This window comes from Mobula birostris, chromosome 16 (genome assembly GCF_030028105.1).
Source record: "Mobula birostris isolate sMobBir1 chromosome 16, sMobBir1.hap1, whole genome shotgun sequence".
NCBI classification, from domain to species: Eukaryota; Metazoa; Chordata; class Chondrichthyes; order Myliobatiformes; family Myliobatidae; genus Mobula; species Mobula birostris.
In genome coordinates, this window is record NC_092385.1 from 53,989,188 (window position 1) to 54,133,366 (window position 144,179).

General features: G+C 44.1%; 2 protein-coding genes across 2 annotated transcripts; one reads left to right on the forward strand and one right to left on the reverse strand.

The window, feature by feature from the left end:
• The first annotated feature begins 33,517 nt into the window (after positions 1-33,517).
• Positions 33,518-65,175, forward strand: oxtra (oxytocin receptor a). The gene is made up of 3 exons (XM_072280651.1): positions 33,518-33,814; positions 34,435-35,551; positions 61,965-65,175. Exons 2-3 carry the CDS (start codon positions 34,639-34,641, stop codon positions 62,225-62,227), a joined length of 1,176 nt encoding a protein of 391 aa, XP_072136752.1. The 5' UTR covers positions 33,518-33,814; positions 34,435-34,638; the 3' UTR covers positions 62,228-65,175.
• Positions 65,176-80,084: 14,909 nt separating this feature from the next.
• cav3 (caveolin 3) lies at positions 80,085-110,639 on the reverse strand. Its single transcript, XM_072280131.1, has 2 exons — positions 110,218-110,639; positions 80,085-80,599 (listed from the first exon to the last, which is right to left on the reverse strand). The coding sequence occupies exons 1-2, from the start codon at positions 110,326-110,328 to the stop codon at positions 80,258-80,260; spliced, it is 453 nt and encodes a 150-aa protein (XP_072136232.1). The 5' UTR covers positions 110,329-110,639; the 3' UTR covers positions 80,085-80,257.
• Between the last annotated feature and the right edge of the window lie 33,540 nt (positions 110,640-144,179).

The window sequence follows — 144,179 nt, forward strand, 5'->3', positions numbered from 1 at the left end:
AGTATTCCACTCTCCTCAGTAAATTAAATTCCTTTGCACCTATTCCTACCTCCCATCAAGGCATACAGAACTCTTGGGTTCCTGTTGACCTACATTCTGCCTCATTCATTTTCATCTGCTATGATGCACACTAACGTCCCCTTAGGCCCCCTTACCATGACCCATTCCACAACTTGGAAGGAGTGAAATGACCTCTATCATAGATAAGAGGGTAAACCTGAATGTTTTAGCAGATCACCTTAAGCCGGCCCACCAAGTTTTGGAGGATTCTGCTACCTTGCCCCTGTTGTCACAACATGACCATGAGCATGTCAGCATACCTCTGGATGAGCCAGAGACACCTGCTGTTCCTCCACTAATGGAACATAGGACCTGAACTGGGCCACTCGTCTGAGCTCCTGATAGACTTACAACGCCAGTTTTACTGAATTCTGGGGGGAGCCTGTGTTGGGTAATGTAATTGGTAGAAACGTACAGAATTCACAACCAGCAATATTGAGTTGGGGTTCACTTTACGAGGTGGGTCTGATGTGATAATGTAATTACATAAAGTACTTTTACTGCACTTTGTGTTCAGTTTTTTTGAATTCAATAAACTGAGTTGTCACAATTTTTTTCTTAAACATAAAATGCCTCATGCTGTTTTATTTGCAAAAAGTTACAAGATCCCTTTGGAGATAACGGAAGTTGCAGAGGATGATGTGTTAGATGCACGTGCTCATGGGGTGGAAGGTAAGGACCAGACAAATTCTATCACTGTTTCAGAGACGGGAAGATGAAGTGAGTGCACACGTTTGGGAAATGGAGGAGAAGTAGGTGAGGGCAGCATCATTGGTGGAGGAGGGGAAATCTCATTCTTTGAAGAAGGAGGTCATCTCTGTTGTCCTGGAAAGGAAAGCTACATCCTGGGCACAGATGCAACAGAGCTGAAGGACCTGAGAAAAGGAAATAGCATTTTTACAAGAGACAAAGTGGGAAGATAACCATAGGAATTGGTAGGTTATTGTTAGCAGAGTTTAAGATGATGACGAGGAGGCGTACAAGAGTGAAATAGATCTGCTGGTTGAATGGTGTCACAACAATAACCTTGCACTCGACATCAGTAAGACAAAAAAACTGAATGCGGACTTCACAAAGGGGAAATCAAGGAAACACACAGCGGTCCTCATCAGGGGAATATCCAGACTGCAGAGGCAAACACCTCCCAGTCTCTACTCAACTAACAGGAATCATTTGCCACTCATTTCTAGCTCATCACCTGCAGCCTATTTAAACCCAACTCTCATCTATAGCTGTTCTTCACTAATCAGACAAGCCAACCTTAAGCGGTTGCTCTTAGCCTTCAGTTACTTTGTTAACTGTGAGTTAAGTATCCGTTCTCTCTTGCTTCATGGCCCCTTGTGGCTTGATATTTTCCAGTGGATTATAAAAGCTAACCTTCACCGGTAAATTGTCTCTGCTGCTCTGTGTTTGGAGATCAAGCCTCCACTACAGTTCCTGACAGGATGAGCGAATACTCAGTTGACCCAGTAGAGTATGTTTGCTAAAGAAAGTTATCCTTTGACATGAGCAAACAATCTAGAAGCAGCAGGAAACCACTGACCATCTACTTGCCACTCTCTTCCAACTTCCTGTCTCGATACGGCAACCTGTGACAGTCACCCTCATCCCTCTTGAGCCCCAGATTCCAGTACCTGAACACTTTGATGGATTCTCAATGCGATACCTCAGCTTCCTATCCTTGTGCACCTTACACTTTGAGCTCCAGCCAACTCTGGTCATATTCCATGGACTGAGTCAAGGTTTCCCTCGTCATGTCTCTCTTGACTGGGTGAGCTCTGACCCGGGCCGCCGTTAACTGACAAGCCCTCCAAATTGACAGGAATCTTATAGAATGACCCTCCAGACCATCAGCCAGAACCCCAGTTCAATTCCCTGAATTATTTCAGGCTGGAGGACACATCCATAACCCATAGTTATGGAAAGCTCCCTTAACTTCAACCCCAACCCTCCAAAAGCAAGAGCATCGGTGAAGAACAACTTGCACTTTCACTGTGGAGCAGCTGACCAGCCACAAGTCAAATGCACACTGTTTCTGGGAAAACAGCACCACCAGGTAGACGAGGGACCTTCTTCCTCGAAAGCTTTCCCCAGCCTCTCGTTCCAGCACCATAGCCCGACTAACTCTTTCTGTACTCCTCCCTGACAGCTCTACATGCACAGGAGGCAACTTTCTGGACTGGATTCTGTGTGTAGCTTGGGCTCCCTACTGAGCCTATCTTTCACCCCTTCTGTGTCAAGGCCATTGGTGGATGCCCCTTGTGTCTGGGATGGTCAGAGTATGCACACAGCCTCATCCAATGAGCATTGGAGAGCACCACAAGTCCATACAATTCCTCCTGATTGACTCACCCAACACTTCTCTCATCTTGGGTTACCTCTGCCTCTCAACTCATGACCCCCACTTCGCTTGGTCACCCGGATCACTGCTGAGAAGGGAGCCTCCAGCTAGACCACCTGCCCGCAGCCTCAGTTAACTTCACCCCGTAAATCCATGGAGGAGGAGGAAACTCCCGACCTCACCGAACTCCCACGGGAATATCACAACATAGACATCTCCTTCAGTAAAAGAAAAGCCAGCCTCACAGACAACACAACTGTGTGATCGACCTCCTCCTGAGCACCACTCCTCCCCACGATCATCTGTTCTCCCTCTCTCCTCCTGAGACACAAGCCATGAGTGACTCCATCACCTATAGCACTGCTTCGTTCCACCATCCCAGTTCCCATCCAGTTCAGGATTCCCCTTTATCAAATTGCAAGATTGGGGCCACTGAATCTGCATCAACTATGTGGACTCAACAAAACTATCATGAAGAATTACTGTTTTCTCTCAATGATAGCATATTAATCTGCAGGGCCCAGATCTTCACCAAACTGGATCTAAGTAGCATATCCAACCTGATCCGTACCCGCTAGAGGGATGAGCAGAGGATGATGCTCAGAACATCCACTGCCCATTGCAAATACTTGGTGATGCCTTTCAGATATTCCAACAGTCTAGCTGTTTTCCAAGCCTTCATTAACAAGGTCCTCGGAGATATGGTACACAGGTATATGTTCAGCTACCTCAATGACATCCTCGTCTTCTCCAAGGATCCCCAGGACCACAGCTGTCACGTCTATTCAGTCCTTCACTGTCTCATTGAAAACCAACTGTACTGCAAGTTAGAGAAATGTCAGTTCCAGACTCTAGTCACTTCCTCCCTGGGTTAAGTCTTTACAATCCAAAGCATAACCTGGACCCAAAGAAAGTGCGCGCCATCATCGAATGGCCCCGACCCAGTTCCCTCAGACTGCTACAGAGCTTCCAGGGCTTCTCCAACTTCTACTGCTGTTTCATCAGAAACTACAGCCAAGTCACCACTCCTCTCACCTCCCTCATGAATAACCTGGTCTGCTGCTGTGTACCATACTTTCAAAGAGCTCAGGAGACTCTTCACCACCGCACCCATTCTCCACCAACCAAACCTTTTGTGGTAGAGGTGGATGCATCTGACATGGGTGCTGGGGCCACACTCACCAAGCGAGGACCGGAGAGAGGGCTACTCCCCTTAAGTGGGCCTTGGAAGAATGGAGACATTGGCTGCTGGGAAACAGTGAGCCCTTCCAGAACCTCATATCCATACAATAGACCCGTAAACTGAACCACATCAGGCTTGCCGTCTTCTTAAAGCAATTCAATTTCTCCATCTCCTACCAACCCAGTTCCAAGGACCCTAAGGTGGACACCCTGGCATGACTGTTCCACCTGGCAGAAACAGAGATCGACCCTGTGCCCATCATCCCATTTTCTCAGATACATTCCCCAATCGCCTGGGACAGTGAGAACCAGCTCCACCAGGCCCGACAGCATGAACCTGCTCCAGCCGCCACACCTGATAACTGCACGTATGGGCCAGCAGCCATGCGCTCTGAGGCTCTCCAGTGGGTCCATTCCTCACCCCCTCCAGCCTTTTAGGCTCACAACAGAGCCTGGATTTTCTCCAGTGTCAGGTCTGGTGGACTATCGTGATCACAGATGTACACAAGTTTGTTGCTGCCTGCCCTCAAGGTTCCCTGTCCGATTTCTCCAGCCAGCAGCCCTCTGGGCATCAAGCTAGCAATTTGGCCTCATAAAAAAACAACAGATGCTAAGGAAACGGCAAAAAAAATACCGCCCAATGCACAAAAAGGAACAACAGAAAGGATGAACAAATATTCAAAGATTAGAAGTATATTTATTATCAAAGTATGTATGCAGTATACAACCCTGATATTCGTCTCCCCACAAAACAAAGAAGCGTTATGCAACCCATCAAAATAAACCATCAAACACTCAACATGCAAATAAAAAGAACAAATCACACAAATAGCAAAAACAAACGAAAACACAGAATATAAAACATCAAACCACAGTGTTATGTTTTGGAAGTTCAAAACATTAAATTAGATTAGATTAGATTATGAGGACACGCAGACCTCTTTTATTGTCATTTAGTAATGCATGCATTAAGAAATGATACAATATTCCCCCGGTGTGATATCACAGAAACACAGAGCAGACCAAGACTGAAAAACTAACAAAACCACATAATTATAACATATAGTTACAGCAGTGCAACAATACTATAACTTCATGAAGAACAGTCCATGGGCACAGTAAAAAAGTTCAAAGTCTCTCGAAAGTCCCACATCTCACGCAGACGGGAGAAGGAAGAAAACTCTCCCTGCCATGCCCGACCACAGTCCGACTCTGAGTCTCCCGAAAACTTCGAGCTCCGATCAGCCCTCCAACACCGAGTACCGAGCACCATCTCTGCCGAATGCTTCGACCCCAGCCTTGGTCACCAGCAGCAGGCAAAGCCGGAGATTTTGGGGCCTTCCCTCCGGAGATTCTCAATCGCACAATAGCAGCGGCAGTGAACCGGGCATTTCAGAAATTTCTCCATGTGTTTCTCTGTGCCTTCTCACGTCTGTCTCCATCAAATTAGAATTGTGCATGGCATCCCACTTACAAATACGACATCATTTCACTGGAGAGCTGCTCGCGCTGCGTCGTGCCGCCATCTTCTCTTCCTGCCACATTGATTAATGTTTTGGAGTTACCAAACATAGCATTGGCTACGAGGTATTTTTAAAGTGAACCTGACACAGCTAATGACCCATTGAAGTGCAGCGAGGAGTCTATTATTAAGGATGAGGTTTCGGAGTACTTGGAGACTAATGATAAAATAAGTCAAAATCAGCATGGTTTCTGTAAAGGGAAATCTTGCGTGACAAATCTGTTAGAGTTCTTTGAGGACGTAACAAGCAGGGTGGACAAAGGAGAGGCAGTGCATGTCATTTACTTGGACCTTCAGGGGCATTTGATAAGGTGCCATTAATGAGGCTGCTTAACAATATAAAATCCAGTGGCATTACAGGGAAAATACTGTATGGATAGAGGAATGACTGACAGGCAGAAGGCAGTGACTGGGAGTAAAGGGTGCATTTTCTGGTTGGCTACCGGTGACTAGTGGTGTTCCTCGTGTCAGTATTGTGATGGATATGGACTGTGCCTTTAAAAGGAAGAGAGAGGGAGAAACTGACTACAGTACTGCTGCCTGCTTCTGGGTTGCCATGGTGAGAGAGAGGTGGAGTTATGTGATGGACAGTTCGATGTTTACAGTTGCTTCGCAGCGTGTTTATTTAAGCAAGGTCAGACGACTCTTACGGACACAGAGTGGAACACCAGTTAAGGCGGCCGGTCAATGCATGGAAACCAGTGACAGAAGAGTCACTGGGTGGAACTTTCGAGTGCCCACAAGGGTGGGTTGAGGATCGATCAGCAGCTATCATGGTGTGTAGAAGGTGTGTCTACCCTTTCCTGGGTGGTAGTTTTCCCTCGAAGATGGTCCCCTATGTGATAAGCTACGTTTGGCTAACTCGAGAGTGGATTTGGATTCCGACGACGGACGACCAATGGCACCTGTTTATTTGTTCTTCTCCTATTGTGGATTTCACCTCGGCTTACAAGCATCCCTCTCTCCCCCACCAACTCCGTGCATTGAACTGAACTTCCTTACATTACCATCGTAAAGCTTTAAATCTTGCCACTTGAGCTTGTAAGAGTTTGGGAATGATATTTACACACACACACACACACACACACACACATACACACACACACACACACACACACACACACATACACACACACACACACACACACACACACACACACACATACACACACACACACACGCACACACACACACACACACACACACACACACACACACACACACACACATATATATATATATATATATATATATATATATATATATAGATATATATATAAAAAACACTGATAACTTTGGATTTACCTGGTTTAAGTTACTATATTAAGTAGTTACTAATAAATAGTGGTTTTTAACTTCAGAACCAGACTCCAGGTGTGTTCTATTGCTGCTGGTTCATTTAAACCGTGGCGTGTACGTAATAGTATTGAGACCACTACTTTTCACATTGTCAATGATTTGGATAATGGAATTGATAGCTTTGTGACAAAGTTTGTGGATGATATGAAGATAGCTGGAGGGGTAGGTAGTGCTGAGGAAGCAATGCAATTGCAGCAGGACTCCATATTGGAAGAAAGGTCAAAAATGTGGCAGTTGGAATACAGTGTTGGGAAATATATGATAATGCATTTTCATAAAAGGAACAATGGTGCGGACTATTATCTAAATGGGGAGAAGTTTCAAACATCAGAGGTGCAGAGGGACTTGGGTGTCCTCATGCAAGACTCCCAGAAGGTTAATTTACAGGTTGAGTCTGTGGTAAAGAAGGCAAATGTAATGTTGGCATTTATTTCAAGAATATAAAAGCAAGGAGATAATGCTGAGCCTTTCTAAGACACTACTCAGGCAGCACTTGGAGTATTGTCAACAGTTTTGGGCCTCATATCTCAGAAAGGATGTGTTGTCATTAGAGAGGATCCAGAGTAGGTTCACGAGGATGATTCTAGGAATGAAGGGGTTAACATATGAGGAGTGTTTAGCAGCTTTGGGCCTATACTCACAGGAATTTAAAAGAATGTGCGGTGTTCTCATTGAAAACTACTGAATGTTGAAAGGTGGATGTGGAGAGGATGTTTCCTGTGGTGGGGCTATCCAAAACTAGAGGGCACAGCCTCAAAATTGAGGGTCAACCTTTTAGAACAGAGGTAAGGAGGAATTTTTTTAGCCAGAGAGTGGTGAATCTTTGGAATGTTCTGCCATAGACTGCGGTGGAGTCTATGGCTATATTTAAGGCAGAAGTTGATCGTTCCTGATCGGTCAGGGCACCAGAGGATATGGCAAGAAGGCAGGTGTATTGGGTTGAGTGGGATCTGGGATCAGCCATGATGAAATGGCGGAGCAGACTCGATGGGCTGAATGGCCTAATTCTGCTCCTGTGTCTTGTGGAAATATTTGAACTAAAAGCAATTTGTGAGGGGTGGTCAAATTTAAAGGAAACAGCCCAGCACATGGACAGTCAGTCTTCAGAAGGGAAGACACGATCAAGTTTTTTTTTTAAAGGCTATAAATAGAAGATTTCACAAGTGAGTACCAGATGATAATAACCACTAAATAAAATCAGAAATGGCTGGCTACATCCGAAAGATTGACGGGTTTGAATACACAATGAGTAATTGCCTCATATATACTAAACTATTGGAACTGTATTTTGAAGCAAATGAAATACTCAATGAGAAATGAGTGGCAATTTTGCTAAGTGCATTTGATTTAAAGGCATACAGTTTGCTTCAAAGTTTGACTGCTCCAACCGAATCAGCATAAAAGAGCTTAGCTGCTATTGTAAAAGTAATGCAGGTACATTTTAAGCGAAATGAAAAAGAAGGGGAGTCTTTTCCAGCATACGTGGATGAATTGAAGAGATTATCTGAGCATTGTCAGTTTGTTAATGGGTTTAATGACGCACTGAGAGATGGTTTGTGGAATCTTAAAAGAAAGCATTCAAAACTGGCTCCTAACTGAAGCACAGCTTACTTGTAAAAGAGCACTGAAAATTGTTGTTTCTTTTTTTTGTAATGTATTTTTTATTGAATTTCATCATCAAACAAACATTTCTTCAATAGAAACAGCAGAGACGTAATTGAGTTGCAGTCAGGAATGAAAGTGATTGTGAACAAAATTACAATGTCCAAACAGAAACCTGAACAAATTGTGTTACCACTGTGGCAGGGGCTCATATTCACCAAACAAATGCAGATTTAAAGGCGAGACTCGCAGAAAATGCGACAAAGTAGTACATGAACAAGGAGCATGTCGGGAAGACAAAAATAAATGGTCTGGTCGGGAAAGAGAAAAAGATAAGAAGTCAAGTTGCAGTTTAAAAAAGAGCACTTATCTGTATGCTGTTGATGAAAAATCTGACAATGATGAGGGTGACACGGGATTGTGTAGCCTCGAGATTTACAGTTTGAAAATTAGCAATAAACAAACAATATGGCTTCTGCCGGAAGTGAATAGTAAATTAATTCAAATGGAATTGGACACTGATTCAACTATTTCAGTCATTCCAAAAATTAAGTTTGAAAGGCGTTTCAAAGATACTAAACGGACGGCTGCAGATATCCACCTACTAACTTATACTGGAGAAAAGATAATTCTGGTGGGAATGACATCCTTTACAATGAAATAGAACAACCAACAAGCCACATTGAACTTGTATGTGATAAAAACAGGAGGACCAGCATTGCGAGGATGTGATTGGCTGAAACAACTACAAAGTGATTGGAGATCCATCCATAATTTGCATGCCACAGTCCTGCAATGAAGCCAACTGAGAGTGAATTAGGAAAGGTACTGGATGATGCCACAACTCTCCCTATGCTATACACTGTGAACCGTTGCCCAACAGAGGACAAGCAGATGCTGGTGCCAACCTCTGTACCTCTGGTTGGAAAGCATATTGGACAAAATAAGGACCATGCTGCTCAAAGGGATCAGAAAAGTAACAAAAACTACTACAGTTTTTGGTTGCAGCATATCTGAGAAAGCTTCTGATACGTTAATCAGGCAGTTACTTGCAACATGAGAGTAGGGGAGATTCAAACAAGAGGACATGAGTTGTGAGTTAGAGGGCAAAAGTTTAGGGGTAACATGAGGGGGAACTTCTTTACTCAGAGAGTGGTAGCTGTGTGGAACGAGCTTCCAGCAGAAGTGGTTGAGACAGATTTGATGTTGTCGTTTAAATTGGACAGCTATATGGACAGGAAAGGAATGGAGGGTTATGAGCTGAGTGCGGGTCGGTGGGACTAGGTGAGAGTAAGAACTCGGCATGGACTAGAAGGGCCGAGATGGCCTGTTTCCGTGCTGTAATGGTTATATGGTTATATGGTAAGTATAAAGAACCAGAATCTACCCTGAGTGCATTCAGGTTGTTGCATGAACTTCAAGTTGGAGACCAAAAGCTGCTTGTAAAGGTAGATGCAAAGACCAGAGCTCAGGTGGATGAATCGTCTGCAGGTTTCTTGGACTCCAAGCTGCACACTCTGCTTGAAACCTCATCGAACTCTCAGAGACAGCAAAGCACCAGATCACTCAAACAGCCCGAAATCACACAATCAAACAGTAAATCACATTTTCCAATCGCAGGCAGCTTAATAACCGAACCATATTTGAAAGGAGAAGTAAAAGAAGTAGTTCTGTAACTGTCTGAAGGACGCTGCTGTTGGTCGCATTGTTCACTGGTGCCATCTTTCATTGGATATGAAAAATTACCAATGACCAAAGCTAACAATGTGAGAGCCCACTTTCAAAGTTCAGCAAACGAGATCCTTGAACTGTTATTCCACATCTATTCTGAAGAGCCTACCTGCCCCTCTACCTTTTGCATTGAAGAAGTTGATGGCTAAGCTGCTTTAGCCTGGAATCTTTGACAGGTTAATGTAAAGGAAGTTTTATCGGCAGTTAACATGCTGCAACTTAAAATGAAAATATTTTAAAATCTGTTCCTTGTTCTTTTTTGATTCAGCAGCAATCGGTATCCGCAAAGGAGGCAATCTACCCATGTTAAAAGTTGCAAAAGTTACTTTATTACAATTATTTTAAAAATGAAATACAAAAAGAAGGAAGAAAACATAATGAAATAGAGAAAGAAACAAAATAATACTCAAAATAATACACTTAATGAACTGAACACTACAAAGCCAAAGGGAGCCCCTGTACTTTCTCAAAGCATTCGCGCATCCCAGACTAACTGTCTTTTGTTTTCCATTTGGTGTAACATATGTTAGCACATAAGGAGGTATCAACTTTAACTCTTTCCTTACAGGGACAAAGGGAAAGCTTCACCCTTTGTCCAATCCATTCCTTATGAGTTTCTTCCAGAGCAAAATCATCCCCAAAAGAATGGTTTGGATTGGTAAGAGAAGCTGGGCGGATGCAGGTGGGGCAGATTTACTGACCAGTCAACCAGTATGACAATCTGCACCAGTTACTTTGCCTTTGCAGCAGGGTAGACCAATTTAAGGAAACACATTTCCCTCTCACAGAATCAGTTAAACAACACACAAACATATCTTTTCACAGATGAATATTCAGAGTCTTTTGACTTTTTTACACGTAGCGCTAGGAAAATGGCCACTTATGAGTTTTATGGCAAGTTTTCCTTACCAATAAGGCTGATGGACATCAGCAGGAAAGTCTATCAGTCTACCATCTCGGCAGGACTTGTAATCATCCGGGACAAGGATCAGGCAGCAAAAAATCATTGTGGACGCTGGCCACCCTACAAACTGCATTTTCCAAAAGCTTCCTTCTATGGGACAATAAAACAAATACCTCATATCATCTTAAAAGATTTTCCCCCAGAGCAGTTAATCTGATCAATCATTCTAATTAGCCCACATCCAACCCCACCCTAATTATTACCCCCATAACTGTGCTGCACTGTAGACATTTAAAACCACTTTTCATAATGCTGTTAACACTGATTCTTTCATTCATTCTATTATGGATTTATTGAGTATGCCCGCAAGGAGATAAACCTCAGGGTTATATATGGTGACACATACGTTCTTTGATAATAAATTTACTTTAAACTTTGTAAATACATGCTGGTGTAACGCTCAGCTATATTGGTTCGTATTTATCTAGGGGAAACTCCGTCCGCCACCCAACCTTGTCTCCCGGTTACGTCGGTTGCTGTGCAATGCCACCTGATGCGGCTTCAAACATCAATCATCAGCCAGCACTCAATGTACGTTTTACAAATTACACTTTATAAATTTTACTAGGACTATGAGATTACTAGATGTACAACACAAAAGGGAATGAAAAAGGCGCCAGACTTATCAAAGTTCAATTTCTTCCTGCACACAGTTGGAGCTCGGGACCTCCTTTCTTCCCCCTGCGATCCACTCTGACCCCCTCGACTCACAGCTCGGGAACACCCAAAGTGATTGACCAGAGCATTCCCAGCATGTCCGTTGTCCTCCCGGTCTCTCCTCCAACTCCCCACCAAAACCCCCGTTTCCCAGCCATATGAGACAGCCTATCACCCCAAGAAAGAATAACATGGACACCCATTGGCTCATTTGCCCTATTATCAATAATATAACCGAAGCAAACGGCCAGCTAGATAACCTTCTCAGCATTTAACATAACAAAGAAGCCATTTTGACTAACATACGCAGTAACATGAAAGAAGAAATCCCTTACACTCTCCCCCCATCAAATAAAAGTCATGCCCTCATGACATTAACAGAGTTCACCATTGCTCCTTGCAAAACACAAAACCCAACCCAGGTGCAGAGAGCAGTGACATAACTTCCCAGGGCTGTAGAGATCACACCCGGTTCTCCCGACGCCGTACAGGTCAACCTCTCCGGGGGGGTGCCTACTTCTCTGAGACCTCTGTACTTCCTCTGCTGACTCTTCTGGCTCAGACACCACAGGTGACACCCCGGGCCTGCCTGTCGGACCCTCACTGGGATCCCTCGGCACCTGTGAGCCCTCTGTCTGGGGTTCTGGCTCCACCCTCTCTTCCCCCAATGCCGGCTGTATTTCAGGCTGCTTCTCAACACCCTCCCTCATTTGAACTCAGGATCCAGCCCCTGGGGGGTCACTCACTTCTTCGAACACCGCTCGAAACATTGGGTGTACTGAGAAGGTCTCCAGAAAGTTCTCCCCCGCCTTCTCCTTACAGACTCCCAGGAGCCGTCACACAAGAGGGGAGTTAGTCCCCACCAGAAGGGCAGCACCACCTGTTTCCACCGGGTCCGGACAAACCAACATCAACGTCTCAGGGGCTTCCGACACTCACAGCCCACGGTGCTGGCCGTCCCCCGAAGGGGGTACTCTCCCTGTCCATCTCCTCAAGTGGGGTGTCCCTACCCCCGGGGACCTCTTGGGTTTCTCAGTTCTCAACCGAGCCACCACCTCCTGAACCACTGAGGACCGTCCCCGGTGGCCCGAGCCCCTTTTCCGGCCCAACACGCTCTCCTCCTCCCACATTTCTCTAATCAGCTGCCCGAATGATGGAGGGGAGCTCCTCTTATAGGACTGTCAGAGACTCCAATCCACCTTGTCCTCCTCCAGGGAACCACTAAATATCTGACTCATCCTCAACCTCACCATTTCATCCGCCTTCACTACCCCTCGGTGTCACAACCCAGTAAGCATTCTCTCCAGCCGAAAAATGTATTCTGAGAGCTTTTCCTCTCTACCCTGCCCCATGTGATGAAACTACACTAAAAGCTCCCAGGGATCTACTGACATTCCAAACGCACCCTCCAGGGAAACCGAGGGCTGTTCAGCTTTCAGCTGCCGGATGACACTGGCTGCCCCTCCCCTCAAACTCTCCACTAATTGCTATCTCTTTTCCTCATCCGAACCTGGCCACGCCTCTAACAACTGGGGACGTATTCTCAATCCATATCTCATAGTCGTCCTCCCCTTCCGGGGTAGGCGTGACTCCTGAGAAAATTCTCAGCTTCGGGTGGGGCCCCTCGGCCCTTCTCACCAGGGAGGTAATGGCGGTTGCTAACTCGGAGGTCTCACCTCTAGCTGGGGGACGGGGCCTGGCCAAACCTTCCCACTCTGACCATCCAAAACTGGCTACTGGCACCTTCCCTGGGGTCTCATCTAGCTCCTCCTCCGGTGTCTCCTCACCTTCTTCCTCCGGGAGGGTGTGGAGGCCCCACGGCCGCCCCCTCCCCCTGGACACCAACCGTCACTGGCAGTTCCAACGTCATGATGTCAGCACTCGTACGAGCCAACAACCAGCTAAATTCCACTCCTTTACCGCATCTTCTAGCTACCAGTTCTACTTGCCCTATACCTTTGATCAAACTCAACCCCCGCACTAGTACATCTCCGGAAGTGTGGAAATCCACCCCACTTAACACACACGCATGATTCACCAGTACCTCCTCTAACTCACACCAGCTTACAATCCTATCTCGATCCATCTCCGCACTACTTAACGTGGCGATTTATACAGCTTTACCGAAAATCTAAACCCAGACGTCTGCCCCCACAAATGTAACGCTCAGCTATAGTGGCTCATATTTATCTTGGAGAAACCCTGTCCGCCATCCACCTGGTCTCCCGGTTATGTCAGTTGCTGTACAACTGCCACTGGATCCAGCTTCAAACATCAATCATCAGCCAGCACACAATGTACATTTTACAAATTACACTTTATAAATCTTACTAGGACTATGAGATTACTAGAGGTACAATATAAAAGGGAATGAAAAAGGCCCAGACTTATCAAAGTTCAATTTCTTCGTGCCCACAGTTGGAGCTCAGGACTGTCTTTCTTCCCCCTACGATCCACTTTGACCCCCTCGACTCGCAGCTCGGGACCACCCAAAGTGATCGAGCAGAGCACTCCCAGCACGTCCGTCGTCCTCCCGGTCTCTCCTCCAACTCCCCGCCAAAACCGTCGTTTCCCAGCCATATGAGACAGCATATCACCACAAGAAAGAATAACATGGACTCCCATTGGTTCATTCGCTCTGTTATCAATGATATAACCCAAGCAAACTGCTAGCTAGATAACTTTCTCAGCATTTAACACAACAAAGAAGCCATTTTAATTATGTGATGGGATCCTGAATTACCCCATGTGCTCATTTACCCCTATTAACTGTGCTTTTGAAAAGAGAGAGAGGGAGTTGTTTAACATCAATATCTTGTTTTGAAGAGAGAGAGAGAGATGAAGACTAACTGTTGGACTGTCACTTTAAGGCACTTTAAGAACTGGCTAACTTTTGGATTTCTGCTGAGTTGGAGAGAGAGATGGCACCGAGCAGATCGGAAGTTGCTATGGTGACCAAAGGCAGTGTTATTTGATAGACACTCGATGTTATGATTTTCGGCAGGTTGTTGGTGCTTCCCAAGGACATTTGCCTTCTTGTACATTTCTTACTCAGACAAAGGAAGGAGGAGTTATTTGAGTGTCAGTTGGTGCTGAGCATGGGAAGATAAAATAGGAGGTCAGATGATAGACCTCAGGCATATGTTTTTGGACACTGAATGAGCTTTGTTGTGCCCGCAGGAAAAGTGGGTTTTAGGAGGATCAATCAGGCGGATTGATCAGTCGCTCTTGCAGTGAAAAGGAAAGGGGTTGACTGGTGGGGAGTTGTCCATGTGTCCACCCTCGCTCGCCTGGTTGATAGCTCCACCACAGAAAACCGGTCCCTTTGTTAAAGTCACAGTAGGTGATTTTAAAGGATTTCGAAGGACAACGAGAAGATCGACAGCGTCAGCTCACCTGAAGACTCAAATCTCTCCCCCTCTCTCTCTCTCCATCACTACTCAAATCAATACCACGAACTGAACTGAACTGAACTTTACTCATCATAATAAGACTGTATCTTTTTACCCCTAGACTCGAAGAAGCTTGGTTTTCACATGTATTTCCACACTTACTGATATACTTATATATATAATCATTGCTAACTTGTTTGATTTATCTACATTTATATTACTGTATTGTGTAGTTATTAATAAATATTATTAGTTTTAGCAATACTGGACTCCAAAGTGTTTTCCATCTCTGCAGGTTCTTCATTCCCGTTACCCGGGTCCCTCACAATTAACATACGCAGTAACATAAAAGAAGAAACCCCTTACACTGGTATTTATTTATTTATGCACATTTTATTCCATATACATCCTTTAACCTCTAACATTGTTAGTTTTTTAATATGTAAGTTTTTATATGTGATTCCTTATTCTATATAATTGTTGAATATTTTTTCTTATTGTATGTTGCACCCTGCCCAACACATCACAACAAATTCCTACTTCCATGTAAGTGTATATGGTGAATACAGTTAAACATAAGAAATAGGAGCAGGAGTAGGCCATCCAGCCCATCGAGACTACCCCGCCATTCAAAAAGATCATGGCTGATCTGTCCGTAAACTCAGCTCCATCTACCTGCCTTTTCCCCATAACCCTTAATTCCCCTACTATGTAAAAATCTATCTAACTGTATCGTAAATATATTTACTGAAGGAGCCTCAACTGCTTCGTTGGGCAGAGAATTCCACAGATTCACCACTCTCTGGGAAAAACAGTTTCTCCTCATCTCCATCCTAAATCTTCTCCCCTGAATCTTGACGCAATGTCCCCCAATTCTCATCTCACCTACCAATAGAAACAACTTTCCTACTTCTATCTTATCTATCCCTTTAAAAATGTTGTATGTTTCTATAAGATCCCCTCTCATTCTTCTGAATTCCAGAGAGTATAGTCCCAGGCAACTCAATCTCTCCTCATAGGTTAACCCCTTCATCCCTGAAATCAACTTGGTGAACCTCCTCTTCACTGCCTCTAAAGACAGTATATTCTTCCTCAAGTATGGAGACCAGAACTGCACACAGTACTCCAGGTGCGGCCTCACCAGTACCCTGCATAGTTCAGCATGACCTCCCTGCTCTTGAATTCAATCCCTCTAGCAATGAAGGCCAACATTCCATTTGCCTTCTTAATAACCTGTTGTACCTGCAAGCCAACTTTTTGCGATTCATGAACAAGCACTCCCAAGTCCCTCTGCACAACAGCAGCTGCAATCTTTCACCATTTAAATAATAATCTGCTCTTCTACTATTCCTTCCAAAGTGGATGATTTCGCATTTACCAATGTTGTATTCCATCTGCCAGACCTTGGCGCACTCACTTAACCTATCTATATCCCTCTGCAGACTCTCCACATCCTCTGTACAATTTGCTTTTCCACTCAGTTTAGTATCATCAGCAAATTTTGCTACACTACACTCAGTCCCCTCTTCCAAATCATCAATGTAAATGGTAAGACAGCTGTGGGCCCAGCACCGACCCCTGCGACACCCCACTCACCACTGACTGCCAACCGGAGAAACACCCATTTATACCAACTCTCTGCCTTCTATTAGTTAACCAATCCACTATCCATGCCAATACACTTCCTCCAACTCCATGCATCTGTATCTTATTTATAAGTCTCTTGTGCGGCACCTTATAGAACATCTTCTGGACATCCAAGTATACGACATCCACCTGTTCCCCTCTATCCACAGAACTCATTATGTCCTCAAAGAACTCCAGTAAGTTTGTCAAACAGGACCTGCCCTTTCTGAATCCATGCTGCACCTGTCTAATGGAACCATTCCTTTCTAAATGTTTTGCTATTTCTTCCTTAAGTTGATCCTTAAATGATCTCAGTCTGGGAGGACTAATTGCTTTCTTGTGATCAGTAATTGCCCATTAAGTTTACAGAGTTATGCCAACTGGAAAAGAGGAAGATTTGTTTATCAGCTTTGCACTATTGTGCAGAATATATTCCAATGGGCAATGACCCTACAGATCAGAAATTCATACTGACAGCTCATGCTTCAAAGAGCCAATTTTCTTTGTCTTCTTTCAAACCCCATCCACCACCACCATCTGCGAACTACAGTGCAAAACAGGATCACTGTTAATCCATTTCACTGGTCAGAAAGTTAAAAAAAAATTATAGATGGTGGAAATCTGTAATAAAAATGGAAAATGCTCTTCAGGTAAGCCAATATCTGTGGACAGGAATCCAGAGCTAACCTTAATGTTTTTAATCTGGTTTACTGCTTAAACTGACCTAACATCAGTTCATTATCCACTCTCGAGCCCAGGCCCCACTGCTTCATTCCAGCCCAAGGATTCCGTTGGACCCAAGGGCACTCCAGCAATGGCCACCGCAGCCGTACCTGCATTCTCATGAGTCCGGTTCACCAAGTATTTCGGGATACCCCAAAGACACCAGGTTGTACAGATGGTTCAAATCACACTTCCCACTGGGAAATTGCAGACTGCAGATTGCAGTGATCGTAGTCCCAATAAGGCATATTTAGTAGAGTTGTTAGTAGTTTTGTCTGCTGCATGGAAAGCATCACAGTGTCTCATCATTGCTACTTTCATATGCACAATGTTGTTTGATTCTATAAATCCCTTGATGATACATCATTCTGATGGAAGTGATATATAAATGTATAGTTTGCACTGGTGCTGCAGTGCCTTTTGGTTACCATAATTACTCTTGAAGATTGACGACTCTAGTAATGACAATGTGCCAGAGGACAGCCACCTTCAAATAAGTAGGCAGATCCTTCTGAATGAATGGAGGTCACCAACCAAGTTAATCCTATCTGTGATCTATGAGGAGAGGTTGGACAAACTTTGGTTGATTTCTTTGGGAGCCTCGGTGGTTACAGGCGATATCTGATAGAAATTTATAAAATTACGAGGCATAAGTAGAGTGGGTGATCAGAATCTTTTCTCCAGGGCAGAAATGTCAAATAACCAATGAACATGCATTTATGGTGAGAGGGGGAAAGTTTAACAGAAATGTGTAGGGCAAGATTTTTCGCACAGAAAGTTGTGGGTGCATGGGACATGCTGTTAGGTAGAAGTTTTTATGATAGTGGCATTTAAGAGGCTTTTAGATAGATATATGAATATGCAGACAATGGAAGGATATGCATCATACACAGGCAGAAGTGATTTTATTTAACTTGGCATTGTTTTTGGTGTAAACATTGCAGGATGAAAGGCCTGTTCCTGTGCTGTACTTCTCCATATAACATATAACATACAACAATTACAGCACGGAAACAGGCCATCTTGGCCCTTCTAGTCCGTACTGAACGCTTACTCTCACCTAGTCCCATCTACCTGCACTCAGCCCATAACCCTCCATTCCTTTCCTGTCCATATACCTATCCAATTTTTTTTTTAAATGACAACATCGAACCTGCCTCTACCACTTCTGCTGGAAGCTCATTTCACACAGCTACCACTCTCTGAGTAAAGAAGTTCCCCCTCGTGTTACCTCTAAACTTTTGCCCCTTAACTCTCAACTCATGTCTTCTTGTTTGAATCTCCCCTACTCTCAATGGAAAAAGCCTATCCACGTCAACTCTATCTATCCCCCTCATTATTTAAATACCTCTATGAAGTCCCCCCTTAACCTTCTACATTCCAAAGAATAAAGACCTAACTTGTTCAACCTTTCTCTGTAACTTAGGTGCTGAAACCCAGGTAACATTCTAGTAAATCTTCTCTGTAGTCTCTCTATTTTGTTGACATCTTTCCTATAATTCAGTGACCAGAACTGTACACAATACTCCAAATTTGGCCTCACCAATGCCTTGTACAATTTTAACATTACATCCCAACTCCTATACTCAATGCTCTGATTTATAAAGGACAGCATACTAAAAGCTTTCTTCACCACCCTATCCACATGAGATTCCACTTTCAGGGAACTACGCACCATTATTCCTAGATCACTCTGTTCTACTGCATTCCTCAATGTCCTACCATTTACCATGTATGTCCTATTTTGATTAGTCCTATCAAAATGTAGCACCTCACGTTTATCAGCATTAAACTCCATCTGCCATCTTTCAGCCTACTCTTCTAACTGGCCCAAATCTCTCTGCAAGCTTTGAAAACCTACTTCATTATCCACAACACCACCTATCTTAGTATCATCTGCATACTTACTAATCCAATTTACCACCCCATCATCCAGATCATTAATATATATGACAAACAACATTGGACCCAGTACAGATCCCTGAGGCACACCACTGCACACTGCCCTCCAATCTGACAAACAGTTATCCACCACTACTCTCTGGCATCTCCCATCCAGCCACTGCTGAATCCATTTTTACTACTTCAATATTAGTACCTAACGATTGAACCTTCCTAACTAGCCTTCTGTGTGGAACCTTGTCAAAGGCCTTACTGAAGTCCATATAGACAACATCCACCACTTTACCCTCATCAGTTTTCCTAGTAACCTCTTCAAAAAATTCAATAATCCTATGTTCTATGTCCTATGTCCTTCTTTTTATGCAGTAGGCTTACCAGAACACTAATCCACCTTGCCATAGGTTTTGGCATTGCTTCTATGAAGCAGAAGGTAGCAAATTTAACTCTACTATTTAAGAAAAGAGGGAGAGAAAAAAAAGGAGGTGGTGGACCAATAGCTGAAGCCTCTCTAAAGAATATCCTAACAGGATTGAGCTAAGTTAACCTGGATATCCAAAAAGAAAATTGTATTTGACTAATCAGCTGGGGGACTATGAGAATCTGTTTGTAGAATAGATAAGGGGGAAGCATTACTTGTGGAAGGCCTTTGATAAGGACCCTACATTGAAGACTGGTCAGCAGCAGCAGATGATGTAGAACTGCGGACGATGTACTGACATGGCTTCAAGGATTAATTTTATTCATCAGATACATTTACAAGGGGTGATGATAAGTTTGTGGCCTAAGGTAGAAGAAGTCAATTTTAGAAAACCGAGTACATTTATTTTTCCTACATTTACGCACTTAGTCCAGCGGTTGTGGAGCATATGGATCCCTTCTTTGCAGAAATCGGCGTCTTGGACCTCCAGAAGTGGTCCACAGCAGTGGTGATTGATAAGTTTGTGGCTTAAGGTAGAAGGAGATGAGTTATTAACTTCAAACTTTCTGCATTATCACTCAATGAGTTGAAATGCAAGTGCATGTAACGAGAGCTGTATAACTCAACTTCTACCTTAGGCCATGAACTTATCATTCACCCCTGCTGTGGACCACCTGGAGGTCCAAGATGCTCTCAATACATACACATGCAGTTCAACTCTTTGAGCGATAATGCAGAAAGTTTGAAGTTAATAACTCATTTCCTTCTACCTTAGGCCACAAACTTACCAATCACCCCTCATACACGTATTAGTAAGTTGCCATGGTGTGTTGGTATGGCACACAACAAAAATAAACAACACTGAACAATTACAGGAATAAAGAATTATATATAAATAAACAGAGGCCAAATTATGCATACGGAATAAAATGTACATAGTGTGACGAAAGAGGGTTACAAAAGTACACATAGACTAAGATGTTAACTGTCCTGTGCTATCACAAGTGGGATCATCAGTTGATCTGCCAGCTGTCTTCAGGAGAGAGAGATAAGTAAGACAATGGAGCAGCATTTGGAAATGTTAATGAGGAGACGAGAGAGATTAACCGAAGGAGACACCGGTCTGAGTATTGTCAAGACCGGCTCCTTAGAACCCTGAACTGTTTGAAGTGTGATGGACAGGCGATACCCCAGCAGGGGGATAAAAAGAGACAGGTTCGCTAAGGCAACAGACACCACACACGACACCACGAGCTGACGAGACCCTGGAAGCGGTGTGCCCCCACAAGTCGGTGGGAGTTTTTGAGGGATTGGTCGCGGGACCAGCCATAGACACACAGGGTGGAAAGGCACGATCGGCGGGAACCTGGTGTGTGTCTGCCCTTGCCTGGGTGCCGGGTTCACCGTAGGGGAACGATCGTATCTGAAGCGGAGGGGTCTCAGTCGGTGACCTCAGAAGACATTACAAAGGGCTCACCCGAAAGCTAACTGCGAGAAATATCAAAGGTCTGTTGAATCCAATTTGAATATCACCATTCGCTCTCTCTCTCCCCGACGGCACAACAACGATTGCTGCGAACTGAACTAAACTGAACTCTGTCACTTGTGATTGAACATTTTATCCCTAGACTGCGATAGAGCTTGATTGATCCTATTATCCTAGTTCTGTGTACATGTGTGTTTATTCATTGCTAACCTGTTGCATTTATATCCATACTATTAGAGTACTGTGTTGCTTATTTCTTTAATAAAACTTTCTTAGTTCCAGTAATCCAGACTCCAACTGAGTGATCCATTTCTGCTGGTTTGGCAACCCAGTTATGGGGTACGTAACATAAGATACAGAAATACCACCATGTATTTACAAAGTAAGCAACATTATAAAAAGTGGTTTAAAGTGTGTACAGTGCAGATACTAGATAGAGAGGGATGGGGTTGCTAACTAAAGGTTGATCAGATTAACTCCCTTGAGGAAGAAACTTTTAAAATGGTGTAAGGTTTTTGTTTATTGGATGAAAAGCAAAGATTGGGAAACATTTGGATGTTCTCATGTAGGGAGTCTCTGACACGAGTCACCACAGGAATTGGTGCTTGGGTCCTGGCTAGACGCAACCTGAAGTGATGATTTAGCTGTGGAACTGTTATATTTCCTTATTTGCTGAAAATACTGAACTGGTCAGGATTATGAATATGGAGAAGGCTGGGCAAGAACCGGGCAGGTTAGACTATAACATGCAAAATTGTGAGATCATCCATTTACATACACATAACAGAAAAGCAAAGCATTTAGTATGCAACCCTCTCACTGGGCTCGTATACAAATTTGGCTTATTAGCTATCTCCGTTAACAGCTCCATGATCCAGTGGTGAGAAGGTCACCTTTCATAAACAATATATGTCTAGGATCAGAATGATTCTGGGTTCCACCAATCAGGAAGGTTAGGATGTTCCAATTGAGGAACATTGATTCTAGCAAACTCTTTGTAAATACTGCCCCATACATAGCTATTGTTCACCAGGAAATGACAGATCGTACACCGGTATAAAATTACAAAGGAAGTATATTTACCAAGTTTCCACTTTACTGAACAGTTACCGAAAAAGATAGAAGTGCGCATTACAGTTAATCCAGTCCAATGTGCACATAAACAGCGGAGCTCATTTCCGTAGTAGTTAGGTGTAAGACTTTACTCAAACACTGAACCTACATTCTGCATGAAAGACAACAGCCACGTTTGAACTTCCCTCGAAGACCATCTCGAACGAATTGGCTAGCTCAGGAGTATTGGCACTTCCTCCTTGGAGCCATTTGTCTGCATAAAGCACTTCTTACAACGCGGTCTCTCCTTCAAATGGCATCCAGCAGCATCTTCCCTTCTGTCCCACTCCTCTGCTCCCACTGAAAGACCCCAAACTAGACTACTGTCCTTCAGGAATCTGATCCCGCACAGATCTCTGGAATCTTCCCTTGCATCCCACTGGGTAGAAGGTTACAACACATACTAAGACAACCCCAAATGGCTGACACAACGTTCCTAAGTTGGACAATATGCCCTTACCTTTAGCTGAAGCCAAAGCACTCTTACTAGCAGGACACAGTGCTTTTGCAGAACACTGCTAAAATAAAATACCTCACAGTGTACCAGTAGAAATCTTAACCAGGGCATTACAATTAAATGATGAGAGACTGGATAGTGTTGATGTTCAAAGGGACATACCATATGCTTATTCACGAATTACTGAGGCCCAATATACAGTGCACTAAGCAATTCAAAAGGGGGAATTAGTATGTCAATCTTTATATTATGAGATATAAATGTAGAAAGAAGGAAATCTTACTGTGATTGTGTAAGCCCTTGGTGACACTGCACCTGGATTGTAGTGTTCTGCAACACAAATTTACAAAATTTACAGTTGTCCATGGTAGGGTAGTGGATAGTGTAACGTGATTACAGTGCCAACCTGTGAGGAGTTTATTTGTTCTCCCCTGACCATACTGTTTTCCTCCGGATGTTCCAGTTTCCTCCCACATTCCAAACGTGTACAGGTTAGTAGGTAAGTCGGTCATGAGTGTAATTGGGTGGTTCTGTGCTGTATATCGAAATAAAAATAAAATAATAGTCTCCACTACCTAAAAAAGAATGTATTTGTCAAACAAAGTGCAGTGAAGAATCATTAGATTGATTTGGGGGATAGAGGTTTTAATATATAAAAAGAGATTAAGTAGATTGCGATCCTATCTTCTAGGATTTAGAAGAATAATAGGAGAGCTTAAGCAGGCTGGTTGCAGGGAGGATGTATATCCTGTCTGGGCAGTCTCGCTCGGGGTACAGCTTCAGAACAAAGGATTTGACGATTAGAACTGAGATGAGGGGAAGTTCTTCACCTGGAAGACAGCATACCTTTGAGATTCTCTACAGCAGCTGGCTGTAAAGGTCAGTTCTTGTGATCACTCAACGGAGATGGTTAGACCATAAACACAAGATGTTATATTCATTCTGGGTAGCTTCCAACCTGGCAGCATGAACACCGATTTCTCTAACTACCAGTAATTTCTCCCCCCTTCCCCCTTCTCTCTTTTTCCATTCCCCAGTCTGGATCTTCTTCCCTTCTCTTCTCTCACCTGCCCATCACTACCCTGTGGCAATCCTTCGCCTTCTCTTTCTCCCGTGGTACACTCTCCTCTCCTATCATATTCCTTCTTCTTCAGCCTTTTACTTTTTCTAACTATCACCTTCCGGCTTCTCACTTCATTCTTCTCCCCCACTCACCCACTTACCCCCTCACCTGGCTTCATCTATCACCTGCCAGCTTGTGCTCCCTTCCACTCCGCCCCACCCCCACCTTCTTATCCTGGCTTCTTCTCCCTTCCTTTCCAGTCCTCATGAAGGGTCTCAGCCCAAAACGGTGGCTGTTTATTCCCCCCCTATAGATGCTGCCTCACCTGCTGAGTTCCTCCAGCAATATGTGCGTTGCTCCTCAAATGATCAGATAGCTGGACTAAGGTAATGGGATGGTATTCATAAATATCAGATAACACTGAGAGAGATTATCCACTTGTCAGTTAAAGTGCTTTATTCTTGCCCTTCCTCAGTTTTATTGTTCGTTTTTTAAATTTAGAGATACAGCCCAGAACAGGCCTTTCCGGCCCAACAAACCACACTGCCCAGCAACTTACCTACTTAACCCTAAGTCTAATTACAGGACAGTTTACAATGAACAATTAACCTACCAACCAGTATGTGTTTAGACTGTGGGAGGAAACCGGAGCACCCAGAGGAAATTTCTGGATTGCTGCCTGTGCCACGTGCCAGTGAGGGTAAGAACAGGGTAATTTAGCAGATGAATTCATGGCTGAGGAACTGATGCAGGGGGCAGGGCTTCAGATTTCTGGATCATTGGGATCTCTTCTGGAGAAGGTATGAGCTGCACAAAAGGTATAGGTTACACCTGAATCCTAGTAGGACCAATATCCTTGCACGCAGGTTTGCTAGAGCTGTTGGAGGGGGTTTAAACTAATTTGGCTGGGGGATGGGAAACTGAGTAATAGGGCTGAGGATGGGGCAGTTGGAATACAAGCAGAGGCAGTCAGAAAGGACAGGCAGATGATAGGGCAAAATTGCAGATAGTGAGTTGAATTGCAATATAGCAGGGGGACAAAATCAAAAGAGTGACAAATACAGGACTGAAGGTGTTTTATTTGAATGCATGCAGTATATGGAATAAGGTAGATGAACTTGTAGCACCATTAAAGATTGGCAGGTATGACATTGTAGGCATCAATGAGTTGTGGCTGAAAGGAGATTATAGCTGGGATACAGATTGTATCGGAAGCACAGGCAGGTAGGCAGAGGGGTTGACGTAGCTCTGTTGGTAAAAAAAATGAAATCAAAACCTTAGAGAGAGGTAACATAGTATTGGAAGATGTGGAATCGTTGTATGAACTGCAAGGTAAAAAGACCCTGATGGGTGTTATACACAGGCCTCCAAACAGTAGCCAGGACGTGGGCTATAAATTACAATGGGAGATAGAAAATGCATATCAAAAGGGCAATGTTACGACAGTCATGGGGGATTGCAGATAGATTGGGAAAATCAAGCTGGTGCAGATTTTGGACCCCAAAAGAAAGAATTAGTTGAATGCCTATGAGATGGCTTTTCTGAGCAGCTTGTGGGTGATTCTACTAGGGGATTGGCTGTTCTGGATTGGATATTGTGCAATGTATTGGATTTGATTAGGGAGCTTAAGGTAAAGGAACCCTTAGGAGACAGTGGTCATCTACATACTACTAAAACTTTCATGCTCTATCTGTCTGTTTGTCTGTTTGTGACCTCCAATCAGCACAAATGGTGCACTACAGAGGCACTTTTTTGGCTAAATCGAATTAAAATGTGCTAACTTACAGAATGCAGGCAAAGTTCAGGGTTATATATTCGTATAAAATTGCTCATTCGCCAAAAATCAACAGACTGGCTTTCACCCGAGACCCGATCGGCCATCATGGAAATCGGGACACGTCAGCCCAACGCATGCGCACGGTCAGCCTCAGCAGCGACACCTACCGGAGCAAAAGGGCAGGGCAGCTCTATTTCCAAGGGTCACATTCTGCTAATCACCATCAGTATGTGCAGGATTGGGACAGGTCTAACTGCCACCCATCAATAAGAGATAATTAAATCTTATTGTAATGACGGACTTCGAGACACCCATAAAACCTTTTGCTGCAGTCAAAGGACAGCGGTGGCTATATCACATCCATTTAGGAGAGCACCAACTACATCATCAAGAGTTAATCAGCATCCTTTGGTGTTAGTGCTTTGTATCTTCTATCCAGCATTAGGGCAAAAAAAAGGTCAGCCTAATTATGCCGCATGGAAAGGGAAGGGGGACATTATGGTCAAGAGATGATACCAAAAGTCATCGGAGAGCGGCAAGGAGAGGGAGAGAACAAGAATCAGATGAGGCCAGGGCCGCACAACTCCAGGATCAAAGAGTCAGGACAAAAAATGATGAGAGAAGAAGAGACAGAGGAGGAGAGGCATGCACGTCTCCAGAATCAGAGACAAACAACAAACAGCAGAAGAGATGAAGAGATGGGGGATGAAAGGACTGCACATCTCCAGAATGACAACGAGAGGCACGAGGGTGGCAGATAAACCAGAAATGATGTCATCAAAAGCGTCCTTCATTAAATGAGGAGGAGCTATATTTGCTTTGCTACGCGTCATTCTTTTTTAATAAACTGAGGTTTTCTACCTCAGTTTCCAAAGCAAAGTGATACCAATAGCATTCAGGAAAATTTAATGTTCATTCTGGTCACATCAGACTGCACTACCCTTCTCTCAAAGGGTGCCCCAATGGGTCACCCCGTTGTCTAGTAATATGATAGAATTAACCGTAAAATTTGAGGGGAAGAAGATAAAGCCAAATGTATCATTATTACAGTGGAATTACAGAAGCGTGAGAGGAGTACTGACCAAAGTAGATTAGAAGGGGACACTAGCAGGAACAGTAATGGCTAAAGTTTCTGAGAATAATTTGAATAATGCAGGATAGATCCCAAAATAGAAGTATTCTAAAGGCACGATGACATAACTGTGTCTGACAAGGGAAGTTAAAGCCAACATAAAAGCAAAAGAGAGGGCACATAATAGAGCAAAAATTAATGGGAAGTTAGAGGGTTGGAAACTAAAAAGCCAAGAGGAGGGAATATATGACATATGAAGGTAAGCTAGCCAATAATAACCAAAAGGATACCAATTTTTTTTTCAGTTATGTGAAGAGTGAAAGAGAGGCAAGAGTAGATATCAAACTACTGGAAAATGATGCTGGAGAGGTAGTAATGGGGCAACAAGGAAATGGCAAATGAACTGAAAAAATATTTTGCACCAGTCTTCACTGTGGAAGACTCTAGCAGTATGATGGAAGCTTGAGAATAATAGGGGGCAGAAGTAAGTTCTGTGGCTACTACTGGGGAGAAGGTGCTTGGGAAGATGAAAGGTCTGAAGGTAGATAGGTCACCTGGACAAATGAACTACACCCTCAGGTTCCAAAGAGGTAGCTGAAGAGATTGTGATGGAATTACTAATGATTTTCCTAGAATCCTGACAAATCTGCTGGGATCTTTGAGGAAATTACAAGCAGAATCAATGGGTGGATGTTGTGTACTTGGATTTTCACAAGGCTTTTGACAAAGTGCCCACATGAGGCCACTTAACAAGTGTCCATCGTAACACAGGAAAGCTACTAGCATGGATAGAGGACTGGCTGATAGGCAGGGGCAAAGAGTAGGAATAAAGAAAGCCTTTTTGATTAGCTGCTAGTGACTAGTGATGTTCTGCAGGATTCAGTGTTGGGACCACTTCTTTTTACATTGAAGGTCAATGATTTGGATAATGGAATTGATGGCTTTGTGTCCCAGGTTTACAGATGATACAAAGATAGATAGAGGGACAGATAGTGTTAAGGAAGTTGGGAGGCTGCAGAAGGATTTAAACAGATAAGAGAATGGACAAAGAAGTGGCAGATGGAATGTAGTGTTGGGAAGTGAATGGGCATACACTTGAGTAGCAGGAACAAAAACTGGGGGAAAAAAATCAAGAATTCAAGGTGAAAGGGGGTTTGGGAGTCCTCATGCAGAAATTCCTGAAGGTTAACTTGGAGGTTGAGCCTGTGGTGAGGAAGACAAATGCAATGTTAGCATTCATTTCAAGAGGACTAGAATATTAAAACAAGGAAGTAATGATGAGTCTTTATAAGACACTGTTGAAGCCCCATTTGGAGTATCGTGAGCAGTTTTGGACCCCTTATCTAAGAAAGGATGTGTTGACATAGGAGAATGTTCAAAGGAGGCTCACAACTATGATTCCAAGAATGAAAGACAAAAAATGAAGAGCATTTGATGGTTCCGGGCAATACTTGGTGGAATTTTGAAGAAAGATGGAGGATCTCATTGAAACCTATCAAATGTAGAAAGGCCTAGATAGAGTGGATGTGGAAAGAATGTTTCCTGAAGTGGGGGAATCTAGGACCAGAGCGCACAACCTCAGAATAGAGGGACGTCCATTTAGAATGGAGATGAGGAGGGTAGTGAATCTGTGGAATTCATTCCCACAGGCGGCTAAGAAGGCCAGGTCTTTGGGTGTATTTAAGGCAGATGTTGATAGATTCTTGATAAGTCAGGGCATGAAAGGTAATGGGGAGAAAGCAGGAGAATGAGATTGAGAGGGAAATGGATCAGCCATGATCAAATGGTGAAGACTCGATGGGCCAAATAGCATATTTGTGCTCCTATGTCCTATGATCTAAAATATATTCTCAGCTCTTACCATCATCAGTGCTTCTTGTAGTGTTGCACCATTGATTTGTCAGCCAATAGAGAGGGAGAGAAGTTGGTAAGTTGCACCTTTCCTTGTTCAGTCACTGACTCCCATGTTAATGAGGAGGACCCCCAAGGCCAATCCATGCTTACTGATCACCACTATGCCACCTGTTCTAAAGTTCGTCTTTGGGACCTACTGTACATGCTCACTGCACTCTGTGTGGTTCTGGGCTGTGACTAGGCTTGGCTAGTCTGTGGAGCTGCTCTCCCCGGCCATTACTAAGGACTCTGAGGGGGCCACTGTGCAAAACATTCATTTAACATGCCTGGTGCCTCAGAGTGTGTCTGGTTATACTTTTTTTCTGCAGCAGTTGGAAACTAAAGGATTAATTGAGAATTTCAGAAGGCACAGTCAACACATTGATTTGGAATGAAGTTACATGCAAGCCAAACCAGTCAGGGACTGTTCCTCAGAGGCCTCGGTTACAACAATCCAAAGCATGTACAATCATTACTGTATATTTCCAGATTTATTTAATTTTCAATGTTTAAGTTCCCCAGCTGCCTTGTGAACCCTTGAGATTTAAAACAAGCATACGGAGTATATTTCAGTATGTGTTGTCATATCCCCTTTCATCACCGCAGTAACTAGATTTGAAGAGCACTTAATCGACTGTGAGATGCTCTGGGATTTCTTAAAATCATGAATGGCGACTTCCACATTTTCTCAATGATGTCAGCGTACAGCCTCTGCCGTTTTTATTTGCTCATGTTTTGTCCAATGGCTGTTCAAATCTGCTCAGTTTGCAGGCTGATTGGCTCACTGTGCCTTGTCTATACTTAAATGTATGGTGAATGATAACAACAGCAACCACAACTAGCACTTATATCACACATTATTACCATAGCAGAGCCTCACAGCAACAATTGTCAAGTGGAATCAGGATTGACTCAGAGAAGGTGGTTGATGAAAAGGAGAATCTTAAATGAAGAGAGGGATGCTGAGAGGTGTTGCCAGGGGTTCCCGATGATGGAGGCTGGAAGCAGACTTGCCAAAGATACAGAGGACACCCATGGAATGCACAAATGCTCAGGCTCGCACAATCTAATTGCAAACAGGGTGGCACGGTAGGTGCAACACGTTATAGTTCACTGACCCTAACCGGTACGAGTTTGAAATGTGGGAGGAGACCAGATCACTCGGAGGAAACCCATACACTCACAGGGAGAACGCACAAACTCCTTGCAGGCGGCGATGGAAGTAGATGGAAGTAGACTTTCATCGCCGCCTGCAAGGAGTTTGTGCGTTCTCCCTGTGATTGTGTGGGTTTCCTCCAAGTGATCTGGTCTCCTCCCACATTTCAAACTCGTACAGGTTAGGGTCAGTGATCTGTGGGCATGCCATGTTGGTGACAGAAGCTTAGCCACTCTGCCAGGCTGTCCAGCTCAATCCTCGCTGATTTGATTTGATGCTATACAATTAATTTCACTTTATGTTTCAATGTACATGTGACAAGTGAAGCTAATCTTTATTTTTATCTTTAGAACATCCCCATAGAATGAGGAATACTTGCAGTCCCATGGATTGATGATTTGGGAAAAGGAGGCAGAAAACTGTATTGGAAACGATTATCAAAAACAAGAGGAATGCGCCCCCTCCTAACACAGAGGATGATACCAGCAGCTTTTTCTCACTACCCTTTCATCCACATTCTTCTATTCTAAAACCACTACTTTCTGAGATGGCTACAGATCTCAGGTGAGGAGGAAGGTGTGTGGGTGGGGAAAGGGGGAATGAAGTAAAAAGCTGAGAGGTGATAGGTGGAAGAAGTAAAGGACTAAAGAAGAAAGACTAAAGAAACAGAGGACAGTGGACCATGGAAGAAAAGTAAGGGGGAAGGACACCAGAGGGTGGAGATGGGCAGAAGAGAGCAAATATCAGAATGGGGAATGTGCCTTTCCTCCTACATTTGCCTCTGTCACTTCTGTTGCCTCCCTCTCCTCTTCCTGTGCCTGGCCTTTCTCCTGTCTCTCTGATGACCCCTCATCCCTGTTTCACACTCCTATCCATCTCTTTCCTGTCTGCTCCCTTTATCCTGTCACTCTCCCTCCTCTTGGCTCTCTGAGGCCGGTATGGATAATTTGCAATGATAGAAACTGGCAGGGCGAGGGTAAGAGGCTGGGCCCTCCTACGTGCTTGTGTTCTCTGAAGTGCCGGAGGCTGAGGGGAGAGAGCAAAGTCAGAATCGGAATCAGATTCAGGTCTTTTGTCACTGACATAGTGTGAAATTTGTTGTTTTGTGACAGCAGTGCAGTGCGAGACATAAACTGACTATAAGTTAAAAAATAAATAAATGATGCAAATGAGGAATGATGAGGTAGTGTGCATATGTTTATGGACCACTCATAAATCTGGTGGTAGAGAAGATGACGCCATTCCTAAAACTTTGAGTGTGTGTCTACAGGCTGCTGTACCTCCTCGCTGATGGTAGTCACAAGAAGAGGGCATGCCCTGGGTGGTGAGGGTTTATAGTCACAGATGCTGTCTTCTTGAGGTAATGCCTCCTGAGGATGTCCTTGATGATGGGGAGGATGCTGAAACTACAACCCTCTGCAGCCTCGCCTGATCCAGCTCTCTGCAGCCTCCATACCAAGTGGTGATGAAACCAGGCTGAATGCCCTCCACTACACATCTTTAGAAATCTGCAAGAGTTTTTGGTGACATAGCAAATCTCCTCAAACTGCTAATGAAGTAGAGCTGCTTCATGATTGTTATCCTAGGCTCAGGATAGAACTTCTAAGATGCTGACACCCAGGAACCTGAAGCATCTCACCTTTTCCACTATCAAACCCTCAATGAGGACTGTTTCCTCTAAGTTGTGTGGGTGCATGGCCATGCAGTAACTGAAATGCTCCTGTGCACATAGCTTTTGTTGCCACACAGCTGGAATTTTCTTTTATATGTTAATATAATTTTGAAATTATGCGAATATACTATGTTAATTGTGAAACACCCTGTAATTAATTATATGTTTATGAATATGATCCATAAACTTTATAAATGTACCAGAACCTTTACTTCAAAACATTTGAGAGCTTCGACATATTTATATTGGTCAGTGTTTCAAGTTATAACACTGTTACAAATTGTAACAATAAACACAGAATGGAAGTCAGTAACTATTTGTTAATAAACTGCCGGCCTGCTGAATGCTGATGCCATCTAAGTGTAACAGTTTGCAAAACTTGAAAGATTTCCTTTGATGTTCCTTATTTTATTGTACCCTTCATTTAACAGATCAAAGGTATGTGATTTTTTAATTGTCATTCTAAATATTCATAACATGCACATAACTGTCATGGTCCAGTCCATGAAGTTTGCATTCCGGTTCATGGTCCGGTCCATGTACTCCAGACTCCGGGTCTTCCGGCTGTTCCTTGTTTCCGTTGGGCTTACTCATAGGCACCTGATGCTCATCTTGGGGCTGGGAATATAAGTGGCCCTGGGGTCGAGTGTGGTTGCTGGTTTGTCTCATCAGTATCCCCTTGGAACAACCTGCTGGTGGAAGGCTAAAGCAGCCATTTGTGATCTCTAGGCCTGATTGGAGGATCATTGCTTCATGGAGCCTTGTTGTCTCTAGTCGGAGCAGTCATCATGGTATGGATTCGGCCATTTTCGGGGCCAGCTGAGTGGCCGTCTCCCACTCTGAGCTAGATATGGATTCGGCTGTTTCCGTAGCTGGCAAAGGTTGCTGGCTGCCCCGAGACTCAGAGCCACCCCGGATTGAGCTCCCTTCCTGTCCCTGCCTCTGTGGGGTAAGTCAGGCTGTCCTTGCCGTTACCCTGCAGTTGGAACTGTCCCTTCCTGTCCTCGCCTCCGTTGGGTAAGTCAGGCCGTCTTTGCCGTTACCCTGAGGCTGGTCTGTTCCCTTTCCCTCTCCATCTGAACCCCTGACAGTTTCCTCGGCAGTTTACCTCAGCAGTCATCCCGGCCCCGCATCCTAGTAAGCATCCTGGCCCGGCGTCCAAGGAAGGAGCCTGGCCCTGCATCCTAGAAAGGGTCCCCGCCCTGCGTCCCAAGAAGGAGTGCCTCATCCTGCCCAGGAGTGCCTCGTCTAGTCCTGTAGCCGAGCCTTAAAGTACCCAAGGCATGTCCAGTCCTGTAGCCATGTTATGTCCTCGCCTGTTTCCGGGGTCTGAGCCTGAGTCAAGACCCAGGTTCTGGGTTCTTGTCCAGTCTCTGGCTCGGAGTCCAAACCCAGGCTCCTAGTTCCCAGTTCCTTGTCCTGGTCCTGCTTTCCCAGCCAAAGTCCCGGTCCAAGTCTGTGTTCCTGTCCCAGCTCCTAGTCTGTGTCCTGTCCCGCCCCTAACTCTAGTCCCGTCCAGTTCCCAGTACTTCAGTGTCTGTGTCTTGCATTTGGGTCCGCCTTCAACACCCGCCTTATGACACATAACAACAAACAAGAACATTTAAAGTGCTGCACAGTTTTCAGGCCATATAAAAGTCTCCTGCTCAGAGTGGTTGGTCTGTGCAGCTGGGAAAAAAAAATAGAGGAAATGTGATAGATTTATAATAAGAGAGGCATACATAGAGTAAACAGTCTGAATATTTTTCCCATGGCAAAAATGTCAAATACTGTACTAGAGAGCATATCATTGAGGTGAGGGGGGGGAGTCATTTTTTACACAGAGATTGGCAGGTGCCTGGGAGCAGCAGCCTCGTTTGAAGCAGATATAGTAGTGGTTTTCACCAAGCTTTTAGGTAGACAGGAATATTTAATGTGCGAAGGGATACGGATCTTATACAGGCAGAAGAGAATAGTTTAATTTGGCGTTGTGTTAGGCACGGTATGACGGGCCAAAGGGCCTTTTCCTATTTTCTATATACACAGCACAGAAACAGCCCTTCTGTCCATCGAGTCCACATCAGCCATCTTGAGTCCTCATTTCTGTCTGGCCCCTCCTCCTCTCTTGCTTATTTCTCTCCATTCCTTCAATCACTTTTTCTCCGTCGCCTCGCCCTTTCTCTCCTTCTTATAGCCGTTGCTCACCTCCTCCTGGTGCATCCCCTCTTCCTACTTCCTCCCTATTGTCTCCGGACTGATTTTCACCGCCGCTGCCCCTCTCTCCGTCCCCCCTTCCCTTGCCCCGTTTCTTTCCCCAAGTGAACTGAGGTCCGGGTGTTGCGGGCTGACTTTGCCGTGTCGCTTGCGCCCCCTGTCGGAGGACCGTCGTACGTATCTCCTCCCCATCCATCGCCCAAAGCTGCTATATATTTAGGAGCTGGAAGCTCAACAAGTCAGTCTCTCCAAGCTTTTCATTTTGTTCCAGTTTACTAACCAAGAGTAACCCCACCCCTCCATCAACGAAAAGCGTCAGATATTCTCGGTGTGAAGATGTTAGCGGTCTTTGGTCTGATACTCCATATACATCAGCGGCTCTCGGTTCACTGGGGCTAAGGACTCGGGTTCAAGACCCACCCCGTCCTTCCCGTCCCCAGTCGCTACAAATAGGTAAGTCTTAAACTGCGCCCAGTTTCCTTTATTTGCAAGATGCGGCGCAAGGTTCATAATTGTTGCAAGGTTTTCGATTGCATCGTGACCTTTCTATCCAGATCGGCGTTGCTCGATCCTTAAAACCGTGTGAATCGTGATCAAGTTCTAAATTATTCGAACGGCTCGAGGTTAAGAAGAAGGAAAATGCGCTAAACACAGTTTGGTAATGAAGGGTGGGAGCCTAATTTCTGGGGTCTATTTTCAGTAAGACATCATAGTTTCGTTGCTGGAAAAACGGTGAAGGGGAGAACCAAATGTTAACTTACAGGACTAATGAGTTCGTGCTCATAAAGGAGGGATGGAGCGGATCTCATTTTGTTGCTGGCTGTAAAACTAAAAAATATTTTTTTAAAAAACCGCAAACTGCTGGAGGAACTCGGCGGGTCTGACAGTATCTGTGGAGGGAAAATGTTTTCGGTTGAGGTCCTTCATTTGGTTATCAAAAGTTCACTGACCGTGAACTTTTCTCAGATCCTGGCTGGTCCGTTGAGTTCTTCCAATAATTTGTTTGTTGTTCCAGATTCTAGCATCTGCAGTGTTTTGAACTGGGGACTTGAACGGCGTGCTTTGTTTTCCAGTCTCCCTGGACGTGCGTTGGTTGAAACTGAGAGGGAACTGAACGGAATCCGGAGGCTTGGACCGCGGCTGTCCCGGGACGCGAGACTGAGGCAGAAGAAAGTTACCGCGGAATTCGCAACCCGTTCGGTCAATCCGAGCGAATCAAGAGCGGGCCGGAGAAAGAAGAAGTAGATGGTTAGGTGGCCCTGGAGGTGAGAGGGGGGATGGCCGCGTCCTGCCAGCAGCTCGATGCAGGAGCGTGGAACCTCACATCCAGCGGCTGGGCAGCGGTGCCGAGCAACAACGCCACTGTGACTTGCAACGGCTCGGCTGGGATCGTCGTGAGGGACGAGGTGGTGGCACATATCGAGGTGGCCGTGCTCGCCATTATCCTGATCCTCGCCCTGAGCGGCAACATCGGAGTCCTGTTAGCCATCTACTCCAGCCGTCACAAGCCCTCCAGGATCTACTTCTTCGTCAAGCACCTGAGCATCGCCGACCTGGTGGTAGCCATTTTCCAGGTGCTCCCTCAACTCATCTGGGACATCACCTTCAGGTTCTACGCGCCCGATTTCCTCTGCAGGGCGGTGAAGTACTTACAGGTAGTGGGAATGTTTGCCTCTACTTACCTCCTGATCGTCATGTCGATTGACCGCTGTATGACCATCTGCCAACCCTTGAAATCCCTGCATCAGAACTCCAACCGAGTCTTTGTCATCCTCTCCTGGGCCATCAGCCTTCTCTTCAGCCTTCCCCAAGTCTTCATCTTCTCCCTCAGGAGGATGGGCCCCGGCGTTTACGACTGCTGGGGTGTCTTTGTGCAGCCATGGGGAGCCAAGGCGTACATCACCTGGATCACCCTCTCTGTCTATATCATCCCGGTCATCCTACTCATCATTTGCTACTCATTGATCAGTTTCAAAATCTGGCAGAACGTTAAACTCAAGACCCGCAAGGAGACCGAAGTTTCGGGAGGCGGGGTGATGTCCCAGGTCAGCAGCGTGAAAATCATCTCCCGCGCCAAGATCAGGACCGTCAAAATGACTTTTGTCATCGTCTTGGCTTACATCGTGTGCTGGACTCCGTTCTTCATCGTGCAGATGTGGAACGCGTGGGATCAGAAGGCGCCTCATGAAAGTAAGTTCATCCCAGAGGAAGTCGAGATCATTGCGAGCAGAGCCGTTCCCGCTCCCGTACACCTAGACACTCCTGCACAGTGGTGAAAGGGCGAAAGGGCGAAAGGAGTTAAAAGAGAACAGGGCAGGGAAATAGCCAAGTCGTACGTCTTGCCTCTTCGGCGAACCGACCCGACTATTGCATTAAATGCTAAGTTATTGTGTATTGCCTAGTCATAAATCATTCTCTTATTATATACACTGACAGTCACATTAGTTAAAAGGAGCCTCACGATAGTTATACTAACAGTTCTGTTCATTATAGCTAAGTTTAACATTTACTGTGATTATGGACAATTCCATATTACTCTCATTCACGGCTATATTATAGTCTTATATGAATAACTCTGACAGTTGTATATTAGCTATTCTGATTATTACATTAGTCCAGCTGTCCTACTCTATTCAACATTATTGGATATTTTATTCAAAATGCATGTTAGATTACATTATATTCAATACACTGGGGTGCGATGAAATTTATATTAATTATAGCGCCAAAATTATATTAGTTGAAAATTAATATAACCTGATATTTCTAACAGGTAAGGAAACTAGCTGATTACATATTCTCACATTATTTACTTCTAGTTAAAACGTACACCAATTCATTATACACTATATAGTTTACTGGCCAGTTGTTTAATGATGAATTATCATTACATATTGATTGATGTGCATACAGCAGCATAAGTGCTCAGTAAATGTAGACTAATTGCTTACTGGTTGTTTCTTGATTAAATTGTATACTAATTAGTTGGTGTGGAATTTAATCAAGAAATTTGGCACAATTCATACTTGAAATTGTCTTGTTTATACTGCTGAAAGAATGTTCCATAAATGCAAATCGTTTATAGACCAGTACAGTCAATTTCATGAACGCAGGAGATTCTGCAGATGCTAGAAATGCAGAGCCAATGAAGAGTATTGATGAAGGGTCTTGGCCCAAAATGTCAACTATTTATTCCTTTCCATCATTGCTACCAGACCTGCTGAGTTACTCCAGCATTTTGTAAGGGTTGTATGAGAATCAGAATCGGGTTTATTATCACCGACACGTGGCGTGGAATTTGTTAGCTTAGCAGCTGCAGTTCAATGCATTACATAATGTAGCAGAGAGAAAAATAATAATAAATAAAATAAAACATAATAATAAATAAGTAAATCAATTATTATATTGAATAGATTAAAAACATGCAAAAACAGAAATACTGTATATTTTTTTAAAAAGTAAGATAGTGTCTAAAGCTTCAATGCCCATTTAGGAATCGGATGGCAGAGGGGAAGAAGCTGTTCCTGAATCACTGAGTGTGTGCCTTCAGGCTTCTGTACCTCCTACCTGATGGTAATAGTGAGAAAAAGGCATGCCCTGGGTGCTGGAGGTCCTTAATAATGGACACTAGGGGAAATCAATTTCCCCTACAAGGAATTAACTATTTAGTACATATTTTCTGAATTAAGAACTATTCCTTCATGCACTTGTTAGTGGTAAGCTAGTGAAGACAGGGTTATACAATCAATAAGGGTTTATCACAAAATTTGAGTACTTTCATAATGCTTGTACGATCCTTCACCAAGAGATATCCTACTATAAGTCTCTACTTGTTTCTTTCGTGCATTTTGTCAATTCCTTAGTAACTTTTTAAAAGATCCTCCTGGTGCCTGTGAACAAAAAGCAGAATAGATATACTTATTTGTAGAGCTTTCTCAAATGTACAATATTGATGGACCTCTTCACTCTCACTGCTCTGATTTGTGTTATGGTTTATTTTGTAAGTGTGTGGGGGCTAGGATCAAATTTGACTAAGATTACTTTATCAACCAGCCTTTTCACAATTTTGAGTTTTTACTTGACTTAACTAATGTTTAAAATTTCCCACTTGTTTTTACAAGTTAAGACAATATGATCAAATTTGTATTATTAATACATGTAATAATGCAAGCCAGCATAAACTCTGCCTTTATATATTAAAAATTGACAGTTTACAATGCTTACTGACTCTTACAGTTACCATGTGTTAACCATTTGTAATATTCAGCAGTTATAAATTAATTTCCATATATGTGTATATATCTGTATATATGTTAATATTGAACAGTTATAAATTCATTTCTCATTATAGCTACTGACTATTTCCATATATTACATGGCCTAAGCACTCATAAGCTCACAAACTTTACATGTCAGGGTGTGTCGCACATAGACCTGCGACCTCATAGATCCAAAGACCTCAGGTGCTCTCTCTGTGGCGTTTGCATGTTCTGCCATGACTGTGTTTAGGTTTCCTTCCATTTGCTAAAGATATTATGTTTGGAAGGTTAATTGTCTTCTATAAATTTCCCCTAGTGTATTTGAGGAGTGGGGGTGGGGAGGATTGATACTTATCAAAGAGCCATTGAGACAGAGAGGATTATAGGTCTGTCAGCCCAACTTGTCCATGCTGACCAAGATGCCCACCAAATGATCAGAGTAGTGGTATTTCACCAGTAGCCCTCAGAGAGCCTCCCATTTATTCTATGTCTCCTGGAACATGAGCGAGAGAATGAGATCAGTGTAGATGGGGCCTGATGGTTATAACACCAAATGCAAAGAAATACCTGAGGTGGGATTATTCCACTCACTAACCATTCACCATAAGTGTCTGTGAATTTTACCATGATATTTATTAAAATTTGAAAAAGTGGAAATAGAAATTAAACTAATCCTATGAGTCTCTTTAGATGTTTCAAAAATAACAGATATGAAGCTTTTACAAGCACCTGCTTCTTTCAAGGCTCCTGAAAGTAATTATTACTGTTCCAGCCATGACTGAGTGGTTATGACATTATCTGTTTCAGTAGTGGAATTACTGCTTTGTGATTATCCATAAACACCTATCATTTTTTACAAAGTTGCCAAGAGTAATATTTACATTCCACCATAATTTATCAGGGGAAAACTAAGAGACAGTGAAACACTGATATCGAATAGACTTACCTGCTTATGAAAATAGTACAAACTCCTGAATCCCACTGAGTAGCCCGGCTTCCATCTGTATCCAAAAATATGTGGATTGATAAGTTGATTAGCTGCTGTGAGTTGCCAATAATATGTAGTTGAGTGGGTAGAATCTGAAGGCAGATAATGGAAGTGTGAGGAAAATAAAATGCAATTAGTGTAGGATTAGTAATAGTGTTGTTGGGTGTTGAGTAGCCAGTGTTGACTCCAGGGTTCAAAGGCCCTGCTTCCATCTATCTCTTCTAAAATTCTGTAAATTAAATGAACCAACACACTGGGGAAAAGAATGTTTGAAGATCAAGGCCTCAAACCATACTAAGAACGCATGGTCTACTGGGCAGCAGTGATCCCTGCCTTCCTGTTTGCTTCTGGAACTGGGACTAGTTACAGCAAGCAACTCTGGGCACTAGAAAAACATCTAATTTGTGTGCACACACACGGCACCAATTGGGACTTTGATGGATGGGTGTCAAAATTTAGGAACAAGTCTGATGCATACCAATCAGACTGTTGGTCCCAAACTCAAATATTAAAGTTTGCTGAGCATCATTTCATATGTATCATGGCCCTTTAGAGCTGCCTTAACTAACGCTGAACATGTTATAACCAGGGATTTAAAATAAAAGCCAATATTGCACAATTCTTCTTTTTCTCCATTCTTACAAGATCTCCATTAGTTCAATTCACAACCTTTTTACATCCTTTGTTCCTGAGGTGCTAGCCATGCCTGGTTAGTAACACTCACAGTTTGCGACAATGTTTTCGGCTAACCATGTGAATGTGGAATCTAGGCTGTCGCACCTATTGATGAGCTGAAGGGTTGCTGCACCCATTGGAAGTGCAAATGTTTCCACGAGCCAAGACCCTGCCCAAGGCATTTTAATAACATCTCTGCTATACAAAGATGGAATGCTGAAAATACTCAGCAGGACAGGCAGCATCTGTGGTTGATTTTTCAGCAGAACTCAGTAAAGTTAGAAAGTTTTAAGTTGCAGAGCAGGGACAGAGAAACGAGCTGTCAAGGTCATAGCCAATGTAAATTTATTTACAGTCTGTCACCATATATTACCTTGAGGTCCTGAGGGGGGGGTCTCAGTGCGAAACATCGATTCTTTTTTCCTCACTATAGATGCTGCCTGACCTGCTGAGATCCTCCAGCATTTTGAGTTAGCTACCTTGAGATTCATTTGTCTGCAGGCATTTATAAGGAAATAAATAAATCTAATCCAGTTTATGAAACACTATACATAAGCAGATTGACAAATAAATAATGTGCAAAAGGAGACAAATTGTACAATAAAAAATCATACATCATACGGAGAACAGGAGTTGTAGAGTCCTTGAAAGTGAGTCTGTAGACTGCAGAATCAGTTCAGAGTTGTGGTGAATGAAGTTATCCACACTGGTTCAGGAGCCTGAGGATTGTAGAGTAATAACTCTTCCTGCCCAATGGTAGTAGTGAGAAGAGAGCATGGCCTGGGTGGTGAGGCTCCTTGTTGATGGATGTTCCTTATGAGTGAGCTCGGTCTCAGTGGTGGGGAGGGCTGTATCCACCACTTTCTGTAGACGTTTCCATTCCTGGTGAAACACTCCGGTTCCATCGGCTGCGTAAATCTAGGGAAGATAATCTCCGGCCCCGCCAAGCGTGTGAGTTTGAGGCGCAAGCCCACCACAAAACCCCCTGTTTGTGTGGATGGTGCATGATGTTACCCTGTTACAAATAAGTGCCAGGAAATAACAGACAGTACATTGCATACAATTAAAAGATTTAGCTTTATAACTCTTAATTGGACTCAAGAGTTAGTAAGAAAGAGCAAAGAAAAGGGCCCATTTTAATGATACAGTCTAATGTGCACAAGTTGGAGCTCTCAGTTTCCCCATCACCAATTCTCCTTCGATCTCACCCCAGGCTTCGTCAAATCACAGCCCCGCTCCAGGTCAAATCCTACAACTTCTCTCCGGCATCTTCTCTCTTCCTTCCCTTAACAAAAGCCCCGAGCCCAACCTTTGTGTCCGTCACCAGAGAAACATCCCCTTAATCCGGCCACCTGAATTGGATGGCATACCATTCTCCTATCTCTTATCTTCAGCAGTAACCCAAACAAGCAGCTTGCAGAGAACAGCACAAAATCAAATACAGAACAGCACAACAGTAAAAAAAATATGAACCAGGGTGTTACACAGGGCATTGGTGTTTCTGGTGGGGATCAGTGATCTGTGATGGTGCAGAGACCATGACAGATTGAGCGAGAGTTGAATGTTACCTCACTGCCCCGATCTACCTTGGCCATTCAACCTATATATTGCATCTTAGCAGATGATAGGGCTATTACTGTCTGCAGCTCCTCACTATATACAAATTAGCTGTCACGTTTCCTGCATCACAACAGACTCATAAAAAAACTAAATAGAAACAGAATGTGAAACAAACATCAAATTTGTCATTTTTTTGGCAAGTTTTAGTTACAGAATTAGCAACATGCTTGGTTTTATGGGAATATAACCTTTTGGTAACATGGGAATGTAGTGTCTTTTGTTTCTCTCTCTCTCTTTCTATTTGAACATTTTTCCTCTCTGAATTTCACTTGCTGTACTTGAATGGGCAATGAATTTATTTCTTCTAACTCACCCATGTTTTTTTCAGTCTTTCCTCCTTTTGTTCCCAATCCTTAAATCTCATTAGTGAAAGTAATCCCCTATTAGTTGTGCGCTCCAGTCAATAGCCAGATTCTGTCGTAAAGCAGTTATCAGACTGCACTTCCAGAAACTTAATGGACGCATATTCTTTGAGCTGAAGGAGAGGTCAAACAAGTGGACATCTTGATCAGATGACACCTTTAAGCAAAGCCTGGCTACACTATAAATTACAAATCAAAGCCCACAGAACATCCTGCGGCTGGATTTCCAACTGTCCCCTTGCTAAACAGGTGGATTATTACTCAGAGACCTTTGCATTAGCTGTTTACATAGTCACAGCTATTTTTCCAACCACGAGATTCAAAGATTAGCTTTACTTGTCACATGTACATTGAAGCATCGTAACATACAGTGAAATGCATCGTTCGCGTCATGAATATGCTGGCGGCAGCCGCTAGTAACGCCACGCTTCTGTTGCCAACATAGCCCGTACGTCTAACCCTAACCCAAAAATCCTTGGATTGTGGGAGGGATCCGGAGCACCCAAAGGAAACCGACGCAGTCACAGGGAGAAAGTACAACTCTTTACAGACAGTGGGGGAATTTGAACCCTGATCACTGGTGCTTTAAAGCGTTAAGCTAGCCAGAATGTAGCCACTCCACCATCAATCACATTAAAATAATATATTCATTTCAGTATTTATTTGGCTGCTTCCTAGTAGTTCTGGAAGTGTTTAACCACTGATAGTGTGTTTTTCTTTCGGGAAAACTAGAATAATCTGTAATATACACTCAGTGGCCACTATATTAAATAATAAGGTGGTCACTCAGTATGCTGTATCTTCGTGATCTCCTGCCACTATATTAAATAATAAGGTGGTCACTCAGTATACTGTATCTTCACGATCTCCTGCCACTATATTAAATAATAAGGTGGTCACTCAGTATACTGTATCTTCGCGATCTCCTGCCACTATATTAAATAATAAGGTGGTCACTCAGTATACTGTATCTTCGCGATCTCCTGCCCCTATAGCCCTCCATTTCAAGCTTTGACATGTTGTGCATTTAGGGATGCTCTTCCTGCACATCACTGTTGTAACGTGTGGTTACTTGAGTTACTGTCGCCTTCCAGTCTGGCCATTCTCCTCTGACCTTTCTCATTAACAAGGCGTTTTCAGCCACAGAATTTCCATTCATTGGACTTCTTTTGTTTTTCGATTCTCTGTAAAGTCTAGTGTGCTGTGTGTGAAAATCCCAGGAGATCAGCAGTTTCTGAGATACTCAAACCGCCCTGTCTGGCACCAACAATCATTCCACCTCCAAAGTCACATAGATCACATTTCTCCCCCATTCTGATGTTTGGTCTGAACAACAACTGAGCTTCTTGACCATGTCTGCATGCTTTTATACATTGATTTGCTGCCACCCACATGAGAGGCTGGTGAGATTTTTGCGTCAACGAGCCACTGTGCAGGTGTAACTATGAAAGTGGCCACTAAGTGTACTTCAGAAAATTTGAGGCATGCACTTGCAAATTAGCTCAACCCATAGAAGTGAGTGTCACTAAAGTTTGCCAAGTCAAATGGTGGACATCATCCTAAGCACATGTGGGAGCCCAAGTGTAAATGGAGCATAAGAAGAGTGGCAGAACCCTCTCAGGATTCATAGTTTGGATGACTGAGGAGCTACAACATGACATGGGAAATATTTAGTGAATACCTGGAGTGAATAGAATTGCTGCCTCATGATTGGATATTTGTATTGATGAGTAGGTGTACAGGTGTACCTAATAAAGTGGCAATTGAGTGTGTGTTGGAAGAGATAAGGAACGGGATCAGCTGTAGACAATTTTCCCCCCTGAGACCACCCCACTGTTCAAAATGATCATGGCTGATGTTATAGCTCAGCATCACTTTCCTGCCTTATCCCCAAATTCCTCAACTCCTCCAATATCCAGAAATCTGCAGATCTCACTTTTGCATGAAATTAGTTCATGAGCATTTTCCTATATTTATGAACCCACATGAACTCGGGGGCCATCAAAGCACACCTGCGCTTCTCTTTCCTTGGAAGGCTAAGGAAATTCAACCTATCCCAGATGACCCTCACCAAGTTTTACAGACGCGCTACAGAAAGCACCCTATCTGATTGCATCACAGCTCGGTATCCCAACAGCTTTTCCCAAGGCTGAGAGAAACTGCAGAGCGTTGTGAGCACAACCCATTCTAAGACAAAAACCAGCCTTCTCACCTGTGACTCTACCTACACTTCCTGCTATCTCAGGAAAGCAAACAACATAATCAAGGACCCTCACACCCTGTAGACAGATGATACAAAGAGATGAGAACATTGCCACAAGATTCAAGGACATCTTCTATCCTGCTACTACCAGACACTTGAATAGGCCTCCCCTATATTAAAAAAAGAACTCTTCATCTCCCAACCTACCTTCTCGTGCTCCGTGCACTTTAAGCATCTAGCTGCACTGCTCTTTTCCTGGAATGGTACCTCTATATCCTGCATTTTGTTTTTGTTCTTGTACTTTAATTAATCTACACATGGAATGGTCTATCTGGAGGGCATGCAGACAAAAGTTTTTCAGCATATCTCGGTACATGTGACAATAAAAACTAATACCAATATTAACACCTATCCCAGGGTAGGTAGGTTGTAGTATGTAGTGATCAATACTTGGGTTGCAGCCTGTTACAATCTACATTTGCAACTTGACTGAGGGGACAAAATGGCGTATTTTCAAGTTTATAGGTATCATAAAACTTGATGTGTAAGTGAACAACGTCATTCATAGAGTCAGAGGATCACCTCAGGAGGAGGAAACTGAAAGTACATGAGCCAGTCCTGATCAGGGAATCAGAGGTGGAGAGAGTCAACAACTTTAGTTTCCTCAGTTTGATCATTTCAGAGGATCTTGTCCTGGAAGCAGCATGGAAGTGCCGTCACAAAGGCACACAGCGGCTCTACTTTCCTAGAAGTTTGCTTAGATTAGGCACGTCATCTTAAACTTTGACAGACTTCTATAGGTGTACAGTGGAGAGTATCCTGACTGTTTGTATCATGGCGCAATATGGAAACATCAATATCAGGGAATGGAAAAGTCTACTGAAAGCAGTGGACACCACCCAGTCCGTCACAGGCAAAGCCCTCCCCATTATTGAGCATATTTACAAAGAGCGCTGCCAAAAGTAAGCAGCATCTATCATCAAGGACACCGTCTTCCCCATCCCAGCCATGCTCTTCTCTCATTACTACCATCGGGATGGAGGTAGAGGAGCCTTAGGTTCAGGATTGGCTGTTACCCTTCAACCATCAGGCTCCTAAACCAGAGTGAATAACTTCACTCACTGCAATGCTGAGCTGATTCCACAACCTTACACAGTCACTTTCAAGTTCTCTGCAATGCAATTTTTTTTTGTATTTCCATGATTTGACTCCTTTTGCACATTGGTTGATAGTCTTTGTTACTTGGAGTTTTTCATAAATTCTATTGGATGCTTTATTTTCCAGCAAATGCCTACAATAAAATGAATCTCAAGGTAGTGTATGGTGACATATACATACTTTAATAATAATTTTACTTTGAACTTTGAATACAGAAAGAGGCCCTTCAGCCCATCAGTCCATTCTGACCATTGAACTTATCGATATCCATCCCATTTATGGGCAGTTGGTCTATAAATTGGACTAGTGTGGAAAAGGAGGATGTTTGGGAGATATTTACAAGTGACTGACTAGAAATATGGAAAATAACGTAAAATTGTGGTTATCTATTTTGGCACTCACCATAGAAGAGTATTGTTTCCGTGGTGATAGATCAGGAAATGTTGATGTTCAAAGTGTACACAACCCATTCAAAGCCAACATGCAGAATAAGAATGGTAAATGGTACATTGGACTTTATTACACGAATATTTGAGTATTGGAGCAAAGGTATCTTCCTGCAGCGATACAGGGCCTTGGTGAGATTGCATCTGCAGTGTTAGGTCCTTTTAACTAAGAACAACAGAGATGATTGAGTGAACTAGGTCTGAGTTCTCTAGAGTATAGATATCACTGGAACTTACTCAATTTAAAGGGCCTGACCCATTGTCGGCAGAGAGAATGATTGGATTGAGAGGGATAATAATTCTGCCATGATTGAATAGCAGGCATACTCGGTAGGCCAGACGGTCTAATTCTGCTCCTATGTCTTATGGTCTTCCCTGGTGAAGGGTTGCTGTTTCAGGATGAAGGCTGGGCTATTTCGGATTGAGACAAGGAAAATTTCCTCAATCAGAGGGTAACATCCTGCAGAAACCCAGCACACATGTACACCCTGTCTAAATGCCTTGCAGTGCCCATACCCAAACTCATCCTACACTGGTCGCTTGTCACCTCTAATTGCTGCTGTTTCACATAGTTATACGAACGACTGCTTGTCTATTATAATAGTGCCAGTAACATTATACTGTCTTACATAAACATGCACCTCACAATTTATGTCAACCTTCAGACCATCCCACTCAGGGACTTGTGCTAATATTATTTTGTCACTGTATGTGCTGTGTTATGCACCTTGTCCCCAGAAAAGCAATGTTTCATTTAGCTCAATATATATGTATGGTTGAAAGATGATAAGCTTGAACTTGGAGGGCCAAATAGCTTACTTTAGTTCCTTTATTTTCTATATTGGCTCTACAATACTATTAGCTTTAAATATTAAATTAGTGTTGACGCGTGGCCAAGTGGTTAAGACATCGGTCTAGTGAACTGATCTAGTTCGAGCCTCAGCTGAGGCAGCATGTTGTGTCCTTGAGCAAGGCACTTAACCACACATTACTCTGCGATGACACCAGTGCCAATCTGTATCGGCCCTAGTGCCCTTCCCTTGGACAACATCAGTGGCGTGGAGAGGGGAGACTTGCAGCATGGGCAACTGCCGGTCTTCCATACAACCTTGCCCAGGCCTGCACCCTGGAAACCTTCCAAGGCACAAATCCATGGTCTCACGAGGCTAACGGATGTCTAAAAAGTATTAAATTAGATATGTGTGCATGTATTCAAAATTTCTTTCAGTAAACCACAGATTAAATTCAAATCTGAAGAGATACTGCGTGAATTACTGCAATAGATTAAAAATCTATTCAGCGTTGTTTAGATCTTATCAGAGTTGGGAACTAATATTCAGGTTAACTTGAGGATCTGTATTGAGGTCTGGATTCAGAATGTCCAGTACAGGGTAATCGTACACACAGGTTATAGGAAGCATGGAATCAGAATAGGTTGCTTGATAGTGGAGAGTGATTGATCCATTCCCTCATGGCTGAACTATCAGCTCCCTTAATCCCATTCTCCTGCCTGCTTCCCAAACGATATCAAAGTGTAAAGTGCTCTGTGTAGGAACAGATGGAAAACATCCCCAAAGAATGTTGAAATAACTTTAATTAATGTTAAGCAGGTGCAACCAATAAAGTTAATAAGGTACTGGATAATGCTGCCAGAACAAGAGTGTAGGTCAAAGGAGTTAATGGCCATACAGTTCAGCCAGATCTGGTTGCCAAACAGAGGAAGAAGAGCCGGTAAGATCCCCAGATTACGCTATAATAATTAGGAAAGACATATGATGAGGGAGTTCCCATGAGATGATGCTCTATTCATTAATTTTATTGGAAAAAGCATTGAGAAATTGAATTATCATGTGACTAACTGGGAGTAAATCAAAGGTGCAGGGCTTAAACTTGAGGTCCACACCAAAGTCAGACATCAGGAAGTTCAGGCTGTCGAGTCAAATAAAAGCATATCAGGTACGGTACACCTGTGGAAAGAGATGATCATCTCAGGTCAGTGGAACCTGAAACAGAGTTAGGGTTTCAAGTCTTGGTTAACTCACTTTCTTTTCACATGTGCTGTTGATTGCTGCATGTTTCCAGCATATTTTATTTTGTTTTCAGATTTCCAGCATCTGCAGTTCTTTTTTTATATTTTCATTTAATATAAGAAATAGAGACAGGAGTAGGCCATTCAATAAGATCATGGCTGATCTGGCCATAGACTCATCTCAACCTACCTGCCTTTTCTCTATAACCCTTAATTCCCCTAGATGCAAAAATCTATCCAACCTTGTTTTAAATATATTGCCTGAGGTAGCCTACACTGCTTCATTGGGCAAGGAATTCCACAGATTCACCACTCTCTGGGAAAAACAGTTTCTCCTCATCTCCATCCTAAACCTACTCCCCCAAATCTTGAGGTTACTTACTTAGCAAAGTCCCAAAGATTCCTGCAATTTAATGGACTCTCACAAGATTTTAGATCTTAGTCCATATTGGTAGTTGGAAGAAAACATACTGCATGTAAGGTTATGTAGATAATATGTTGCAGTCTTCACAAACCAAACCAGCTTTGATTAAGGGGTTTGAATTTTAATACCATGACATAGGAGCAGAATTAGGCCATTCATCCCATCAGGTCTACTCCACCATTTCATCACGGGTGATTTATTATCCCTCTCAACTCCATTCTCCTGCCTTCTTCCCATAACCTTTGACACTCTTACCAATGGAGAACCTGTCAACCTTCACTTTAAATCTACCCAATGACTTGGCCTCCACAACCATCTATGGCTCTGTTCTAAAGGGACGTCTTTCTATTCTGAGGGTGTGCCCTCTGGACCTAGACTCCCCCACTATAGGAAACATCACGTCCACTCTACCTAGGCCTTTCAATATTCAAAAGGTTTCAATGAGACCCCCCCATTCTTGTATTTGTCCTGCAGCTTAACAAGAGGTATTGTAAAATGTAATTGTGTGTCAGTCACTCTTTAAAGTAGGGGTTCCCAACCTTTTTTTATGCCATGGACCCCAACCATTAATTGAGGGATCCTTGGACTCCAGATTTGGAATCCCTGCGTTAAAGGCTGCTGCTCACACCAGTTGTCATTGCTTAGGCTATACAATGGTAAAGAGTTGTTATGAAGGTACTGAGAAACATTTACACCCAGTTAATTCAGTACCTCCCCCCTCTCCCCAAAAAAAAGAACACCGGATACACAATAAAAGACCTAAAGCAATTCCAGAGTATGTTGGCCTGGCAAACATTAGGACAGAGAGAGAGAGAGAGAAAGTGATAATGAAAGGAGGGGGAGAAGAAAGACAAGGGAGGTGGGGGGGTGGTGTAGAGTGGAAAATTTAGAAAAGGAGAGGGAATGTGGAGGGATGGGGAAGCAAGAAAGAAGAACGAGAGAGAAAGGGTTTATGTATAGTTTAGATACACCAAAATCATACAATATTTGTTCTGTCTTGGTCTGATACTTGGCAACAGCTTTAAATTCCACTGAGGTAAATTAAATTTAATTTGTTGGAGAATTTAAGTGAAAATAGAGTGATAAAATCTACTAAGGTCCAGATGATTGATGTGACTTATTTTTTGTATCCGGTTTTTGATTTCATTTTAGTAACTTTTTAAAGGTATTTTTGTTAGTTTCCTATTTCTTTTGGGAAAATCCTGAGCAGACCTTGTCTCTTCATTCCATTTCTTAGATTGTGTTGTTTTAAATTCCCTTGTACCCGTTCAGGTCACTGACATCCACCAAGGAATAAAGTTTCTCAAATAATTCACTGACAAGTCTGTGGGTTAGAACAGAAGTACAATCTTCTATGCGGTGGTGTGCTGGGGCAATGGCATCAACACGGGTGATGCCAACAGGCTCCATAAACTGGTTAGAAAGGCTGGCTCTATTATAGGTGTCAAACTGTACACACTGGAGGGGAATAAATTACAGGTAAAATTTGAGGGGATGTGGTGTCACTCTATAAACCAGTATAGACTGAACAGGCTGTGTTATAAGGAAATACAGATTATCTGCTCCCAAGCAATAGAATCGCAGTAATCTCCAGCCTAGACAGAGGCCTTTTCTCTCACCTCCATCACCATTTCAGCTCTCCATTTGAAGCATTTGCTCTGATCTCATCCTCTGGTACGCTCATAAACCTTGTATAAAAAGAATGTGGATGGAGCCAGTGCCTCAGAGGCTCAGTCCCGACCTTGGGTCCTCTCTGTGATGGGAATTTGGGGAGAATAAACAAACAGGAATTAATGTACGTTTGTAAATGGATGTTTGATGACCAGCACAGACTCGATGGGCTGAAGGGCCTTTTCCCCTGTTGGGTTTGTCTTGAGCCAGGTCATTGAGTGTATTTAAGGCAGAGTTTGATAGGTTCTTGATTGGACACAGCATCATAGAACATAAACATAGAACATAGAAATTTATAGCACATTACAGGCCCTTCGTCCCACAATGTTGTGCCGACCATGAAACTCTAGAAACTGCCTAGAATTTCCCGAGAACATAACCATCTATTTTTCTATCAGTGGCTACAGGGAGAAGGCTGGGAAGTGGGGCTGAGGAGGGGAAGAAAGGATCAGCCATGATTGAATGGTGGAGCAGACTTGATAAGCCAAGTGGACTAATTCTGCTCCTGTGCCTTATGGTTTAAGATACAGTGAAAAGCTTGTCTTTCATACTTTTCACACAGATCAATAACAATGTAGAATGAAGTGTAAAGGTTGCCAAACAAGTGCAGTGCAGGTAAACAATCGAGTGCACGAACGTAACAAAATAGACTCTGGGGCCAGTGGTCCATTTTGTCATACAAGAAATCTGTTCAAGAGCCTGATAACGGTGGGATATAGTTCCCTAGAGTTCTGAGGAAGCAGTCTGCGGTCTGTACCACTGTGTCACATTCAGAGACAAAATCCTGCCCTCCTTCCCCAGTCTCTGTAAAAAAGCTCCCACTCCAAAGCAGCTCAAAACGGACACCTCAACCACCACCAGCAAGATACAAAACCTTGAGACCACGCACCGCCAGAGTGAAGGACAGCTTTTATCCGGCTGCTATCAGGCTATCGAACAGACCTCTCATTTGCTAAAATAGGAACTTGTTGAGCACCCAATCTACTTCACTGTGACTGTGGCATTATACCTGTCCAGCTGCACTGCACTTCCCCTGAGACTGTAACCCTTTAATTTGCGTTCCATTTCTCTAATTACTACCTCAACGTGCATATGATCTGTCTGGATGGTACTCAGAATAAAACTGTTCACTGTTTCAGTACATGACAAGATAATAAACCAGTAAAAATTCCAATACTTACAGCTTGCAATTTCAAACAATATGCTTCTAACGACTTTCCACTGACACGATGAGACTACTCTCAGGTTAGAGGTCCAACACCTCATATTATGTTCGGGTATCCCGTAACCTAAAGGCATCACATCAACTTCTCTAACTTCTAGTCATTTCTCCCCCCTTCCCTTTCCCTATTTTTCGATTCCCCATTCTGGCTTTCCTCTTACCCCTTCCCCTCACCCGCCCATCACCTCCTTTTGGTATTTCCCACCCCTTTCACTTTCTCCCATGGATTCCTATTGAATTCCTTCTTCTTCACTCCTGTACTCTGAACTCAAAAACTTTCTGATTGCGTGCTGCCCACTGATATCAATGCAAGTCGGGGCTGAAGTGCATTACCGGTGTGCTTTGCTGCCCTCTGCCGGCAGTCCTGTAAAGTACAATCAGCGTATCTGCACTGCTTTGAATTAAGTGATTGTGTTCCAACCTGATCCGTGTGTCAGTGCCTGTTCCAACTTAGTCAGGAAGTTTCAGTCTCTGGTGTGATGTCAAGTTGCATTTCATGTGGTATAGGTCATCAGAAGTATTGTGCAAAAGAACAATTCCCTCATGTGTATCATATTAACACCGAAAGCAAAATATTATGGATACTGGAAATTGGAAAATAAGGTTAGAAAAAAAGTGGTGATACTCTCGTGGGAATGAAACAAAGCTAACGTCACGAGCCAATGATCTTTCAACTGAACTGGAACAAATTACTGCTGGGTAAAGGAGCGAAGAGGAAAATCATCGATCAAGTTAATGGTGTAGTAGTTTTGTTACTAGACAAACTATCCAGGAATTTAGTTGCTAACCAAGTTCAGAAGTTTAATATAAAACAGATGGTGAGTGGGAGCTCCAGGAGTGGATCAAATCAGTTCTGGATCCCACTAAATGATGGCAGATGTGGATGACAGACCCATCAGGCTGTTCCCTCTCTCGTTACGAGATAGTCATAGCCAACAAAAGATTATCAATTTGATGTGGAAAACTGCTGTAATTCAGCAAACACCAGAGGTGGCGAGTTCCGGATTTCCCTCTACCTGACCTTAGTCTGAGAAGAGCTTCTAGCTTTAGTCCCCAGAGATCAAGTTAAAACTAAAATGTTGTTTTCTTTTATCAGTGGAAAATAATGAGTTATTGTCCAACACTATCAAGTTTTTAATTAGTTTGTAGACTTCAATTAAGAGTCAACTCAACGTTGTCTGTCCCCATCCGTTAACGTGTTGTCAGAGATCAAAGACTGGAGGAAGTGAGATTGATAGCGATGTGTCCATAGCATCACCCCATCAGTGATCTTTCTGCTGCGGACAAACACCAGGGGACTGGGTTGCTTCCTAACAGCTGGCACGTCAAGTCCGGAAGGATGGCAGGGAGACACTTGCTTTAGTGTCTACGTGTGCATCCATGGAATTGGAATTGGAAAATGAATTAGGATTAGTTTATCATTGTCAAATGTTCTGTGATACAGTGAAAAGCTTGTTCATACAGAGCAGATCATTACACAGTGCATTGAGACAGAACAAGGTAAAACAATAATCATGCAGAATAAAGAGTAAAAGGTACAGAGAAATTGCAGTGTGGGTAAACAATAAAGTTCAAGATCATAATGACGTAGATTATGAGGTCAAGAGTCCAAATTATCATACTAGGAAACTATTTAATAGTCTTATAACAGGGGTAGAAGCAATCCTTAAACCTGGTGGTATAAGCTTTTAGACTTCTATACAATGGAAGAGGGGAGAAGGGAGAATGTCTAGGATGGTTAGGGTTTTTGATTATGCTGGCTGTTTTACTGAAACAGTAAACAGAGTAGTTGTCATACCAAGCCTTATATATCCCCATAGGATGCTTTCAAAAGGTGCATTAATAAAAATTGTTACGATCATAAAACATAGGAGCAGAATTAGGCCATTCAGCACATTGAGAAAGCTTCACCATTTCATCTTATCTGATTTATTATCCTGCTCTTGTTTTTTTCCCTGTAACCTTTGAGATTCTTACTTATCAGGAACCCATCAACTTCTGCTTTAAATGTACCCAATGACATAGCTCCGTAGCTGTCTGTGGCAACAAATTCCACAGATCTACCACCTTCTGGCTAAAGAAATCCCTCCTAATCTCTGTTCTAAAGGGACAGCCTCCTATTCTGAGGTTGCGTCCTCTGGTGCAGTCTACCCCCAGTGTGGGAAACATCCCCTCCACATCCACTCTATCTAGGCCTTTCAATATTTGATAGATTTCAATGAGATTCCCCTCATTCCTTTAACCTCGAGCGAGTTCAGGCCCAGAGTCATCAAACGCTCCTCATATGTTAACACTTTCATTCCCAGGATAATTCTCCTCTGAACCCTCTCCAATGCTTTTTTAGATAATTTCTTAGATAAGAGGCCAAAACTGCTTATTATATGGTAAGTGTGGTCTGATCGATGCCTTAAAAAGCCTCAGCATTAAATCCTTACTTTTATATTCGACTTCTCTCAAAATGAATTCTGATGTTGCATTTGCCTTTCTTGCCACCACCTCAACCTGCAAGTTAACAATCCCGCATGAGGACTCTCAAGTCAACAGAGACACAGGGGCATGCCAAATTTCTTCAGCCTCCTGAGGAAGTAGAGGAGCTGGTGAGCTTTCTTGGCCATGATGTCTATGGTGAATCAGATCAGGCTACTGGTGATATTCTCCATTAGGACTTTGAAGCACTCATCCTTCTCAACCTCAGCGCTGATGTAGACAGGACCATGTGCCTTGCTTCCCTTCCTGAAATTAATGACCAGCTGACACTGAGGGAGAGACTGTTGCCATGACAGCAGGATGCTAAGCTCTATCTCCCTCCTGTACTCCAACTCAACATCATTTGAGATGCAGCCCATCGCATTGGTATCATCCATAAACTTGTAGGTGGGGTTAGAGCAGCATCTGGCCACATAGTCACGTGAGTGTACAGGGAGCTGAGGATGCAACCTTGTGTTTTGAATCCACATGGCGGAGTTGTGGCTGCCTATCCTTACCGATTGCGGTCTGCTGGGCAGTAAGTCAAGGATCCAGTTGCAGAGGGAGGTGTCGACTCTCATAGTCCAGAGTCGGTGATGAGTTTGTTTAGAATTAAGGAATTGAAGGTGAGTTGAGGTCCATAAACATTAGTCTGACATAGGTATCTTTACTGTCCAGGTGCTTCAGAGATGAACATTGGGCCAGGGAGATGGTGTCCACTGCAGACCTGTTGCGTTAGAAGTCAAATTGCAGGGATTTGAGGTTGTCTGGAAGGCTGCAAGGAGGAATGAAGAGTGAGGCTTCATTCAGGTCTGCACCTTAGAACATGGGACATAAAAGTTGAAGTCAACCACATGGTTCACTGAAGCCATTTCATCAGACAAGATCCAGATAAAACTATACAGCCCAAAGTCTATAAAACACAGGCCAGAATACAGTCAGGAAGCGAACATCTCCACCCATCTGTACAAGGAATTCCAATGACTTGCTACTCTCTGAGTAAGATCACCTCAGTCCTAATTGGCTGACCACCTCATCATGAGACATTGTGCTCTCATCCTAGACACTACCCTGAGCCTCTGAGTATGCACTTTTTCAAACCTGCTCTCAATTAGGTGATTGGAGAGAGGTGACTGCTGCTGGTGAGAAACAGTGTCATGTGACTTTTATATAGCCAGGAAGGCAAATTCCTCTCAGTTTTTTGAATGGGATAGAGCATAGGAACAATGGTATTTAGTTCATCCTCGTGCAATGTTCCGCAAGTCAAGACATGCCTGACTTCAATTGGCTAATATATCCCTGTCACTAAAAGTCTGCCAGGCTGAGTTCTGAAGTTTTCAATTGATAATAAGACTCAGTAGCTTTTTGGGAAGAGATTTCCAAATCTTCACTACTTTTTTTGTTGAAAAGTCCTTGTGTGCTCAACATTTAATCACGAAGCTTTTGTTCAGGCTCATTGTTCTGGATTTTTGCACCTAAATAAATATTTTCATTTCTCTGCCATACAAAATCCTTTAATATTCTAAAACGCCTCCACTAATTTTTGGGGAACTAAGCAGGATCTGACAAAGGTCTATTGGGTGAGTCTGTTTGAGGACAAAGGAATGAATGGCAAGTGCGAGGCTTTCAATTCAACCCAATTCAATTCCAGTTTCATTGTCATTCAACCATACGTGAGTCCCCATGAAAACAGCCAAACAAAACAGCATGACTCCAGCGCCAAGGTGAAAAACACAGTACCGACAGTCACACACAGCACAAGGTACATGTAAGCACATGTAAGATATCAGTAATATATGTTAAAGTTAAAGTCTGTCCCGAGACTTATAGGCTCATCAGGCCGGTGCTTGTGCCAGTTTCCGTGGCGTGAAGCGACTGAGAGCACGATACTTCCCCCCCCCCCCGAAAGGACGCCAGTCTATCATGAGGTTAACCCCCAGCATTTTGCCAGTACCCATTTTCAGCTGGGTGGACTGGAGCAGTGTGTGGTTAAGTGCCTTGCTCAAGAACACAACATGCTGCCTTGGCTGGGGCTCGAACTTATGACCTTCAGATCGCTAGTCAACACCTTAACCAGTTGGCCATATGCCACACACTTCAGTAAAATATAGTCACACAAAAAATATTTAGTCCAAGACCCTGAGTCCATCAATGCTGCAGCAGTCTGCAGTCGAACTCAATATGACTTGTCTTCTGCCAAGCAGACAACGGTGGGGCAGCAACGACTCCAGTTTGGGCACTGCGGCCCCAGGTTTAGTCCCTGCCAAGACTGAAGCCACACAGCTCCCCCCTTGGTCCACCAATAAATCAGTGAATTGGACTTACAGCATTCCACAGCAACAATGCCATCAGAAGATAACTGATTAAGACAATCATCTGCTGTTAGAGTGCACACCTCCTTTGCTCACCGACTCCTTCCATGTCTTTCCGATGCCCACCGCAAACCCAGCTACTCCGCCAACGAGCAACCCACTGATGAGATAGACACGCAGCACTCCAAGTTCTCAATGTCCTGCAGGGTCTTGCGATAGTAAGAATCGGATATTAACACCTCTAGTTGGACGCTCAGAAGCAACTGCGCACGAGCGTGCCGCCATCTTATCAGAAGTAAGCGTGCGATGTCAAAGTGTTCAAGAGTAGCAGATTCCTGTCTGGATAAAGGGTAAACGTGGCACGTTCAGGGAACCTTTCTGATGAAAGGCATTGAGACAATGGTGAAGAAAAAGAAGGGAGCATGCATCAGGTTTAGGAGATTGGGGATGATTTAATCTTGTGATGATTATAAAGTATTAACAATACTCAAGAGTGAGAGCAGAAGGGCAAAGAGAGGGCATGAGATGGATCTGGCAGGTAGAGTTAAGGAAAATCTTCAGAGATTCTATAGGTCTATTAAGAGTAAAAGTGTAACCAGAGAGAGAGTAGGTCCCTTTAGACAACAGTAGGGCTGAATATGTCTTAAACTGCAGCAGGTGGGAGGGACTTTAACTTCTGTTGTACAATATAGGTGAACTCATGATCTGTCAGTCTGCCTCGGCATGGCCTTGCTCCTTATTGTCTATCTTCACTGTACTTTGGCTGTAACTGGCACGTTGTGCCATGCATTCTGGTTTTGTTTTCCCTTTGCTCTCTCTTAGTGTATTTATATTTGGAAGGGTCTCCCCGGCAGGTATGCAGACAGAAGCTTTTCACTGTTATCCAGATGCATGACCGCACTTGGAATATTGTGTTCAGTTCAGGTTGCCTCATTACAGGAAAGATGTGGAAGCCTTAGAGAGGGTGCAGAGGAGAGTTATTAGGATGCTATTTGTCTTAAGAGGTTAGGTTGAGTGAGCTTGGACTTTTCTCTTTGAAGCAAAGGAGAATAGATAGATAGATACTTTATTGATCCCAAAGGAAATTACAGTGCATAGATATACAAATATTAGAAGAGAAGTAAGAAAGAATGTTAAAATAAGTTACCTCAAACAGTCTAACAGGAGGAGGCCATCACTTCGCCAACTATGGGTTGACATTATGGAGCTTAATGCCTGAGGGTAAGAATGACCTCATACGACGCTTTGGGGCAGTGCAGTTGTCTTAGTTTATTGCTAAAAGTGCTTCTCTGTTCAGCCAAGGTGGCAATCAGAGAGTGAGAAACATTGTCCAGAATTGCCGGGATTTTCTGCAGGCTTCTTTGTTCTACAATAGCCTCCAGTGTGTCCGGTTTGACTCCTATAACAGAGGCAGCCTTTCTAATCAGTTTATGTGAGGTGACTTGATAGAGGAGTACAAGATGATAAGATGCATAGATCAAGTGGATAGCTGGAGACTTTTCCCAGAGCAAAAATGACTTCTGTTAAGATAGCAGTGAGCTAACCTAAGGTGTAATTGTTCTTTTTAAACGTATTTTTATGATCGCAAGACCCTGCTGGACATTAAGAACTTAAAGGACTGCAGATATACCCCATCAGCAAGTTGCTCATTGACAGAGGAACTGAAGGAACTGGTGCAGATTGTGCTGCCGCCTGTGTCAGAGAGGCGTCGGGGTGTATGCATGAAGGAACTGTGCGGCCTAAGAGCAAGTGATTGTCCTAGTTGCTTTTCTTGTGACTGCAGGACCCCATTGGACATTGTTAATGTGGGATGCTGCAAGTCCAATTCACTGGTTTATTGGCATACGGTGGGGGTAGATGGAGGGGGAGCTACGTGGCCTCAGTCGTAGTGAGGACGAGGCCTCAAGCCACGTTATCACCTATTTGTAGTCTCCCAGCAGAGAGGTATCAGAGTTGGTGCACCCACCAGAGACCGGAGTGCAGGAGGCAGTGTGGCACGACGTACATGCTGGAGTTGGTGCTGCTGCTCTCCAGTGTTCGCTTGGCAGAAGACAAGATATATTGTGTTCAACTGCAGACTGCTGCAACATTCACGGACTTGGGAACTTGGACTATATAATTTTTGTGTGACTGTATTTTTCTGCTGTCTTATATGTGCTATATGTGCCTTGTGCTGTGTATGACTGGTGGTACTGTGTTTTGCACCTTGGCCCTGGAGTAATGTTATTTCATTTGTAGGTATTTATGGGTATTCATTTATGGTTGAATGACAATTAAACTTTTAACTTGATAAGTTTCAAGTGATTAGAGGAAAGTATAGGGGAGATGTCAGAGGTACGTTTTTTACGGTGAGTGCACAGAACACACTGCCAGAGGTGCTGGTACATTAGGGGCATTAAAGAAACTCATAGGTAGGCATATGGATGATAGAAAAATGGAGGGCTTTATAGGAGAGAAGGGTTAGGTTAATCTTAGAGTAAGTTAAAAGGTTGGCACATCATGGGCCAAAGGACCTGTACTGTGCTCTAGTGTTCTATGTTCCATGTTTTATGTGACAATAATTAACCATTAAATAACTTCCTTCCCCATACCCCGCCATTCACTGTCACCTCATGAGATGACACTCCAACCATTGTTCCTCATTAGGTTATCCTGATTCCCACCATTAGACTAAGCAATAAATGCTTTCAGACCCCATCTCCTACCAAACCCCGTGAGGTCCCCAAGGCTAATGTTAGATCTTCACTCATCCACCGCTCAACACATCCATCATCGGGCCTCTCCAACCAACCATTATCAGATATTCTCAAACTGATAGTGCTGACCACCTTTTGATGTCTTCACCAGCCACCATTCTGGCCACTTCCATAATTAATCCTGACCACTTAATGAGCAGCCTGACCACCAAAGGACCAGCCACCATCAGACTGCCCACCATGGACCAGCCACCATCAGTCTGACCACCAAAAGACCAGCCACCATCAGACTGAACACCAAAGGACCAGCCACCATCAGACTGCCCACCATGGACCAGCCACCATCAGACTGACCACCAAAGGACCAGCCACCATCAGACTGCCCACCATGGACCAGCCACCATCAGACTGCCCACCATGGACCAGCCACCATCAGACCGCCCACCATGGACCAGCCACCATCAGACTGAACACCATAGACCAGCCATCATCAAATGGAACACCAAAGGACCAGCCACCATCAGACTGACCACCAAAGGACCAGCCACCATCAGACTGAACACCATGGACCAGCCACCATCAGACTGACCATCACGGACCAGCCACCATCAGTCTGACCACCACGGACCAGCCACCATTAGACTGACCACCACGGACCAGCCACCATCAGACTGACCACCATGGACCAGCCACCATCAGACTGAACACCATGGACCAGCCACCATCAAATGGAACACCACGGACCAGCCACCATCAGACTGACCACCAAAGGACCAGCCACCATCAGTCTGACCACCATGGGATCCCTTGATCACCAGAGTTACTCTTTTGATAGATGTGGAACATCTCCCGCTCCCACAAACCAACAAACATCAGACCTCTCAAATACTAACAGCTCTACTTAAATCAACATTGGCTTCCCTCCAAGTAACACCAGAACTTCGCCGTTGACCGCTGTTGATTATAGAGTATTTCCTGAAGGAACTACTCACCCTATAATCAACCTAACTCCCAGGCAAATATCTATCGCTCAGGAAACCATGAGACTGCCCTTGCTGACCACACTTCAAGGCTGCCCCAGGCGATGGCCTATATTACTTTCCACTGGACAAGTGTCTATTCAGGGGTCACTCTTTGCTATCCAGCTACTGGACCAGGGAGAATTCAGAGGGGAGGGGTGCTATGGAGGCACAAGGTGGCTGATATTAAAATGGAAGTCCTTTGTTTATGAGTTGAAAACAAATCCCATTCTTACCAACTCTCTTCCCATCTCACCCAATCCTCTTACAAATCACTACTGAACCGTTTCGGATCGATTGCGAGAATATGGTGAGTGCCCATGCGGCCGATTGATTGCGCAATGAATGGATTGGGCCTCCTAAGCACAGCTGAGAGTTTAATTCACATCCTTATGGATTAATGTTGTCCATTTGGAATGCTGTAACGTCAGAATCAATTGGTGTTTTGGGTGTAAGGGAAGAGTTAAATGAGCTTCCTTCTTGGTATATGCTAAAATGGAAGTCTGCAAGACAAAATGGTGCTAGCTTGGAGTGGGATTGTTCTGAGAAAGTAAAAGAGAACCAGTCCACAGCAACATTCTGGGAGAGTCAGGGCAGTATAAGAATGCAGCCATAATGGTGGAAGATAGTGAAAGACATGTTGGTCTGGGTTGAGAGCTGGTATCACCAAGTGGGAAAAGTACTGGTGCAAGGGGCTTTTAGGGATATAAAACACTTTGTGCGGGGTGGGGGGTGGTTTAAAGAGAGTTTTATCTTGGGCTAGATCATGGCTGGTGCTGAGAGGGGGAATAGTACGCTGAGAGAGTCAAGTTAGAGAGGGAGAGACAGAGAGAATAAACAGGCTCCGAGTAGATTTGTCAGATCTGTGACTCCCTCCAATATTGCAGAAATCAGCTTGCTTAGTTGATGATAAGTATTATTTTGATTCCTGTACTGCTACTACTGTTGACCTCTGATTTGCTTTCTGATTTGCACCTGTGCTTGTTCTAATAGTCTTTTCTTATGATTATGTGTGAAGTGTCTCCTTTGTTGGCTGATGTGTATGCAAATAGCTTGAGCTGTTATCGGAAAGAATACATTACAAAATTTTAAATCATTTTTCATTACATTGGGTCCCATAAACAACAAAGAGTGTAATGAGCAGATGAATTGAATTTTGGCCAGGCGGCATCTATGGAAAGGAAAAATAGTCAATATTTCAGGCCAAGACCCCTCTTTAGAACTGATAAAATCCTTGGCCTGAAACATCAGATCTTTATTCCTTTCCATAGATGCTACCTAACCAGCTATGTTCCTCCAGCATTTTGCGTGTGTTACTCTGGATTTCCAGCATCTGCAGAATCTCTTGTTGTTTTGTTTAGACAGTGGGGCAACAATATAATCAGCCTCTAATATTCCCACGGGATCTATAATGTTCAGGCAGGAGTCAGGTGAGGCCTCAGTTGGATGCCTGATCAGACCTCTAACAATGCAGTCCTCCCTCTTCAGCTTATACAACAGGAACCTACACTGTGTGAAAGGCCAGAATTTTGGAGAGTTTCAAGGTCTTGGGAGTTCAGAATTCTGAGAATAGTTGTATTCTTAAATACCTCTGAAGTTTCCTAGAAAGCCACTCAATGCAAGAGCAACCAATGTTGGCCCAGTGAATATTAAATGAAATTATACTTGGGAACAAGGTTGTGGAAGGATTTTTAAACAAAACGTAATTTGAATGAGGTGATTTTCAGACTAGAACACACCAAAGTGGGATATTATGAGCATGAATAGAGCCATAAAGTTGTGCACCATGGCAACAGGGCATTGGGCCCAACTCGCCATGCTGACCAAGTTGGCTCATGAGTTAATCCCACTTGCCTGTGTTTGGCCCAGAACACTCTAAGTCTTCCTACCTATGTGCCTGTCCAAATGCTCTTTAAATGTCATAATTGTACTCGCTTCTACCTCTCCCTCCAGCAGGTAGAGCAGCAAATAATTAATGTTAGCATTCATTTTGTGAAGACTGGAATATAAAAGCAAGCACGTTATGCTGAGGCTTTATAAGGCTTTGGTCAGTCCACACTTGGAGAATTGTGAGCAGTTTTGGGCCCCTTATCTAAGGAAGCATTTGCTGGCATTGGAAAAGGTCCAGAGAAGGTTCACGAGAATGATCCCAGGAATGAAATGAGAAGCATTTGATAGCTCTAAACCCGTACTCTCTGGAGTTTAGAAGAATGAGGGGGATCTCATTGAAACCCATCGAATATTGAAAGGCCTAGATAAGAGGGGATGTGGAGAGGATGTAACCTGTAATTGGAGAGTCTAGGACCAGAGGGCACAGCCTCAGAATAGAAGAATATTCCTTTAGAACAGAGATGAGGGAGAATTTCTTTAGCCAGAGTGTGGTGAATCTATGTAGATGGCTGTGGAGGCCAAGTCATTGGGTATATTTAAAGCAGAGGTTGATAGGTTCTTGATTAGTCAGGGTATCAGATGTTACCAGGAGAAGGCAGAAGAATGGGTTTGAGCAGGAAAATAAATGATGGAATGGTGGAGCAAACCCGATGGGCCAAATGGCCTGATTCTGCTCCTATGTTTTATGGTCTTATGGTCTCATTCCTTAACATACCCTTGTGTGAAATAGTTGCCTCCAAAGTCCTTTTTAATTAGTTCTCCGCTCACTTTAAAATCAATGCCCTCCAGTTTTGGACTTCTCTACCCTGGGGAAAAGACTGTGGCTATTAACCTTATCTATGCTCCTCATGAATTTATAAACTTCTATAAGCTCAGCCTCCTACACTTGAGAGGTAAAAAAGCCTCAGTCTAACAAGTCTTTTCTTGGAACCCGGGCCCTCCAGTCCCAATAACATCTTTGTAAATCTCCTCTGCACCCTCCCCAGTTTCATGACATCCTTCCTACAGCAAAGCAACCAGAAATGCAAATAATGCTCCAAGTGTAATATCGCCCAAGTCTTGTAACAAGATGTCCCAAATCCTGTACTCAGTATTGTGACTGATGAATAGATGATTGTTTGGTTGAAGGAGTCATCCAGTTGTTTGCTTTGATCTTCCCCTAGACATGGCCTTTGTCATCACGATGCTGCTGGCCAGCCTCAACAGCTGCTGCAACCCCTGGATCTACATGTTCTTCACCGGGCGGCTCTTCCACCACCTGGTTCAGCACTTCCTCTGCTGTCCCAGGCGGCCGCACAGCGTTGAGCAGCCCAGCGGGGAGCTGACCTGCAGCAAGAAGAGTAATTCCTCCACCTTCGCCGTCAGTCTCAAGAGCTCGAGCAGTCAGAGGAGCGGCTCTCTCCAGCTGCAGCAGGGGGAGCAATAGGTCGAGGAGCTCCTGGCCGGGCGATATGAAGACCCCTGGAACTTTCCCCTTGTCGCTTATTTCCTGACCCATTTCGCAAGATGCCGTGCCAGTGATAAGTACTAATTCCTCTCAAATTCCCTTTAATGCACGGATAGAACTGACCCTTATAACCATCAGTTTCATTTGGTGTGCCATTATTACAGCCAGCAGTTCTCTGAGGAGAGACAGAACACAGGACCATTATTTCTCCTCCAATGAGCTCGAACTAAATAGCTACTGAGCGTGGAGGCAATGTTACAGTCTGTTACGTACCCCGTAACTGGGTTGCCAAACCAGCAGAAATGGATCACTCAGTTGGAGTCTGGGTTACTAGATCTAAGAAAGTTTTATTAAAGAAACAAGCAACACAGTAATCGAAAGGATAATAAATGCAACAGTTCAGCAATGATAAACACACATGTGCACAGAATTAAGATAACAGGATCAATCAAGCTCTATCGTTGTCTAGGGGTAAATGACCAATTTCAAAGTGACACAAAGTCCAGTTCAATTTAGTTCAGTTCGCAGTAATTGTTGCCATGGCGATGGACAATGTGGGGGGAAGGAGAGAGAGAACAAGAACGACTGATCATTCAGAACGGCTTCCACACACAGACCTGCGATATTGCTCACAAGCAGCTTTCGGACGACTCCTTTGTGATGTCACCTGAGGTCACCAACTGTGACCCCTCCTCCAGATGCGGTCGATCCTCTGCAGTGAACTCGGCACCCAAGCGAGGGTGGACACACACCGGGTTCCCGCTGATCGTACCTTTCCACCCTGTGCGTCTATGGCTTGGTTCCGCAACCAGCCTTCCAAGATAACTCCTGCCGACTTGCGGGGGGGGGGGGGGGCATCGCTTCCAGGGTCTCGTTACCTCGTGGTGTTGTGTGTGTCCTGCCTTAGCGAACCTGTCCCTTTTTATCCCCCTGCTGGGGTATCGCCTGTCCATCACTTCAAACAGTTCAGGGTTCAAAGGGGGCGCCGCTCTAGACAGCTCTCTCTCCCGTCCCTTCATTACACATCTCCCAAATGCTGCTTCATTGTCTTCCTTATCTCTCTCTTGAAGACAGGTGGCAGACCAACTGCTGATCACACAGGACAGCTAACATCTTATCTATGTGTATTCTTGTCACAAGTCTCACTGTAGGGAGGTCAAAGTCCACTTCAGGAGGCCAACACGGAAAGAAGTGGTCCTCGTAATTAGTTGCCATTTGTTGGATGGAGGAAATTTTGTAGCCAGCGTCATATAGATAGGCTGACACAGACATGACCAAAGCTCAAATATGCTATGACTTTTAACTTTTACTAGGAAGTTTCTTTGTCATATTTGTTACGCAGATTTCTCTGTATTTATTTCGACTGCATTCATCAATTTGGTGTTGTCGTGACCAGAAGTTAAGCACTTTCTGAGTCCACATTACTTCTAGCGGCTAGCAGGATGGGAATTCCTCACAAATTACAATGCCACTCCTGGATTGGAAAAGGACTGAAAGTTTTGACAGGGATCGTGCAGGAATTTTGTTTCAAGTTGTAATAGATCCTAGAAACTCCTTGTAGGCTCGTGCTCACCTCCCCCAACTAGCCACCTGGAGTTAGAGATTGATCACCATTTACTCGCACAGGTAAGGAATGGGCAACCATCTGATGGGGAGATCGACATTGGAAATGATTCATCCAAGTCCAGAGTCATCACTTCCCATCCAGAACCAGGAGGAGCTGAAGATTCAAGATTGTTTATTATCATTCTTTGGTACGCAAGTATAAAGGAGAACGAAATGATTGTTACCCCAGATCTGATGCAGCTTAAAAACACAATAAGCATTAAAAGATGAATAAAGAACAGAATTTTAAAAACACAATAAATATAAGTATAAAAGCCACTCTATAAAACACAATGTGTAAATAACTGTTATATACATAGACTGATTTTATGTATATAAAGTGTTGCTGGGTGATGTGTATGTAGTAGTGGTGGGATGGGTTAATGGGTTGAGGTGTTGATCAACCTGATGGCTTGAGGGAAATAACCGTTCTTGAGTCTTGTGGTCCTGATTGAATGCTGCATAACCTCTTCATTGGTAGGAGCGGGACAAAGAGTCCATGAGCAGGGTGGGTGGAATCCTGCATGACATTGCTGGTCTTTTTCCAGCACCTTTTGATGGCACGTAAGCTGGTGCCAATGATGCATTAGGCAGTTTTGGCTCCCCATTGTAGGACCTTTCTGTCTGCCACGGTGCAGTTTCCTTTCCACACAGTGATGCAGCATGTTAGGATGCTCTCCACAGCACACCTGTAGAAGGTCATGAGTATTGGTGTGCATAGACTGGCTCGCTACGGCCTCCCCAGCAAACAGAGGCTTTGGTAAGCTTTTCTGAGACCGTGAGAAGTTGTCCGAGATGTGCACTCCCACGAGTTTGAAATTGCTCGCAGTTTCCACTGCTGTGCCGCCATTCTGAAGAGGGTTGTGAGTGAAAAAACCACATAATGATAATTTGATCTCCAGACTGTTAGGAAAAGCTCTTTTGGGCAAATCTACAGGTGAAAACTGGGTACAAAACCTTACTATCAGAACAAGCTAAGTATGAACCTGAAATATGGCAGCAAATGCCTGTCCCATGGTATGTAATTTCCAGAAGCGTTCAGCTACAATAAGACAGGGTCAATCGAAACACCAGACTGATGCACAGCCAAGCTTCTGCCGTATGCTAAAACTAGGGTCCGAATGCGGTGAACATTCTGAGGAATTTCCTGGAGTGAGCTTGCAGTGAGCTGGACCAATGATGAGAACCTCAGTTATGAGAAAGTATTTGGAAAAAGGGGAAATAAAGTGGCTAAAGCCAGATGTAAATTTTAGTGCAGGGAGAGAGCAGTGAACTAAAAAGGAAAATGTGAGGTGCCTTTGTGTTTTGATTTGTACCACAGACCCTGTTCATGATTAAACAAACTTTGCTTGACAAATAGATCTGACTGGAGTTTCTTTGGGAATTGAAAGCACTCATCACAACATTAGAACACACTCATTAGCACCTCATTATAAGGAAGGATGTGGAAGCTTTAGAGAGGGTGCAGAGGAGACTGACCAAGATGCTGCCTGGATTAGAAGACATGTCTTATGAGGATAGGTTGAGTGGGCTAGGGCTTTTCTCTCTCGAGCGAAGAAGGGTGAGAGGCAACTTGATAGAGGTGTATAAAATGATAAGAGGCATAAATTGAATGGATAACCACAGACTCTTACCCAGGGCGGAAATGGCTAATACCAAGGGGGCATAATTTTAAGATGATTGGAGGAAAGTACTGTGGGGGGTGTCAAAGGTAGATTTTTTTTAAACAGAGAGTGGTGGGTGAATGAAACGCCCTACGTGGGTGAAAGAAACGGTGGTAGAGGCAGATATATTAAGGGCACTTAAGAAACTCTTAGATATCTCATGGATGATTGAGAAATGGAGGCTTACATAGGAGGGAAGGGTTAGATTAAAACATCAGCACAGCATCTCGGGCCAGAGGGCCTGGTCTGTGCTGAAATGTTCCATGTTCTATATTCTTTCCTCAAATTTATATCCAGTACTGTACTTGGGGCTTCACATTACAAATGTCATGCCCATGCTCTACAACTTGTTCAATAGAATTTCATTATGGTTCAGGCGGGTGTATGACACAAAGATGGCAAAAAGCATGGTACTTATCCTTTTTCATAAAATTTCCTAAATGGCTTGTCAAAGGATCTGGAAGAAAAGGAGGGTAAATTTGAAGCACGTATGAATTATTCCTTGTCTCTGACACATGAATATCAATCTCTGATGATTGCTGGTGATTTATGCTGCTTTAAAGGGAGACCATAGCTGTGCAGCTACTCTGTTCCTTGGCACCAAGAATATATTGACCCTACCTTGCACTCGAGAGTAGAATGGCTCATATTCACCTCCGTGGCTTGTGCAAAGGCTTGGAATGATTCCAAGATGGTTTTGTCCCATCTAGGTAGAGCCTGGCACAGATACTGTGTGTCACTTTGTCCTGATTGGGTGAAGGTTACCAATTGTGGCTCGAGTGCTGTTTGGATGCACACAGCTGAAATCAGAGAAGTGATGGTATAGAGAAGGGGACTTTAGTGATCTGCATGAACGTACTGTACTTTTGGTTAATAGTGGCAGCAGATATTGTACAACCACTTGTTCCTGTTATGAAGTTTTTAATTTAAGAAGGCAAAGACTGTGTAGGATGCCCAAGTCAGGAAAAAGAAACAATTCCGTTTGGACGAAGGGTCTTGACCTGAAATATTAACTCTCTATTCCCCTTCACAGATGCTGCCTTCCTTCAGCATCTTCCCCCTTAGTACTCACTGCACCATAACCACACCCCATTTTTTCCATTCCTCATTCTGGTTACATTCTCTTCTCCTCACCTGTCCCCCACCTCCCTCTGGTCCCTTCCTCCTTTCCTTTATTCCAAGGTTCACTGTCCTCCCCTATTAGGAGAGCCCTTAAGCTGAGATTTTCTCTTCAGCCCTTAATCTTTTCCAACTATCATCTCCCAGCTTCTCACATCATCCTTCCTTCCTCCTCATCTGATTTCGCCTCTCACCTGCCAGCTTGTAATCCTTCCCCTCCCCCCACCTTCTTATTCTGGGTCCTTCCCCTTTCCTCGCCAGTCCTGATGAAGGTTCTCAACCCAAAACATGTTCCCCTCCATAGATGCTGCCTGACCTGCTGAGTTCCACCCGCATTTTGTGTGTGTTGCTCAAGACTTCCAGCATCTGCAGAATCTCATGTGTTTATCCTCCAGCATCTTGATTGTTGCTCCAGGTTCCAGCATTTGCAGTGTCCTGTCTCAAAACACTTCTGTTACCTGACCTTCCCTGGCCAGGCCATTGATCTTCATCTGGTACTGCTTTGCAGTCTGGGGTGAGGGGCAACATGCAATGCCAGCATCACCTCCCTGGGCATGACACACGTTTCCACTCATCAAAGTCCAGCAGTTGGCCCCACCTCTCTCTCAGTCCAGGAGACCTGACACTGATGAATCGTTAGAATGCCAGGCTCTTCTACCACACTGTCAGTCCCTGCTCTTTATCTGACAACACCTCATCGAATACTTGTGAGACTCTCTGCCTAGCCTCCTACCCGTGAATGAATTACTTGCACTGGGCAAGCCACCTGCACTGCTATTTAAAGGATGCATTTACCGGCCCCCAAACACCCAATCACATTATACCCATCTGAAACCAATAACTCCAACAAATGATTGCAATTGAGTTAAGACAAAATTCTAGTGCAACTTACTGGATGTATTGCTGAAACTCAGGAGATTTGGTATACAGCTAAAGACTCTTAGCAAATTCTGCAGATACCTGTATACTGATGAGAGCATTCTGACTGGCTGCGTCACCATCAGGAGGATTCAATGTGCAGGATCGAAAGAGGCTGCAGAAGGTTTTTAACTCAGCCAGTTCCATTGCACACAGTGCCATGGAAACATAGTGGTTAGTGCAATCGCTTTACTGTGCCAGTGCTTTACCTGTGTTGCTGTCACGAAACAACAAAGTTCACCACAAAGATCCCAATGAAGGGCTTTGGCCGGAAATGTTGACAGTTTACTCTTGTCCCATGGATGCTGCCTGGCCTGCTGAGTTTCTCTAGCATTTTGTGTGTGTTGCTTGGATTTCTAGCATCTGCAGATCTTCTTATTGAAGTTCAAGGGCTTGGTTACTTTGTAAAGTGGGCAGTGGACAAGCTTTAAAGTATCTGGTGTTTTCCATCTGATGAGAAAGGAATGCTCCCCCTTTGCAATTGCAGTATCCAGAGACTCTAAACCTATTGGTGTCTGTATGTGGACGTGAGCTGACAAAACAGTAGCTCTGACTCATTTTTGTGTGAGTTAAATGAGTCATAAATTCACTCATCTCATAATGCATCAGCACTGCTTGATAACACAAGCACTATGCCCAGTGGATTACCACATTATTGACTGGATCCTAGTGATGGAAAGAAGTCCATATGGCTCATTATAACTTTACTTTCCAATTAATTAATGCAATTGCAGCCAAGCCCACGCTATAGAAAATAATTTCACACTATAAAATCATTCCTATCATCTCCAGTGTAGAGTTCTTTAAAGTGGTGTGTAAGCTACCTCTTTATTTATGAAATCCATCTTTATTCCAATATTCTGGCTCTGAGCCTCATCAAAAAGATGTGATCATCTGGTCCCAGATACACCAAATATTTTCAAAATACATGCTTTCCATTGAGTATGCCCAATGAGCATTGAGGTTTCTGTCAGTAAAGGAGTCAATATATCACATTGTGTTTCTGCTAGCTAATTGTTTGGATAAATATAAAATACAAGAACAAGATTAATAAGAGGAGGAGTCAACCAAATGGCTCTTCAAGTCCACTCTGCCACTCAGCAGGATCACAGCTAGTTTTCTGCCTTCATGCAATTTTCCAGCACTATCTTCCTAACCTACATGTCCAAAAACTTATCCGCCCTTGGTCTGAATTGACACGATGATTAAGCTGGCACCTCTGGGATTTTGGTAGTACTACAACAGCAGGTTTCCCAGACTATTGGATTCTACTCCTACTGATACCTAAATATGTTTTCATTTCATTCTCTTTTACAGGTTAGACAATATTATAATAAATTTTCCAGTGAACCCAGTGCAATTAAAGGGACCAGGAAACATTCAAACACTCCTGGAAAACCCAATCACATTACTGACCCCAGCCCCTACCCCGACCCCACACTTCTCCCATATCTGGCAACCTTGCTCCAGTGACACACCTCACTTGCACTCAGGATCCCTGCTCAAGTTCCACATTAATGAGTGAGCCAGATCCAAGACCATCAAGGTTTTCAAATGGTTGGATACTATGAGCAGAATTAAGCCACTCAGCCTATCAGATCTGCTCTACCATTCAATCATGGCTGATTTATTATCCCTCTCAATCCCATTCTCCTGCCTTCTCCCCGTAACCTTTGACACCCTGACTAATCAGGAACCTATAAACCTCTAATTTAAATATACTCAATGACTTGGCCTCGACAGCCATCTGTGACAAAACAAAATCCACAAATTCACCACCCTCTGGCTAAGTATATTCCTCTTCATCTCTGTTCTAAATGGACATCCATCTATTCTGAGGCTGTGCCCTCTAGTCTTGGACTCACCAACAATAGGAAACATCCTCACTCTGTATAGGCTTTTCAATATTCGATAGGTTTTGATGAGAACTTCCCCCCACCAACCCATTATTCTAAATTTCAGCAAGAACAGCCCCAGAGCCACCAAATATTCCTCATATGTTAACCCTTTCATTCCTAGGATCATTCACGTAAAGCTTCTCCAAACCTTCTCCAACGTCAGCACATCTTTTCTTAGATAAGGGGCCCAAAACTGCTCACAATACTCAGTGTGGTCTAACCAATGCCTTTATAAAACCTCAGCATGATATCCTTGCTTTATATGCTAGTCCTCTTGAAATGAATCCTAAAATTGCATTTGCTTTCCTTACCACTGACTCAAGCTGCAAGTTAACCTTTAGGGAATCTTGCATAAGAACTCCCAAGTCACTTTGCACATCTGATTTTTGAACTTCCTCCCCATTTAGAAAACATCCTATTCCTTTATTCCTTCTACTGAAGTGCATGACCATACACTTCCAAACACTATTCCATCTGCCAGTTCTTTGCCCATTCTCCCAATCTGTGTAAGTCCTTCTGCAGACTCCCTGCTTCCTCAACGCTAACTGCCCCTCCACCTATCTTCATATTGTGTGCGAACTTGGCCAAAAAGCCATCAAATCGGTCATCCAAATCATTGACATATAGCATGATAAAAGCAGTCCCCACATGGACCCCTACAGAATACCACTAGTCACTGGCAGGGAGCCAGAAAAGGCCCCCTTTATTTCACTGCTTTCCTCCTGCTAGTCAGCCAATTTTTGATCCATGCTAGTATCTGTCCTGTAATACCTTCAAGTTTACCTTCATGTTTCATCCTTTCGCTCCTTATGGCTTTTTAGGTGCCATCTGTTGGTCCTTAAAAGCTCCCAATCCTCTAACTTCCTACTATTTTTTTCCTATATTATATGCCCTCTCTTTTGCTGTCTTTGACTCGTCAGCCACAATTGTGCCATCCTGCCTTTAGAATACGTCTTCATCTTTGGGATGAATTTTTCCTGAACTTTCAGAATTGCTCCCAGAATCTCCAATCAATGCTGCCGTGCCGTCATCCCTGGTAGTGCTTCTTCCAAACAACTTTGGCCAGTTCCTCTCTCAGAGTCAAGGGACTCTGTAATTCCCTTCACTCCATTGTAATACTGATATATCTGACTTTATCTTCTCCCTCTCAAACTGCAGGGTGAATTCCATCATACTATGATTACTGCATCCTAAATTAAGCTCCCTAATCAAATTTGGTTCATTACCCAACACCCAATCTAGTATTGCTCCAAAAGCCAGTCTCTTAAGCACTCTACAAATTCCCTCTCTTGGAATCCAGCACCAACTTGATTTTCCCAAACCACCCTGCATATTGAAATTCTCCCATGAATATCGTAACATTAACCTTTTAACATGTCTTTTCTATCTCCCATTTTAATTTCAGTCCCACATCCCGGATACTGTTCAGAGATCTGAATATGATCCCCATCAAGGTCTTTTTACCCTTGCAGTTTCTTAACTCTACCCACAAAGGATTATACATCTTCTAATCCAGGTCATCTCTTTCTAAGGATTTGATTTCTGTTTTTTTTAACAGAGCCTGATTGAGTGTTATAATGATAATGCAAATGACTCTGGAAATAAATAAGTGGTGAAAAAGCTGCACCATAATGACAAGGATAATGATACCTCTATACAACACACAAACTGCTACAGGAACTCAGCAGGTCAGGCAGCATCTATGGAGAGGACCAGTCAATGTTTCGGGCCGAGACCCTTCATCAGGACTGTAAAGGAATGGGGAAGATGCCAGAATTCAGCTCTTTACCATCTCAACCTATCACCTTCCGGCTTCTCACTCAGTTCCCCCGTCCCTCATCCAATCACCTTCCCCTTCATCCAGTTTCACCTATCACCTGCCAGCTTGTACTCTTTGCCCTGCCCCAACCTTCTTATTCTGACTTCTTTCCTCTTCCTTTCCAGTCCTGCTGAAGGGTCTCGACCAGAAATGTTGACTGTATATTCACCTGACCTGCTGAGTTCCTCTATTATTTTTAGTCTGTTGCTCTGGATTTCCATCACCTACAGAATTTCTTTGTCATAGATCTATACAGTTTGATTGTTAAATCATCAAGAATTGTGTATTCTGGTGGTGCCATTTGGAGACCTTGCTAATTTCCATCCTGTTGTAAATTCCAGAAAATCCCAAAACCTCCAAACTCCATGTAGATTTGAGTTCATTGTGGACCCCAAACCATCAAACCCATTTAATCTATTGACAGAAAGTGTTTAACTACTGGTAGAAATGTTGAAGTTAATTTCTATTCTCTTTTTAGAATTGTTCACTGATTGAAACAAGATGGTATCAGATTAGCATCATTGAGGGCCTTCTATTGAACACATTTCGGTGATCACAATGACGTTGAAATCAATGCTTTCCTTACTTAAGCTATGTTTTTCTTTTAACAATGTATTAGTTCTTTAGGGAAAGGAGCTAAAGGTCATGGTGTTTGCGACTTCAAGTGCCAAAGCCTTTAAAGCATTGATGGACTATTAAAGATCCAGCACGAATGAGTCATTCTCTTACTCATTAGATGCTGGAAGCACTTTATTCCTGCTTTTATACTGCACCAATTGGGGGATTTAAATCTGAAAAATCAACTTGGTGGATTTAAAACCTGACAAAATCCTCTCACCCTCCAGAGCCTGGGTTCATTTGGGGGGAAAACATCTTGGAGGAGGCGTATTACATATACAATTGCATATGATGAGAACGACCGGTGGATGTTGGTGTATTTAACATGACCCATACTGGTTTTCATTGTAACCGAAAACTCAGCATAAAACCGGGCTGGATGTGGAGAGTCATGGCATGAAGCAAGAGCCAGGGTTGGGAATAGTCCTGTCCGCTGCTTGGTGCTGAGCGTAACAGCAGGCTCAACTGCTGCAGTCTCTTTGAACTACAGGGAAGTGTATGGTCATGCACTTTGTTGGAAGGAATAAAAGCATTGACTGTTTTCTAAATGGGAAGCAAATTCAGAAATCAGGGGTACAAAGAGACTTGAGAGTCCTTTTGCTGGATTTCCTGAAGGTTTTCTTACAGATTGAGTTGGTGGTAAGGAAAGAAAATGCAACGTCAGTATTCATTTCAAGAGGACTAGAATATAAAAGCAAGGATGTAACGCTGTGGCTTTATAAGGCATCGGTCAGACTGCACTTGGAGTAATGTGAGCATATTTGGACCCATTAACTAAAGAAGGATGTGCTGGCATTGGATAGGGACCAGACAAGGTTCAGAAGAATGATTCTGGGAATGAAATGGTTAACAATATGAGGAGTATTTGATGGCTCTGGGCCTGTACGCACTAGTTTAGAAGATTGAGGGGGCATCTCATTGACACCCACCGAATATTGAAAGGCCCAGACGCAGTGAACGTGAAGATGTTTCCAATAGTGGGGGAGTCTAGAACCAAAGGGCACAGCCTTAGAATACAAAGAAGTACCTGTAGAACAGAGAGGAGGAGGGCTTTCTTTAACTAGAGAGTGTGATATCTGTGGAATTCATTGCCACAGATGCCAATGTGTAGGCCAAGTAACTGGGTGAATTTAAAGCAGAGGTCAATAGGGTTTTGATTAGTAAGGGTGTCAGAGGCTATGGGGAGAAAGCAGCAGAATGGGTTTGAGAGGGATAACAAATCGGCCATGATAGCATGGCAGAGCAGACTTGATGGGCCAAATGGCCTAATTCTGCTCCTACATCTTATGGCCTTATGGTCTCTAACATGGAGCAAGATAAAGAGCATGCAGCATTGTCCACTGGGAGGAGGAATGGGGGCATCGCCCTCGAGGCAAGAGTAGGAGGAGTGAGGGTGCAGCCTCTCCAATGAAGAGCAGGGTGAAGGGAATACAGGAAGTCCCCAGGTTACTACAGCGTTCTGTTCTTGAGAACCGCTTGAAATTTGAACTGGTCATGAGTCAGAAATGAACAAGAAGTTACTTACGGTGAGAGGGGTCATTTCAAAGGAGGTGTGAGGGGCAAATTTTTTTAAATACACAGAGAGTGGTGGAATGCACTGCCTGGAGTGGTGGTAGAGGCAGATACATTACAGACTTTCAGATAGGCAAATGAAAGTGAGGAAAACGGAAGGATACGGGCGTTGTGTTGGCAGAGGTGATTAGTTAGGATTTAACTGGATCAGCACAACTTTGTAGACTGAAGGGCCTGTTCCCATGCTGTGGTCCTGTTTTATGTTCTAAGGGCAAGGGAGAGGATTACAGGGACAGCTTTGGAGGGAGAGTCAGTAGGAAGAGCGGCCGCCAGTCAGCGTCAGTGACTCAGTGAGCGAACAAACAAATGAACCTACTCAGCGATCCCACCTCTACTCAGCTCCACTGACGGTGGGAGGTGAGAGTAAATTGTTTAATCGGAAGGTGTGAGTGTAGAATAACAGGAACATGGAAAAATCCTGTTCCCACCCTGCAGAAGATAGCTGGGGACCTGCAAAAGCTGACAATTCCAGGACACTGGGCTCCCAAACACAATTTACTTGGTTAAGTGCAAGAAATCAGGAGGGACCTACATCCAATGGGTCAGAGCACCAGGAGAATGGAGGACAGAGGACTGATTCAGATCCAGGAGGAGGAGGAGGAGTTTTGAGAGTTTGAAGTAGGGGGAGGATGAAGTTTGAGGGTCTGGAGGAGGAGGAGGAGGAGGAAATTTGAGGGTCTGGAGGAGGAAGTTTGAGGGTCTGAGGAGGTTTGAGGGTCTGGAGGAGGAAAATGAGGAGGAAGGTTTGAGGGCCTTGAGAAGGAGGAGGAGGATGAAATTCGAGGATCTGAAGGAAGAGGATGAGGTTTGAGGGTCTGGCAGAGGAGGATGGTTTAGAGGGCTGGAGGAGGAAGAGGAGGAGAATAGTTCAAGGGTCAGGAAGAGGAGAAGTGTGGTTTAGTGGTCTAGTGCAGGATGAGGGTGAAGTTTGAAGGTCTGGAGGAGGAGGATGAAGTTTGTGGGTCTGGAGGAGAAGGAGGATGTTTGAGGGTCTGGCAGAGGAGGAGCATTAAGTTTGAGGGACTGGGGAAGTATGTGGAGGATGAAATTTGAGGATCTGAGGAGGAGGAGGATGTTTTGAGAGTGTGGCGGAGGAGTGGAGGATGAAGTTTGATAGTCTGGAGGAGCAAGAGGATGACATTTGAGGGTCTGGAGGAGAAGGATGAAGTTTTAAGGTCTGGAAAATGAGGAGGAGGATGAAGTTTGAGGTTCTGGTGGAAGAGGATGAAGTTTGAGGTTCTGGTGGAAGAGGATGAAGTTTGAGGCTCTAGAGAATGAGGGTGAAGTTTGAGAGTCTGGTGGAGTAGGAGGAGGATGTTTGAAGGTCTGGAGGTGGAGCAGGATGAAGTTTGAGGGTTTGGAGGAGGAGAATATTTGAGGGTCTGGAGGAAGAGCAGGAGCAAGAAGTTTAGAGGTTTTAGAGGAGGAGTAAGTTTGAGGGTCTGGATGAGGTGGAGGATGAAGTTTGAGGGACTGAAGGAGGAGGATTAAGTTTAGAGGCAGGAGGACAATGATAAAGAAAGTATCCACAGGGAAAATGGAGAAATAATATTTGCAGCACAATTGCATACAAATTAGTGTCTGGGAGACCAGTGGGCTGGAATCATCAGCTGTTGCAGAGCTAGTGGTCATCTTCAGCAGGGTAAGAGCACAGCATTTCCACGTGCTTTCTCTCCCCAGTTCTACCCTCACACCTTCCAATTTGAAATTTACCCCCCCCCCCCAACTCTTATCCACAACAATCAGGCTCTGGGTGGAGCCAACAGAGGCAGAAACACTGAATGGACTCGCCCACTCACTAAGTCAATGACTTAGTCACTACGCCACTCCTCCTACTCCTTCTCGTGCCAAAGCTGTCCATGATCCTCTCCCTCGCTCTTTATGCCTGTGGTACAGGTGAGTGGAGTCCTTTGCTGCATGAGGAGTGAGGGTGGTGGGAGGCATTTAGTTCCTGCAAATTTCCAAGCATTTGGGGGAATAGGAGGCAGTGCCCAGTGAACTGGAGGAGATGGGCGGGAAAAGGAGAATAATGTAACAACATCTAAACACATCCACAACACGCTGGAGGAACTCAGCAGGTCTGGCAGCATCCGTGGAAACGATCAGTCGACGTTTCGGGCTGGAACCCTTCGTCAGGACTGTAGGGGGAAGGGGCAGAGGCCCTATAAAGAAGGTGGGGGGAGGGTGGGAAGGAGAAGGCTAGTAGGTTCCAGGTGAAAAACCAGTAAGGGGAAAGATAAAGGGGTGGGGGAGTGGAAGCAGGGAGGTGATAGGCAGGAAAGGTGATGAAGGAATAGGGGAAAACACAGTGGGTAGTAGAAGGAGGCGGAACCATGAGGGAGGGGGTAGGTAGCTGGGGGAGGAGGCAGAGTGAAATAGGGATAGGGGAACGGAGGGGGAGGGAATTACCGGATGTTGGAGAATTCTATGTCCATACCAAGGGGCTGGGAACTACCCAGACGGTATATGAGGTGTTGCTCCTCCAACCTGAGTTTAGCCTCATCATGGCCGTAGAGGAGGCCATGTATGGACATATCTGAATGGGAATGGGAAGCAGAGTTGAAGTGGGTGGCTACCTGGAGATCCTGTCTGTTGTGGCGGATGGAGTGGAGGTGCTCGACGAAGGCGTCCCCCAATCTGTGTCGGGTTTCACCGACGTAGAGGAGGCCACACCGGGAGCACCAGATGCAATAGATGACCCCAACAGACTCACAAGTGAAGTGTTGCCTCACCTGGGAGGACTGTTTGGGGCCTTGAATGGTGGCAAGAGAGGAGGTGTAGGGACAGGTGTAGCACTTGCGCTTACAGGGATAAGTGCCAGGCGGGAGATCTGTGGGGGGGGACGTGTGGACCAGGGAGTCGCGGAGGGACCAATCCCTGCGGAAGGCAGAGAGGGGTGGAGAGGGAAAGATGTGCTTGGTGGTGGGGTCCTGTTGAAGGTGGCGGAAGTTGCAGAGGACAATGTGCTGGATCTGGAGGCTGGTGGGGTGGTAGGTGAAGACAAGGGGAACTCTGTCCCTGTTGTGGTGGCGGGAGGATGGGGTGAGATCTGAAGTGCGGGAAATGGAGGAGATGCGGGTGAGGGCATCATTGATGACAGCAGAAGGGAAACCACAATCCTTAAAGAAAGATGACATTTGAGATGTCCTGGAATGGAAAGCCTCATCCTGGGAGCAGATGCGGCGGAAATGGAGGAACTGGGAATAGGGAATGGCATTTTTGCATGTGGCGGGGTGGGAAGAGGTATAGTTGAGGTAGCTATGAGAGTCAGTGGGCTTGTAGAAGATGTCAGTGGACAGTCTGTCTCCAGAGATGGAGACCGAGAGATCGAGAAAGGGGAGAAAAGTGTCCGAGATAGACCAAGTGAATTTGAGGGCTGGGTGGAAGTTAGAAGTAAAGTCAATGAAATTGACGAACTCAGCATGGGTGCAGGAAGCAGCAGCAATGTAGTCGTCAATGTACCGAAGGAAAAGTTGGGGAGCAGTACCAGAATAGGTTTGGAGCACAGACTGTTCCACATAACCAACAAAGAGGCAGGCATAGCTAGGGCCCATGCAAGTTCCCATAGCTACACCCTTAGTCTGAAGAAAGTGGGAAGAGCCAAAAGAGAAGTTATTGAGTGTGAGAACCAGTTCCGCCAACTGGAGGAGGGTAGTGGTGGTGGGGAACTGGTGAGGTCTATTATCCAGAAGGTAGTGGAGGGCTTTGAGGCCTTCTTGATGGGGAATGGAGGTGTATAGGGATTGGACATCCATAGTGAAAATGAAGCGGTCGGGGCCGGGGAACTGGAAGTTATTGAAGAGGTGGAGGGCATGGGATGTATCCTGGATGTAGGTGGGGAGGGACTGAACTATGGGTGACAAAATGGAGTCCAGGTGGGCAGATACAAGTTCGGTGGGACAGGAGCAGGCAGGAACTATGGGTCTACCAGGACAGTCAGGCTTGTGTATCTTGGGGAAGAGGTAAAACCGAGCGGTATGGGGTGTGGGAAAAATGGGATTAGCAGCTGAGGATGGAAGGTCTCCGGAATTGATAAGGGCGGTGATGGTACGGGAAACAATGCTTTGATGTTTTTTGGTGGGGTCCTGTTCCAGGGGTAAGTAAGAGGTGGTATCAGAGAGCTGCTGTTTGTCCTCAGTGGGGTAGAGGTCCGTCTGCCAGACTACTACGGCACCACCTTTGTCAGCGGGTTTGATGGTGAGGTGGGGATTAGTGCGGAACACATCCTCCAAGAAGACCTCAAGCTTGTCGCGGTTTGGAGGCTTGCGTGCCTCAAGGACCCAGAGAGATATGTTGGCTGGAGTCAGGGCTTTATGCTTTGACTCCTGGTAGGGTCATCCATGCCAAACAGGTCAAAAGGTAGAGGCCAGACCAAGAGTGGTCCACTGGTCTTCCAAGTTCGGGGGTTTAGCTCAGGGCTGACAACCTGACTGGTAAAACAAAATTGTTACAGAAACAACAATGAAGAATCCTCCTACATCTGAATGCGACGGTATTCCTGAGTCTCCACCCAGGACTTGCATGGCTGACAGTAGTGAAAACCAAGAAGAAGCTACTGACACAAATGAATAAAGCCCTGAACACTGCCAGAGATGGATGACCTTCATTGCTGCCCTAAATACAGGGTACAGAGAAGATTCACTAGAATGATTCCGGGAATGAGAGGGTTAACATAAGAGGAACGTTTGTCCACTCTTGGACTGTATTCCTTGGAGTTTAGAAGAATGAGGGGAGACCTTATAGAAACAGTTCGAATGTTAAAAGGCATGGACAGAGTGGATGTGGCAAAGTTGTTTCCCATGATGGGGGAGTCTAGTACGAGAGGGCATGACTTAAGGATTGAAGGGCGCCCTTTCAGAACAGAAATGCGATGAAATTTTTTTAGTCAGAGGGTGGTGAATCTATGGAATTTGTTGCCACGGGCAGCAGTGGAGGCAAAGTCATTGGGTGTATTTAAGGCAGAGATTGATAGGTATCTGAGTAGCTAGGGCATCAAAGGTTATGGTGAGAAGGCAGGGGAGTGGGACTAAATAGGAGAAAATGGATCAGCTCATGATAAAATGGCAGAGCAGACTCGATGGGCCGAATGGCCTACTTCTGCTCCTTTGTCTTATGGTCTAAATATCGGTGGTATAGGTAAGTAAGTGTAGTATTTGACCACATGGGTAGGAAGAGGGGAAGGAGAATACATGTTATATCCTTGAAGACGGATTGCACATTGGCTATCATGTCAGTCTTTGTTATGTTGAGTTTTTCGTAGATTCTGTTGTATTTCTTTATTTTCATCTGCAAGAGGATGAATTTCAAGGTGGTATATGATATATCTTGATAACGAATTTGACTTTTGAGGGAGATTCCAGGCATCAGGATGGAGAGAATGGAAGGAGCAGGAGCAGGAGTAGACTGGTGCAGACAACGTCAGATAAGCTGGAGAAGGAGCAGCTTTAGAGGCTCAGCAAGAGGTGGAAGGGGCTGGAGGCAAGGTTGAGTAAGCTAGAGATGTTAGAGGGTGCAGCCAATGTTCTAAGGAACTGCAGGATGAAGAGAGAAGAAAGATGCCGGTCCCAGCAGCTGGAATTAAAGAGTGCATACAGTGTGCAAGGAAGCAGAGGATGACTGACAGAGGACGTAAGCAGCATTGAGGAATAGGACAGGGAACAGGAAGATGATGCACATTCTGTAGCGTAAAGAGGTTGAGATGGTGGATACATCGTGCGTCTGAGCAGCAGGAAAAGGAGGAGGATGCAGGCAGTGTCCTGGGAGCCGGGGGTATGTGAGATCTACTATGTCCTTGCCAAGTAACATAGCTTGTCTGTTTCCCTTGATCAAAGCACTCAGAATGTTGGAGGAACTCAGTAGGTCAGGCAGCATCTATGAGAGGCATAAACAGTCAATGATTCAGGCCAAGGCCCCTCATCAGGACCTGTTGCAGAGTAGCGGCCTGAAACAGCAACGGTCTATTCGTCTCCATAGCTGCTGCCTAACCTGTTGAGTTCCTCCAGCATTTTGTGTATGTTGCTCTGAATTTCCATCATCTGCAGAATCACTTGTGTTTACTATTTCCACAGATGCCTACTAGCATCCTCCTCACGGCCCACTCTACCACTCAGCTTAGCATCAGCAATAACATTTAGATATATTACACTTGATATCCTGATCACTTTCATCGAATAGATTGTGAAGAGCTGGAGCCCCAGTATGAATGCCTGTAACACCCCAATGATTACAGCCTCCCAATCTAAAAATGATTGTTAGGATGAAAATAGCATGAACAGAGCATGTGAACCAGAGTCTGATGTAGGGACAGGCTGAAATAACTGATTCCAGAGGTGGTAGGTACATGCAGGAGGGTTTCAGGAGCAAATGGGCAGAGAAGGATACTGACAACACTACAGACCTATGTATAGTGTCAGTGTGAAGCAGAGGTCATGTCGTGAGTTCAACCTTGGATTAGATAGGATGTCCAGACTTTGAGTATTCTGATTAGACCCAAAACAGTAAGCTTGAGAGAGGATGGAAGTACTGTTGGGAAGCATTAGAAATTAGCTTAGGGTATCGATACAGTGAAGTTCTTAATTGTAAGTAGACATGCATGAAAAATGACTCAGACAACTCTTTGTCAATTCATTTTCAGGGATTTTTTGAACTGCTCAATGATCAAAAGTGGAAAACATTGGTGAGATCAAGTTGCAACCATATCAACAGTCGAAGTACAATTATATTTGCAAAAGTTCTGAATAAAATCTAGCAATTTAGCAGACAGGCCGCATTTGTTGATTGGAACCATAAGGAGAAACTAAATTTCCTTGTGTAAATTGACACGGATGTTGCTGAATACTTTCCCCAGGGCTTCATAGAAGGGGTCACAGAAGGTGTGAATGCACAGGGAGAAGACCCTGTTGATGCATTGGGTCTCAATCAGGTAGCTCTTGATGCAAGGCACAATGGCCCAGATGTGGCAGAAGGAGAGACAGGCAAAGTAGAAACCCCAGATCAGTGACAGGGGGACTCCAAAGATAGCAGAGATTATCCGGTAGCACCAGTACTTGGACACAGTGAAGACTGTGCTGCTGGTTTTCCACACACTGTCCAAGCTATATGTCCCCTCGGGCTCTGCGATCACATCTTCAAAGTCCACCTGTGGGAAAGAACCAAAATCATACTTCAAACCTCCATACCTGTCACACACAGAGCCTTCTTTCACCCTGCTTCAGTCCATAAGCTTATGAAGAGAATACACAGAATTGAGTTGGTTTTGAAAGCATTTCCATGATGGTTGGTGAAAGTTAAGCTATCAGACTTTATTTTGGGGAACTCATTTTTAGGAGTGGAATACTGGAGAATACCAGGTCCTAAATCCTCCTCCATCAAGTGGGGATGGGGAAAGATTTAGGACCTGGTAAGAGTCTATATCTACACGGCTGGTGGAGCAGTGACATCAGCGCCGGGCTCCGGAGCGAAGATTCCCGAGTTTAAATCCAGTCGGGCCGCTCCCGGGCACGCTTTCCATCCGTGCCAGGTTGCGTGTCGAGCTCGCAACGCGGCCTCGTAAAAAAAAACTGCGCTGTGAGAAGGACGTGGGGGACCACGCACAGAATCTTTCCTCCAAGACAACCACTTGGAAAAAAAAGTGGTCGCCGAGGCTCTGGCAGAGTATGGCACACACAAAAAAAAGTAAGAGTCTAATAATTACATAAGAAAACTAAGCAGGAACAGGCCACTCAGCCCCTTGTTCTGTTCTATCACTCCATATGATCATAGCTGATCATCACCAGTGTCACTTACCTGCACTAATCTTCATTTTCCTAATATCTAAAGATCTACCAAACTCATCCTAGAATATGCTCAATGACTAAATCTCAATGACTCAATTGAGTGGTGAATTAGAAAGATTCACCAGCCTCAGGGTGAGTGACTGTCTTCTCACCTCTCCCCCTAAATAGCTGAGCTCTTATTTTGAGTGTGTGGTGTATGCATACAGAAAAATAGTTTCCTTGGGTTGAGGGGTCTGTAACATAGTAATGAACTTAAGTCATTAAAGAGTGAAATTGGGAAAGATTTAACAGGGGGTGAAGAGACTACAATTCCCTCTCTCTCAGAAGTTGTAGGTATTGGGAACCGCTTGGAGACAAGGTTGATCAATCTTTAACTAGAGGATTAAGGAAACAAAACAGATGAATGATCTAATTAAACAATGTATTGGTCTCTACCTGTTCACACAATCCTAAACTGCTGGACCACACAACATTTCTAGACTGCTAATCAGAGAAAATACATTATCTTGCTTTTGTTTAAAATGAAACTGTGGTGCCAATATCAAATTTCCGAATTGGGGAGAATTGGAAGTTCCCAAAATACTGAGAGCACTTTGATATACATTGCAGCATAAATGTACCGTACCAGTCTCATTCATAATCTGATTAGCAGGTCAATTAAATTACATTGTGTAACTATAATTTTGACTAACAGTAGCAATGAACTGTGAAATTGTACAAGTTGATTCAACCCTGATCATCAGTCTAGTCAGATTCAACCCCAGTTTCTAAGTGTGAGAGCTCACTGTGGTAACTACCAGGGTGCTTAGAAAGTTTAAAGACTTATTCCTATTCAGTCCCATGACAAAGGTGTATATCCAATAATCTAGTATCCAATTGTTGGACAAATCTGGCTCACCCATTCATTTGGATTGTGATCCAGGGTTAAGAATGTTTTTGTATTTCCCTCTCCCTCCTAACCAGTTTTAATGTACCACTGTGGGGACAAATTTGTCCTCGGAGTGACATACAATAGTCCAGAAAATCTGTTTGTCCTACCCTACAAAGTCCTGAAGGTGCAGAATTATTGGAGTTTAACTGTATACGGAAAGGTTGACAGTAAGATCTCTGAAATTGAGTGAAATGTTGGACCTGGGCAGAAGGTAACTGCCAGTGAACCATGGTGATAAAGGGCTGGAGTCGCATATAGGGCAGACTAAACAGATGCTGACAACTTATTTTTCCTATGGTCACTCATACTCAAACTAATTAGTTATTTCTTGATATTTTTGAAACAGAATTCGGATTCCTAAGGTATCCAGGTGGGCCTCAAACTGACAAGTCTAACCTGCATTTACATAGCGCCTTTATCACAGCAAAATCCAATGAGCACCATCTGCAACAAGCAGGGTTTCCTGGTGGCCAACCAATGTAATTCCAATCCCCATTCTGAGTTGTTGGTCCATGGCTTTCTCAGCTGCCATGATGAGGCCACTCGCAGGTTGGAGGAGCAACACCTCATACTCGGTTTGGATAGCCTCCAAACTGACGGCACGAATACCAATTTCTCCAACTTCCAGTAATTTCTCCCCGTCCCCCATCTCTCTTTTACCAATCTTCATTCTGACTCCCTTCTTAGCCTTTCTTATCTCCTCACTTGCCTATCACCTCCCTCAGGCACCCATCCTCCTTCCCTTTCTCCCACGGTCCACTCACCACTCCTGTCAGATTCCTTTGTCCTCGGCCCTTTACCTTTCCCATCTATCACCTCCCAGCTTCTCAGCTCATCCCCCCCTCTCCCATCCACCTACCTGCCCCCTCACCTGGTGTCACCTACCACCTTCCAGTTTGTACTCCTTCCCTCCTCCCACCTTTTTATTCTAGCTTCTTCCCTCTTCCGGTCCTAATGAAGGACATAGGTTCGAAATATTGACTCTTTGTTCCTTTCCATGGATGCCGAGTTCCTCCAGTATTTGATGTGCGTTACTCAACAAGCTGCCTCATTGAACCATTTTCATAGAGATTTTCTCACCAGGCCGTGCAGAGAAATATGATGATGAATGCCGGAAGGCTTAGCAAGGGAAGGGAAGCAGCAAAGATGGAAAGAGAGATGTGGAGGCAGTGTTTTTATAGGAAGGCAATTAATTTCAGATCTTCAAGTTTTGCTTATGTGATGGCTATGAACAGAAAGCATGCACGAAAATCCAAGGGTGACTAAGAGGCCAGAACTGGAGGAGTGCAGACAACTTGGAGGCTGAAGGGCTGGAGATGACAGATAGAGGACTGAGGCACTAGATAGATTTGAAACAAGGATGAGAATTTTTAAACTAAGGTGTTACTAAACCTTTCAGCCTACTCTTAAGCCAGTTAGAAGAGTGGGCTGAAAGGTGGCAGATGGAGTTTAATGCTGATAAATGTGAGGTGCTACATTTTGGTAGGACTAATGAAAATAGGACATACATGGTAAATGGTAGGGCATTGAAGAATGCAGTAGAACAGAGGGATCTAGGAATAATGGAGCATAGTTCCCTGAAGGTGGAATCTCATGTGGATAGGATGGTGAAGAAAGCTTTTGGTATGCTGACCTTTATAAATCAGAGTATTGAGTATAGGAGTTGGGATGTAATGTTGAAATTGTACAATGCATTGGTAAGGCCAAACTTGGAGTATTGTGCACAGTTCTGGTCACTGAATTATAGGAAAGATGTCAACAAAATTGAAAGAGTACAGAGAAGATTTACTAGAATGTTACCTGGGTTTCATCTCCTAAGTTACAGAGAAAGGTTGAGCAAGTTGGGTCTTTATTCTTTGGAGCGTAGAAGGCTGAGGGGGGACTTGATAGAGGTATTTAAAATTATGGGGGGATAGATAGAGTTGACATGGATAGGCATTTTCCATTGAGAGTGGGGGAGATTCAAACAAGAGGACATGAGTTGAGAGTTAAAGGGCAAAAGTTTAGGGGTAACATGAGGGGGAACTTCTTTACTCAGAGAGTGGTAGCTGTGTGAAATGAGCTTCCAGCAGAAGTTGTTGAGGCAGGTTTGATGTTGTCGTTTAAAGTTAAATTGGATAGCTATATGGACGGGAAAGGAATGGAGGGTTATGGGCTGAGTGCAGGTCGGTGGGACTAGGTCAGAGTAAGGGTTCGGCACGGACCAGAAGGGCCAAGATGGTCTGTTTCCATGCTGTAGTTGTTATATTGTTATATGGTTATAAACAAGGAGCCAATGCAGCAAGTACCGAGTGTTAAGTGAAAGGTGTGGTGCCAGTTAGGCAAGGGCATTGAGTCTAATAAACATAATGGAGGATGGTGACATTGGAATAGTCAAGTCTAGAGTAAGAATTGTGTGGTAGAGTTTCAGTGGCAGACAAGCTGAGGCTGGGTGCAGATGAGGTGGAATGAGCGCAGATGAGCCAGATCCAACCTTGAGTAATACATACAAAATGCTGGAGGAACAGGTCAGACAACATCTATGGAGAGGAATAAACAGCCCATGTATCAGGCCAAGGCCCTGATAAAGGATCTCAACCCAAAACATTGACCGATGGACTGGTTATTTCTTCAGCGGTTTGATCAGGGCACGACTGCGCAAGTGCGTGGACGTCATCCAGTGAGAACAGCGAGAAGAGTTTAAAAATGAGAAGAGTTTAAAGGGAGACAGTTATTTCTTCAGCAGTTTGATCGGGGCACAACTGCGCAAGTGTGTGGACATCAGCCAGTGAGAACAGCGAGAAGAGTTTAAAAAGAGACACCTTATAGAGCAGGCGTCAGTGGAGCAGATGACAGAGTAGAGGGAGACAAAGTAGAAAGGCTTTGGCTCAACAGGGCTTTGGCGATAACAGGTCGAAGCGAGGTAGGTTACCTGTGTAGAATAGGGACAGGAAGAATGTGTGTGAGGCCGGTGCTCTGGGCTTGGCGTCAGATGTGGGAGGTCCTGGAGACTCCCAGCCTCCTGGATGGCCACATCTGCATAGGTGTGTCAAGCTGCAGCTCCGTAGGGACCCTGTTAGGGAACCAGAGATGCAGCTCGGTGACCTTTGTCTGGTCAGGGAGAGTGAGGATGTGATAGAGAGGAGCTACACAGGGGCCTGGGGAGACAGACAACTGGGTAACAGTCAGGAGAGGGAAGGACAGGAGTCGGAGGCTAGAGAGCCTGGCCCTGTGGCTCAGAAGGGTAGGGAAAGGAAGAGGCTGGCAGCAGTGATAGGGGACTCTATAGTTAGGGGGTCAGACAGGCGATTCTGCGGACGCAGGAAAGAAGCACAGATGGTAGTTTGCCTCCCAGGTGTCAGGTTCCAGGATGTTTCTGATTGCGTCCACGATATCCTGAAGTGGGAAGGAGAACAGCCAGAGGTCGTGGTACATATTGATACCAATGACATAGGCAGGGAAAAGAAGGAGATCCTGAAAGCAGACAACAGGGAGTTAGGAAGGATGCTGAGAAGCAGGACCACAAAGGCAGTAATCTCGGGATTGCTGCCTGTGCCACGTGACAGTGAGTATAGGAATAGAGTGAGGGATTGGAGCCGGGGCAGGGATTCAGATTTCTGGATCATTGGGAACTCTTTTGGGGCAGGAGTGACCTGTACAAAAAGGACAGGTTGCACTTGAATCCCAGGGGACCAATATCTTGGCAGGGAGGTTTGCTAAGGCTATTGGGGAGAGTTTAAACTAGGAGTGCTGGAGGGTGGGAACCAAACTGAAGAGACGGAGGAAGAGGCGGTTGGTTCACAAACAGAGAAAGCTTGGAGATAGTGTGAGAGGGAGGATAGGCAGGTGATAGAAAAGGGACGTGCTCAGACCAATGGTTTGAGATGTGTCAATTTTAATGCAAGGAGTATTATGAACAAAGCAGATAAGCTTAGAGCATGGATTAGTACTTGGAGCTATGATGTTGTGGCCATTACAGAGACTCGGATAGCTCACGGGCAGGAATGGTTACTTCGAGTGCCAGGCTTTAGATGTTTCAGAAAGGACAGGGAGGGAGGCAAAAGAGTTGGGGGTGTGGCACTGTTGATCAGAGATAGTGTCACGGCAGCAGAAAAGGAGGAAGTCATGGAGGGATTGTCTACGGAGCCTCTGTGGGTGGAAGTTAGGAGCAGAAAGGGGTCAATAACTCTACTGGGTGTTTTTTGTAGACCACTCAATAGTAACAAGGACGTCTAGGAGCAGACAGGGAGACAGATTCTTGAAAGGTGTAATAATAATAGGGTTGTTGTGGTGGGAGATTTTAATTTCTCAAATATCGATTGGCATGTCCCTAGAGCGAGGGGTTTAGATGGTGTGGAGTTTGTTAGGTGTGTTCAAGAAGGTTTCTTGACACAAAATGTAGATGACCCAGCAAGAGGAGAGGCTGTAATTGATCTGGTACAGTATTGGGAAATGAACCTGGTCAGGTGTCAGATCTCTCAGTGGGAGAGCATTTTGGAGATAGTGATCAAAATTCTATCTCCTTTACCATAGCATTGGAGAGGGATAGGAACAGACAAGTTAGGAAAGTGTTTAAATGGAGTAAGGGGAAATATAAGGCTATCAGGCAAGAACTTGGAAGCATAAATTGGGAACAGATGTTCTCAGGGAAATGTACGGAAGAAATGTGGAAATGTTCCGGGGATATTTGCGTGGAGTTCTGCATAGGTACGTTCTAATGAAACGGAAAGGATGGTAAGGTACAGGAACCATGGTGTACAAAGGCTGTTGTAAATCTAGTCAAGAAGAAAAGAAGAGCTTACGAAAGGTTCAAAAAACAAGGTAATGATAGAGATCTAGAAGATTATAAGGCTAGCAGAAAGGAGCTTAAGAAAGAAATTAGGAGAGCCAGAAGGGGCCATGAGAAGGCCTTGGCAGACGGAATTAAGGAAAACCGAAGGCATTCTACAACTATGTGAAGAACAAGAGGATAAGATGTGAGAGAATAGGACCAATCAAATGTGACAGTGGAAAAGTGTGTATGGAACCGGAGGAGATAGCAGAGGTACTTAAAGAGTGCTTTGCTTCAGTATTCATTATGGCAAAGGATCTTGGTGATTGTAGGGATGACTTCCAGTGGACTGAAAAGCTTCAGCATGTAGATATTAAGAAAGAGGATGTGCTGGAGCCTTTGGAAAGCATCAAGTTGGGTAAGTCACTGGCATCAGATGAGACGTACCCCAGGCTACTAAGAGAGGTGAGGGAGGAGATTGCTGAGCCACTGGCGATGATCTTTGCATCATCAATGGGGACGGGAGATGTTCCGGAGGATTGGAGAGTTGCGGATGTTATTCCATTGTTCAAAAAAGGGAGTAGAGATAGCCCAGTAAATCATAGAGCAGTGAATCTTACTTCAGTGGTTGGTAAGTTGATGGAGAAGATCCAGAGAGGCAAGATTTATGAACATTTGGAGAGGCATAATATGATTAGGAATAGTCAGCATGGCTTTGTGAAAGGCAGGTTGTGCCTTACGAGCCTGAATGAATTTTTGAGGATGTGATTAAACACATTGATGAAGGTTGAGCAGTAGATGTAGTGTATATGGATTTCAGCAAGGCATTTGACAAGGTACCCCATCCAAGGCTTATTGAGAAAGTAAGGAGGCATGAGATCCACGGGGACATTGCTTTGTGGATCCAGAACTGGCTTGCTCACAGAAGGCAAAGAGTGGTTGTAGATGCGTCATATTCTGCATGGAGGTCAGTGACCAGTGGTGTGCCTCAGGGATCTGTTCTGGGACCCCTACTCTTTGTGATTTTTATAAATGATCTGGATGAGGAAGTGGAAGGATGGGTCAGTAAATTTGCTGATGACACAAAGTTTGGAGGTGTCGTGGATAGTGTGGAGGGCTGTCAGAGGTTACAGCAGGACATTGTTAGGATGCAAACTGGGCTGAAAAGTGGCAGATGGAGTTCAACCCGGATAAGTGTGAGGTGGTTCATTTTGGTAGGGCAAATATGATGGCAGAATATAGCATTAATGGTAAGACTCTTAGTAGTGTGGAGGATCAGAGGAATCTTGGGGTCTGAGTCCATAAGACACTCAAAGCTGCTGCGCAGGTTGACTCTGTGGTTAAGAAAGCATATGATGCATCAATCATGGGATTGAGTTTGGGAGCCAAGAGGTAATGTTGCAGCTATATTGGACCCTGGTCAGACCCCACTTGGAGTACTGTGCTCAGTTCTCGTCACCTCACTACAGGAAGGATATGGAAACTATAGAAAGGATGCAGAGGAGATTTACCAAGTGTTGCCTAGGTTGGGAAGCATATCTTATGAGAATAGGTTGAGTGAACTCGGCCTTTTTTCCTTGGAGCGACGAAGCATGAGAGGTGACCTGATAGAGGTGTATAAGATGATAAGAGGCATTGATCGTGTGGATAGTCAAAGACTTTTTCCCAGAGCTGAAATAGCTAGCACGAGAGGGCACAGATTTAAGGTGCTTGAAAGTAGGTACAGGGGAGATGTCAGGGGTAAGTTTTTTTACACAGGGAGTGGTGAGTGTGTAGAATGGGCTGCCGCGACAGTGGTGGAGGTGGATACGATAGGATCTTTTAAGAGACTCCTGGACAGGTACATGGAGCTCAGAAAAATAGGGGGCTATGGGTAACCCTAGGTAATTTCTAAGGTAATTTTATGCGCATGCGCCGATCGTGCATGCAGCCTGTTACAGTTGCTCCATTTCTTACTTTTTAAACTTTTTTAACTTAGGTTATTTGTTGTATTTTTTTCTCACGGTAACACGTTGAAGCTGCACCCTCTCTAACATGCTGGTGGAGAGAGTTTTATTTGGGTTTTTAGCGCTGGAAATAGTTACATTCGGACACGTCTCATTAGCGTGGCAGCAGTATGGTCGCATTGTTTATTCCAGGGACCAGCTGATTGCGCTTATGCCGGCCGGTTTAGCGAACAAAGCAGTGGACATCCCGGCTGAAATCTGGAGGAAAACACACAGAGGACGCAGAGGGGATCAAAAAGGCGAGGGAAGAGGACCGGGTCAAGACAACAGAGGCTTATGGAGAAGAGAAGTTATAAGCCATGTCGCCCCTCTCTCATCATGGGAAATGTGAGATCGCTGGGTAATAAAATGGATGAATTGACGGCGCTTGTCAGGAGTCAGAGCCAGATTACAAACCCAGCACCCGAGTGCCCTCATGACCATCTCGGGTGACTTCAACCAGGTTACCATGGCTAGAACATGGCCCCACTTCACGCAGTATGTGAGCTGTACAACCAGAGGGGAGAGGACTCTGGATTTGATGTATGCTAATGTTAAGGATGCATACAGCTCCTCTCCCCTCCCCCCCCACTGGGAAGGTCAGATCACAACCTGGTGCATCTAAAACCCTGCTACCTGTCTCTGGTGAAGAGTAAGCCTGCAACCTCGAGGACAGTGAGGAAATGGTTGGAGGAGGCATATGAGGCGCTCCAGGGTTGTTTTGGTGACAGACTGGCAGGCACTCTGTGAGCCACATGGAGAGGATATTGATGGGCTCACAGAATGCATCACTGATTACATCAACTTCTGTGTGGACAGTAATGTTCTGACAAGAACTGTCCTTTGTTATTCAAATAACAAGCCATGGGTAACAACAGACATTAAGGACATCCTGAACGCTAAAAAGAGGGTGTTTAGAGATGGAAATAGGGAGGAGCTGAGGGCAATACAGAGGGACCTGAAAGCCAGGATCAGGGAAGCTAAAGACAGATACAGGAGGAAGCTTGAGTGGAAACTCCAGCAGAACAACATGAGAGAGGTCTGGAATGGGATAGGGACCATCACTAGGTTCCGGCAAACTAGCAACAGAGGAGCTGAAGGCAGTGTGGACAGGGACAACGAACTTAACCTGTTCTTTAACAGATTTGACATTGTGGCCCCTGCCCATCCCCCACATGATTCATCTGTTGTCGGGCCCCAACCAACACATATTCCACTCTCCCCTCCTACCCCTCCTCACAATCCCCCACCCTGCTCTCATGACTATACCCCTTCCCCACACGAAACCACCACAGTGGGCTTCACAGCTGAACAGGTGAGAAGACAGTTGGAACAGCTCAACCCAAGCAAGACTGCAGGACCGGATGGTGTCAGTACCAGGGTGCTCAAAGACTGTGTCCCTCAGCTATGTGGAGTACTTCGCCATGTACTCAACCTGAGCTTGAGGCTCTGGAGGGTTCCTGTACAGTGGAAGACGTCCTGCCTCGTCCCTGTGCCAAAGACGCCGCGCCCCAGCGGCCTCAATGACTACAGACCGGTGGCATTGACCTCCCACATCATGAAGACCCCGGAGAGACTTGTTCTGGAGCTGCTCCAGCCTATGGTTAGGCCACACTTAGATCCTCTCCAGTTCGCCTACCAGCCACGACTAGGAGTTGAGGATGCCATTGTCTACCTGCTGAACCGTGTCTACGCCCACCTGGACAAGCCAGCGAGCACTGTGAGGGTCATGTTTTTTGACTTCTCCAGTGCGTTCAACACCATTCGCCCTGCCCTGCTGGGGGAAAAGCTGACAGCGATGCAGATGGATGCTTTCCTGGTGTCATGGATTCTTGATTACCTGACTGGCAGACCACAGTACGTGTGCTTGCAACAGTGTGTGTCCGACAGAGTGATCAGCAGCATTGGGGCTCCACAGGGGACTGTCTTGTCTCCTTTTCTCTTTACCATTTACACCTCGGACTTCAACTACTGCACAGAGTCTTGTCATCTTCAGAAGTTTTCTGATGACTCTGCCATAGTTGGATGCATCAGCAAGGGAGATGAGTCTGAGTACAGGGCTACGGTAGGAAACTTTGTCACAAGGTGTGAGCAGAATTATCTGCAGCTTAATGTGAAAAAGGCTAAAGAGCTGGTGGTAGACCTGAGGAGAGCTAAGGTATCAGTGACCCCTGTTTCCATCCAGGGGGTCAGTGTGGACATGCTGGAGGATTACAAATACCTGGGGATACAAATTGACAATAAACTGGACTGGTCAAAGAACACTGAGGCTGTCTACAAGAAGGGTCGGAGCCGTCTCTATTTCCTGAGGAGACTGAGGTCCTTTAACATCTGCCGGACGATGCTGAGGATGTTCTACGAGTCTGTGGTGGCCAGTGCTATCATGTTTGCTATTGTGTGCTGGGGCAGCAGGCTGAGGGTAGCGGACAACAGAATCAACAAACTCATTCATAAGGCCAGTGATGTTGTGGGGATGGAACTGGACTCTCTGATGGTGGTGTCTGAAAAGAGGATGCTGTTCAAGTTGCATGCCATCTTGGACAATGTCTCCCATCCACTACATAATGTACTGGTTGGGCACAGGAGTACATTCAGCCAGAGACTCATTCCACCGAGATGCAACACAGAGCGTCATAGGAAGTCATTCCTGACTGTGGCCATCAAACTTTACAACTCCTCCCTTGGGGGTCAGACACCCTGAGCCAATAGGCTGGTCCTGGACTTACTTCCTGGCATAATTTACATATTACTATTTAACTATTTATGGTTTTATTACTACTTAATTATTTATGGTGCAACTGTAACGAAAACCAGTTTCCCCCAGGTTCAATAAAGTATGACTATGTAAGGACATGTTCGGCACAGATTTGTGGGCTGAAGGGCGTGTATTGTGCTGTAGGTTTTCTATGTTTCTGTGATTATTTCTCTCCACAGATGCTGCCTGAATTTCTGAATTCCTCTAGTACTTTATGTGTGTTACTTTGGATTTCTAGAATCTGCAGAATCTCTGGTGTTTAAGACTTAACTTTGACATGGATAATTGATTCAAAACTCATCTCAGACCCCACTGTGGGATTGTTTGTAAAGTCTCTCAGACAGAGGCAAGGGAGAAGTGGATGGCTAGAAAACTAGAATTGTCATTGGGAATAAAGCAAGTATTTTCAGTGTTCTTAATTACTCCTCTTCGCACCACATGCAATGCTGAAAAATCAGTTTGCAGACAGTGGTGGGACTAAGAGTGACCCAGAACTGAAGATTGCCAATGTAATTGCAGAAATGACTGCTGTGTTTTTGGATTATGTTCTGATACCGAACACCAGCTGTTAATAAGAATTACCAGTTACAAATGATAATCTTTTGGAGACACCAGACTGAGCAGTGCACAAAAAAAGAGGAGGTCAGGCAGAGAACTATCGAGATGATGAAGAGTAAGCCAGGCAAGAACAATTCCACCCATCTGAACAATATTGGAGAAATCACAGTATCACACTGGAGAACACTTAGCCTATCCAGTCTGTACCAGCTTAAGCAAGAGCTAATTCTACTTCCTCCTCGTCCACCCAAGCCCTGCTAATAGATTTTCTTTCAAGTACTTACAGAGGTTGAACCTCCTGCACTAACCCAGCCAGGGTAGATTCTAGAGCTATCCACTCATTGCCTCAAAAGTTTGCCCCAATTATTTCACTATACTGTATCCTCCGGTTCTTCACTACCTCCACAAAGGAACCTGTCCCAAACATCAAGCACACTTATAAATTCCCCTCTGCAAGGTAAACAGCTTTCAGTGGCTATTAGGTATGAGGCTAAGCTGTAAATAGGTCTGGAAGGCGAGTTGGGAGGTCACGAGCACAAGTTACATTATTGCCAAGATTGGATAGAGCTATTTCAATCCTATGCAAAGGCCAGCAGTATGAATGGAGATTTACAAGCAAGGAAAGATGGGTGTATGTTGGAAAGTGAGGAGGCTGGTGAAGGGGCAATAGGTTGCAAAGACAGTGGGGTTTGAAGGTCGTGGTTGTTTTGAGGAGGGTGACGATGAAGGTAAGGTCTCAGTACCCGATGGAGACAGCTTGGGGAGTTGGGCTGTCGGTTTACTGGGAACAGGAACAAGGAAGCAGAAGGTCTGCATCACTGATAAGATGGGCTCAGGAAGGGCACAAGTAGCAATGGGAAAAAGGTAGGTAAAGGTGTGTTCAGAGCTGGGCATGGGGGCAATCAAGTTTGTAGTGCACAAGCTGGGAGTTACGTTTGTATTCCTGGTGGCCGAGGAATATTGAGCAGATTTGGCAGACACAGCCAAATGGTGCTTTATGTGTGAAACGGCTAAACAAGTAGTCCATCATGTGTTCAATCAGCAGAGCTAAGGGATGAATCAAGGTGGAAATGGGCAATAGAGAGAGGAAGGGGTGATGGGGGGGGGTCACTGTGATTTAATTATCTGGGTTAGTCTCTTCCAGAACAATACACCATCAAACTCCAACTTCAAGTTTATTGTCATAGGCATACACACAGAGCATTAATGCCTTGAAAATTAGCCCTTTGCAGCAGCAGCACAGTACATTATAAGACGAGTACAAACATGCTAACATAAACTTAATTTAACCGATATGGTACATAACTTACACATGTGCAAAATAAACATCCAAATAAACATAAATAAATTGTTGTGGTTGTATCCTCCAAATCGGAATGGGAAAGACTTAGAATAGCATTCTTTCCACTTAATGGAAATTGTTACACATGCACACACAAACACCTCCAGTCTGGACCCCACTAGACAGCCTACCCATTATCGCATGCTATACTGAGAGTGGGCTGTACTGTAAGAGATGTTGACTTTTAGTCAAGACTTTAAAATAAGACTCAACCTATTCTCTGAACCAGACTAATACTTCACTTGGTACTATTTGCAAAAGAGCTCAGATGTTCTCCTGGGATTTTGGGAAACATTTATTCCTCAATCAACACTGCCAAAATTTACTGCTGTCTGTGTGAATTTGCTGCCTACACATAGGCTGCTGGATTTCCTACATATTCTGACTAAAGCTCATACATATCCCATTAGCTATAAGGTACCTTGGCAGGTCTGAGTCCTTAATTACAAGTTTATTTTTTCTTTCATTGGTTTGTACAATGAAAAAATGAACAGAAGGTATCAAATTATCTTCTAATTTTGAATATACAGATGTGTTTCAGAGAGCACAGGAATGGAGAAAGCAGCAGAAATGGAAAGGGGGTAGAATTCTGCGATGTTATTGCATTACATGGCAGGTAATTACATCTACTGCACTACTTTTATTTATTTGAGATTAGCTGCAATTATATGACTTATTTTCCACATTATGTACAAGCATCAAAAAGATGTCTGACCTCATTGCTGTGGAATATTGTAGACTTTAAATATGGGTGTTTCACAGTGAGAAATATACTGAACTCAGAACTTCACGTTCGAGCACAAAACTCAGTTTTCTACATCACTTCAACACTGAAGTAAATCTCCTGCATGGCCTGATTTAAAAAAGACCGGACCTACTCAATGGACAATTTATTGAACTTACATCTAAACATTAATTAATTGGTTACTTGTATTTGTAATTTATAACAAATATAACCTTAAGGTTTTTTGTTACAATCAGTTTTCAAACAAGTTCATGTTCTGAATCGCATCCAATTCGCTCACTGCCCCAGAATCGCTCGACTGATATGGTTCCAGCTAAAACTCTGACATGTTGTTTCAAATTCCTCCACAACCCCAGCCCTCACTTCTTCTTCAGTTCTGCAACAACACAAGATCTTGGTATTTCTGATTTCCAGCCTTTTGCTCACCCCTGACTTTTACTCTACTGGTTGTGTTGAGTTGTTCTCCGATCCTGGCAATTTACAACCCGACCATCAATCACCTAAGCTCTTCCGAATGATTTCACTCTTCTATCAGTGATGGATTGCCATCGTGGGATTTCTTCTTTCAACTTTTCAACCCATTCCTTTTCCTTGGCAGTTCTTAAAATCTACTTCTTTGCATCAACTTTAATATAGCAAAATATAGTAGAGGGGTTTTTTGGTCACCTCCTCTACTATCTCTTTGCTTGTTGACCTTCTTGCGGAGAACCCTGGGGCATCTTGCTATATTAAAGTTGATTGAATGTGCCAGTTGTTACCTGTTTGATGGATCATCAGTAACAAGCAGAATCAGCAATCATTTCAACCTGAGCTCTTCAGCAACTCATCGCTTAAATTGCTGCCTTCTCCACGTTGATGTAGGGGCTATTATATGTAGATGATAAATATGAATTGTGAGGTCAGATTAATTACTCAGTAGCTGAATTAATCAGGAAATTTTGTCATTAACTTGCATGCATATCTAGTAACTAATTGGGCTGTTTTCTCCTCGCTCAGAATGGGATGCAAATTCAAACACAACCCCCCCCAAGTCTCTCCCATGCATGAACCTATCCAAATGCCTCTTAGGTGTTGCAATTACGCCCAACTTGACTACTTCCTTTGGCAGTTCATTCCAGGCACACACTACCCTCAGTGTAGAATCATTTTGAGAGGGGCAATGGACCCATTATACCACATTTCTTTTGCCCCTCTTTATCCCAAACTCCCACCTTTTCGAATCCGAAAACAGGACGTTAGCTGATTCTTGACCTCGCAATCTATCTCATTATGGCTTTGCCAGGCAGCTTAGTGGTTGCTGGAACACTTGACAGTGCCAGCAATCAGAGTTTGATTCCCGCCACTGTCTGTATGTTCTTCCTAAGGCTGCGTGGCTTTCCTCCAGAGGCTCTGGTTTCCTCCCACATTGCGAGGCCGTGCAGGTTGGTGGGTTGTGGGCGTGCTACGTTGACACCAGAGGCTTATGGGCTGCCCCAGCATATCCTTGGACTTTGTTGGTTGTTGACACAAACAACACATTTCACTGTATGTTTCAATATGAATGTGAAAAATAGGGCGAATCATTAATCTTTATCACCTTGTTTACATGCTCTGTAGCTGTTATACTTTCTTCTGCATCCTGCTATTGTTTTACCTTTTCTACCTTGATGTACTGCGTAATGATTCAATCTGTGTGAATAGTCAAGTTTTTTGTTGAATCTTGGTTCATGTGACAATATGAACTTGTGGGGAAACTTCTTCACTCGGGGTGGTGTGAGTGTCGAATAAACTGCCAGTGGAAGTGGGTCAGTCAGTTTGCTGGGAATATGGTCTGGATACGGTTTGATGGGAGTAGGCAGAATAATGGTTTGGCATGGACTAGATGGGCAGAAGGGCCAGTTTGTGTGTTGTGGTGCTCTATGATTCTGTACTTCCGACAATAAACAGGTGAAGTTGCTGCCTTCTCCAGACTGATGTATGGGCTATTACATGTCCGTGGTAAATATGAATTATGAGGTCAAATTAATTACTCAGTAGTTGAATTAATTAGGATATTTTGTCGTTAAGTTGCATGTCGATCTAGTAACTAATTGGGTTGTTTTCTCCTCACTCAGAATGGGATGCAAATTAGAATATAAACCCTCTAAGCCTCTCCCATGATTGGAAAGGTAGCAAATTGGCTGCTGTCCTTTTGCTAATGCACACCGCTTCGATTGCATTTGTCTATCTGCTGTTCCATCCTTTATTTATTTTCTGTGTGCTGACCAACTTACTGGCAAAACAACAAAAAGTTTTAAAGTATCACAAGGAAGTGACTATTTAGGCACATCTAAGTGATGTTGTTTTTCTTCCTGAACCACTGTGAGAGGACAGGCAGGACTTTGCTTTAACTTCTCATCCAGTGAGTGGGAACCCTACAGTACAGATTTCAACCAATACCGACTAGGAATGTTACCCTAGATTAAAGCATGAAGTTCCTGGAGTGGAGTTTGATCTCACAACTTCTGTCCAGGAAATAAATGCCTATCCCGGGCCAAGTCTATGAACTCAATCTGTGAGATGGTATTGAGCTTATACTCTCAGTGGCCACTTTATTAGGTACACCTACTCTTTAATGCAAATATCTAATCAGTCAACCACGTGGCAACAACTCACTGCCTAAAAGCATGCAGACATGTTCAAGAAGTTCAGTTTTTGTTCAAACCAGACATTAGAATAGGAAAGAAATGTGATCTAAGTGACTTTGACTGTCGAATGGTTGTTGGTGGCAAACAAGATGGTTTGATGGGATTTTCATGCATGACAGTCTCTAGCGTTTACAAAGAGGGGCCTGAAAATAAAAGAAAAGCATCCAACAAGCAGCAGTTCTGAGGTTGAAAACGCCTTGTTGATGAGATTGGCCAGACTGGGTCAAGCTGACAGGAAGGCGACAGGAACTCAAACAACCACACATTACAACAGTGGTGTGCAGAAGAGCATCTCTGAAGTGGAAGGACTACACACAGGGCCCTCAGTATTATTAGGGATCCCACCCGTCCATCCATCATCCTCTTCGACTTTCTACCATCAAGCAGGAGACTACCATGCATAAAGACAAGAATGGTCAGGATGAGAAGCAGTTTCTTCCCCAGGCCATTAGGCTTCCCATACACATGGTATTCAAAGTGTCACTGCTTAATCTATTCTGTACCTTCCATTATTTAAAATGAATGTACTTTAGTTTGTTACTTATGTGTGATTCATCTGTATATTTTATCCTTACCTTCATAAGTTATCAAGTGTGTGTGTTTTCTGCTTTACACCCTGGTTTGAAGAAATGTTGTCTCATTTCCATATACATTATATGGATATATACATAATATACATGTATATAGTTAAATGACAATAAATTTGACTTGTCTTGACTTAACCTTAGTGGCGACTTCATTAGGTAAAGGAAAATTATAAGACATAGGAGCCCAATTAGGCCATTCACATTGAGTCTACTCAGCTATTCCATTATGGCTGATTTGTTATGTCTCTCAACCTCATTATCCTGCCTTCTCCACCTAACCCTTGGCACACAGACTGATGAAGAACTCTGCTGTTAGGAAGTGACCGTTCAGTGTAGTTCCAGCAGGCCATAGATGCTTTTCTATTAACCCCATTATCACCCTCTGGAATTACTGAATAATCTTATCTTCAATATCCTAACCTATCGGTTCGGGGCCTAGTGTCCAGTGATCGGTTGGTCCTGGGGTCGATGTTGAGGATCGGAAGTCAAGGCCCGTAAGCCAGAGCCGTGAGTCTGCGAATCTGCAGCAAGTCCGCTGGGGAAGTCGAGGCTCCATGTCTCTGAGCCCAAGTTCAAGCCCAAGTCCACTGGAGGCTGGAAGCCTGTCCTGGGGGGTTAGATGGGTGCGTATTTGCCAGGGAGTGAGGGAGGACCGGGGCTTGTTTTGCTGAACTTGTTTTTTTGTTGCTTGTTGTGTTCTGTGTTGTTCTGCCGAGCATTGTTAGTTATGCTATGTTAGTACCGGAATATGTGATGACACCTGCAGGCTGCCCCCCAGAACACCCTCAGGCATGTTGGGTTCTTAATGCAAACAATGCATTTCACTGTACTTATGTAGACATGATGAATAATTTTGATTCTTGGTATAATCCTTGCCTGGTCTGCCGATAAGCTGGTTTAGATTCTGACATTAACCTTGCTCACTTCACTTGAGACCCTTATGACCATCTCATTTTGCAGACAGGATCTGAAACTAGTCTCAATGTTTCATTCTTGGTCTTTGTTCTCCCCCTCCAGGTCTGGTGCAAGGACATTGTTTGTTCTCTCCCTCTAAGGTTTGATACATGGACATTCTTTCCCACTACAGGATTGGCTAATTAGGTACAATGTTGGCTCAGTATCCTGGACTTCTGATTGAGTGGTGATATGCAGCTCATGTCTGTGAACTCTTTCTATCTCCAGCAGCCCCCACCCCTTCCCCTTCTCAGTCAGGCCTACGAAGGGAAGTAGTCAGTGCGGAAGGAGGGAGAGAGGCAGAGAGGGAATCAGACAACTGCACCTGAAAAGCTTCAGGCTGGATTGCTACACACATTAGACAACTTAACTTTGGATGCAGAAAAATCCTAACTTCTGGGGCGATTTACACATTTCTCTGGCTTCCTCCCACATCCTAAAACCATGTAGTTAACTGGCCACTGCAAATTGTCTAAGTGTGTAGGTGAGTAGTACAATCTGGGGAATTGATAAGCATACTAAGTATCTCACCAGATACTTAGAGTAGACGTGAAGAGGATTGGTGTTGGTTTATTATTGTCACATGTACCAGGATACAGTACAGTGAAAAGCTTGTCTTGCATTGCGTTCATACAGATCAGATCATTACACAGTGCATTGTGCTAGAATAAGGTAAAACAACTACAATGCTGAATAAAGAGTAAGTGCTACCAAAAGAGTGCAGTGCGGGTAAACAATAAAGGGCAAAGTCATAACAAGGTAGATTATGAGATCAAGAATCTATCTTATCATACAGGAGGTCCGATAAGAGTGCGATAGAATCTTCCGTTAGTAGGACAGTCTCATCTCCAAGGGCACAGCCTCAGAATACAGGGACATCCCTTTAAAAACAGAGCTGAGGAGAAATTTCTCCAGCCAGAGGGTAATGAATCTGTGGAATTCATTGCCACAGAGGACCGTGGAGGCCTGGTCATCGAAGGGTCTCGGCCTGAAACGTTGACTGTACTTTTGGCTGTGTTGCTCTGCTGAGCCAAGTGGATATGCTACATTGGCAACAGAATGTATGGTGACATTTGTAGGCTGCCCCCCAACTCAAACAACACACTTCAATTTCACTGAATGCTTCCACCTACATATGATAAACAAATCTCAATGTGAATCATAATACCATAAGACATAGGGATAGAATCAAGCCATGTGGCCCATCAAGTCTGCTCTGCTATTCCATCATGGCTGATTTGACACCCTAAGAACCTATCAGCTTCTGCTTTAAATATACCCAATGATTGGGCCTCCACAGCCCCCTGTGGCAATGAATTCCACAGATTCACCATCATCTGGCTAAAGAAATTCCTCCTAACTTCTGTTCTAAATGGACATCTCTCTATTCTGAGGTTGTGCTCTCTGGTTCTGGACTCCCCCGCTATAGGAACCATTCTCTCCATGACCACTCGATCTATGTCTTTGAATATTAAGATAAGATCCTCCCTCACATTCTTCCAAATTCCATCACATACAGGTCCAGTGCCATCAAGCACTCTTTCTGGAATGTGGGGAGGATAGGATACATTGAAGATTAGTGTGGGAATGGGGTTGTTATGAGAGAGTGCACAGCCTCAATGAGGCAAATTGGTCACTTTCTAAGTCTAAAGGAAATACGGATATGTAGAAGGTGGCAGTGAGGTAGTTCTTTGATCTGTTGTTATAATGGTGAAAATACTCCTCTGTTGGGTGGGGAATTCTTGAATTTTGACCCAGTAGTATTGAGAAAAGGTTATATAGTATCCAGTTGGGATGGAGCGTGATTTGGTGGGTGCAATCTGGACTTACTCCCTTGTACTTTCTGTCTTTAACCAGCTGGCAGATACTGTCTAAGAAGCTTAGTCCTGACGAAGGGTCTCGGCCCGAAACGTCGACTGTACCTCTTCCTATAGATGCTGCCTGGCCTGCTGTGTTCTACCAGCATTTTATGTGTGTTGCTTTGGTTTCTCAGCATCGACGGACTTTCTGATGTTTAGGTAAGTTGTAATACTTTTCAGTGGTCCTGCACCAGACAGTACTCCAGACCTATGCTATGGAGTTATACCTCAGAAGGGAGCTCCTCTGAGAAGTGTTGACACTGTTATCTGAGGTTTAACTACATTTGGGCCTAGGCCAATTTTTATTTTCAACCCACAAGCAATGTGGGTAGAATGAATTCCTCGCTTCCATGTCAATAAATGTGCACTGGATTTGATTTTATTTGTTTTTATTTATAGATTCAGCACGGTAACATTCCCTATGGCTCAATGAGCCCGTGCCACCCTGTCAAACCCATGGGACCAATTAATCAACTCATCCACATCTTTGGAATGTGGGAGGAAACCAGAGCACCCAGAGGAAACACACACATTTACAGAGAGAACATGCAAACTCCCTTCAGACCGCGGTGGGAACCGAACCCAGGCTGCTGGTTTTGTAATAGCATGACACTAATCTCTATGCTACCATGCTGTCCCATTACTTTGTTACAGAGGTGCAAATGAGCACCTAATGCTTTGCAACAAGCGCGGACACACTCACTGTTGCAAATCCCTCTGATGGGAATTAATTCCTGCAGATTTTCTGCCCTGAGAACCCGAGTGAATCAGTTAATAAAACAACAGCCTCGTGGTAACACAAGAGACTGCAAATACTGTAATCGAAGGCAAAAATATAAAGTATATACCAGAATATATAAGCAAGGATGCTGAAACTTTATAAGGCATTGGTCAGACTACACTTGGAGCATTGTGAGCAGTTTTGGGCCCCTTATCTAAGAAAGGATGTTCTAGTGTTGGAGAGGGTCCAGAGGAGGTTCATGAGAATGATCCCAGGAATGAAAGGGTTAATATATGAGCAGCATTTGATGGCTCTGGGCCTGTACTCAATGCAGTTTAGTAGAATGAAGGGGGATCTCATTGAAACCTATTGTATGTTGAAGGGCCTCGATAGAGTGGATGTGGAGAGCATTTTTCCTTTAGTGGGGAAGTTTGGGATGAGACAGCACAGCCTCAGAATACAAGGCTGTACTTTTAGAACAGAGATGAGGAGGAATTTCTTCAGGCAGAGGGTTGTGAATCTGTGGAATTCATTGCCACAGGTGGCTGTGGAGGCCAGGTCATTGGGTATATTTAAAGCGGAGATTGATAGGTTCATGATTAGTCAGGGTGTCAAAGGTTACAGGAAGAAGGCAGGAGAATGATGTTGGTTGGGATAATAGAATGGTGAGCCTTCGATGGTCCAAATGGCCTAATTCTGTTCCTGTGCCTTACTGCATTATGGTCTTAAACAACAAGCTGCTGGAAGACCCTAGCAGGCCAGACACCATCTGTGGAGGCAAAGGGATAGTAAACCTCTCAGGTTGAGACTGAGAGTGCAGAGGAGAGGTGGCAGGTATAAAGAGATGAAAGGGAAATGTGAGGTACATTCTGGCAGATGATACATATAACCATGTGAGGAGAAGATTAACGGGCAGCCCTGCAGTCACTGATACCAGGGCTCCACTTCCAAATCTGTCCCTTCACTGACTTCAAACACTGAATTGAAAGTGAGGTCCACTGCACAGTAAGCATAAAGCTAGCTACTCTGAGTGCTGCTTGTTGCTAGGCTGCCCAAACACCAGCAAAAGCGCTGAGGCTTCGCTCCAGAAACAGACAGTTTATCAGGGTCAAGTTACAGCTCAGCCAGTCAGGCAACCCCGCCCTCCTGGGCACCATAGGTCCCCTCATTTCTCGGCTGCAGTGCTGGCAGCGCGTAGCGTGAGAGTGAAACATTCCATCGGAGTGGTATTCTGTCAGAGCAGGTGTCACCAGCTGCCAGCTACCCCTTCTGTGCCATTGATTTGCCTCAACAAATACCACCCTGTCCTACCTCCAATCTAGCACTGAGGCACAAAGACCTGAGAGATTGCCTGTGAAATAAGCCTGCGGGCCTAAGTGTATTTCTGTTTTAAACCCTTCTTGACTTTATGCAATGCTTGGGCATGATCAGGACTAGCGCCTCAGGAAATCTGCAAAGGAATTCGTTGCACTTGTGGTCACGTGATGATTTGAGTTCTGTTTCTCGAAAAGTCTTCAGAAATAAAAAAGCACTGGTCACTGAAAGGGCAGGAAGCCTGGCAGCGGCAGCTGGACTCCAGTCCCTCTCCAAGGTGGCCGAATAATTGACCATCAAAGTGGACTCGTCATGAGGTCACACAGAGACACAGCACAGCAACAAGCCCTTCAGCCCAATAAGGCCCCACCAACCACCAACCAGCAGTTACACTAATCCGGAAAATTCCATTCTTTTAATTCTCCTCACATTATCAACTCCCCACCCCACTCACCTACAGCCCAGGGATAATTTACACAAAATTCTGGAGGAACTCATCAAGTCAGGTAACATCCAGGGAGGGAAATAAACAGTTAATGTTTTGGGCCGAGACCTTTCACCAGGACTGGAAAGGGAGGGGGAAGAAGTCAGAATAAGAAGGTGGGGGGGGGGGGAAGGGGAAGGAGTACATACTGGCAGGTGAAAAGGATGTGGAAATGATGGTTCTCGTGGTGAGGGAGTCCCGGACAAGAGGACACACCTTCAGGATAGAAGGGCATCCATTTAAAACTGAGATGTGAAGAAGTCTCTTTAGCCAGAGGGTGGTGAATTTGTGGAATTTATTACCACAGGCAGCTGTGGAAGCCAGGTCATTGAGTGTATTTAAGGCAAAGCTTGATTGGTTCTTGATTGGACACAACATCAAAGGTTATGGGGTGAAGGCTGGGGAGTGGGGCTGAAGAGAGGGAAAAAAGGATTAGCCATGATTGAATGGCGGAGCAGACTCAATGGGCCAAATGGCCTAATTCTGCTCCTATATCTTATGGTCCATAGGTGATAGGTGACACCAGGTGTAGAGGAAGGTGGGTGGGGGGTAAGATGGGAGATGTTAGGTGGAAGAGGCAAAAGGCCGAAGAAGAAGAAATTCAATAGGAGAGGACAGTGGGCCGAGGAATACGGGAAGGAGGAGGGGCACCAAAGGAAGGTGATGGACAAGTGAGGAGAAGAAAAGGGGTGAGAGGCAAACCAGAATTGGGAATGGAAAAAGATAAAAGGGAGTGAAGGTGCACAATTACCAGAACTTAGTAAAAAAGAAGTTCATGCCATCAGATTGGAGGCTAACCAGACAGAATATGAGGTGCTGCTCATTCAAACTGAGTGTGGCCTCATCACGGTAGTAGAGGAGGCCATGGACTGACATGTCAGAATGGGAATGGGAAATTGAAATTGAAATGGCTGAGCACTGGTAACCATGCCTTTTGTGGCAAATGGAGCGAAGGTGCTTGGTGAAGTGGTCCAATAATCTATATGTGGTCTCACCTTTGTGAAGGAGATCTCACTGGGAGTATTGGATATAGTAGATGACCCCAACCAACTCCCTTATCCACTCAGCCTTCCCTGATATCCCTCCTCAAAGTTCTGAGTTGACAGTGCAAATGTATTATCAAAGTATGGGCAGTATATAGCCTTGAGATTTATCTCTTGCAGGCACCCATAAAACAAAGAAACTGAAAACAATCCACGAGAAACCACACACAAGCAAGCAATCACCCACAAGCAGAACAAGTGCTACAACCGCCCATTCACCTCCTCCCTCACCTCCTCCCTCATCCTCCCTCACCTCCTCCCTCATCCTCGCAATCACCCACAAGCAGAACAAGTGCTACAACTGCCCATTCACCTCCTCCCTCACCTCCTCCCTCATCCTAGCAATCACCCACAAGCAGAACAAGTGCTACAACCGCCCATTCACCTCCTCCCTCATCCTCGCAATTCAATAAGCAATTGCTCCTCTAAGGACACATCCAATACCCAAAGTGAAACAATATCCATAACTCTTCAGGCTATTTACTCTAGTTCACAACAACATACCTCTTTTGTCAGGCTAAACTGTAGAAGTAAAGGCACCAGACCGTATAATTAACATAAATTCAAAGTCAAGTTAGATCTCATTCTCATCTGCTTTCAATAATAACCGCTGGCTAAGGCTGCATTTGTTTTTCTGTTCCTTGGGTCAGGAACAGCAAAGGCAGGGAAAAGTTGGGAGGTATGAGTGAGTGGAGGTGGGGGAGGCGGGGGTGTGTGTGTGTGTGTGTGTGTGTGTGTGTGTGTGTGTGTGTGAGAGAGAAAGAGAGAGAGAGAGAGTGAGTGTATGTCAGTGTGTGTGTGCATGCGCGCATGTATGGGGGAGGGGTGTTGTTGAAAGGTATGTGCAGAAAGGTGAGGGTAGGTACAGCCAAGCACAAAATGGACTCAGAGTTCCAAGTTGGAGACCTGAGGCATTGGCATTTTACTTCCAAGCCTCATCTGTACAACGGCAGCCTGACGAGTATTTAAAACAGGTGGAGGGTGGCAGTGTCCAGCAGCTGTGGGGAAGGTACAACCGGTCAAACATCTGTTCCCTATCTGCAGCAATGGTTCTGGTGAATGGATCAAGTGTTGCATCTCCAAGTTTTCTGATGTCCAAACTGGGTACCAATTTGGTCTGTGAGAAGGAAACAGAAATTTATTTGGAGGGATATAGACAGTTTTCATGAAAGGGCATAGAGCATGGCAAATGGAAGATAATGTGGAAAAATATGAAAGGTAGAGTACTTTTACATTAGTAAAAAAATAGAAAAAGTGGAGTACAGTTAAATTGCGGATAGATTGAAAAGTGTTGGTCCTGTTCTGTACTACATTCTTAAAACCAATCTGTGTGTCTCCGTACATAAATCACTGAAAGTTACCATGCAGATGCAGCAAGTAGTTAGAATGATGAAAGGTGTTTTGGATTTTATTTCAAGAGGATGTGAGCACCACAACAAGGTTATATTACTTCAATGTGATGTGTCCACAGAAAAGCTTGCAGAGAGGAAGCATTATCTACCAATGAAGGAATTGCAAAAATCTCAGTCAGCTGAAGAAGTGAGGGAAGGGGAAGGTGGGACAGGCAAGGGGTGACTGTGCAGTAAAGAGACCCATGGGATTTCTCTTGGAATGTGGATTCCAGCCTCTGAGAATCCAATGTTGCTCCTTCCTCATCCTTATTCCACAGGGTCCGTGCTGTCCACCATCTTGCTGAAGGTCTTCTCCAGACTCAAAGCAGGAGAAAGCCACTTATCTTTTTAAGTTTGCTCTGCTCTGCAGTATGATTGTAGCTGAGAAGAATGTTAACTCCAATGACATGCCTTGGTTACGCTCACCTTTGTAATCTGCTGGGGCCAGTTAAAATGCAGATGAGACCCTAATAATGGAAGCCCCACTCCCTCGTCCACCAACAGAAAACAGCAGGTTAAGTGGGCAACAAGGAGAAAGATTGGAGTTTTGAGTAAATTAAACAAATCTGTGACTTGTTAAACCCATCCACCACGGAGGATGTAACAAATTAGGGATTTATTCAATCCACTCAAAAACTTAAAAACAACTGCATGGTTCTCTATGTGTTTACAAGCAGATAAATAAAATACTTAGTAATAAATAGATGGAAGTCACACAAACGTGATTGTAAAGATAAGATAAATTAATTTTCTCTATGAAAAATAAATGCCGCTGGACATACTTAGATCAAACATTAACTGCTGAGGTGCAATTTATGCAGTTGACCCCCTGGATGTTGAGATCCTTCCTTTGGACCTTGTTTCTCTGCTTATCCCAGTAAGAAAGGTTGCAATTTATCATTGCAACAACCTGTATCTTTTGCTCAACTATTCATTGGATGGCATGCTTGGATCAACTGTCTCAATGATCCACATGAGTGCCAACACAAGGTACAACGTCATCTATATTTCTTAGAAGCTTGTGCAGATTCATCATGTCATCTGAAACTCTGACAAACATTCTCTCGATGCACAGTGGAGAGTATCCTGACTGGTTGCATCATGGCCTGATGGGGAAACACCAAAGTCCATGATCAGAAAAGCCTATAAAAAGTATTGGATACAGCACATTCTATCACAGGAAAAACTCTCCCCACTATTGAGTACATCTGCAAAGAGCGCTACCTTACGAAAGCAGCATCCATCATCAAAGCACCCACCATCAAGGCCATGGTCTCTTCTCACTGCTGCCATCTGGTAGGAGGTACAGGAGCCTTAGGTCCACGCCGCCAGGTTCAGGAACAGTTGTTACCTTACTATCATTGGGCTCCTGAACCAGTGTGGATAGCTTTACTCACCTCAACACTGAACTGATTCCTCAACCTATGGACTCATTTTGAAGGACTCTATAACTCATGTTCTCAATATTATTTATTTAATTATTGTTATTTGTTTGCTTTTTTGTATTTGCATAGTTTGTCTTCTTTTGCACATTGGTTGTTTGTTAGTCTTTGTGTGTAGTTTTTCCACTAATTCTATTGCATTCTTTGTATCTACTGTGTGTGCCTGCAAGAAAAGGTAGTATATGGTAACATCTATGTATTTTGATGATAATTTACTTTGCTTCCATCTTACACAGTGCAGACCAAAGGATTCAGCCTCTTAGCTTTCCCTTGTATATCTAGCTATTCAATCTGCTTGCTAGTCTTCATTGCACTCAGTGCTTCCCAATTTATTTATTTAGAGATACAGTGCAGAACATGTCTTTCCAGCCCAATAAGCCTCACTGTCCAGCAACCCACCTATTTAACACTTGCCTAATGACCGGACAATTTACAATGACCAATTAACCTACTAAAGGTGTGTCTTTGACTGTGAGAGGAAACCCGAGCACCCAGAGGAAACCCATGCAATCATGGTGATAATGCGCAAACTCCTTAGAGACAGTGCAAAAACTGAACTCTGAACTCCAGAACACATCGAGCTGCAAAAGCATCACGCTAACCACTAGACTACCACAGCATCCAATTCTTCCTTGATTCTTTGAATGAGAATCAAGTTGAGACATTAGTGACACCTGGCCGTCCTTCTCCAAGATGTTACCTTTATGTGAGCTATTTGAAAGCTTAAGTACTGCTCTTATGGGGTTGGACACAATACACTCTGCACAGACCATATATCACAGTTTGGCAGAGACCTTGTGGGCTGAAGAGCTCATTCCTGTGCTGTCCTCTATGCTCCGTATACGATTAAAGGTGACTTTGCTCACTAGCTTCTGACAAAGAAGACCGTGGGTTCAAACCCAGCTTTATTGATTTGAACACAATGAGTATGGGATGGCATTTCAATGTTCCATAAATCTACAGATTTGCCGATGACACAACTACTGTCGGTTGGATCGCAGGTGGTGATGGGGAGTGTACAGGAGTGAGATAGATTGGCTGGTTGAGTGGTGTCACAACAACAACCTTGCACCCAACCAAGACCAAACATTTGATTATAGACTTCAAGAAGTAGAAATTGAGGAAACACACACCAGTCCTTTTTGAGGGGTCGATAGTGGAAAGAGTGAGCAGTTTCAAGCTCCTTGGCGTTAACATCGCTGAAGGTCTTTCCTGGGCTCAACTTCTTATTATAATTACGAAGACAGCCTAAAGCCAGTGGCTGCATTTCATTAGGATTTCATTGGTAGGTTACCAAAGAACCATTAGAAAGGAGGTGCCTGAAGACACATAGTCAACATTTTAGAAACAGCTTCTTCCCCTCCACCATCAGATTTCTGAATGCATGAACACTCTCTCTTTTTGCAAGACCTACTTTTATTATAATTTATAGTATATTTTATGTAGAGCTGCAAAACAACAAATTATGTAACATCAGTCAGATAATAAACCTGATTCTGATTCTCTCTCAGAAATGTGGTTATTTATATGAGATGTTAAACGCATCTGGTCTTATACATCCAGGTAAAAGATCCCATGGATTGATATCATGAAGGACAGGGAGGTCCATGATGTCTTGGAGAATGTTCATCCCTCCACAATGCCAGAAAACAGACTACAAGTATTAAGCAGCTGCACGAACTCAGTGAGTTAGGCAGCATCCACAGAGAAAAAAATTCCCAGTTGACATTTCGGGTTTCTTCTGAACTAAACACAAGGTGAAGTTAATAGCAAACTTGATGAAATTAACGAGTTTTATAAGTGCAGGAGGCAGCACCAATACAGTCATCAATGTAGATCATATAGAACATAGAACAGTCCAGCACAGGAAATTGTCCCTTTAGTCCGCAGTTTCTGCACCAACCATGTTACTAAATCAAATATATCTCTTCTGCCTGTACATAATCCATATCCCCCCACTCTCTGCATATTGATGTGTCTATCTAAAGACCTCTTAAACATTATTATCATAACTGCTTCCACTACTGCCCCTGACAGCACATTTCAGGTACTCATCAATCTCAGTGTAAAGAGAACTTACCCTGCACATCTCCTTTAAACTTTCCTCCTCTCACTTTAAATGCACGTAGCAGAGAGGGAGTTGGGGAGCAGTGTCAGAGTGAGTTTGGAAAGTGGACGACTCTGTCTAGCCAACAAAAGGGCAGACATAGCTGGAGCCAGTGCCTGTGCCCATGGTTACACACTTGATTGTGGGGTGAATCAAAAGAGAAATTGCTCAGGGCAAGAACAAGTTTTCTCAAGTCGAGGAGAGAATTACTGGATGGAAGGACATCTCTTTAGAAAGGAGATGAGGAAGAATTTCTCTAGCCAGAGGATAGTGAATCTGCAGAGTTCATTACTGCAGACGGCTGCAGGGGCAAGTTATTGGGTATGTTTAAAGCCGAAGTTGATAGGCTGTTGATTAGTAAGGGTGTCAAAGGTCATGGGGAGAAAGGAGAATGGGGTTGAGGGGGTAGTAATCTGCCACAATGGGACAGCAAAACAGAATCGATAGGCCAAGTAGTCTATTTCTGCTCCTGTGTGTTACGGCCCTATGGAATTATTTGGATCTATGTTCTAGGAAGCTACAGAGACCCAAGGCCTTCCATATTGGGGATGGAAGTGCGTAGGGACTGGCGGTCCATGGTGAAGATGAGGAAGTTATTGCATGGTGGAAAGCAAGCAGGTATCCCAGATGGAGGCAGGAAGGGATTGGACAAGATGGGGGTGGGCGAGAGGTACAAGACAGAGTCCAGGTATGAGGAGATGGGGCAGCAGTCTCCAGAAAACCTACTGTGGGGTGAATATTTGGAGGATCTTGCAATGCATACGTCCCAGGATATCAACAACACTCTGTTGATTATCAAAGATTTTACTGCATAAAAGCTTTTTTTGAACTTATGTTTTGTTTCAAAGCCTCCCCCCCTTTAAAGTAACCCTCTTTTCGGTAAATGATATCTGGCCGCCACCACATGTGAGATAATCAATGAAAATTTAACTTTACAATTGTGGTTAATATCGAATCGCATACCGTACTACAGTAAGTGCAATTCCATCCAGAGTCTGTACATTCATAACAGAGCACAGCAGGTTAATTATAGAGCGGTTATCAACACCTCGGGGCTCGGTATATTTAGGGCAGGAACGCATTTAAAACGGTAACACTTACCCCTCCCCAAAAAAATTGACTGGAGAGGTGGGGGAAACGGTCAATAATGAAGTGCAATTAGCCTTTAGAAATTGAAGTAAACTTGAAGGCGCGCGTTTGTTTTGAATAGTGCAGCATTATTAAAATGAGTGCAAAATGAAGGACACGGGTTAATGAATGGGACAGCAGTTTAGGATCAACGGGTTTGGAATTACCAGAAACAAATTACCAGCACACGCAGGTGACAATAGAGGAAGCGGTTTCTACCTTGACCACATCCTCGTTGATGTGGTTGGGATCGCGGTTCACCAGGTCGATTTCCTTCGTGATGCCACCTATGAACTTCTGCTCGGCGCTGTTCGGTTTCGTCTCAGCCATGGTGCTCAGTAACTTTGCTACCGACTGGTCGAGCCGCTCGAATGGACGGGAAGTAAAGCGTGCCTGTGTGGCGAAAGGAGGTCGGTCGGTCGTAAGGAAAGGTGGCGAGGACTTCTCCGCAACCAGCCCCCACCACGAAGTCCCAGCCGCACCCGGGATATCAGCCTGCAAGTCAAAACTGCCTGGAGTCCCTGCACCCCCGCCCTTCCACCACCCCGGGGCACTCCTCACAGGCAGAGCCGAGGGCGACCACCGGCACCGTTATAGGGCATTCCCGCGCCTTGTTTTGATAATAACGCTGGCTGAAAATTCCTCCCTGTTGCCTGGACGCTGCGGGAAGGGGAGTGACAGCATTATGCTCAGTTAGACCCAGAGTGGGCGATCGGAGCGCCCGAGCTGCTGACCTGGGACATTGGGAGCTGGGCTGAGCTATGTGGTTTAGAAAAATAGTTAATGTTTGAACTGTATTTAACCAAAACAAAAGAACCCAGCAGAAAATATATATATACTTTTTCACTTATAACCAATCATTTATAAATACATTAACAAATCATGAAAACACGAGGAAATCTGCAGATGCTGGAATTTCAAGCAACACACACAAAAAATGCTGGTGAACGCAGCAGGCCAGGCAGCATGTATAGGAAGAGGTACAGTCGACGTTTCGGGCCAAGACAACAAATCATGAATACATTTTATGCATTGTACTGGTCAGGTCACTGGTCTGAGTGCTACTGGTACCATACAACCCAGTACTACCTGTTGCATGGTTGGGTGGTCTGCGACTAAACTGGCTCCCCCACCGGGCTTGCCTGGTGAGGAGGGTGGCTAGACACCCTGCAGGACAAAAAACAAGACCTGTCAAAGGGGGAATGAACCCTCTCATAGGGTCAACGGCCAATTAGCAAACACGTGCTATGAAGCGCGGAAAAGGCATCCCTTGCATCGAAGCTTGGTCTGACCATTCACCACAACAGAACTTCCCCCAGCCGTCTTGGACCCCACCATGCTGCTGGATCCGGGAGGGTATGTCGAGAGGGTGGGTCTGGACCTGTGCAACCCCCTACTCACCTAAAATCCACTCACGCACACGCTGTTCCCTTCTGAGGAGTTGGGTACCACCCCACTAACTGACTGAAAGGAACCATCATCATCCTATGGGATGGATAGCCAGAGAGACTGTACAGTTGCTGCAAAACGGTGTATTTCACAACATAAACCTGATTCTGCTTCAAGAGGGATGCCTCAAAAAGACAGCATTTATCATTAAGGAGGTACAGGAAACTAAAGACACCCTCTCAAAGTTTTAGGAAAAACTTCTTCCCCTCTGCCTTCAGACGGACGATGAGCCCATGAACATTACATCACTAATTTTGCTTGGTTTTTGCAATATTTGTTTTTTTTAATATTTATTTGTTATTGTAATATATAGAGTATTTTATGTATTGCAGTGAACTGCTGCTGCAAAACAACGAATTTCACGGCATACATTACCTTGCAAGTGTCCAAGTGTCTTGGGCACACAGATATATGTATGTGTGTGTGTATATATGTATGTATGTGTATGTTTCCTCTACAAGTGTTGACCGGGCGACCGTTTCCTCGAGACATATCTATTCAAAATTAAAAGTAAATTTATTATCAAAGTACGTATGGTCTCTTGATCAGGGTCAACATGGATGTTGTGTCCTAGCTGTCTAGGTATGCAGGCCAGGGTAGTACTACATGGAGAGCAAACTGTTGCCCATGTAGCAAGCTCCTCCTCTTGCCGAATCTGGTTGATCCAGAGGAACAGCAGAGACCGATACAGTTTGGTACCAGCAGCATTGCAGGAGTTGCCAGTCAGCATTGAACTCAACATAGCACTGCCTCAGGGCCTCCAGCTCCAGATTTTTTTCCCTCAAGGCTTACTTCCAAAGCCTTCCCCATGAGTGGGTACAGCCACAAGGCAGTGGAGGTTTGAGATCGGAGTTTTCCTTCTTCTAGACGAGCTGCCAACCATGGCTGATGAGCCCCACCTGCCCAAAGTGACTGGTGTTAAGGAACCAGTAACCTACCGTGGAATCATCTCCTGTCAGTAGGAACAGTTCCGCCCGGCTCAGTAGCTAAACCACATGTGATGGCCAGGAGCTGGACTTGGTTGTCAGAGGCCATTTGAGTTGTATGTCAATGGGAGCATTTAATAGGTAATGGGAGCTTATCCCCATTATCACCCCTGTGTAAGGAGCCATATATATCTACCATAGGGTTGCCAACTTTCTCACTCCCAAATAAGGGACAAAAGTAGCAGTCAAATACGAGACACTTGTGTTTACCCCGAGAAAGACTACCATGACCATGGAGCCTTGTGCGGGCACCTGTGTGCGCATGCATGTACGTGCCGATTTTTTTCTACAAATCGGTGTTCCCAATTCTGATACACTGTACATACATTATTTCTACTTTATATAGGCTGTGTATTTATCATATCATTCCTGCTTTTACTATATGTTAGTGTTATTTTAGGTTTTATGTGTTATTGGTATGATTTGGTAGGTTATTTTTTGGGTCTGGGAACACTCAAAAATTTTTCCCATATAAATTAATGGTAATTGCTTCTGTGCTTTACGCTATTTCGGCTTACGAATGGTTTCATAGAAACACTCTACCTTAGTGGGGGAAATACGGGACAAACCAATTTAGCCCAATATACAGGATGTCCCGGCTAATACGGGACAGTTGGCAACCCTAATCTACCCTGAGGTTCACTTTCTTGGAGGCATTTGCAGTAGAACAAAGAAACATACTTCACAGAGAGATTGACAAAACTCCCTTAAAACTAATAAATAGGCTCCAAGATCTTGGCCTCAATACTTATCTGTGCAATTGGATTCTGGATTTCCTCACATGTAGATCCCAGTCAATTAGGATTGGCAACAACATTTCTTCCACGATCCTCATCAACTCAAGACTGTGTGCTTATCCCACTGCTCTACTTGCTTTACACTGATGACTGCGTGACTAAGCACAGCACCAATGCCATATTGGTGGTGACACCACTTGTCGTAGGTCAAATCAGAAGTGGTGATGAATCAGCATATAGGAGGGAGATTGAAAATCTGGCTGAGTGATGTCTTAACAACAGCCTTTCACTCAATGTCAGCAAGACCAAGGAGCTAATTATAGGCTTCAGGAGAAGGAATTCAGAGGTGCATGAGCCAGTGGAAGATCAGAGGTGGAGAGGGTTAGCAACTTTAAATTCTTTGGCGTTAATATTTCTGAAGACCTGTCCTGGACCCAAAACGTAAGTGCAATTACAAATAAATCATGGCAGTGCCTCTACTTCCTTAGAAGTTTATGGAGATTCAGCTTGACATCTAAAACTTTGACAGATTTCTATAGATATGTAGTGGAGAGTATATTGACAGGCTGCATCACAGCCTCGGTATGAAACACCAAAGCTTTTGAACAGAAAGTCCTCCAAAAAGTAGTGGATATGGCCCAGTCCATCATGGATAAAGCCCTCCCAACCAGTGAACACATTTACATGAAATACTGTTGCACATTTACTTGAAATACTGAAAAGCAGCTTCCAGCATCAGGGATCCCCATCACCCAGTTCATGCTCTCTTCTGGCTTCTGCCATCAGGGAGAAGGTACAGGAGCCTCGGGACCTGTACCACCAGGTTCAGGAACAATTACTACCCCTCAACCATCAGGCTCCTGAACAAAAGGGGATAACTTCACTTGCCCCATCATTGAAATGTTCCCACAACCAATGGACTCACTTTCAAGGTCTCTTCATCTTATTGTCACGGTCCGGATCGGGGTCCCTTTAAATTTACTTTGTTTATGTTACGATCCAGACCATTGACTCCCTGTTTCCCTTTGGTTCCCTGTTTTCCCGTGTCCCTCGGCTTTGGTGATTGGAGGCAATTTACTCTCAACTGAACCGATAGTTTATAGTCTCCGGTTTTCAGCCGTTTGGCGCGAGAGCGTTTGCAAAGGCACCAAAGGTACAGTGTGCCAATGTCATCTGGCCGGAGCAAGCCTAGTCTCCGCCCGAAGTGAGTGCTGGTAATTCGCCTTTCCTCAAGTTACCTCACCAAAGCGAGCCTGCAAAGTTTCCTCACCGAGGTGGGTCCGTCAGTTAACCCACCGGAGGGAATCAAGAACCGCTGTCTACTGTTCCCGGGCCGAGTCGAGAGCTTGCCACTACCCGGAGGCTCCAAGTCAAGTCCTGGCTCCGGGGGCATCCACGTACTGAGTCAAGTCCTGGCCCTGGCGGCATCCAAGTTCTGAGTCAAGTCCTGGCCCTGGCGGTCTGTCATTCCCATCCTACCCCCCGTCTGAATCCCTTCTCTGCCCCTCTTGCCTCTAGCCCTCGTCTGCAGCCTTCGCCTGCACCTCGGTGCTAGATAGGTACTGTCTGGTGTTCTTTCGTGTTGGTCTTGTCTTGTCCTCACTTCCGTGGGGTAAGTCAGGCCATCTTGCCGTTGCCCCGCGGGGGGTCACGTCTTGTTTTGTCTTGTCCTCGCCTCCGTGGGGTAAGTCAGGCCGTCTTGCCGTTGCCCCACGGGGGGTCATGTTTCGTCGTGTCTTGTCCTCACCTCCGTGGGGTAAGTCAGGCCGTCTTGCCGTTGTCCCGCGGGGGGTCATGAATCCCGGCCCTATGTCCTGTACCCAAGGAGGGGTCCCGGCTATCTGTTCTGTGTGTGAGTCCCGGCCCTATGTCCTGTACCTAAGGAGGGGTCCCGACTCTGTGTTCTGTGTATGTATCCATGGTTCCATGTACCTGCTCTCCCGAGACCAAGGCTCTGTTTTCCCATGTTCCTCCTCTCCCTAGCCCGTGTCATGTCCATGCCTGGTTCTGGGGTCCAAGCCCAAGGCAAGACCCAGGTACTGGGTCCTTGCCCAGTCCCTGGCTCGGAGTCCATAACGTAGCCTCTTCATGTCGCCTCTAGTTTTGTGATCCATTTCCGAGTCCTAGCCCAGTCCCTTAGACCCAGCCTAGTCGTAGTCCTGAGTCCTTGTCCAGTTCGCTACTCCTGCTCCTGCCTTGCTCTCCTGGTATCGAACAATAAACTAAATTTAATTAACCTCACAAGATGTGTCTTGCATTTGGGTCCAACCTTGCTCCCAAAGCCCCACCATGTGACACTTATTTTCTCAATGTTTGTTGTTTATTTATTTATATATTTTTTTTGCATTTGCACAGTTTGTTCTACTCTGTACTCTGATTGAACGCCATAGTTAGGTGATCTTTCCCTGGTTCCATGATAGTTACTATTTTATAGTTTTGTTGAACATACCCACAAGAAAATGAATCTCAGGATTGTATACGGTCACATACATGTACTTTGATAATAAAATGAACTTTAAACTTTGAACAAACAACTGATGTGCAAACTGTGCAAATACAAAAAATAATAAATAATAATAATAATAGGAGATTAACACTTAGATTAACAGACATTAGGACAGAAGGAGGAAGAGAAATAACAGACATAAAAATTTACACAACAGTCAAATGAAACTTCTGAGAAAATATCCTCATCAATGAAAACAGGATTCAGCATTCCATGCGAGCATGTGCAATTCTGATAAGAAATAAGCACCACTAAACTTAAATGAAAGCACAATCCAGAAAAATGAAGAAATCATCACTACAGAAAAAAAGTTAACCAATGGAAGAACATGAGCCTCCATGGAAGACATCCCCATGATCCGAGCAGGCTAGATGTTGACAAGGAAGCATCGAACACCTGTCTCCTTTTGGCAATACAAGACCAGATGGTTACCACAAAAAATCTCAAAAATATGTAATTAAGACCAACAAATTGAAGCTGATAAAAGCAGAAAATGGCAATTGAAACCAGAAACTATGCAACACATTACAGAATCCTGCAGTAGCTTCTCCAATTTCTGATAATTCCCTCCCCCTCCCTTCCTCTATCCCTATGTCACTCTGCCTCCTCCCCCCAGCTGCCTATCACCTCCCTCATGGTTCTGCCTCCTTCTACTACCCATTGTGTTTTCCCCTATTCCTTCTTCACCTTTCCTGCTTATCACCTCCCTGCCTCCCCTCCCCCACCCCTTTATCTTTCCCCTTACTGGTTTTTCACCTGGAACCTACCAGCCTTCTCCTTCCCACCCTCCCCCCACCTTCTTTATAGAGCCTTTGCCCCTTCCCTCTACAGTCCCGACGAAGGGTTCCGGCCCGAAATGTCGACTGATCATTTCCACAGATGCTGCCCGACCTCCTGAGTTCCTCCAGCGTGTTGTGAGTGTTGCTTTGACCCCAGCATCTGCAGATTGTTTTGTGTAGCTTAACTTAATCTGATTACTTACACAGGCTTAATCAAGTGGCAAACATCATTCACCAAAATCTTGTTTTAAAATACAAACTCATAAAAATGCCATACCTTACTATAAATACAACACTGATCCCGTTTTAGAGTCGGAGGCCCACAAATTATATTACAACTGATCCATTATTACAGATAGGACAATCCATTATAAATGTCCAGATATAATGTTACAGGATAAACCAGCAAGGACAACTTACTTAGTAGATATAGCCATTCCAGACTCACACAACATACAGCAATTAGTAAGAGAAAAATACCAGAAATATGTTGAATTGAAAGAGGAAATTGAAAAACTCAAACAACAGGAATTCTGCAGATGCTGGAAATTCAAGCAACACACATAAAAGTTGCTGGTGAATGCAAGAGGCCAAGCAGCATCTCTAGGAAGAGGTGCAGTCGACATTTCAGGCCGAGACCCTTCGTCAGGACTAACTGAAGGAAGAGTGAGTAAGGGATTTGAAAGTTGGAGGGGGAGGGGGAGATCCAAAATGATAGGAGAAGACAGGAGGGGGAGGGATGGAGCCAAGAGCTGGACAGGTGATAGGCAAAAGGGATACGAGAGGATCATGGGACAGGAGGTCCGGGAAGATTTTTATACACACATTCTTTCTCTCACTCTCCTTTTTCTCCCTCTGTCCCTCTGAATATACCTCTTACCCATCTTCTGGGTTCCCCCCCCCACTTGTCTTTCTCCCTGGGCCTTCTGTCCCATGATCCTCTCGTATCCCTTTTGCCTATCACCTGTCCAGCTCTTGGCTCCATCCCTCCCCCTCCTATCTTCTCCTATCATTTTGGATCTCCCCCTCCCCCTCCAACTTTCAAATCCCTTACTTACTCTTCCTTCAGTTAGTCCTGACGAAAGGTCTCGGCCTGAAACGTCGACTGCACCTCTTCCTAGAGATGCTGCCTGGCCTGCTGCATTCACCAGCAACTTTGATGTGTGTTAATTGAAAAACTCAAACATGAACAGGCTATTCGTTGTCACAATAGTAATAATATCTGCAACTGGTATCATCCCAAAGTCACTACACAATAGCATTAACCAATTTGGCCTACACAGTAATATTTGTGTAAATCTCTGGAAAGCCACAATACTAAACACCACTAGAATAGTCTGAAAGTTCCTAGCAATTGATAACCGAGCTATGGCTTGGCTATGTCTGTACCCCAGGTTTAACCAGCTTGAGCTGATAAAAAGTAAAAATATAATAATCATAACAATAATAAAAATTATAACATCATGCATCTTGCAACTAATTACCACTCACTTAGATAACCACGACAGAAAGGATGCCGTTAGACTATAAAAGAATGTAAAGAACAACTGATAATAGAGACTGGGTAACAGTGAGGAAGGGGAAAGGGGTTACCCCTGTGGCTATTCCTCCCAGCAACAGGTATACTACCTTGGGTACTGTCAGGGGAGATGACCTAGCAGAGGAAAGTGACAGCGGTCAGATCTCTGACACTGTCTGAGTTAGTCACTCAGAAGGGAAGGGGGAGAAAAGGTGAGCTGTGGTGATTGGCGATTCAGTAGTTAGGGGAACGGACAGGAGGTTCTGTGTATGAGAATGAGATTCCTGGGTGCCAGGGTCTGGGACACCTCGGACTGAGTGCCCAGCATTCTTAAGTGGTAGGGTGAGCAGCCAGAAGTCATGATCCGTATAGGTACCGATGATATAGGTAAGAGAGTGATGAGGTTCTGCATGGGAAGTTCAGAGGGTCAGGTGATAAGTTAAAGGGCAGGACCTCCAGGACTGTGGTCTCAGGATTGTCACCCATGCCATGTGCTAGTGAAGGCAGAAATAGAAATATCAGTGCTGGTGATGCAGAAAGACTAAATAAAGACTTCATGACCTACTGAATAAGCAGTGGAGCACCCTTTCAAACAGACTCATTCAGCTCCACTGTCTCAAGGATCGTTACAGAAAATCTTCCTACCAAATGCAATAACAATATACAACAGTTCATCTCTGTGCAACAGGCGAACCCACATCACAGTACAATAGTCTCTGTTTTATTATTTTATACATTATTCTCGCACAGTATTGCACATTGGTAAATTATTATCATGTATATTATTATTCAGTACTTTATTATTAGTTAATATTATCATTATATTTATTATTATTATTTATTCTTGCTAAGTGTGTTTTTAAATGTTGCTGCTGTAACGAAATAATTTCCCACTCAGGATCAATAAAGTACTTATTATTATTATATAGTTTAACATGTGGCTAAGGAGTTGTAGGAGGGAGGGTGTCAGATTTTTGGATCATTGGGCTCTTTTCCAGGGAAGGTGGAACCTGTACAGAAGAGATCGTTTGCACCTGAGCTGGAGGGCGACTAATATCCTCATGGAAAGGCTTGAAGTTTTGCTAGTGCTGCATGGTGGGGGTGGGAGGTTAAACTGCAGATGCAGTGGGATGTGAACCAACGTGTCAGAACAGATAGTGGAGACAGATATTGTTAAGAACTCAGACAGAATCAAAAGGTTCTGAGCTGTGTATATTTCAATGAAAGGGGTATCGTAGGAAAGGCAGATGAGATCAGGGCATGGATCAACACCTGGAATGATGTTATTGTAGCCATTAGTGAGACTTGGTTGCAGGAGGGGCAGGACTGGCTGCTCAATATTCTGGGCTTTTGTTGTTTTACACATTATAGAGAAAGAGAGAGAGAGATTTAAGGGAGAAAGGTGGTGTTTCGAGTCTGAAAAAATGTCATGGCAGTGCTCAGTCAGGTCAGACTAGAGAACCCATGTAGTGAGGCTTAGTGGGGGATTTGAGGAATATGAAAGGTATGACCACGTTAATGGGTTACATTACAGACCACCCAACAGTCCATGGGAATTAGAGGAACAAATGAAGGTAGGACCAATTAGAGATAAAGGTGGGAAGATGTGCCTGGAGGCTGTGGAAGTGAGCGAGGTCCTCAATGAATACTTCTCTTCAGTATTCACCAATGAGAGGGAACTTGATGACGGTGACGATAATATGAGTGAGGTTGACATTCTGGAGCATGTTGATATTAAGGGAGAGGAGGTGTTGGAGTTATTAAAATACATTAGGACAGATAAGTTCCCAGGGCTGGACGGAATATTCCCCAGGCTGCTCCACGAGGCGAGGGAAGAGATTGCTGAGCCTCTGGCTAGGATCTTTATGCCCTTGTTGTCTACGGGAATGGTACCGGAGGATTGGAGGGAGGCGAATGTTGTCCCCTTGTTCAAAAAAGGTAGTAGGGATAGTCTGGGTAATTATAGACCAATGAGTCTTACGTCTGTGGTGGAAAAGCTGTTGGAAAAGATTCTTAGATTTGTGGGCATTTAGAGAATCATGGTCTGATCAGGGACAGTCAGCATGGCTTTGTGAAGGGCAGATCGTGTCTAACAAGCCTGATAGAGTTCTTTGAGGAGGTGACCAGGCATATAGATGAGGGTAGTGTAGTGGATGTGATCTATATGGATTTTGGTAAGGCATTTAACAAGGTTCCAAACTGTAGGCTTATTCAGAAAGTTAGAAGGCATGGGATGAGGGAAGTTTGGCCAGGTGGATTCAGAATTGCCTTGCCTGCAGAAGGCAGAGGGTTGTGGTGGAGGGAGTACATTCGGATTCGAAGGTTGTGACTAGTGGTGTCCCACAAGGATCGGTTCTGGGACCTCTACTTTTCATGATTTTTATTAACAAACTGGATATGGGGGTAGAAGGGTGGGTTGGCAAGTTTGCAGACGAAACAAAGGTTGGTGGTGTTGTAGATAGTATAGAGGATTGTCAAAGATTGCAGAGAGACATTGATAGGTTGCAGAAGTGGGCTGAGAAGTGGCAGATGGAGTTCAACCCGGAGAAGTGTGAGGTGGTACACTTTGGAAGGACAAACTCCAAGGCAGAGTACAAAGTAAATGGCAGGATACTTGGTAGTGTGGAGGAGCAGAGGGATCTGGGGGTACATGTCCACAGATCCCTGAAAGTTAGGGTAGTTAAGAAAGGTTATGGGGTGTTAGCTTTCATAAGTCGAGGGATAGAGTGAGTCGCGAGGTAATGATGCAGCTCTATAAAACTCTGGTTAGGTCACACTTGGAGTACTGTGTCCAGTTCTGGTCACCTCACTATAGGAAGGATGTGGAAGCATTGGAAAGGGTACAGAGGAGATTTACCAGGATGCTGCCTGGTTTAGAGAGTATGGATTATGATCAGAGATTAAGAGAGCTAGGGCTTTTCTCTTTGGAGAGAAGGAGGATGAGAGGAGACATGACAGAGGTGTACAAGTTATTAAGAGGAATAGATAGAGTGGATAGCCAGCGCCTCTTCCCCAGGGCACCACTGCTCAGTACAAGAGGACATGGCTTTAAGGTAAAAGTGGGAAGTTCAAGGGGGATATTAGAGGAAGGTTTTTTACTCAGAGAGTGGTTGGTGCGTGGAATACACTGCCCGAGTCAGTGGTGGAGGCAGATACACTAGTGAAATTTAAGGCACTACTAGACTGGTATATGGAGGAATTTAATGTGGGGGGTTATATGGGAGGCAGGGTTTGAGGGTCGGCACAACATTGTTGGCTGAAGGGCCTGTACTGTGCTGTACTATTCTATGTTCTATGTTCTAAATTTGTAGAGATCACAGAATGTTGCTGGAAACATAAGATTGTTAAAGTAGGTGATTTTAACTTTCCAGATATTGACTGGGACTCACATACTGTAAAAGGACTAGATGGGAGTTTGTCAAATGTGTTCAGGAAAGTTTCCTTAACTAGTACATAGAACTCTCAATAAGAGAGCATGCAATACTTGATCTGCTATTAGGGAATGAGACAGGGCTGTTGACAGAAGATATTGCAGGGGAACACTTTGCATCTAGTGATCATAATGTCTTTAGTTTCAAAGTAAATATGGAAAAAGATAGGTTGGATCCATGGGTTGAGATTCTAAATTGGAGCAAAAGCCAATTTTGATGGTATCAGAAAGGATCTGGCAATTGTATATTGGGATGGGCTGTTTTGTTGCAAAGGTGCACTTGACAAGTGGGAGGCCTTCAAAAGTGAAATTTTGAGAGTACAAAGCTTGTATGTGCCTGTTCCTATAAAAGGCAAGGATAATAAGTTTAGGGATCCTTGGTTTTCAAGAGATATTGAGGCCCTAGTTAAGAAAAAAAATGGGGGTGCATAACGAGTATAGGCAGATAGGAAGAAATTAAGTGCTTGTGGAGTATAAGAAATGCAAGACAGTACTTAAGAAAGAAAGGAATGAGGTTGCCCGAGCATACAAAGTGAAGGAAAATCCTAAGGATTTTACAGATTTGTTAATAGCAAAAGGATTGCAAGGGAAAAAAATCCTCTGGAAGATCAGAATGGTAATCTATGCATGGAGTCAAAAGAGGCGGGGGAGATCTTAAATGGATTTTTTTGCAACTGTATTTACTCGGGGGATGGATACAGAATCTACAGAAGTGAGGCAAAGTATCGAGGTCACAGACCCCATCCAGATTACAGAGGAGGGGATGATTGCAGACTTGAGGCAAATTAGAGCCTGACAATGTGTTCTCTCAGACCCTGTGGAAGGCAAGTGCAGAAACTGCAGGGGCCCTAGCAGAGATACTTAAATCATCTTCCATGACAGGTGAGGTACTGGAGGATTGAAGGATAGCTAATGTTGTTTCAATTTTTAAGAAAGACTCTAAAAATAAACTGGGAAATTATAGGTCGGTGAGCCAGACATCAATATTGGGAAAGCTATTGGAAGGCATTCTAAGGGACCAGATATTTTGGATATTTGGGTAGACATGGACTGATTAAAAATAGTCCGCATGGCTTTGGGTGTGGTAGGTTGTGCCTAACCAATCTTATAGAGATTTTGAGGAGGTTATCAGGAAAGTTGCTGAAAGCAAGTCAGTGGATGTTGCCTACATGGACTTCAGCAAGGCATTTGACAAGGTCCCATGTGGGAGGTTGGTCAAGAAGGTTCAGTCGCTCAGCATTCAAGATGAGGTAGTAAATTGGATTAGACATTGGTTTTGTGGGACAATCTAGAGAGTGCCAATAGATGGTTGCCTTTCTGACAGGAGGCCTGTGGCTAATGGAGCGCTGCAGGGAACGGTGCTGGATCCATTGTTGTTTGTCATCCAGTTTGTGATCTGGGTGATAATGTGGTTAACTGCTCAGCAAATTTGCGGATGACACCCGGATTGGGGTTGTAGTGGATAGTAAGGAAGACTATCAGAGTTCGCAGGGGGATCTGGACTAGTTGGAAAATGGGCTGAAAAAAATATCAGATGGAATTTAATGCAGATAAGTGGAGCTGTTGCACTTTGGTGGGATCACCCAGGGTAGGTTTTACACATTGAACGGCAGGGCACTGAGGAGTGTGGTAGAACAAAAGAATCTGGGAATACAGGTCCATTATCATTGAAAGTGACTTCGCAGGTAGATAGGGTCATAAAGACAGCTTTTGGCATATTGGTCTTAATCAAAATATTGAGTACAGGAGGTGGGGTGCTATTTTGAAGTTGGTGAGGCCTAATTTGGAGTATGGTGTATCACCTACCGACATGAAAAATGTAAATAAGGTTGAAAGAGTACCGAGAAAATTTACAAGGATGCTGCCGGAACTGGTGGACCTGAGTTATAAGGAAAGATTGAATAGATTAGGACTTTATTTCTAGGAACATAAAAGACAGATGAAGACTTCCAGACAAGATGACGCCTGTGTGCAACGCTCCTTTGGTCGACATATCCTGGATAGATCATGAAACCATGTGTTTCACTTCTTTTATGTCTTTTACATTTGTTTTTCATCTTGGATATGATCCTGGAACTGTTGGAGTCTGATTTGCTGTTTGGAGATCATTTGTGTTGTTCCAGTGCTCTGCAGTCTCCAAGAGGATGTCGGGAGGCAGAAGCAGCGTGTGGGTAGCTCATGGCGGTTAGGCTGCTAGCTGATGTTCAACTCAATTTCACTGATTAAAGCTTCCATTGTTTGCTGCTTAAAGTAACAAGGGAGATGAAAACATCGAGACAAGTGATTGGAGACGGTTTGGGTGCCCCAATGCTCTGCAGTCTCTGAGAGAGACTGAGACAGGAGACAGAGGCAGCGTACGGGAACCTCGTGGTAAAAAGCCTGCGGGACAGGGTGCAAGCTAATGTTTGACTCCATTTCACCTATTAAAGCGACAAGCGAGATTGAAGCATCAAGGCGAGTGTGGAGGGTAAGTTCTGGCTGCCTGGCTTTTGATTGCACTGCTACTCTGCTGGAGTAGGGAGAGCCTGCCGCTGTGCCCAGAGTGTATTCCCCAGGTTTTCTGTGTTCTGCATGTGGACTTGGACTCTAGACTTTTTTGCATTCTTAGAGTTTTTTTTTGGTTCTGTGTTTTTTGCCCGATCTTTCCTGTTTTTTAGCATGGGAGGAGGAATTTAGGGGTCAATGTTGCTGTTCTGTTTTGTTTGATGTTTTGTGCGGGTGGAGGGATTTGGGATTTGATGTGCCTGTTCTATGTTTGTTTGTTTTTTTGTGTGAGGAGGGGGGATTTTGGGAGTTGATGATTGTCTGCCTTTCTTTTCTTTCTTGGTTTCATGGCAACCTGGAGAAGAAGAATTTCAAGTTGTAAACTTTGATAATAAATGAACATAGAACATAGAACATGGAATAGTACAGCACGGTACAGGCCTTTCGGCCCACAATGTTGTGCCGACCCTTAAACCCTGCCTCCCATATAACCCCCCACTTTAAATTCCACCATATACCTGTCTAGTAGTCTCTTAAATTTCACTAGTGTATCTGCCATCACCACCGACTCACCTTTGAACTTTTTGAAACCTTTCAAGGTTGAAGGGAAATTTGATAGAGGTATACAAAATTATGAGGGGTATTGATAGGATAAGTGTGTTTTCCAGGCTTTGGGTGAGACTACAGCTAAACGCTATGGGTTAAAGGTGAAAGCTGAAACGTTTAAGGGGAACATGAGGGGAAACTTCTTCATTCAGAGGAAAATGAGGGTGTGGAACGAGCTACCATCGCAAGTGGTGAATGCGATTACAATTCCACTGAGAAGTTTGTATAGGTACGTGGATGGCTAAGGTATAGAGGGCTATGGTCAGGGTGCAGGCCGATGGGGGTAGGCAGTTTAAATGGTTCAGCATGGACTCGATGGGCCAAAGGGCCTGTTTCTGTGTTGTACTTTTCTTTGACTCTGTGACTCTATGACTCTAAAATCTGCCAAACAAAGCTCAATTGTAAAAATATAATAAATGTGATGAACACTTTTGCTATACCCTTATTAACATATTCTGTTGACATAATATTTGGTCCAAAACTGATACGGAAAATTTACAAAGAAAAATAAGAACTCGAATAGCAAATTTTAGGAAACACTATGCACACTGGAACAAACATGGATTAACACTACATAGGACAGGAGGAGGAAGAAGAATAATATACATAAAAATGTGCACAATAATTAGATGGCATTTCTGAGGATATATTTTCATCAATGAAAACAGGCTTCAACACTACATGCAAGCATGTGCAATTCTGATCAGAAGTACACACCACTAAACTTAAAAGAATGCACAACCCAAAAAAGTATAGAAAGTATGACTACAGAAGGAAAAGTTAACCATGACCCTCCATGGAAGGTATCCCCATGATCTGAGCAGACTAGTGATTGACAAGCAAGCGTTGAATGCCAGGCTCAGAGTTGGACACCTCGTCCCAGAAACAAAGGGGTTCCTGTGCCAATACAGGACCAGGTGGTTAGCACATAAATTTATCAAAAATACATAATTAAAGACCAACAAATTCAAGATGATAAATGCAGAAAATGCCAAAAGAAACCTGAAACAACTCATGCACATCTCAGAAAAAGCGACGCAACAAACTTTTAACATCGTAAATCAGTGAGATGTGAAATGAGGACACCTTTTTTTCCCTTATTAGGGAGAGAGAGAGAAAGCCTATGGTATATCGAATTATCGGTTGAACGAGAAGTTTTTGGGGTACTGCAAGTCTGTGTCTTTGCTGCACGCTTGAGTGCTTGGTGGAGGGTGCTGATGCTTTTTTGCTGGTGGGGGTTGTGGGGTGGTCATTGCCTTGCTGTTGCTTGTGTATGGGAGGGGGAGTTGTGGGGGCTTTGGGGTTCTAACGTTTAACTGCCATTCATTCTTTGGGGGCTCTCCTCCATTTTTGTGGGTGTCTGCGAAGAAAAGGAATTTCAGGATGTACAGTATATATTGTATACATTTCTCCGACATTAAATGCACCTATAAACAGGATCCTGCAGCAGTTTAATTTGATTACTTACACAGGCACAATCAACATTAACCAAAATCATGCTTTAAAATACAAACTCATTAAAAAACACCATTCCTTGCTATAAATACAAGACTGATCCAGTTTTGGAGTCAGAGTCCTACAAGATTATATTACGACTGATCCATTATTACAAATAGGACAAACCACAATGAGCATCAAGATATAATATTGCAGTATAAACAAGCAAGAACAAATTACTTAATAGATATAGCCATTCCAAACACACATAAGATACAGAAATCAAGAAGTGAAAACCACCAGAAATATGCTGAATTAGGAGAGGAATTTGAAAGACTATGGGACATGAATGGCTGTAATATCTACAACTGGTATCATCACAAAGTCACTGTACATTCAAACAGTTAGGTCTACACTGTAATATTTATGTAAATCTCCAGAAAACCACAATACTAAACACCAGTGGAATAGTCTGAAAGTTTCTAGCAATTGAGAAATACTGTGCTCGGGTTTTACCTGCTTGAGCTGAGCAAAAATAAAAATTCAACAATAATAATAAATTAGTTAATTAAATAAATAGCACTGAGAGCATGAGTTATAGAGTCCTTGAAAGTGAGTCCATAGGTTGTATTCACTGTTGAAGTGAGTGATGTTATCCACGCAGCTTCAGGAGCCTGACGGTTGAAGAGTAATAACTTTTCCTGAACCTGGCTGTGTGGAACCTAAGGTACCTCTCTCCCATTCTCCAACCCATTTCCCTTCTGACCTTTTTGCCTTTGGGTTCCTGCACCATTTCTGCCGTAGAAAAGCAGCATCCATCATTAAAGGTCCTCACCACCCAGGCCATGCTCTTTCCTTACTGCTGACATCAGGTAGAAGGTACAGGAGCCTCAGGACTAGCACCACCAGGTTCAAGAGCAGATACCACCCCTCAACCATCAGGCTCTTGAACAAAATGGAGTAGCTACACTCATTTAAGGACTCATTTATCTTGTTATTTCATGCTCATTATAATTTGCTATTTATCTATCATCTGCATTTGCACATTGTTTACAGTTTACAGATCCTGTTTACAGTTACTGTTCTATAGCTTTGCTAAGTATACCCACAGAAAAAGAATCTCAGGGTTGTATGTGGTGAATATGCAGGCATTCACAGTAGATACAAAGAAAAAATTGAAATTATTGAAAAAGTCTATACACAAACAAGAGATCAAACCATAAGACTATAAGATACAGGAGCAGAATTGGGCCATTTGGCCCATCGAGTCTGCTCTGCCATTTCATCATGGCTGATCCATTTTCCTCTCAGCCAAAACCTCCTGGTTTCCCCCACCTCCTGCCCATATCCTTCATGCCCTGACCAATCAAGAATCTATCAACCTCTGCCTGAAATATACACAAAGACTTGGCCTCCACAGCTGCCTGTGGCAATGAATTCGCACAGATTCACCGCTCCCTGGCTAAAGAAAATCCTCCTCATCACTGTTCTGAAAGGATGCCACTCTATTTTGAGGCTGTGACTTCTGGTCTTAGACTCTCCCACGTAGGAAACATCCTCTCAACATCCACTCTATCAAGGACTTTCACTATTTGATAGGTTTCAATTAGGTCACCCCTCATTCTTCTGAATTCTCGTGAATTCAGTCCCAGAGCCATCAAACCTATTCATATGATAAGCTATTCAATCCTGGAATCATTTTCAGGAACCTCCTTTGAACCCTCTCCAGTTTCAGCACATCCTTTCAAAGATAAGGGACCTAAAACTGTTCACAATACTCCAAGTGAGACCTCATCATTGTTTTATAAAGTTTCAACATTACATCCTTGCTTTTATATTCTAGTCCTCTTAAAATGAATGCTAACATCAAATTTGTCTTCCTCATCAGACTCAGCCTGCAAATTAACCTTCAGGGAATCCTGCACAAGGACTCCTAAGTCCCTTTGTGCCTCAGATTTTTGTATTTTCTCTCCATTTAGAAAATAGTCAACCCTTTCATTTCTTCTACCAAAGTGCATGACCATACACTTCCCGACACTGTATTCCATCTGCCACTTCTTTGCCCATTCTCCTAATCTGTTGAAATCCTTCTGTAGCCTTTCTATTTCCTCAAAGCTACCCGCCCCTCCACCTATCTTCATATTGTCTGCAAACTTTGCAAAATAAAAACATCAATTCCATCATCCAAATCATAGGCGTAAAAAGAATCGGTCCCAACGCAGACCCCTGTGGAGCACCACTCGTCACTGGTAGCCAGTCAGAAAAGGCTCCCTTTATTCCCACTCTTTGCCTCCTGCCATGGACAGATACGTTAGGGACATTTAAAAAAACTCTTAGATAGTCAGGTGGATGATAGAAAAATGGAGGGCTATGTACTGTATGAGGGAAGGGTTAGATTGATCTGAGATTAGGTTAGATATTTGGTACATCATTGTAGGCCAAAGGATCTGTGCTATGTTGTAATGTTCTATGTTCTATATAAACCTCCCTTTGTGTATAAGAAGTGTATAAGAAATGTATAAGTATATGGTTCTCTGAAAGTGGTAGACAGAGTGGTGAAGAAGGCTTTTGACATGCTGGTCTTCATCAGTGCAGATTTACAGGACACTGGTGAGGACATTTGGAATATTGTGTTTTGGTCCCCCTGCGATAGAAAGATGCTATTAAGCTGGAGAGAGTGCAGAGGGATTTAGGGGACGTTACCGAGACTTGAGAACCAAATTCTGGAAATAGGTCGAGATCTATTTTAGGACCTTTTTCATTGGAATGTAGGAGAGTGAGGGATGATCTTATTATAGAGATGTATAAAATTATGAGAGGCATGGATAGAGTGAATGCACACGGTCACCAGGGTTGAGGAATTAAGAATTGGAGAGCATTAGATTAAGGTGAGAGGGAAGAGATTTAATAGGCACCTGAGGGGCATCATTTTCATCCAGCGAATGATCAGTATACGGAATGAGTTGCCAGGGGAAAGTACATTAGCAACTTTAAAAGGTAATTGGACAGGTACATGATAGGAAAGGTTTAGAGGATATGGGCCAAACACGGGCCTAGAGACAAACAAGCAGAGATAGAAATTGGTTGGCATGAACCAATTGGGCTGAAGGGCCTTTTTCCATGCTATATCACTCTATATCTTTACCCTCTCAGCTTAAGTCTATGCCCTCAAGTACTTGATTCACTGTATCTATGCCCCTCTTGATTTTATGCACTTCAGTAAGATGCCTGCCAGTCTCCTATGCTCTAAGGAAAAGAGTCACAGCCTGTCCAACATCTCCCGATAACTCAGTCCCCAGGTCCTGGCAGCAAGTCTAGTTCAAGATGGCGCCAAGCTGCGACGTCCGGCGAGGTCATGGCTTGGACTTAACTGTTTTTTTTAGGTTCATAGGGATGGTTTTTGGGACAGTATGGAGAGTTAGGGGTCATGTTAGTATTTAGGGACAGGGATGAGGGGCAATTAGAGGTCATAAGCAGGAGCTGGTGTTTGAGTCCACGCCACATGGCTCTGCAGTCAAAGGCCTGCCATCCCCAGGTGTTGGATCGGCTGACACTGAGGACAAAGATCAGTAATTCCCCTGGTCAGGAACCAAGGTCGGCAGGCCCCGACAACATGGGCTCATCATTCCATCATGCCAGCAAGACTCAGGGTAAGAGTTCCATACGGGCAGGAAGCACAAGGGCCTGTTGAACACCAGGTTGGTAAAGTTCTGGGGTTGAAAGCCTGCGTAAGTCTGGATTGATGCTCAGGTTTCAAAGTCCCATGGTTGACAAGTACTGGAGTTGATACCAGTGGTTGAAGATAGAAGGCAGCAAGTTCAGATGTAGAAGTCCGAAAGTCAAGCCCCTGGGTTGGCGTGTCCAGAGGCTGGAGCCTTGATGTCTGTGGCTGTGAGTCTGGGCCAGAGTCTGGAAGTTGGAGGCCCAATATCTGCAAGTCTGAGAGTCCTAGGCATTGTTCCCTCGAAGCTGCATTGATACACTGCCGTGCAGTAACCAAAATGCTCATAGTTATCATGCACATAGCCTTTGTTGGTACGCAGCTGGAATATTCTTTTATATAATGTTTTATCTAACTGAAATGCTCATAGTTATCATGCACATAGCCTTTGTTGGTACGCAGCTGGAATATTCTTTTATATAATGTTTTATCTAACTGAAATGCTCATAGTTATCATGCACATAGCCTTTGTTGGTACGCAGCTGGAATATTCTTTTATATAATGTTTTATCTAACTGAAATGCTCACAGTTATCATGCACATAACTTTTGTTGGCATGCATCTGGAGTATTCTTTTATATACGCAGTTTTCAGGCCATATAAAAATTTCCTGCTCAGTGAAATGGTTGGTCCACATAACAAAAAAAAATGAGAGGGAACATTGGTCCGGGGCCATGGATTCCAGAGGCGGCCTGTCCAAGGTTTGGAGATCTGTCTTGTTTTGTGGTTGTTGTTCTGCCAAGCATTGTGGGCATGCTATGTTGCTGCTGGAATGTATGGCAACACGTGCAGGCTGTACCCACCGCATTCTTCAGCGTTGGTTGTGGAAGGCAAATGGTGCATTTCACTGAATGTTTCACATGTGATAAATAATTCCGAATCCGAATCTGAGCATCTTTGTGTAGCTTTACTGAACCTTTCCAGTTTAATTACATCTTTCCTACAGCAGGGTGACCAAAACTGAATACAGTACTCCATGTACGGCCTCACCAATATGTTATATAACCGCACCATAACCTCTCAAATCCTAATTTCAATGCCCTGACTGATGAAGGCCAGCATTCCAAAACTCTTCTTTACCATCTGTCAACCTAAGACTCCACTTGTGCTCCAAGGCCCACAACACTCTTCTGTGCCCTACCGTCAACCGTGACAGTCCTACTTAGATTTAACTTTTCAAAATCCAGCATTTCACACTTACCTGAATTAAATCCATTTGGCATTCCTCATCTCACTACCGCATTGATCAAGATTCCCCCGTCAGTTTGATACTCTTCTTCACTGTTGACAATGTCACTTATTTTAGTGTCATCAGCAAACTTACTAACAGTGTCTTGTACGTTTCATCCAAATCATTGATATAGGCTTGGCATTGACCCCAGAGACACACCACTTGTCACTAACCCCTGAGGTACACCACTAGTCACTGACCCCAGCAGAGGCACACCATTTGTCACTGATCTCAGAGGTACACCATTTGTCACTGACTCCTGCAGAGACACACCACCAACCACAGACCCATGAGGCACACCACTAGTCACTGACCCCAGAGACACACCACTAGTCATGTGCCTCCTGTTCGAGATACAACCTTCCACCAACAGTCTCTGGATTCTACCATCAAGCCTATTGTGTATCCAATTAACTAGCTCTTCCTGGATTCCACGCAATCTAATTTTGCAGAGCAACCTACCCTGTAGAACCTTACCAAAGGACTCACTCACCATATAAACCCTGTCTACCACCCTGCCTTTGTCGACCTTCTCATCAAAAAAAAACTTAATTATGTTTGACTCTTTCATGAATTGGGAAAGACATTAACAAGACATCACCAATCCGTCAAAGAACCTCATAGGCAATGCCTCGCACCTGAATTTTCTTCTCAAGGAATATAAAACTGAAAATCTTTATTTAGTATAAAACAGTGCAATATGTATTATAATTGTGCCGTTCTACTTGTTCTGTTGAATAACATCCAATAATCTATAGGAAGTCTGTCACTCCTGAATGTGCTGGCTTATTGTAGATTAATGGTGGCAGCTCTTGGGATTATGCTATTGCAATGTGCAAACCACAACATACAGTATTTCATTATTCCTGCACTTACCACACTGGGATTCCTGTATGGACATACTTGATCACCCCATCTAATAATATCTCCACTTACTGTTTACGGTCAGGAACCTGGGTAAACAATGGCAATGCCATAGCAGCTCCCAGTCTGATTTGCTGCCTGTTAACAAACCAAAGCTGTGTTAAGTTTAGTTCTGACTGTCATTCTCCTCAATTTGAGAAGTACTATGTACATATGGTGATACTGTGGGTTCTTGTCTAGGGAAACATTACCTCCAATGTTGTGTCGGCACAACATTGTGGGCCAAAGGCCCTGTAATGTGCTGTACTATTCTATGTTCTATGAGGATCTGTTCTGGGACCTCTACTTTTCGTGATTTTTATTAACGACCCAGATGTGGGGGTAGAAGGGTGGGTTGGCAAGTTTGCAGATGACACAAAGGTTGGGGGTGTTGTAGATAGTGTAGAGGATTGTCGAAGATTGCAGAGAGACATTGATAGGATGCAGAAGTGGGCTAAGAAGTGGCAGATGGAGTTCAACCCGGAGAAGTGTGAGGTCGTACACTTTGGAAGGACAAACTCCAAGGCAGAGTACAAAGTAAATGGCAGGATACTTGGTAGTGTGGAGGAGCAGAGGGATCTGGGGGTACATGTCCACAGATCCCTGAAAGTTAGGGTAGTTAAGAAAGATTACGGGGTGTTAGCTTTCATAAGTCGAGGGACAGAGTTTAAGAGTCACGATGTAATGATGCAGCTCTACAAAACTCTGGTTAGGCCACACTTGGAGTACTGTGTCCAGTTCTGGTCGCCTCACTATAGGAAGGATGTGGAAGCATTGGAAAGGGTACAGAGGAAATTTACCAGGACGCTGCCCGGTTTAGAGAGTATGGATTATGATCAGAGATTAAGGGAGTTAGGGCTTTACTCTTTGGAGAGAAGGAGAATGAGAGGAGACATGATGGAGGTGTACAAGATAATAAGAGGAATAGATAGAGTGGATAGCCAGCGCCTCTTCCCCAGGGCACCGCTGCTCAATACAAGAGGACATGGCTTTAAAGTAAGGGGTGGGAAGTTCAAGGGGGATATTAGAGGAAGGTTGTTTACTCAGAGAGTGGTTGGTGCGTGGAATGCACTGTCTGAGTCAGTGGTGGAGGCAGATGCACTAATGAAAATTAAGGCACTACTAGACTGGTATATGGAGGAATTTAAGGTGGGGGGTTATATGGGAGGTAGGGTTTGAGGGTCAGCACAACATTGTGGGCCGAAGGACCTGTAATGTGCTGTACTATTCTATGTTCTATGTTCATTTGTGTGTCACATTCGAAGAAGTCCACCCTTTGCGCCTGTGAGTGAATGAGTTGTTAGATTCAAGATTCAGATTGATTTATTACACATGCATTGAAACCTGAGGGTGTGCTGGGGCCATCTCGCAAGTGTCGCCATACTTTTCGGCGTCAACAGACCGTACCCACAATGCTCGGCAGAACAGCACAGAACACAACAAGCAACAAAACAACAACAGTAGAGCAAGTCCATTCCTCCTTCCTACCCACATGCATACATAGTCTTCTAACTCCAAGAACAGTCCATCTTCTTTGCATTCCAGTCTCCATCAAACTCAGATTTGGGCATGGACACACAGACCATCGGACCTTTAACTACCCCAGTGGACTCGTAGAGATTAAAACCAGAAGATAAGTTAGGAAGCGTCTGTTTTCTTTCTTTCTATTTTTACATTCGTGATTTAACATCTTACTATTTCCTACTGTTATCTTCTGACTTTAATCTCTGCAAGTGAAATAGGGTAGTAGTGGGCCCATTGCCTGTGTGTCTGAGAACACAAGTTGTGGGGTCCTTGAAAGTGTGTCTGTAGGTTGTGGAATCAGTTCAGAGTTGTGGTGAGTGAAGTTATCCATGTCAGTTCAGGAGCCTGATGGTTGTAGGGATGTAGGGAGCCTGGTGGTGTGGGACGTGAAGCTCCCGTACCTCCTGCGTGATGGTAGTAGCAAAAACAAAGCATGGTCTGAAACAGGAAGTGATGTTGCAGCTATGTAAAACTTGTTGCCCCATTCCAGGAAGCATGTGGAAGATTTGGAAAGGGTGCAAAAGTTTGCCAGGATACTGACTAGATTAGAGGACTGCAACGAGAGTTGAAATTAGATTGTTCTCCCTGGAATGTCTGGGGTTAACAGCAATACCTAGGAGCTCATCTGCAGAAGCAGCTTGATTTCTACTTCTAATGTCTCTCTTTTACCTTTTCAAGGTGTATGGGGTTCTGTCAGAGACCCTGTCAGAACTTGCTTCTTTGCAGTAGTGGGACCCGCTCCCAGGGGCTCACGACCAGCCACGTTTTGATATCGAAGTCTGCGGCCTAGAAGCTGAGTGCACCTTCAGGGTTCCGAGACTTCATGGCGCTGTGAATGAGCTAACTCTATGCTGGTACCACCAACTGAAGCGTCGCAGGAGGAAGTGGAACATCAGGAACAGCGGATCAGCTGTCGGAGGCTCTGTGCTCGGCAAATTTTGTTCCCTCTTTCTCTCATTGCTGGGGGAGAGTTTGTTGCTGTTTCTCAAGTTGGACAACTCGGGGAAAAAAAGTGACATAGCAGGCTTTATCTCCATAAATCAGCGAGTTGTTTTGTCTATGCCTCCCCTCTCACCGTGAAAGGGTGACACCCCTTTATTGAGGAGAGAGAGAGCCTGTGGAATGTCGAATTGTCTGGGTGAACAGTTAGTTTTTGTTGTACCGCAGATCATTGTCTTTATTGGGGGCTTTGCTATTGCTTCCTTGGTGGGTGGAGGGTGCTGATGCTTTTTTTTGCTGAAGTAAATGGGGAGGGGGTGGGTCTTTGCTTTGCTGCTGCTTGTGCATGGGAGGAGGGAGTAGGGGGGCTTTGGAGATCTATCATTTTTACTGTCACTCATTTTTTGAGGTGCTTTTCTGTTTTCATGGATGTCTGTGAAGAACAAGAATTTCAGGTTGTATATTGTATACATTCTGATATAACATTCAACTGTTGAGGGGAAATCTAATAGAGGCATAGATAGGGTAGACAGAATCTTTTTCCCAGGATCCATTAATCATATATAATACATAACCTATTCAATGAATGCAGGCTAATTGCATGTTGAGGACAGGATAAAAATGCACACACTCCCTTCCATCAGATTCCAAACCATGATGGCTAAAAAGATGGCTGCAGCACATCCTGTTGCCCCCCTGGCTACTGGGTGTTAGCAAATTTGTTGAGGTCCAGTTTGGGAGCACGGATAACAAGAGAGTCTTTGGCAAGGATCCTGATCTGCCAGCTCAACTTACATCCAGCCGGGTTGAGTGTCTCACACACTACCGCTATTGCTAATATGGTGATCAACATATAAATGTACTTGTGCATATCACAAAGAAAATCTGAAGCACACCAGCCAGAACAGAGTCAGAAATCAAGCCCTAAATATTCTGTGTGCATTGAGGATTATGAAGTACCTTATCCAAGTTGTTTCCTCAACAATTCAGAAAACACAATACTCCCTTCAATTTAAAAATGTTTTTTTCATTTAACTTCATTTACAAAGTTGATAAAAATTTGCTCATTGAGCAAAGTTTGCCTGAAACTTTTATTGTTGGAAATTAATTACCATTTGAAATAAAGAGTAAATGGAATTTATTTTGGAAGGGCAACATAATGGTATGTGAAAGTACAGGAAATGGACATATGCTCAGCTTGCTATATTAGAGCCCAATACAGAATATGCTCAGTATTGTTTTTCCTTTCAACCGAAATAGATCAGGGTGGGGAAGCTTACCATGGTCAAAGTACTTATTTTATCTAGCTGTGAAATGCACTCATCCCTCACTCCGTATTAGTTTCTAAATAAAGACATTGCATGATAATGGGATATGTCCCTAGGTGTGTTTTGTACATGGAAAAGAAAACAAATAAAATGGTAATATATCAAACCCTGTGGGAGAGAAGCATGAAGTTAAAATAACACCCTGATTCACCTTCTTCCGGACAAGTGCATGACTGGACCACAGGAGAATGAGGGGAATTCTTATAGAGATATATAAAATTATGAGGGGTATAGATAGGATGAATGCCTGCAGGCTTTTTCCTCTCATGTTGGCTGAGACTAGAAATAGAGGTCATAGGGTGAAAAGTGAAATACTTAAGGGCAATCTAATGAGAAACTTCTTCGGTCAGAGATGGTGCGAGCGTGCAACCAGCTGCCAGCAGAAGTGTTAGTCAAATCCAAGTCCACTGCAGGTTGGAGGCTAAAGAATGTGGACTGTCTTGGGGGTTAGAGATCTGTGTACGTGTGTGGGTGGGAGGGAGGCAAGCAGCTTGTTTTGCTGTTGTTCTTTTGTGATGTTCTGTGCTGTTCTGCCGAGCATTGTGGACATGCTATGTTGACGCGGAATGTGTGACAACACTTGCGGACTGTGCCCAGCGCACCCTTGGGTGTGTTGATGGTTAATGCAAATGATACATTTCACTGTTTATTTCGAAATGCATGTGATAAATAAACTTGAATCTTAGCAGATGCAAGTTCAATAGAACATTTAAGAGAAGATTGGATAGGAACATGGATAAGAGAGGTGTGAAGGGCTATGATCCAGGTGAAGGTAGGTGGGATTAGGCAGAAGACTAGGCTATCATGGACTATATTGGATGAAGGGCCTGTTTCTCTGTTGCATTGCTCTTTGACTCCATGATTCTAAATAAGACCACAAGACCATAAGACATAGGAGAATAATTCGGCCCATCACGTCTGTTCCACCATTCTATCATTGCTAACCTATTATTCCTTTCAACCCTATACTCTTGCCATCTCCCCATAACCTTTGACATCCTTACTAATCAAGAACCTATCAACCTCTGCTGTAAAGAAACATACCCAGTGACTTGGCCTCCACAGCCACATGTGGGAATGAATCCTACAGATTCATTACCCTCTGGTTAAATAAATTCCTCCCCATCTCTGTTCTAAAGAGGCATCCTTCTATTCTGAGGCTTTTCACCTTTCACCCTTATCAGTTGTAGTCTTACCCAAGCCCAGTGGCAAAAGCCTGCTTTCATTTACCCTATCTATTCCCTTTATTATTTTGTATACCTCTATCAAATCTCCCCTCAACCTTCTATGTTCTAGGGAATAAAGTTCTGACCTATTCAATCTTTTCTTATAACTCAGGTCCTCAAGTCCCAGCAACACTTTTGAAATTTTTTTCTGTACTCTTTCAATCTTATTTACATCTTTCCTGCAGGTAAAGTGACCAAAACTGCACACAATATTCTAAATTAAGCCTCACCTATGTCTCATACAACTTCAACATAACATCCCATCTCCTGTACTCAATATTTTGGTTTATGAAGGCCAACGTACCAAAAGCTTTCTATATTAACTTTTCTACCTTTTTTCACCATTTTCAATGAATAATGGTCCTGTAATCTCAGATCTCTTTGTTCTACTGCATTCCTCCTCAGTGTCCTACCACTGACTGTTGGTCCTCCCAAAGTGCAACACCTCACATTTCTCTACATTAAATTCCATCTGTCATTTTTCAGCCCATTTTTCCCCACTGGTCCAGATCCCACTGCAAGATTTGATAGTCGTCCTCTACACTGTCCACTACACCCCCAATCTTGGTGTCGTCTGTAAATTTGCTGATCCAGTTATTGATCCAGACCATTGATCTAGATGACAAACAATATCAGACCCAGCACAGATCCTTGTGGCAGCCCACTAATCACAGGCCTCCAATCAGAGAGGCAACCATCTACTACCACTGTCTGGATTCTCCTGCAAAACCAATGTCTAATCCAGTTTACTACCTCATCTTGAGTGCCAAATGACTGAACCTCCTTGACCAACCTCCTATGCAGGACTTTGTCACATGCCTTGCTGAGGTTCATGTCGATAACATCTACTGCCTTGCCTTCATCAACTTTACCAGTAACTTCCTCAAAAATCTCTACAAGATTTGTTAGACACAACCTACCATGCACAAAGCCATGCTGATTATCCCTAATTTGTCCCTGTCTATCCAAGTACTCATATATTATTGCCTACAAAGCAAGACTTAATGTCATGAATGGCAGTGATACCTGCTCCCAGATGTGAAACTACAGCTATGGGGATACCTGCAGCATCCGATCACCTTGTGATTTTTGCCTCAGAGGCCGACTTCAGATTACCTTTCAAGTGGGTAAACCCTCGCAAGGCGATAGGCCCCAACGGTATACATGTTAGGGTTCTGAAAAGCCTGTACCAATCAACTGGTGGTGTGTTCAAACATTTTCAATCTCTCACTGCTACAGTTGGAAATTCCCACCTGCTTGAAAAGGGCAACAATCATACCAGTGCCCAAGAAGAGAAGGGTGAGGTGCCTTAACGCCTATCGTCCAGTAGCACTCACATCTACAGTGATGAAGTGCTTTGTGAGGTTTGTTATGGCTCGAATCAACTCCTGCCTCAGCAAGGACCTGGAGCCACTGCAATTCACCTATCGCCACAATAGGTCTACAGTCAATGCGAACTCAACGGCTTTTCTCACAGCCTTGGTTCACCTGGACAATACTAATACCTACGTTTATTGACTACAGCTCGGTGTTCAGAAGAGTTCTGGACTTCAGGAGAAGGAAACCAGAGGTCCATGAGCCAGTAGTAATCAGAGGATCAGAGGTGGAGAGGGTCAGTAAATTTTAAATTTCTGTGTGGCACTATCTCAGAAGACCTGTCCCTCGCAATCCTTTTGCTCTTTACATATCTGTAGAAACCTTTAAGATTCTCCTTCACCTTGTCTGCTAAGGCAACCTCACGCCTCCTTTTAGCTCTCCCGATTTCTTTCTTAAGTGTTCTCTTGCATTTCTTGTACTCCATAAATACCTTATTTGTTCCTACCTGCCCATACCTGCTATGCACCTCCTTTCTTAACCAGGGCCTCAATATCTCTTGAAAACCAAGGTCCCCTACACCTGTTAACCTTGCTTTTTATTCTGACAGGCACATACGAGCTCTGTACTCTCAAAATTTCACTTTTGGCAGGCCTCCCACTTGCTGAGTATACCTTTGCCAGAAAACAGCCTGCCCAATCTAGTCTATAAATCTGTCTTTATAAATTTGTAAATCTGTTTTTTCAAAACTCATCTAACTCTGCACTCTCCTTTCCAGGCCCCAAAACTCAGGATCACTAGTCTTTCCACAGATGATTTACAGCTTAAACCAATATGGTGCTGCTCCATGTTAACACGCATCTCCTCAGCACACATATAGACCAACTCTGTGTTGCAAACACCCACTTTATGTACACCAGTACATATAAACGACTCTTCTAATATCATTAAATTCAAAAATCCAACATTTATATGTGTACTCATCCCTGAGAAATGTTGACTTGTTCCTCTCTCACTGCACTTTTAGTAATTGTTCATTTTTGTCAGACTTGAATGCTTTGGATACTGTTTGTGGCAGTACTGTGGTGGCATGGCTACCATATTGAGTGAATAATGGACAAAATCAACACAAGGATGCCTTTAAAAGCAGAACCTGTTCATTACTTGGAGACTACCTATTTTGGATTGAAAAGCAAACCCATGCAAAAGTTTCATGAGCAGTTATACCAGCACTGAGTCTTGCACTTTTGGATTCAAGTTCTCAGGCTTCTCAGGCTCCCATGTTGCAATTTAACATCATGTCATATTATATTAGCACAGCATAGCATTATGAAATATAGCCAATGCAGCATGCAATGGTATAACATAACCCTAACCCCACCATGATGTACACACAGATTTGTAATGCAACCATTACCCAACCATAACGGAACACATCAATATAATAAAACCACAAGAACATAAGAATCAGAAGCCCTCCAGCCCCTTGTTCCTGCTTCACCATTTATCAAAATGATAGTAATCTTTTACCTCGGTACCACTTTCCCGTGCTAACCCTAGGAATCTCTGAATATCTAAATCATTGTCTTGAGGATACTCGGACAGAGCCTCAACAGCCCTGTCGTGCAGAGAAATATTACTGTCCTTTGGGTGATGAAATTTCTTCTCATCTTTATCATGAATCCTCAACCCATTATTTTAGAGTGTGAGTCCTGGTTCTAGACACCCAGTGCAGGGTAAACATCATCCCCTTGTCTCACCCCTTAAGAATTTTACACCTCAATGAGATCTCCTCGTGTTCTGCAGAACCCTGTGGAGCACAGAGCCTTTCTGTTCATGGACGGCGGCCCCCTCTGTCTCATGAATCAGTTGGTAAGCCTTCACTGCACTCCCACAAATACAGAGATATTGTTCCTTTTGTCAAGAGATCAGACCTGTACAAAATGTTATACACTCTCAACAGAGCCCTTTATGACACCACAATGGACTGTTCTTTTTTTTTAATTCTAATTGTGGTCTTTCTTGTAAAAAATGCATGTTTTTTTGTAAGTGATACGAAGCGCCTGTGAAACTGCTGCAAGTAAAATTTTCATTGCATTTTTCCACACATGTACATGTGCGTATGACAATAAACTTGACTTTAAGACTTTATATTTGGAACAAGGCATTTCCTGTCCGTGATGGTCCGAACTCCAAAGTCAAAGTAAATTTATTATCTAAGTTACCTTGAGATTCATTTTATTGCAGGCAGTTACAGGAAGATAAAGAAATACAATAGAATTTAAGAACTGAACTGAGCTGAAATTAATATGCCTGGACTCTTTTGATGACTTTGCGGTTTGATGTTTTATATTCCGTACTTTTCGCTCTTTTTTGCCATTTGCACAATTTTCCTTTTAGCATTGGGGGTTTGACGTTTTTCTTTGAACAGGTTCCATGTTTTTTTTGTTTCATGGCTGTCTGTGGGAAAACAAATCTCAGGGTTGCATACTATATACAAACTTTGATAATAAATGTACTTTGAATCTCTTTGAATCTTAAACAACAACTAACACAGAACCAAATTGCAAAAGAAAAGACATTTTGCAAATAAAAAATAAATAATACCAAGAACATGAATTGCAGAGTCCTTCAAGGTGAGTCTGTAGGTTGTGAATTTAGTTCAGAGTGAAATTATCCATGCCAGTTCAGGAATCTGATGTTTATAGGGTAAAACTGTCCCTGAACTTGGTGGTGAGGGATCTAAGGCTCCTGTCCCTCCTGTCTGATGGTAGTAGTGAGAAGAGAGCACGGTCTAGATGGTGGGGTTCCTTGGTGATCGATGCTGCTTTCTTGTAGCAGTGCTCCATGTGAGTATGCTCAGTGCTTGGGTGGGCTTTTACTGTGATGGACGGGGCTGTATCCACTACTTTCTGTAGACACCTTTTTTCCTGGCTTTGGTGTTTCCATGCTAAGATGTGATGCAACCAATTTGAATACTCTGCTCCGTGCATCAAAGTTTTCGATGACAAGCCGAATCCAGGTGACACTAGTCAATTCTATCTTTCTTCCACTCCTGTCATAGTCATAGTCACAGTCATACTTTATTGATCCCGAGGGAAATTGGTTTTCGTTACAGTTGCACCATAAATAATTAGATAGTAATAAAACCATAAATAATTAAATAGTAATATTTAAATTATGCCAGGAAATGTCCTCCAAGGGAGGAGTTGTAAAGTTTGATGGCCACAGGCAGGAATGACTTCCAATGATGCTCTGTGCTGCATCTCGATGGAATGAGTCTCTAGCTGAATGTACTCCTGTGCCCACCCAGTACATTATGTAGTGGATGGAAGATATTGTCCAAGATGACATGCAACTTGGACAGCATCCTCTTTTCAGACACCACTGTCAGAGAGTCCAGTTCCATCCCCACAGCATCACTGGTCTTATGAATGAGTTTGTTGATTCTGTTGGTGTCTGCTACCCTCAGCCTGCTGCCTCAGCACACAACAGCAAACATGATAGCACTGGCCACCACAGACTCATAGAACATCCTCAGCATCATCCAACAGATGTTAAAGGACCTCAGACTCCTAAGGAAATAGAGACCCTTCTTGTAGACAGCCTAGTGTTCTTTGACCAGTCCAGTTTATTGTCAATTCGTATCCCCAGGTACTTGTAATCCTCCACCATGTCCACACTGACTCCCTGGATGGAAACAGGGGTCACTGGTGCCTTAGTCCTCCTCAGGTCTACTACCAGCTCCTTAGTCTTTTTCACATTAAGCTGCAGATAATTCTGCTCACACCATGTGACAAAGTTTCCTACCATAGCCCTGTACTCATCCTCATCTCCCTTGCTGATGCATCCAACTATGGCAGAGTCATCAGAAAACTTCTGAAGATGACAAGACTCTGTGCAGTAGTTGAAGTCTGAGGTGTAAATGGTGAAGAGAAAGGGAGACAGGACAGTCCCCTGTGGAGCCCCAGTGCTGCTGATCACTCTGTCGGACACACAGTGTTGCAAGCACACGTACTGTGGTCTGCCAGTCAGGTAATCAAGAATCCATGACACCAGGAAAGCATCCACCTGCATCGCTGTCAGCTTCTCCCCCAGCAGAGCAGGGCGGATGGTGTTGAACGCACTGGAGAAGTCAAAAAACATGACCCTCACAGTGCTCACTGGCTTGTCCAGGTGGGCGTAGACACGGTTCAGCAGGTAGAATCAACTCCTAGTCGGGGCTGGTAGGCAAACTGGAGGGGTTCTAAGTGTGGCCTAACCATAGGCCGGAGCAGCTCCAGAACAAATCTCTCCAGGGTCTTCATGATGTGGGAGGTAAATGCCACCGGTCTGTAGTCATTGAGGCTGCTGGGGCGCGGCATCTTCGGCACAGGGATGAGGCAGGACGTCTTCCACAGTACAGGAACCCTCTGGAGACTCAGGCTCAGGTTGAAGACATGGCAAGGTACTCCATATAGCTGAGGGACACAGGCTTTGAGCACCCTGGTACTGACACCATCCGGGCCTGCAGCCTTGCTTGAGTTGAGACATTTCAACTGTCTTCTCACTTGTTCAGCTGTGAAACCCACCGTGGTGATTTCGTGTGGGGAAGAGGTATAGTCATGAGAGCAGGGCGGGGGACTGTGAGGAGGGGTAGGAGGGGAGTGTGGAATATGTGTTGGTTGGGGGCCGACAACAGATGAATCACGTGGGGGATGGGCAGGGGCCACAATGTCAAATCTGTTAAAGAACAGGTTCAGTTCATTGGTCCTGTCCACACTGCCTTCAGCTCCTCTGTTGCTAGTTTGCTGGAACCCAGTGATGGTCCTCATCCCACTCCAGACCTCTCTCATGTTGTTCTGCTGGAGTTCCCACTCAAGCTTCCTCCTGTATCTGTCTTTAGCCTCCCTGATCCTGGCTTTCAGGTCCCTCTGTATTGCCCTCAGCTCCTCCCTATATCCATCTCTAAACGCCCTCTTTTTAGCATTCAGGATGTCCTTAACTTCCTTTGTTACCCATGGCTTGTTATTTGAATAACAAAGGACAGTTCTTGTTGGAACATTGCAGTCCTCACAGAAGTTGATGTAATCAGTGATGCACTCTGTGAGCCCATCAATATCCTCTCCATGTGGCTCACAGAGTGCCTGCCAGTCTGTCACCTCAAAACAACCCTGGAGCGCCTCATATGCCTCCTCCGACCAGTTTCTCACTGTCCTCGAGGTTGCAGGTTTACTCTTCACCAGAGGTACGTTGCAGGGTTTTAGATGCACCAGATTGTGATCTGATCTTCCCAGTGGGGGGAGGGGAGAGGAGCTGTATGCATCCTTAACGTTAGCATACATCAAATCCAGAGTCCTCTCCCCTCTGGTTGTACAGCTCACATACTGCGTGAAGTTGGGCAGTGTTCTAGCCAGGGTAACCTGGTTGAAGTCACCCAAGATGGTAATGAGGGCACTCGGTTGCTGGGTTTATAATCTGGCTATGACGGTGTAAATGATGTTACACGCCGATGTCGGGTTGGCAGAGGGAGGGATGTACACAACAACCACAATTGCATGTGAGATTTCCCTTGGCAAATAATATGGCCGGCGTCCAACAGCAAAAAGTTCAATATCCGGGCTACAGACACGTTCCTTGATCGTAATATGCCCAGGATTACACCATCTGTTGTTTACCAGAACAGCAAGCCCCCCCTCCTTTACGTTTACCACTCTCAGTGCACTTCTGGTCAGCCCAAACGGTCTGGAATCCCTGTATGGAAACGTTTTGGTCGGGTATGTCTTCGTGCAGCCACGTTTCAGTAAAACACATAACATTGCTCTCCCAAAATGGTCTCTGACTCCTGACTAACGCTGTCAACTCATCCATTTTATTACCCAGCGATTTCACATTGCCCATAATGAGAGAGGGGAGACACGGCTTATAACTTCTCTTCTCCATAAGCCTCTGTTGTCTCGACCTGGTCTTCTTCCCTCGCCTTTTTGATCCCCCTCTGCATCCACTGTGTATTTTCCTCCAGATTTCAGCTGGGATGTCCGCTGCTCTGCTCGCTAAACCGGCCGGCATAAATCCAATCAGCT

Excerpts from the sequence above, each read along its gene's own strand:
- cav3 (XM_072280131.1), bottom strand. The coding sequence starts at position 110,328 with ATGGCTGAGACGAAACCGAACAGCGCCGAGCAGAAGTTCATAGGTGGC. Across the intron at positions 80,600-110,217 it reads TCAACGAGGATGTGGTCAAG|GTGGACTTTGAAGATGTGAT; the intron begins GTAGAAACCGCT and ends TCTTTCCCACAG.
- oxtra (XM_072280651.1), top strand. The coding sequence starts at position 34,639 with ATGGCCGCGTCCTGCCAGCAGCTCGATGCAGGAGCGTGGAACCTCACA. Across the intron at positions 35,552-61,964 it reads TCAGAAGGCGCCTCATGAAA|ACATGGCCTTTGTCATCACG; the intron begins GTAAGTTCATCC and ends ATCTTCCCCTAG.